This window comes from Mobula hypostoma, chromosome Y (genome assembly GCF_963921235.1).
Source record: "Mobula hypostoma chromosome Y, sMobHyp1.1, whole genome shotgun sequence".
Classification (NCBI taxonomy): domain Eukaryota; kingdom Metazoa; phylum Chordata; class Chondrichthyes; order Myliobatiformes; family Myliobatidae; genus Mobula; species Mobula hypostoma.
This window is the reverse complement of record NC_086130.1, coordinates 58,302-202,480: the sequence shown is the minus strand read 5'-3', so window position 1 is coordinate 202,480 and position 144,179 is coordinate 58,302. Positions and strand designations below refer to the sequence as shown.

At 39.3% G+C, this 144,179-nt stretch overlaps 2 protein-coding genes across 2 annotated transcripts; both read right to left on the bottom strand.

Moving 5' to 3' along the window:
- Positions 1–36,552: 36,552 nt before the first annotated feature.
- On the bottom strand, positions 36,553–104,644 carry LOC134341086 (myb/SANT-like DNA-binding domain-containing protein 2). Its single transcript, XM_063038837.1, has 4 exons — positions 104,285–104,644; positions 52,877–53,219; positions 39,182–39,242; positions 36,553–37,408 (listed from the first exon to the last, which is right to left on the bottom strand). The coding sequence occupies exons 1-4, from the start codon at positions 104,642–104,644 to the stop codon at positions 36,553–36,555; spliced, it is 1,620 nt and encodes a 539-aa protein (XP_062894907.1).
- Positions 104,645–124,878: 20,234 nt separating this feature from the next.
- LOC134341078 (zinc finger protein 281-like) lies at positions 124,879–137,745 on the bottom strand. Its single transcript, XM_063038826.1, has 6 exons — positions 137,392–137,745; positions 130,662–130,787; positions 128,211–128,331; positions 127,921–128,004; positions 127,641–127,759; positions 124,879–126,435 (listed from the first exon to the last, which is right to left on the bottom strand). Exons 1-6 carry the CDS (start codon positions 137,743–137,745, stop codon positions 124,879–124,881), a joined length of 2,361 nt encoding a protein of 786 aa, XP_062894896.1.
- Positions 137,746–144,179: the final 6,434 nt, after the last annotated feature.

Below are 144,179 nucleotides of genomic sequence, written 5' to 3'. Positions count from 1 at the left end.
CTCTCTGATGTTTTCTTCCTTTCTTAAACAGTGGAATGACATTTGCAGTTTTCCAGTCCTCTAGCATCATGCCAGAGTCCCAGTGATTTTTGAAAGATCATTACTAAAGCCTCCACAGTCTCTACTGCTACTTCTTTCAGAACCCTAGGATGAATCCATCTGAAACAAGAGACTTTTGTACCCTTAGGTCTTTCAGCTTTTTGGGCACCATCTCCCATGTAATAGTAACTGCATTCACTTCTCTTCACTCATACACTACATCATCTGGAACACTGCTAGTATTTTCCAGAGGAAGACTAATGCAAATTACTCATTTAGTTCATGTGCTAGCTCCTTGTCGCCTATCATTATTTCTCTAACATCATTTTCTAGTAGTTCTATATCCACTCTCATCTCTCATTTGATGCTGTTATGGGGAGGTGGCCAGAGGGTGGGGCTGAGGAAGGAAGAAAAGTATCAACCATGATTGGCCTAATTCTGCTGCTATGTGTTATGGTCTAAGATAATTGATTGGATTACATAGTTGGCTCAGTGGTAGGAAGCATGGGTGATGGCTGAAGGTTGTTTAGCAGACTGGAAAAACTCAGTCTGGTGCTCTGCTACAGGTGTCAATGCTGGGATCTTTGTTGTACTTATTTTATTAAAACATTTGGATGTCAATGCACAAAGCATGCTTAGTAAGTTGCCCACTTCCTAATTCATACCAGTCAAACTCATTCACCATCCACTCAGTAACCTATAAATGTTTTCATTGAAAAAATTCTTCAATTTTAAAATTCTGAAGAATTTTCAAATGTCTATTTGGTCTTAGCCCTCTTCTCAAACCTACAAAATATTTGTATTTCTTCAATTCCAAATGTCTTCATTACATTAATCAATCCACTGCTGCCAGCAATGTTTTCAGCTCCAAAAAATTAACTTTTCCATTAAACCATACAACAATTACAGCACAGAAACAGGCCATCTCAGCCCTTCTAGTCCATGCCGAACTCTTACTCTCACCTAGTCCCACCGACCTGCACTCAGCCTATAACCCTCCATTCCTTTCCTGTCCATATATCTATCCAATTTAACTTTAAACGACAACATCGAACCTGCCTCAACCACTTCTGCTGGAAGCTCGTTCCACACAGCTACCACTCTCTGAGTAAAGAAGTTCCCCTTCATGTTACCCCTAAACTTTTGCCCTTTAACTCTCAACTCATGTCCTCTTGTTTGAATCTCCCCCACTCTCTATGGAAAAAGCCTGTCCACGTCATCTCTATCTATCCCCCTTATAATTTTAAACACCTCTATCAAGTCCCCCCTCAACCTTCTACGCTTCAAAGAATAAAGACTCAACTTGTTCAACCTTTTTCTGTAACTTAGGAGATGAAACCAAGGCAACATTTTAGTAAATCTCCCCCATACTCTCTCAATTTTATTGACATCTTTCCTATAATTCAGTGACCAGAACTGTACACAATACTCCAAATTTGGCCTCACCAATGCCTTATACAATTTCAACATTACATCCCAACTCCTATACTCAATGCTCTGATTAATAAAGGCCAGCATACCAAAAGCTTTCTTCACCACCCTATCTAAATGAGATTCCACCTTCAGGGAACTATGCACCATTATTCCTAGATCCCTCTGTTCTACTGCATTCTTCAATGCCCTACCATTTACCATGTATGTCCTATTTTGATTAGGCCTACCAAAATGTAGCACCTCGCATTTATCAGTATTAAACTCCATCTGCCATCTTTCAGCCCACTCTTCTAAGTGGTCTAAATCTCTCTGCAAGCTTTGAAAACCTACTTCATTATCCATAACTCCACATATCTTAGTATCAACTGCATACTTGCTAATCCAATTAGCAAATATCATGCAGATCATTACTATATATGACAAACAACACTGGACCCAGTACAGATCCCTGAGGCACACCACTACACACCCTCCTCCAATCCGACACACAGTTATCCACCACTACTCTCTGGCGTCTCCCATCCAGCCACTGCTGAATCCGTTTTACCATCGCTATTAATGCCTAATGATTGAACCTTCCATGTGGAACCTTGTCAAAGGCCTTACTGAAGTCTATATAGACAACATCCACCACTTTATCCTCGTCAACTTTCCTAGTAACCTCATCAACAAATTCAATAAGATTTGTCCAACATGACCTTCCACGCACAAAGCCATGTTGATTGTTCCTAATCAGACCCTGTCTATCCAGATAATTATATATACCATCTCTAAGAACACTTTCCATCAATTTACCCACCACTGACGTCAAACTCACAGGCCCATAATTGCTAAATTCACTCTTAGAACCCTTTTTAAACAATGGAACCACATGAGCAATACGCCAATCCTCCAGCACCATCCCCATTTCTAACAACATTTGAAATGCTTCTGTCAGAGCTCCTGTTATTTCCACCCTAACTTCCCTCAAGGTCCTAGGGAATATCCTGTCCGGACCCGGAGACTTATCCACTTTTATATTCCTTAAAAGCACCAGTACTTCCTCGTCTTTAATCATCATACTTTCCATAACTACCCTTCTTGTTTCCTTTATCTTACACAATTCAATATCTTTCTCCTTAGTGAATACCGAAGAAAAGGAATTGTTCAAAATCTCCCCCGTCTCTTTTGGCTCCACACATAGCCGTTCAGTCTGATTCTCTAAGGGACCAATTTTATCCCTCACTATCCTTTTGCCATTAATATAACTGTAGAAACCCTTTGGATTTATTTTCACCTTACTTGCTAAAGCTGCCTCGTATCTTCTTCTTTTTCTATCCCTCTTTCCGCCTTGAGGAGAGGTTCCTGATAACCCTCAATTAACAGGTTAAGACTGAGTGTTTGTTGTAACAGTGAATTTGCAATTTTATGTTGCTCCCACCTTTACCTAAGGAACATTGTATAGAATACCGGTTGTAAGATCTCTAGGCAATATACAATATTCACCAATTTGATATATCTCACCTTGGCATCTACTAAACTTAAATCACCTAAGCAATATTAATAAAAAGCATACTACAAGTCAGCTGTAATTGGTTTTCTGAGACACAAGGTTCATTCAACAGTATTTGCAATATTCAAATTTTATAGTAAGTTATTGACATGAGTGTCACTTCCCTTTTCCAGCCTCTAAAGCAAATGAGTCTGAAGCAGATGTTTTTTCCTGTGTTCCAAATCAGAGAACTGCACAGATTTATCAGCCAGAGCCAGAACAATGTGATTCAGGAATTGTTAAACCAGCAATGAAGGAATGAAAGGGTGAATCAATGAATCAATCAATCTTCCTCTTTTCTCCCCTTCCTCCTTCCTCCTCTCTCCCACACCCTCCCTCCCTCTCTTCCCTACCCTCAGTCTCTCTCTCTCTCTCTCTCTCTGTCCCTCCCCCCACCCTTCCACAGACACTAACATTGATATGGTCCACACCAGTGGCACCATCAGCAAACCTGAATATGGCCTTGGAGTTGTGCTCAGCCACACTGTCACAAGTGTAAACCATGTACAGTAGGAGACTAAGCTGATTCATGGAGCACCTGTGCTGATGGAGATTGTGGAGGAGATGTTTTTGCCAACCCAAGTTGACTGAGGTCTGCAAGTGAAGAAACCTAGGACCTAATTGTACATGGAGTTATTCAGGGCAAGGTCTTGGATCTTATTCATAAGTTTTGAGGGGATATTGGTATTGAATGCTGAGCTGTAGTCGATAAAGAGCATCCTGATGTACGCAACTTTACTATTCCAACATTGAGTGAAGGGCCAATAAGGTGGCATGTGCTGTGAGCCTGTTGCTCCAGAAGGCAAACTGGAGTGGATCTAGATCACATCTCAGGGGCTGATATGATATGTTTCATCATTAACTTTCAAAACACTTCATCACTGTGCATGTGAGTGCTACTGGGCAATAGTCATTAAGGCAGGTCACCACAGTCTTTTTGGGCACCGGTATGATTGCAGCCTGCTATAAGTAGATGGCAACCATACAGTGCCAAAATGAGAGGCTAAAGATCTTGATGGACTTCTGAAAGCTTGCCCCTTAGTTTCCTGTGGTTCAAATGAAAGTCAGCCTACCCAATTTCCCCTTTTAACTGATGAATATCTTCTGCACTTTATTACTAGCATGAACTTCCTGTAGTGTACAATCAGAACTGTTCACAATGCAGAGTAATTTAGTCACATCTGTCTGCAAAGCAAAATATTACTTATAAACTGTATCATTCATCTAACGAAGCCTCCTAAGAAAGACTTCTTAGGTATTTATCCTGTACAATGGCATACCCTCAATCTCTGTAAACTATTTATTTACAGCAACTCTGAATTAGAAGGCATGCAATTACAATCGACTACAAGAACCACAGAACATGCCAAGAGTTCAATCCATCCAAATGAATACATATAAAGTCTAGTTTCTGTGACATGATAAATACAGTAGTTTACCAGATGAACATTATGGCTTAAAAACATTGCTTAAATACTCATAAAGATACTAGTGAGAGATTTCTCATGGTCTTTTCCCAAACAATGCAAAGGGAGGAGATACAGGATTTCAATTTAACATCATATGTAAGATATCACCTCCAATAGTACAGAACTATCCAATATGGCCTTGGACAAGTTAGCTCTAATCTGTTAGTTCAAATGGGATTTAAGTCAACAGATCTTCAAACTGAGAGTTAAATTCACTGCCAACTGAAGCATGGTTGACACAGTGTGTCAACCTATATTTTAAACATACTATACAGTAGTGATGACCAACCTTCTTAAACCCAAGATCCCCTACCTCAGCCTTAGTGAAAGGCAAGATCGACCTACTAAATTGTTTAAAGTGAAAACAGCTCAGATTATACTTCCAATTTGAGGCCTTTTATTTGGGCTAATTGTATTGAATTACATAAAATGCTTTCGTCAAACTTTTAAATTCATTCAGCCAAGAAAACACTGTAACTAACATATCTAACAGGCCATAGCGGCATTGAGCTCATCCAATAATGCCTTGAATACGCGGTGCTGAAGCGCTTTTGCTGGAATCAAGTTTATCCGTTTGACCATCAGTGTCCTTACATGAGAAAAGTTCACGACCTTCCCAGCCAAGGACTGCTGATGAATCACACAGTGATAATTCAGGAAGTCGGGAAAATCAGGGTCATTACGACACAGTGCTATAAAACCAACACACACACCGTGCATTGCTGGGGCCCCATCAGTAGTAATTGCCACCAGTTTATGAATGGGGATGTCATTTCACAGACATTTTTTAAACTCATTGTAAATATCCTCACCTCTCGTTCTCTCCTTTAATTGCAAAAGAGTGAGGAAGTCCCCCTTGTTGTAAAATCCTGGAAAGCCATTCTGACAAATACAACAAGCTGAGCTGTTTGCATTACATCCAGGGATTCATCGAACTGTAGTGAAAAATATTCATAGAGTGACAAGTCCTTTAACACTTGTCGATCCGCGTCCTCTGAGCAGCATGTTTGCTGGGACTTCAAACCCAATTTCAGCTCCTCAACTTTCCTGGTATTGGTAAACTATTACTGAGACACTAGTATAAGTTTCAGAGGTATGAAAGCTAATGACATCACTGTTTTTGTTTCCCATTTCTTTTACATTTGGGGAATTTTGGAATTTACAGGGGGAGAAGTGTTGTAATGTGAGCATTATAAAGACAAGTTAATACCAATTAGGATCACGGTAACATAGCAAAACTCCCGCTATGGAAAGCTGTTTGTAAAGGGACATTGTTTCCAGGGTTGCGGGGTTTTCCTTCCAGTCTTTTCTGCCTGGCGTGCATTAGTGCAAACCTCTGTATGCGAATATTGTTTTACCATCCTAGGTAAAGTTGTTCCTTTTGGGCATGAAGTTGCCGAGTGGTCCTTTTGCAAAGTAGAAGTTACTACATACTCGCATCAAGAAGTTTAACAGGCATAATGTTTTTCTTTTATTTCTGGGAAAGTCTCAAAGATCAATAGGTCGATTGCGATCGACTGGCTGGCAACCACTATTATACAGGATAGTACGGAGTGAATCATATGTATCATATGAGATTTTAAAAAATAATGTTCTTGCTACTTGTTCTGGTGTTCGCTAAAGTTTCAGTTGGAGTTAGCAGTTAGACAGTGATCAACTGCTAAATCAATATTACCAAAAAGAGATAGCTGGTCAATCACTTCATCAACCTGTGTAAAAGAACACTGTGCCTACAAAATGTGAAAAACACCCTTTAAGGCAAACAGCTAATGGAAAGCATTTCAAAGCAGTTTGAAAATGGGATAGATACAGTACCAAACATCTGATTTTCTATACCATCAGAGACATCAAATTGGCATATCACTGAATACTAACTATTGCTGCAGATTCTTAACTGTCTGTAGTGACTAAGCAGTCCATAAAATTTATGAGAATTGTTCATTCAAATGGCAGAGTCCAACCAAAAGACATCTCTGCAAATGGTTAAACCGAATCTTGAAGACTGAAAACTAAATAGCAGCAATTCTACTTTCTGCCTATTCCAAAACAGAAATCCAAAGATTCCTTTAAACCTGTGGAGTTCAGGCTACAAAACAGGCAGATTTTCCCCAGTTCATATCACATTGAAATGCTCCCTGTCTACTGAATCTCTTGCAGGGCTCAGCACTAACTATATAGGGGTCACTTGTGATAGGCTTCTTCAGCTACATTTCTTGGTTATCACATACAGTAACAATATTGTACAGCTTTCTTTCACAAAACAGTCACATTGTCTCAAAATGTAACAGCAATGCTCTTAACCAACTTACAACTTATTATCAAGAAAACAGTAAATTGAATTTGACCCAGCTTCTGCTGTGAATGGAGTACTCAATCTGAGAGAAATGAATCTACTTATATACCAACTTGTACAATCCAGTATCATGCACTGGATAGCTGTACCGCAGCAACAACCTGGCACTCAACGTCAGTAAGACGAAAGAGCTGATTGTGGACTTCAGGAAGGGTAAGATGAAGGAAAACATACCGATCCTCACAGAGGGATCAGAAGTGGAGAGAGTGAGCAGCTTCAAGTTCCTGGGTGTCAAGATCTGAGGATCTAACCTGGTCCCAACATACAATCAAGGACAATTTCAAGAGGCAGGACTTAAAGGAACTTTCATCATTACAGATTTTCGCCATTCAAGAAGTGTTCCCTTTCCATTACTACTACTGGAAAGGAGTTATGGGAGCCTAAAAACACACATTCAATGATTTAGGAACAGCTTCTTCCTCTAAGACATATTTCTGAATGTCCATGAACACTATTTCGTTATTCCTTTTTTGCACTTTTTATCTTCTGTAACTTGTAATAATTTTTTAATGTCATGCACTGTGCAGCTGCTGTAGAACAAGACATTCCACAATATACATAACTGAAAGTAAACCTGAATCTGATTCTCTTTTGTTGTACATTTTTTAAAACAAGCTAGACCATTGGAAACAGAAATAAGTACCTATTGAAAAACGGCCAATGTGATTCGCTTACTTAAAAGGTGAAGATGGAAGGCAGGAAACTTTAGGTCAGTTAACTTAACATAGTTTGAAAGTAAGAATATGTTCAGCACAACATTGTGGGCTGAAAGGCCTGTATTGAGCTGTAGGTTTTCTATGTTTCCATATCAATGCAATTATAAAGAAGACAAGACAGCAACTATACCTCATTAGGACAGTGAACTGATTTAATTTGTTACCTAAAACACTCAAAAACTTCTATAGTTGTACCATGGAGAGCATTCTGAAAGGCTGCATCACTGACCAGTATGGTGGGTGGGGGAGGCAATGAAGATCAAAGGAAGCTGCAGAGGGTTGTCAATCCACTTAGCTCCATCTTGTGTACTAGCCTACAAAGTACCCAAGACGTCTTCAAGGAGCAATGTCTCATTATTAAGGACCTCCAGCACCCTGGACATGCCCTTTTCTCACTGTTACCATCAGGGAGGAGGTACAGAAGTCTGAAGACACACACTCAGCGATTCAGTAACAGCTTCTTCCCCTCTGCCATCCAATTCCTAAATGAACTTTGAAGCCTTGGACACTACAACACTTTTTAATATATAATATTTCATTGTTTGCACTATTTTGATCTATTTAATATACCTATACACACACACACACACACATATGTATGAGTGTGTGTGTATGTAATTGATATACTTACTTATTTTTTCCTTCTATAATATGTATTGCATAGAACTGCTGCTGGCAAGTTAACAAATTTTACCAATCATGCTGGTGAAAATAAACCGGATTCCAATTAATTTGCACTAAGTACCACAATTAAAAGGTACTTTCATTCAGTATATTTAGAGTGCCAATCTCTAATACATATGTAATTCTATTACCATTGTACCATGCCCCAACCTCACTGAAACAAGCATAGATTATATTCACAAATATGTAAATAACTGAAAGCAAAAGTTATGGACTGTAGAATTCCAAGGGCAAGTTTTGATTAAAGTACACAACATATTCAGCTCATCATCAAATACTCCCACTCAACAACCCGACTCTCTTTTGAACTTTACAATTGAGTCTCCTTCCACTGATCTAAACAAGTTACATTAAAAAATACAAGGGCTTTTTCAAAATGCCAACTATTTATTAATTTCCAGATGCTACCTGACTTGCTGAGTTCCTCCAGCATTTTTTGTCTGTTGTGTTAAATTTTCAATACCTGCTGAACCTCATTTATTATCATTCCTCTGACCTGGCTTCCAGTGATCCTGCCAGTCAGAAAGTCTCTTTTTATCAGAATAATTAATGATTTTGAAACTCATCTCAAATTCCTCAATCACTTTAACCAGAAACAATTCTTGCTTTTTCCATCTCTTCATCAAACTCCTGTTATGTCTGGGACCAATCTGTAAATATATTTTGAATCCTTCTGAAATACAACTAAAGTTTGAACAGTCCACGATAACGCACAACATTCAGCTACATATTATCCTGTGCATGTATGCCACAGGTGTCTATACTATAAACTATATTTATTCCCTATACATGCCCTCCGTTCTCCATCAATACATCCTCCATTAATCCCCACAATATTGGTTATTGCTCTTATTAAGCTTTTTACCCTTTTACTTTCTTACCTCTCACTTAGCACGGACGGTCTAACACTCATTTGGCTCCTCTCACCGATTCCTGTTCTTACAATTTATCCAGTTCTCATTTTTCATGCGCAAAACCTGATAGATAACCACTACTTCAAGGAGAAAACGAAACCATATAAAAGTTAAGCAAAATTTCTCGACGCAAATTCCTGGACAACTTTGTCTCGACGCGGTCTCACGTGAATAACCTGGTCTTCAGGAATGTCTCAGACCAGCTCTCACGGTTCATAGCGAAATCCAGGATCAAATCCCATTCTAGAAACCGAGCCCAACCTCAATCCGTAAACCACTGTTCCCGTTATCGCAGCTCCAGCTAAACGGTATTGATCAGGTATTGACACTTATCCTCAGGCTCAAATTCCATCCAGTCTGATACTTATCGGTTTTGTCTGTAGTGGTGTCGATCAGTTACTCACTTGCATAATTCAGTTTAGTATTGATCAAGCTTTGAAGATTATCGATTCGATCTTGTTTTCCAGCTTTGCATGGTTTCATTATCCAGTATAAAATCGGTATCAGTCTTCGGTGCAGATTTCAATCCATTCTCGGAACTGAAGACGATGTGGGTTCAATCCAGTCTCACTCCTGATTCGACAGAGTATGGAAGTTACATCCAACCCGCAGTGAGCTTGCGTATGCAGGCTTCGTTTTAGGGCCTGAGATCCGGACGCGCCGGGACTCTCACCTGGTCAATGCCTGGAATGTGCGCAGGGCCAAGCCTGAGTCGTTCAGATTGAGTTTGCGGTAGGTATAGGTGCCAGCCCTCCGCTCGTCCCACCCTTGCTTCACTCTCCCCGCTCCATCCCGAGCCCAGCTCCCGCTTTACTCCCGGATCCAATCCGGTTACGAGGGGTCGCTTCCTGTTGTCTTGATCCTCAGGGCTACACTGGAGGTGAGGTGAAAAGCAAGGGGTGACTTGGGCGGCTTGGAGGATGGTCCTATCTCTCGGCAGCTCCCGATCGGTTCCCAAATACGCTCGTTACTTTACTTCGCTCGAACCCCTTCACTTTTCACCGTTCCGTCCGCCGCCGCTGCACCTATTACACCAGGGCAGCGCAGATCCCTCCACGCAAAGTAATTCCAGGTCAGGAATAGGCAGAAAAAAGCTTCCCATTTGCCCCGGATCTACAGCCCACTCCATGAGGCAACTTAGTTCGACGCAAAGTCTCCAGCAACCGAAGGACTTCAGTGAGAAGGACGGAAGAGGAGGGTTCTATGCGTTCTGCTGGAAGAGCTTCAACAAAATAATCGGAGATCAATCCCCACACTGAACTGGCGTCAGTTCAGAGGCAGACCGGTACAGCTGTAGAAACACGGGTGTCAGGACAAGTACTCCTGACACCCATTCCTTTTGCTTTGGAGTTGGATCGATACGAACTGAAAAAAAAAGCTGAAAACAGAAAGTATGTTAAAATACAAGCAGAATTTTGGAGGTTTGTAATTTATTTTGCCCATATGTATTATGGGAATTGCTGGTGTTCTTTGATAATGCGCACATTGATATTAAAAGTCCATGTGGTGGAGCTATTTGTGGTCATTTCAGCCTGACATGTTGATATAGGAATTGCTTGAATATACAACAATTTCCAAATAAAGGTTAAAGTAAACTATATTATCAAAGTAATATATGTCACCACATCCCTGATATCCATTTTCCAAGCAAATCTATTGTACAATAACTGTAAACAGGATCAATAGAAGAGCAAGAGCATGGAAGTTAATAAACTATACAAAGGCAAATATGAATAAATAGCAAAAAATAATGAACGCATGAAATAACAAGATAAAGAGTACTCGGAATGAGATCACCAGTTGTGGGAACATCTCAATAGATAAGTGTACATCCTCTTCAACTCAGGGATTGTAACTGTTCTTGAATCTGCTGGTGCTAGTCCTGAGGCACTTATACCTTCTACCTGCTGGCAGCAGCGAGAAGAGAGCATGACCTAGATGGTGAGGATCTTTGGCAATGTTTCTATGGCAATGTTTCATGTAGATGTGCACAATGGTTCGAAGGGTTTTACCAGTGATGGTACTGGTCCAAATCCACTACCATTTGTAAGATTTACCTCTTAAAGGCATTGGTGTTCCCATATCAGGCCATAATGCAACCCGTCAGCACATTTTCCAACACACATCTATAGAAGCTTGCCAAGGTTTATTTTGACTTGCTGAATCTCTGCCAACTCCGGAGGAATTGGAAGTACCATTGTACTTCCTTCACAATAATATTTATGGATATATGTATCACTAAGACCCCTAAACTTTGCAATGATAATTTTCCCTCCACATCCCACTCAGCCCAGCTAAACCTCACTATAGTAACTCTCCCTCCACACTTTTGGAAAATGGATATCAGGGATGTGGTGACATATGTGGTCACTGGCAGACCACAGTACGTGTGCTTGCAACACTGTGTGTCTGACAGAGTGATCAGCAGCACTGGGGCTCCACAGGGGACTGTCTTGTCTCCCTTTCTCTTCACCATTTACACCTTGGACTTCAACTACCGCACAGAGTCTTGTCATCTTCATAAGTTTTCTGATAACTCTGCCATAGTTGGATGCATCAGCAAGGGAGATGAGGCTGAGTACAGGGCTACGGTAGGAAACTGTCACATGGTGTGAGCAGAATTATCTGCAACTTAATGTGAAAAAGACTAAGGAGCTGGTGGTAGACCTGAGGAGAGCTAAGGTACTGGTGACCCCTGTTTCCATCCAGGGGGTCAGTGTGGACGTGGTGGAGGATTACAAATACCTGGGGATATGAATTGACAATAAACTGGACTGGTCTAAGAACACTGAGGCTGTCTATAAGAAGGGTCAGAGCCGTCTCTATTTCCTGAGGAGACTGAGGTCCTTTAACATCTGCCGGACGATGCTGAGGATGTTCTACGAGTCTGTGGTGGCCAGTGCTATCATGTTTGTTGTTGTGTGCTGGGGCAGCAGGCTGAGGGTAGCAGACACCAACAGAATCAACAAACTCATTCGTAAGGCCAGTGATGTTGTGGGGATGGAACTGGACTCGCTGACGGTGGTGTCTGAAAAGAGGATGCTGTCCAAGTTGCATGCCATCTTGGTCAATGTCTCCCATCCACCACATAATGTACTGGGTGGGCACAGGAGTACATTCAGCCAGAGACTCATTCCACTGAGATACAACACAGAGTGTCATAGGAAGTCATTCCTGCCTGTGGCCATCAAACTTTACAACTCCTCCCTTGGAGGGTCAGACACCCTGAGCCAATAGGCTGGTCCTGGACTTATTTCATAATTTACTGGCATAATTTACATATTACTATTTAACTATTTATGGTTTTATTACTATTTATTATTTATGGTGCAACTGTAACAAAAACCAATTTCCCCCAGGATCAATAAAGTATGACTATGACCATGACTATATTAAATAAATGTGCTCACATTTCACCTACCACCTAAACTTCACTATGATAACCTGTCCACCTCATCTCAGTCAGTCACCTATACATCACTAGGGTAGAATGTCCCTCCACATCTGACTCATCCACTTAAACGTCACTATGCTAACCTGTCCCTTCACATGTCACTCAGCCACCTTAAACATAGAAACATTGAAAATCTACAGCACAATACAGGCCCTTTGGTATTGTGGTGTAGATTAACTTCACTATGATAACCTGCCCACCTCCTCTCAGTCAGCAAGCTAAACATCACTTTGGTAACCTGTCCCTCCACGTCTCACTCAGCCACCTAGACCTCACTCTTGCACCCTGTCCCTCCACATCTGAATTGCCCAGCTATATCTCACTACAGTAACTGTGCCTCCACCCAGCCTCCTGAATCTTACAATGGTAACCTCGCCATTCGCTTCTCACTCAGCCATATAAACCTCAGTACGGTAACATGTCCGTCCACATCTCACCCAGCCACTTAAACCTCACTATATTAACTAGTCCCTCTACATCCTCCTCAGCCTCCTAAGCCTTACTATGGTAACATGCACATCTCTGTCAGGCACCTAAACCTCACTTTGGTAATCTGTCCGGCCACCTCTCACTCAACCACGTAAACTTTATTATGGTAACCTCTCCCTACACATCTTACTTAACCCACATGAACCTCACTTTGGTAACCTGTCCTTCCACACTTCAGCCACCAAACCTCATGATGGTAACCTGTCCTTCCACATCTCACTCATCCACCTAAATGTCATTTTAGTAAGCTGTCCACCCACATCTCACAGCCATTTTAACTTCAACACAGTAACAATATCACTCCACATCTCACTCAGCCACCTAAACTTCACTATGATAACCTGCCCACTTCATCACAGTCAGTCACCTATACATCACTTGGGTCTGAATCACCCAGCTAAACCTTACTATAGTAACTGTCCCTCCACAACTAACTTGTGTTTTTGGACTTTCAGAAGCCTTTTGACAAGGTGCCACAGATGATGCTGATTACCAAATTAACAGCCCATGGTATTACAGGAAGGTTACTAACATGGTTAGAGCATTGTAGCATTTGTAGGAAACAGTGAGTAGGAATAAAAGGATCCTTTTCTGGTTGGCTTTCAGGGAGATGGAATTGCCAGCTGAAGAAGATGAGCAGCTACCTCACGCCTCCAGCCAACTATTCATGCACAGCATAGACTGAAACATCAGTCTACCGGTGTATTGGCGAGCTGATGCTCCAATAGGGTGATTGTTTGGTATCATTGAATGCTCTGCTCATGTCAGCTGATGAGTCCAGCACATGATTAGGGGTATAGTTTTAAGCAGACTATGTGGGGGAGCATAAATTCAGAAGCTTGGAAATGAGGTGCTGATAGAAAAGTTTCATACCTAAAAACTCCCATAGTATTTTTTTTTTAGTACAGGGTGATGGGAAATCCGTAATAGTGGCTACTTTTGATGGGAAGGGTTTTGCTAATTCTGCAGGGATGTGATGGCTGAAAAAATCAATGGCGAGAACTCAAATTGGCACTCGGATTCCAAAAGTCTGTAAAAGGTGAATTTTTAGAGATTGGTATTTATTGTGTTCAGTCAGGTGGTCTAGTAGACTCACTACTCTCAGAGTTGTGGAGTTACTGAGCAATGCTACCACACAGAAGTACTTAGTGTTGTCAGCAGAAAATTCTCAAACCTTGTATTGGACCTTGGCTGTACAAAGGAAAACTCCAGCAGTTTCGAAGTAACAGCATTGGCCAACATGTTCAATAACTCTGGAATCATCCTAGATCTTTGAGGTCACCAGTGTAGATTTTTTGCAAATGAAGTAAGGAGTTTTATGTTTATGGAAAACAAAACGTTACCCTGTATGATAACAAAATTGAGATACTGTTAGCAAATCCCTAGCCTGAATTGTCCCTGAGGAGGAGTGTTGTAGATTCTTATCATCCTTCACATGAAGATGTATTTAAGATTTACCCTTGAATGGCTTAAGAATTGATTTTGTACACCCCTACTATTAAAGATTTTTTTTCTTCTATCATATGCATCAATTCTTCCAATCATCTCAGATACCTTAATTAAATTAACAGCTGAGTATCGTAGGTAATGAATTTAGTCTGTGTGCTATTCTTTTAACCATCTAACATATAGATCTATGCTACATCCACGTCCATAGCCCACAATCTCTTTATGGAGTGCATAGCCATGGAGTGTGTAGCTACTTAATGAGCTATTTTATTATTTTGGTTTTATCTAATTCAATGTTTAGTTAAAATCCTCAGAAATTAATTTTCATGCACACTTCAAAGAAATAACTGAAAAATTTAGAATGCTAGCTTTCAATTTCTGAGCTCAGATAAATTTAAAACACTAAGATCAACAGTTTAGCTTGGCAAACATCAGCACTGACATTCTTGCTAGAAAGTAGGTTTAGTCATTACAGAGCAGATTCCTTAAACATGACTCTTTCAAATTCTCTAAATTGCTAGTTGACTGTATCTTAAAGTCAGCTTGATAGCTGCCACTTGAGATCTGACAACCAGCTATATTTCACATGTGGTCCTATAGAATGAATACAGGAATGTTCAAAAGGTTGAAGATTCAGGTTCTTTTATTATCAAAGTAGGTATCCAAATACAACTCTGAGATTCTTCTTCTCCAGATAGTCACAAACCAAAGAAAGAAGTTGAAAGTAGTTCAGAGAGAAACATCAAAACAACTCATGCACACAAAAAAGAACAGCATTCTGATTAAAAATCCCCCCCAACCCTCTCCCTTCACAGAAATGGATTAAGAACCGACCCCAAAACATACCTCATTCCTCACAAAAAACTAACAGAATGCAGTATGAATATCAACCCCCCCCCAAAACTCCTCCCCTTGCACAACATAACAGGAACTGACAAAAAACATATAAATATAAAACCCATGATTCTAAGGAAGTCCACAATCCATAAACACAATAGTAGAACCATGATATCGTCCTTTTGCTCATTGAGAGACACACTATGTGAACATAGAGAGGCCGATCCACCTACCAAAGTGAGCTACACAGTGACAAGTTGCTCATATATTTCTTCTCTGGCAATGATCAAAAGAAGGTGGCTGATGTTGAATTCTCACTCACTATCCACATTCATCCTGAAGTCTCAATATTCTTCATTGCTTTAATCAGCAAAAGGGAGTTGAATATCGGCTTGAGTCCTGGCCTCACATTTCTTCACCTCAAGACCATTTGAGGAGTGCTCATTTCCTGGAATCTTCTTGGAAACAATGAAGCACTAGATTATTCAATCGATCTCCAGACTGAAAATGACAGGCTTTAATACTTCCTGAAATCCATTTAAGTTTAAAAAATACACACAAAAGACATTTTCTTTGGCTGCCTGGAAGATGGCACCATCTTGACTGGGAGCCATTCAACATAATTCCAGTGTTATTTAACTGCAAGAGTTGCAAGTCCAATTTTGTCTTTGTGTAATATCCACACAGATGTTCCAACATGAATCACTACATGATTTCAGGGATCCTTTGAGCCAAATGGCATAATATACAATTAATTAATTAATCTTGGTTAATCTATAATTAATCTTGGTGATTGTTCTGTTACTAACAAACACAACAATGAGCTTTAAAATTAACAAATGCTTCTTAGTAACCATAATTTGGCAATTGATTTGTGCTAATTAATATGTATGCACTGCTTAAATTCAACATTTAACTGCTTGGGAGTTAAGCGTTGACTCTTTTTGACAGTTAGCAAAAAAAAGTAACTGGGACAGCTTTGTTCACCATTTGATTGCACGTACATGAATACAAAACAATTATGTACACCATCCTACTGTTTGGGCAAAATCCTCCACATTTCCCCTCTTCATTGCTTGTACATTGTGACTGCGATGCAACATAAAGTTTTTTACTCCCTTGGATATAAGAAATAAAATAAATGCAATAAACAACTACTGTACTACCTCAACACTGTTATTCAATATTGGATTTTCTTTCCTCACCGTCTCACCCACCCAATCTTTAAGGTGTGCGGAGGAATTTTCAAGCATCAAAGGGTTAAAATGGACTAAATGGAATAAATCCTGAAGCCTGTGAAAGGCGAGAGTGGTGAGGAACCGAACTCACCAGTCTGTCCCTGTTTAGTAATTCTTTATCATACATCAGCATATTTCTGCTAGAGCGGCTTCTTATCATGATTAAAGGGCAACAGAATGTATTATGTGTTCGCTTAAAGGTCATGTATTAGAACTGAATATGAGTGTTGTCCTCCTCTTTTGATAAAAACCTCAAGGCCTGCATCCCACTGTCATCAATGGAATGTGCTGTGATCATGAGTGTGTGAACAGTTGATAACTAACAGATACTCCCCGCTTGTAGTGTTTACTGATATGTACTCAATTATATAAATGAAGCTGTTTTCAGAAATCTGATACTCTGCTCTTAGGGAAGAGTTCCCCGTGATATCATGAATAAAGATTGGTTGAAGCAATCTCCTCTGTGTCTGAGTGCAGTTCCTTAGTATTTCTCCAAAACTGTGTCCTGTTGTGTTTATGCAAGTGACCACATCTCTCCATTACAAAATCAAAACCGTCAGTTTTCATCACTACCTGGATCAGGAGCTTGGGTAGGCTGCTCGACACCACAGGGAACAATAAAACACCAACCGACTACTTGTATTACACAATCAACAGTCATCAGTGATCCCAGCAGGATTTCTCTTTTGGTGCAACCTGACTATTACCAAGCTGAGATTTTCTGCATTAGGGGAATTAGACTGAGATACTTGATCTTATCACTTCTGTGCCAACAGTAGCTACTCTGGGAATCTTTACTGCTTTGTGTGCAAATCAACAGAATCAGCTGCTGTGTTAAATTTACAACTGAGTTGATATGATTTACTCTCCACGTGAAATATATGCAGTAAAGAAATAACTAAGTCTGCATTTAATCTGCAACTTTACACAAGTTCTCAGTGCAGTTCAATATATAGTTAAACTTGGTGAAAAATTTAAGTACCTTTATAAGAGTGTTCCTTTTATATACATTTTCAGAAACAATTTTAAACAAATTTCTTCCCCAGTGCCCTAGCCAATACTTAATCCATACCCAACAACATTAAGTGTTTTTAATTTGGCCATTAACTTACATTAGGATAGATTTCCAGGAATAGGTTACAACATTTCCTATATTTCAATAAGACTTCACTTATACCTGCAGCTAAATGATAGCTTGGTTTTCAGAATTTATGAGAAGTGTCATGTGAAATCTCACAGTTGCCAGGAGTTTTTAGTTTGTTGTAGAGACCATGGGTCATTGAGGAATGAAGACCAAAATTCTTTGTTGAGTAGGTTAGCATTAAATGGTGCACCACAATGGAGTAATCCATAATTGATCAACAATTTAGTAGTGAAGGAACTATTTCCCAATAGCAACTGTCACGTCATTGAATTTGGTGTCAAAATTGACAGGGAGACAGGTGAAGGCATTTTAAACATTATATTTGACTCAGATAGACAAGGCAGAACTTGATCACAACAAATTAGCCAGTTTTGATGATTTGGATTTGTTTGTGTGTGTGTGTGTGTGTGTGTGTGTGTGTGTGTGTGTGTGTGTGTGTGTGTCCATGTCTGTAAATGTGTGTGTGGATACAAAAATAATAGTCCAGGAAGTAGATATCAGTCTTACGGAGTCAGGTAAGTTTAAGCAGTTCAGATTTACCAAAATGTTGCCTGGGTTTCATCTCCTAAGTTACAGAGAAAGGTTGAACAAGTTAGGTCTTTATTCTTTGGAGCATAGAAGGTCGAGGGGGGACTTGACAGAGGTGTTTAAAATTATGAGGGGGATTGATAGAGTTGACGTGGATAGGCTTTTTCCATTGAGAGTGGGGGAGATTCAAACAAGAGGACATGAGTTGAGAGTTAAAAGGCATGAGTTTAGGGGAAACATGAGGGGGAACTTCTTTACTCAGAGAGTGGTAGCTGTATGGAACGAGCTTCCAGCAGAAGTGGTTGAGACAGGTTCGATGCTGTCATTTAAAGTTAAATTGGACAGCTATATGGACAGGAAAGGAACGGGGGATTATGGGCTGAGTGCAGGTCAGTGGGACTAGGAGAGAGTAAGAGTTCGGCACGGACTAGAAGGGCCGAGATGGCCTCTTTCCGTGCTGTAATTGTTATATGGTTTTTAAACGCAAACAACAGGAGTTCTGCAGATGCTGGAAATTCAAGCAACACACATCAAAGTTGCTGGTGAACGCAGCAGGCCAGGCAGCATCTATAGGAAGAGGCGCAGTCGACGTTTCAGGCCGAGACACTTCGTCCTGACGAAGGGTCTCGGCCTGAAACGTCGACTGCGCCTCTTCCTATAGATGCTGCCTGGCCTGCTGCGTTCACCAGCAACTTTGATGTGTGTTGCTTGTTATATGGTTATATAGTTCACTTTGTTTTGCGTCGAGTTGAATTGATGGAGAGAGAGTTAACTGAGTTGATGTTCAAGTTGGCAGCTTTAACTGTTCTTGCTTCTGAAGTCTTCAGTCACTTCGTGTGACCCCCCCCCCCACACACACAGACACAGATGGACAGAGCCCCTTCTAGGGAACGATCTACTAACCCCTGGCACAGATTCACCACCAGCAGACCCCCACAGGCAGGCTCTTACCCACACTGGTAATCACGGGTTGAAATTAATCGGTCCATGGCCTCCACCCTCGTGGTGGTCTTAAACTCCACCAGTGGTTTCCCGGGTAGTTTCCGCAGTTATCCCGTGTCGTGTCTCCTCTGCCGTTATCATGCCGAAGGATCAACTTTTTATAATCCATCCAAAATTCCAGCGTCCGTCAGCTCAACCGCTCTGAGCTGCTACCATGGTGACCTCCTAGCTCACGCCGTACTCGCTCTCTCTTATAATTTCCTCCTTGTTCATTAAACTGCTGACCTTTCTAGCAGTTCCTCACCTGTGTGACAAAATATTCAGGGAACTTCTTGGTTCAACACTATTTTCATGTATTCAAAGTGTTGGAACTCTACTGGACTATGTAAATAATATTTGCAGTGAAAATGAAATTAATCAAGGTTACATAAATAAACGTGATTAACACAAACTGCTTATTTATTTTACACAACTTAGGTGATGCCAGTGAGAAATTTGACCTCTGGAAGTTCTAGTTTCCTTCTATACTGAAAGAGATGTAGGTTGCTCGAATAATTAACTGCCCCAGAGTCTCAGGCATCCGTTAGTCTTGCGAGACCATGGATCTGCGCCTGGAAAGTCTTCACTCTCCAGGGAGCAGGCCTGGGGAAGGTTGTATGGAAGACCAGCAGTTGCCCATGCTGCAAGTCTCCCCTCTCCACAACACCAATGCTGTCCCACCCATACAGCTTGGCACCAGTGTCATTGCAGAGCAATTAAGTGCCTTCCTCAAGGACACAACACGTTCCCTCGGCTTGGACTCTAACTCACGACCTTCAGGTAGCTAGCCCAATGCCGTAACCACTAGGTAAGCGAATCATGAGAATCTGAATTAGGTTGATACACCTACTAAAAATTGGGTTAGAAGGATTAAAGGCAGGGAAACGGAACTGACAAGAATGTTGTGAAATCCATCATAGAATCAAGTGACTGAATGAATGGCCTTCTATACAACTGAAAACAAGGATGTGGTGAACTTGCAGGATAATTACTTTGGCCTCCCTTAGAAAAAGAGAAAGGTGCCAGTGGTGATTCACACTCTAAACACGGGGAAATTTTGCAACAATAAAATTATTAAATCCCAAAAAAAGTTAATTAAACTAAAGACTGCTAAGACTCACTGATTCAATTTCCAACATAAGGCATTGAAAATATGAGGAAAATACCTTCCACAGTTCTGAATTCAGGAACAGTTCCTTGAGTTTGATTAATCCTCGGTTTGTTAAAAATTGGCATAAAATACCAATCAATTTCAGATTTAGGCATTAAATGAACATATTAAGTATTTATATATTAGTTTTGGAACTAATGTAAAACGATGTTTCAGTTTGGATAAATGTGAAGCATCCAACATGAGTCAACATAGATCTCTAAAGTGCAAGACAAGTAACTAACCCATTTGACATTTTCCCCCTTTACTAATATAAAAGCAGCAATAATGGACAGATGAATTTTCCAGCAGCCTTGTCAAACCATCAGTAAAATGGAAATCACACTTTATTGGAAAGGTACAATATACATTCACATATTGGGAATCCAGAAACAGGAAAAGACATTCTAATTGACTGTGTCCTACTGAAATGTATCCATATAACTTGCATCTTCTCCATGACTAATTATTGTTGAATCTGCTTTTATTACTTAAAGTTTATATATTCTGAAACATCAATTCTTTCCTAGAACTACCCTCATATTCCCTCTGGAAGTCTTTTTTATGTTTTATATTTATTTAAACTTTTAACTGATTACTACCATCGTTGCCTTTGTAAATAATTAAGATTATTCAAGATATTGAATGTCACTATCACTTAGTCCTTGTACCTTCACTGCAGGTCAGTTGAGGGCCTGAAGGCAAGATTAGAGGGAAATGATAGATTGTTGCGTTCTATATATGAGCAAAATATGGCTTTCTACAAGCATGTCAAATGGTGTTCAGACCAGGAGGTTTCTCGGTTTACAGAAAGGATTGAAATGATGATTTGGTAAAGGCAAAAGTTGGTGGTGTGTGTTTCATGATAAACCTGATGGTGCTGCAATGTAATCTGGTGGCTTGTTGAACTCATGTTCCCCAAACCTTGAACATATAATGGTCAAATGCTGTTCTGTTCTGTTCTACTTATCCAAGAAATTCTCCATAATCCTCACCACATGTTGCGTATCAGCAGCGGCTGACTATAGTGAAGTGCTTGTGATTCTGCATGATGCCACCTCCAAACAAATACAGTTCACCTGTCACATTTCTAATCATAGCCCGGATTTCAACTAGGTTTGTTTGAAGAAAACCCTGCTCAGTTACCACCAGCATAAATCTGTAGTATCAGAGGTTCCAAAACACTAGACCACTGTTATACTAAGATTTAAAAAAATGTCTACCATTCCATGCCTAGTCAACATTTTGGTAAACTATCCTTCTCCTACCTACATACAGGTAGAGGCTAAAGAACGAAGCTTCAGAGATTAGGACAAAGAGGAGGTCATGGGAGGCAAGTCAAGTTTATTGTCATGTAACAATATACACGTTTATAACATACATAACCAACCATATAATGTAGATAGAAATGAGACAATGTTTCACTGAACCAAGGTGTAAAGCACAGTAGTATGCATGTACATAAGGGTATAATCTTCAGATGAATCATACATATATAACTAAAGTGCATTAATATCATATTGATCTGAATGAATTCATCTCAATTGTCACAGGCATTATTAAAAAGTTGTAGATAGGCGTGTCCCCACAAAATCATTCATTGTCTCCAAATAGAAGCCCTGGATGAACCACGAGATCCTTAATCTGCTGACCGCCAGTTCAGAGGCACGCAAGTTTGGTGACCAAGAAAGTTACAAGATGTCCAGATATGACCTCCAGAAAGCCTTCTCATGGGCAAATGGCAATTATGGACTAAACAGATCAATGAAGGATGCTTGACAGTTATGGCAGGATTTGAATTAGTTAAATTAAGTGACGTACGTGACAACAGGACTTCCAACAATGTCATTATCAAGTTTGCTATTGTCAAGTAAGGCTAAATCAAAGTTGGGTGATATATCAGCATATAGGATGGACATTGAAAATCTGGTGGAGTGGATCACAACAACCACTTACTTATTGTCAGTAAGAGCAAGGAGACGAGTATTAAATTCATTCAGGAGGAAACTGGAGATCCATGAGTCAGCCCTCATCACAGGAATCAGAGTTGGAAAGGCTCAGCAATTTTAAATTCCTTGGTGTTATCACTTCAAAGGATCTATCCTGGGTCCAGCATTTAAGAGCCATTATGAAAGATACATGGCAGTGCCTCTACTTTCTCAGAAGCTTGCGAAGATTTGTCATTTCTTCTAACAATTTGCAGATGTTGATAGATGTATGATGGAGAATATATTGATTGCATCTCAGTCTGGAATGGCAACTTAATGGCCCTTATATCCTTATATGAAAAAGCCTACAAAAATGAGTTGGTAGGGCCCAGTCCATTGTAGGTAGAGACCTCTACACAACTGAGCACATCTAAATGAGCCACTGTCACAGGAAACAGCATCCTTCTTTAAGGACCCCTACCAGCGGGACATAGTCTCTTCGCGCTGCTGTAATCAGGAAAAATGTACAGGAGCCTTAGGACTCACACCACAAGGTTTGGTTGCCTCAGTTACTACCATCAAGGACTTAAACAGAAGGGAATAACTTCACTCCACTTCATTATTGAAATGTTCCCACAACCTAAGGGCTATTCATCTCATGTTGTCAATATTTATTGTTTATTATTTATTTATGTATGTATGTATTTGCAGGTTGTGTCTTTCGTACACTGGTTGAATAGCAAGTTCATGTGGTCTTTCATTAATTCTAAAGGGTCATTACTCTATTATGGATTTATTAAGAATGCCCACAAGAAAAAGAATCTGAGGGTTGTATGTGGTGACAGACTACATGTACTTGCATAATAAATGTACTTTGAACTTTAATTAAAAAGAATCTTTTATCAATTGACTGCACTAGGGCAAACAACAAAGTTTTTTTAAATTTGGAAAGGAAGCTTTTTATTAACAGGTAGAAGACTTATTGTGTAGACTTAAAATAAAAGGATATTTCTCACTGGCCCCACTAAATTACAGACTTAAATGCTGTTTCGTCCGAAGATATACTGAACAGCCCCACTAACAAAACATGGATTTCAATACTTTCTTTAGTAATCAGAAAATTAACAGTTCTGAGGTCTATTAGTTCAGTTCTAACAAATAACTTGTTAAGCATGGTGATAATCTTGAAAAAGCTGAGTCAAGATTTATTTTTCACAGATTTAGGTGAACAGGCTAAGAAGGAGAAAGAGAGAGAGAGAACACAAAGAGGAATATTTTACTTAAAAGAGATATTTGACACTAACCAGAAAAATTGAAGTTAATCCAATGTTCTGAAGTATGCAATAAACACACTTCCCATTCCCTTTACTGTTTGTCACATTTTCAATACTGACTATGATTATAGAGAAAATGGTCATCTCTAGAGATTTATTGGGAAATTAGTTTAAATTTAACTATGCAAGGGAATAAAAAAGAAGAAAGGACCTCTGACGTAGCCTTCAGAAGGTTAAACAGTATAGTCAAGGATAGAAAGTGGCACAGGAATAAGGAATGATTACACTGGACAACATTTTTTTTCCCAACGTAAACAAGAGGAAAATTGCGGATGCTGGAAATTCAAGTAACACACATAAAAGTTGCTGGTGAACGCAGCAGGCCAGGCAGCATCTCTAGGAAGAGGTACAGTCGACGTTTCAGGCCGAGACCCTTCGTCAGGACTAACTGAAAGAAGAGTTAGTAAGGGATTTGAAAGTGGGAGGGGGAGGGGGAGATCCAAAATGATAGGAGAAGACAGGAGGGGGAGGGATGGAGCCAAGAACTGGGCAGGTGATTGGCAAAAGGGATATGAGAGGGTCATGGGACAGGAGGTCCGGGGAGAAAGACAAGGGGGAGGGGAGCACCAGAGGAAGATGGAGAGCAGGCAAAGAGTTATTGTGAGAGGGAGAGAGAGAGAAAAAAGAGAGGAAAAAAAAGGGGGAGATAAATAAATAAATAAATTAGATGGATAGATAGATAGATAGATAAATAAATAAATAGATAAATAAATAAGGGATGGGATAAGAAGGGGAGGAGGGGAATTAACGTAAGTTAGAGAAGTCAATGTTCATGCCACACACACAATTCCTGGTGAACCCAGTAGGCCAGGCAGCATCTATAGGAAGAGGTACAGTCAACGTTTCAGGCCAGGACCCTTTGTTGCTTTAATTTCCAGCATCTGCAGATTTCCTCGTGTCTGCAATATTCATGCTATCAGGTTAGAGGCCACCCAGATGGAATATAAGGCATTGTTCCTCCAACCTGAGTGTGGCTTCATCTTGACATTAGAGGAAGCCATGGATAGACATATCAGAATAGGAATGGGACATGGAATTAAAATGTGTGGCCACTGGGAGATCCTGCTTTCTCTGGCGGACAGGGCATAGGTGTTAGCAAAACGGTCTCCCAGCCTGTGTCGAGTCTCGCTTATACAAGGCCGCAACGGACGCGGTATATCACCCCAGCCAACTCACAGGTGAAGTGTCTCCTCACCTGGCAGGACTGTCTGGGGCCCTGAATGGTGGTGAGGGAGGAAGTGTAAGGGCATGTGTAGCATTTGTTCCACTTACAAGGAAAAGTGCCGGGAGGGAGATCAGTAGGAAGGGATGGGGGAGGGGATGAACGGACAGGGGAGTCGCGTAGGGAATGATCCCTGTGGAAAGCAGAAAGGGGGGGGAGAGAAAGATGTGCTTAGTGGTGGGATCCTGTTGGAGGTGGCAGAAGTTACGGGTAATTATATGTTGGACCCAGAGGATGATGGAGTGGTAGATGAGGACAAGGGGAACCCTATCCCTAGTGGGGTGACGGGAGGATGGAGTGAGAGCACATGTGCGTGAAATGGGGGAGATGCATTTGAGAGCGGAGTTGATGGTGGAGGAAGAGAAGCCCCTTTCTTTAAAAAAGGAAGACATCTCCTTCATCCTGGAATGAAAAGCCTGAGAGCAGATGCGGCAGAGACGGAGGAATTGCGAAAATTGCGAGATTTTTGCGGAGACAGAGTGGGAAGAGGAATAGTTCAGGTAGCTGTGAGAGTCCGTAGGCTTATAATAGGCATCAGTAGATAAGCTGTCTCCAGAGTTCGAGACAGAAAGATCAAGAAAGGGGAGGAGGTGTCAGAAATGGACCAGGTAAATTTGAGGGCAGGGTGAAAGTTGGAGGCAAAGTTAATTAAGTCAACGAGCTCAGCATGCGTGCAGGAAGCAGCGCCTATGCAGTCATTGATGTAGCAAAGGAAAAGTGGGGGGACAGATACTATTATAGGCTTGGAACATGGACTGTTCCACAAAGCCAACAAAAAGGCAGGCATAGCTGGGACCCATGCAGGTGCCCATGGCTACATCTTTAGTTTGGAGGAAGTGGGAGGAGCCAAAGGAGAAAATATTAAGAGTAAGGACTAATTCTGCTAGACGGAGGAGATTGGTGGTGGGGGGAACTGGTTAGGTCTGGAATCCAGAAGTTTTTTCAGAAGTGTTGCATCCTCATAATTTTTTTTTGTTTATGATAGACTGCTTGAAGATGAACACAAATATAATTTCAGACTACTTGTATCACGTAGGAATTTGGGGAAACAACAAATTAACTTTTATTGAATATAATGTGTTTAGTTGCATAATGGTGCTGATGCTTTGCAGTAGTACAACTAAGTGAAAAATATTTTGTTAATTATTTTCATTTGTACTCAGTGTCTGAGGCGTTTGACTTAAGTGTCCAACAATAATTCACCAGCATTGATGGATTCCAGCTGTCCTGGTATCTTTTCTCCATGACCACAATGTCCTGGTGAAACCTTTCACCATGTTCGTCACTAACAGCACCAAGATTTGCTGGGAAGAAGTCTAAATGGGAATGCAGAAAATGGATCTTTAGTGACATGTTGCATTTCATGGTTTTATATGCTTGAAGCATGCTTTCAACCAGCTGCATGTAGTTTGGTGCTCTGTAGATGCTGAGAAAAATTTCAACAACTTCCTTGAATGCCTTCCATGTGATTTTCTCCTGTCCCACTAGAAATTATGCAAATTGCCTGTCATAGATGACCTATTTGATTTGTGGACCAACAGAAATGATTTCCTTAATCTTGGCATCAGTTATTCTGGGAAGCATCTGTCTCAAATATCAAAATCCTTCTTTGAAATTTTTGTGCCTGGTGATAACGAATTACATCCTTAGTCCTGAACCCAATAATTATTACTAAAATCTGTCCTGTCATGCAACAGCCACACCGCCTAACCATGCCTGGACAAGATAGGAAACTTTCCAGCTTACATTGTAGGCAACATTTTAATTGACTTGAATTTGAATTGAAATAATAAACATAAGTTTATTAAAAAGTGGTGCATGACAGGGAAATTTCATGGTGATTTTCACAATCAGTAGCCCAAAATTCATAAGATACACCTAAAGGTATTCAGAAAGTAAAATTTCTGTTGTTCAGTGTTACATGGGAGGCAAAGCTGTGTCAGATGGAGCTTAATATGGCAAACCAATACTAGGCTTAAGACAGACACGCCAGATTAATTTTTGTAAGTGGTGAAAAGCCTAAACCATGGGGGAGAAAGAGATTTAAGTGCCATGCTCTGCTTACTCATGACTTAAAGACGTTGAGGGCAGATATAATGAACTGAGAGAATGTGCAGCAAAATCACCATAATTATTTTGGTAAAGAAAATGAGGATTAAATTTTAGGGACTACTCAGATTAGGGGGTAATATGACTAAAATATTTTTAAGCATTTTGCAAAGGTGGAGTGTAAATCACCTTCACGCATAAATTCAAAAATCAATCAAGACCAACTGCAATTCTTTAAACAGCATTCCACTTCTTAGGGTTAAGGGGTAAACAATTAAGCTGTTGCCATCAAGTTGAGATACAAATAGTTTGTACACTAAATATGCAAGTTCTTGTAGTAGAATCACCTTCACCTACTCTCATTTTGCAATACTGACAGGAAACCAATGGGATTGGTTTTGGCTGCTCCTCTACTTCTTGGGTCCACCGGTATGGTCACTGCCAGCTCTTAAGTGAACTTCCCTTCAGCCCTGCTTGTGACATTGCGTTCAAGAGACATTTAGGATTTACATTGTAGTAGGTTTAATGTATCATTGTGATTTTTTTTTCATACATGAAACCCAAAAGGTATTATTTCATTAAACAAAATATCCACACACACAAATAAATTCATAATAATCTTTAATATCTAATAATTTATAGCTTAATGCTGTATCAAAACAGCCCAGAACCACTAGGAGTTTCCAACGAAAATAATGGAATTTCCCTGAAGTTCTTTAGTAGGGGCAGTGAGTGAGGATTGTATTCTTTGATATAATGAATCAAAATATCTTGTCTTAATCACTTGGAATCAACATTTGAATCCGTCATTATTTTTCAGTCACAAACATTTGCTAGACTGTAGTGATGCTATATTTTTTCTTAAAGGATAAGTCATTTCATAAAATATTACAATATAATCAACAGCAGGGATAAATATCACATAATATTTGACAAGAAAAAATTGATAAAAATATTCATGTTACTGTTGCCATTCTGTGATTACTGTTGCAAATTCAAAGTCAAGTTTTAATATCACAAAATGTCATTACTTGGACATTAATGCGAAGATCAGCCACCTGCTGATGAAATGTCTTCACTCCTTGTCCTGATCCAGCCATCATTCTGTTCACCGGCATCATTGGTCAGCTATACAAGAGGAATGGCTGCCCTGTTTAAAAATCAAAGCTTAACATTGCTTAATTAGAGAAAAACAAAATCTGAAATACAACATTGAAAAAATTAAAAATATTTTAAATTGAAACTGTAAAAATTCATTTTTCTTTATTTAAGGTTACTTCCAACTACATCTCCATCCTTATATGATCAACAGTGTCTATACTAAGGATGATATGGTCCAGCCTACGTGGTTGGTGAACGCACAGAACATTGACTTGTTCTGGGTATTTTCTCTTGCGATTTAGATATTGTTTTGCTATTTCATTTGGTCTTCAATTATAATGCTAAATAAGAAAATGCTTAATACTGACATATTTGTATGTTTACACAACACGATACTAAAGTTGTGCCAGGGCAAATTTTCAAAAAGTGTGCATTCTGGCAATGACAGAACAAAGAAATTGCAATTGCAGATTTAGGAGTCTAAGCATCTGTGCCAGTGTTGCTTAGTACAAAGCTATAGACAGAACAGTCTAGCACTTTGTAATGGGTTTGGAATGTTTCCAGACTGTCCAAGGAGTATAATCATAAAATGTCTTACTGGCACTTCAAGCTTAAGGTGCAAAAGCATAAATTGTCAATGTATTTCCTAACAGAAAGATCACAGAGGACAGCTGATTATATGAGTATAATTCAGCATTTAATATTTTCTTGATCACTATACAGTGACCTGAAAATCAAACAAGGATGCTATAAGTTCTATGAGTAGGAACCTCAGAATTGACATGTTTTCTAGTTATTATAGGTCAACATTGGATGTTTGAGTTCATAAGCCAAAAATTATGTGGTTTACAGGAAGACTAATACTACAAAGTTCAAAGTAAATTTATTGTCGTAGTATGTATGTGTCACCATATAGAACCATGAGATCCATCTCATTCTGGGAAATCAGAGTGAATATAAGAAACACAATAGAATCAATGGAAGTCTGAACCCAACAGGATGGACAACAACCAATTCACAAAAAAAAAATTGCAATTACCATAGTAATAAATAAGCAACAAATATTGAGAACATGAGATGAACAATCCTTGAAAATAAGTCCTTAGGGTATGGGCACATTTCAGTGATGGAGTGAGTGAAATTGGGTGAAGTTATCCAGTTTGGTTTAAGAAGCTGACGGTTAAGGGGTAATAATGGTTACTGAAATCGGTGGTGTGGATCTTGTGGCTCCTGTACCCTCTTCCTGAAGGCAACGGGAAAATGGTTTGGGTGGTGCAGATCCTTAATTATGGATGCTGTTTTCATGCCACAGCTTTGTATGATGTGTTCAATGCTGGGGACATTTAAATATCCAAAATAACAGTCGGCAGAAGATTCAAGGAAAGGAACTAGAAGAGAGGCAAACTGCTTTGAGCAAGACTGTATCAAATCTAAACATTAATCTGTTTTTGAAAAATAGATCATTTAAATTTAAATAAACATCTATGAACTAGGGCCTATTTCATTCAGTATTAACAAATTGTTAATCAAAAGGTCAGTGTGAATGCACTCAAGCAACACTCTCGAAAGCTGGAGGAACTCAGCAGGCCAGACAACATGCTGAGACCCTTCAGCAGGATCTGTTCAGTAAGGGTCAGTTCTGCTGAAAGGCCTGGGCCTGAAACATCGACTGTACTTTTTCCCATAGATGCTGCCTGGCCTGCTGAGTTCTTCCAGTTTGTGTGTGTTTTGCTTGGATATCCAGCATCCGCAGATTTTCTCTTCAGTATGAATGTACTCCTATTTGCATAATTTCCTAGAACTGGATTAAAAATTGACAACTATCCAGCTTGTACTTATGCATTTAGTTTAAATATTTTAACAAAATTTTTATCATTATTAGATCTTCCAGAACAGTTTCTTTGAAGGCATGGAAACTCATGTTTATGGGAAACTAAATGACTAAGTGAATAATCAAACACTGATCAACACAAGCTTAAAATTAAATTACTGAATGATATTATTTCATAGTAGGTACTGAAATAATTCCACGAGGTTCTTTATCACTAATAGGCCAGGGTACAAATGGTAAACTGCACTGTCTCAATGCTTTAAACCACTGACCAGGAAGTTTCAGAAGTGCACCTCAAATTTATTTCCCATATTAAAATGCAATTTCATTTTTGTTGGGAACAGAATATACCTTTTTGAATAGTCTAATGACGCCCACACATCCACAATGCAGAGGTTACCCCATAATGTTGTTGTAATACAAGTTCCCCAAACTATATTTATTTAGTGAAAGATGGATGTATTGGATTAATATTTTCATGAGTAATGAGGGAAAAATCAATACTGTGAGTAATTCTGAATGCATGATTTTGATTAGGATGATCAACAGCTATGGCAGGGCATGAATGCTATCACTTCTTACAAAATGAAATCAAGTGAAATAGGTAACAACCAGGCTTTGCTCCCGGATGAGTTTAATGTCTTCTATGCTCATTTTGACTGAGGCCAACATAAGAACATTCTTCAGAAGGATGAACCCTCTGAAAGCATCTGGCCCGGACAGGCTACTGTACTAAAGACCTGTGCTGATCAAACGACTATAGCATTTACCAATAATTTTAACCTCTCACATTGTCTGTCTGAGGTACCAACCTACTTCAAGCAGGCTTCAACTACACCAAAGAAGAATATGATAACCTGTCTCAATGATCTGTACAGTAGCTTTTACATCCACACAGATGAAGTGTTTTAAGAAGTTGGTGAAGATACATATCAATTCCTGCCTGAGAAGTGACTTGGATCCAGTCTGATTTGCCTACTGGAGCAACAGGACCACAGTAGAATCCATTTCATTGGCTCTTCAGTCAACCATGGAAACTAGGATAACAAAATTGTATATAACAGGATATTCTTTATCGACTACACCTCAGCATTCAATTCTATCGTCCCTTCAAAACTAATCAAGAAGTTTCAAGGCCTAGGCCTGAATACTTCGTTGTATAATTGAATCATTTTTCTTACTTGCACATAGCAGTTGGTTTAGATTGGCAACATCTTCTTCACAATTTCCTTCAGTACCAGTGTATCAAAAGACCCCTGGTTTACTTGCTTTCTACTTTCGACTATGAGGCTAAGCACGCTTCCAATACTGTATTTAAAATTTGCTGATAACACCATGGTCTTTGGTGTTGAAGAGCAGGGGTCCCCAACCTTTTTTGCACTGCGGACTGGTTTAACATTGACAATATTCTTGTGGACCGGCCGACGGGGTGGGGTGTTAATCACGACTGGAATATAGGTGATAAGTCAACTACAAGTCACTTATTAAGTGGCTAATAAACTCAATTTGGTTCCTAAAAGGGTTTATCGCATGAATTTAATATTAAACACAGCGCATATTTTCCTCGCATGAATATAGTGATAAGTCAATTATAAGACACTTGCAAGTCAATAGCATCATAACATTTTAAGTAACGTTTGGATATTAAACACACAGCACATATTTTCCCCGTATGAACATATAAAATCATTGCAAAACACAAATATCACTGAATCAGTGGGAGTCCTGGGCTTGTTTCCCTGCAATGAGACCGTCCTATCGAGGGGTGATGGGAGACAGCGATACTCGAAGGGGGTTTCTTGTGTCCAGTCTATTCCGCAATTTAATTTTCGTTGCATTCATTGCAGAGATATGTTGGAAATGGAAGCAACGCTTTCAGTGCTTTCGTGGCTATCTCAGGATTTTTAGCCTTGAGTTTGGTCCAGAGTTATGTTAAACATACCTTTCAGCCCAACGTTATTTGCAAGCTCGTGGAGTTGATCTTCTTCCTGCGCTGACATGGATAACGCATGTGTAATGACGTCACGTGCATTCAACAGTGGGCGTGACAGGGAATGAGGAATGGTGCAGCTGACTCATTACAGGGTTACCAGATTGGCTTCTTTTTCGTGTGAAAGATTCCAAACATCTGGTTTTTTCCCCCAGTGTGGTTGACGCCAGCAAATTCATTCCACTTTTTGGCTTTTTCCTGGCTTTTAACATGCTAAAATTATCTGCATGAAAGTTCTAAAACATTTTCCTTTAAGAAAAATGCTTTTTTGGTCAGTTACAGTTGGCAATATTTCTGCCACCAAGAGTCTGGGCAAGAAGGTGCCAAGCAGCAAGTCGGCAACACGGTCACGTTGCCAAATCATATCATTTCCTCGCGGCCCTGTAGCAGATGGGGACCACTGGAATAAAAGGTGTGGACCAATTAGCATTTAAGAGGGAGACTGAAAACCTGGCTGAGTGGTGCCACAACAATCTCTTTCTCAACGTCAGCAACAGCAAAGAGATGATTATTGACTGCAGGGGAAAATCAGAGGACCATAAGCCAGTCCTCACTGGTGGAATCAACAGTAGCGAGAATCAGCAACTTTTATCATTTCAACGGACCCATTCGCAGTTCAGCATGCCAGTGCCATACAAAGAAACCTTGGCAGCACCTCTGTTTCCTTATATATTTAAAAAAGATTTAATATGTAATCTAAAATTTGACTATCATTGATAGAAATGTGGTGGAGAGTATACTGAGTGGTTGTATCATGGCCTGGTATGGCAACGTCAATGCCCTTGTATGGAATAATCTACAGAAAGCAGTAGATATGGCCCAGTCCCATTGGTAAAGTCCTCCTCAACATCGAGTACATCTATTACCTCTTACCATCAGGGTCTTGAACACAATGGATAACTTCACTCACCGCATCACTGGATTGTTTCCACAACCAATGGACTCATCTTAAAGGACTCCTCATCTCAAGTTCTTAATACTTACTGCTTACTTATTTATTATTTTTTCATGTTCTTTTTATATTGCAGTTTGTTGTATTTTTTGCAGACAGTCTGGTTGTTTGTCTTATTCCGTGCAGACCTTTACTGATCCTATTGTATTTCTTATATTATTACGATTGTTTACAAAGAAACGATATATGGTGACATACATGTACTTTGATAATAAATTTACTTTGAACGAACTTTTAAGGCAGAATTAACTAATTTGTTTGAAAACATGATTAATATCAAAGCTTCTTTTATGTGGCACTACAAGAATACCTTTGGATTACGGTTGAAAAAATCCATTTACTGTAAAGCTTAGAAATGATCGTGACATGTCTATACAGAGAACAAATCGTAACACTACGATAAAAAGTAAAACTGTGAAGTGGGCTGAGTCACAAAGACTGATGTTATGTAAATTAGATTTTGGAACTTTAAATGCCAAGATGTTTTCTTTACTGTAAAGACATTTCAAATGAGGCACACCAAGTAGTGCTATCTATATCACTGGGGAACCTCCAAGAAGCAATTATTGATCACAGTAGCTCAAATTAGGTGCTTGTGAAGGTTTTACCAGGGCATCACCAGTATATGAAATTAGTACATTGTAAATCTTCTAAAATCTTTTAGTGGCAGAAAACATTAAAGGAAATGTATTCTCATGAAACATGATGCACCTCCCCCATTCAACCCTTATGATGCCTTATATCGTTTCTTAAAACAGTTGCAATTTTACAACAAATTGGTACTGCTTCTAAAAACATCACATCAGGAAGTTAAAAGCATATTAATGACAAGAAAAAAGAACAGACTGCATGTTGTGTTTGGGTCGCACTAGCCTACAGACTACAGAGGAATTAAATTAATAATTTGGACACCTTTCAGTGTAGAGAAAACCAAAAATGATCTCTTGCTAGTTTGCGTTCCATATTCAGATTACAGATATTCAGACACAAATCTGCCCCGCCAAAGCATCAATACTCGCATTATGACTAACCAGACTAAATTGCTGAAATAAAGCTTTTTGCTGTATTCTTCTACCTATTGTCAAAGGAATTAGTTCATGAAATGTAACTCAAGTCAGAAAAACCCTTTTCATTATCTTGGTCAGATAAGATACATGCCCAGACTGTAAGTACAAACGTTTGTAAGTGGCAGCTTTCTAAAGGGGAGGTGGAAACAAGTTTGAAATATAATGGCTTGCCTGAACAAGTTATTGCATCAGATCTAATGGTATATCCTGTCAACCAAAGAATGAAGGACACCTATGTAATTCACATCAGCAAACTTTTAAATAGGATGCCTCATAGTTCATTCATTTCAAAACTCAAGTTAAGCTCTTGCTATCTTCCATATTGTAAAGGCACAGAAAAGACAGCAAATCTGGGGACTTCCTTGTCTATTTGCCTATGTTCTTGACTCTACAGAGGCATAATCAGCTTTCAGTGAAATTTATTCAGCCAACTAAAAAAAAATCATCTTTTGACTGAGAAATAAATCTTTGCAATCTCTGTTGTTCCACTAACTACATTACAGAAATTGAATACTTTATTTATTGGATTATTTTTAAATAGCATATTTTCCACTTGGGTTCTTGTTTGGTAGGGGCTATCAATACCAAACATAGAAATGAAATTTTATAAGATACTCTAGCATTTTACAGTGAAGATTTGGATTTCCAACATATTCAAATTGGGGAGAATGTATTCAACAAAGTAAGATTACAGTTTATTTGACAAACTAGATAATAATAGCTTATTCTGGTTAAAACAATTAGCTTAAAAAGACTGAAGAAGAGCTACAGTTTCTCTCACTTAGTCTCTAATACCTTTAAAATATCCTCATATCAAAAGCTTACATCGAAAGAGGTTTCTTCAAGTCATTCATGTTCTATTAATGATTGAACAGATGTGGACACTACAAGTTAAAGGGTGAAAACAATGAAAATGCTGAAATGGCCATTATTTTAAAAATTTAGAATATTAACTCAGAAAGGTTTCATGGGACCCATTTTGCAAAGGGAAAACTAAGCAGGTAAACCAAAACCTATTTAGGTAAATAACGTGCCCCTATTTCACACAAATACCACAGCTACACTAAAATTCACAGGGCACTGCAATGTTGAAATCTAACTTTCCACCATCTGATCAGCTTTGTGCACTGATCAGCACAAAATCTTGACCAATTGCGCACATCCACAAACTCAGTCAAGAAGTGGATTGTTTGATATAACTAACTTTGGAAGACCATGTGAGGCTGAAACTGCCTGGTGCCAATATGGCATTTTACGTTGACGGTAAAGGGAGAGTACAAACTTAAACAGATAAGTTGATTAGGGCAAATGTAGAATATTAGTTTGAATGCAGAATATTACTTTCAAGCAACAGAAAAGTTAGCAGAGATTTCTTCCCTATCACTTCAACGCAAATCTCAGTAGAAAAGGCATGCTGCAGATTATATTAAACTACATTTGAAAGTAGAAATCATTCATGAAAGCTTTGCACTGTATCTCATTCTAAGGGTGCTGCTTGCACTCATTAAAAAAGTTGGTAAATCATATCAGTACCTGTCAAGACTGGAGTAGAATTTGTCAACAAACAAACTTCAGAAGAATTTCATCGGGTCAATGCAAATAATCTGATTAGACACTGTGCTCAATAAACCTAGGAGATCATAACAGAGTAATCTGAACTAGGATTCTTTTCACTACAGGTTCAACTGCACATCTGCTCTACCATAACAGCTCCAAACTTCCATGTATCTTTTTCTGTCTATTTGCTTCCACTGCATTTATCTCAGTCTGTTCCGTATGTGCTCATATAAAAACCTAGGATATTTTCAGACCATTGTGCATGCACATGAGTTAGATGTCAGAAAAATTCAGAACAGCAGTTTGGAGCTTGGTCAGGACCGTAAGAAAATGAGGTTCTTGGGATTGTGTTTCTTATAACAATATATGTTTATAATTATATTTCAACAAAAACGAGGAAGAATACACTAACACTTTGGCCAATTGAGGCAAGTTTCAAGCAACAGAAAAGTAATTGGAGATTTCTTCCCTATCAATTCAATACAAATTTCAGTAGAAAAAGCATGCTGCATACAATTCCTATCTCAATTTCAACTTTTCCTTTCTCTGTTTTTGCACTTGCACCCAACTAAACTGGTTGCATTATAACGCAGTGAAATCAGCACAAAAGAGATTGGTTTGATTATTGGGTAATGCTAAAACCACAAAATTTAAGTAAAGCATGCGTCCCAATATACATCCACTTCAGTATAACATTTAGTTACTCTTCCAACACGCTTTCCTGCTCTAAACTGTAAACTGGTGGGCCTGTAGAGTACTCTGTACATTAACTGCAATGTAACAAAAACATCAGACTATGAAGACTAGTTAAGGTACTAACCCTTCAACAATCACTTTTGAGAATTGAATTTTAAGTTCACAGAGGAGGCTAACTCCAAACTCCATCTCCAACATTTTAGTTCCTGTCTTGCACTTCCATTCCAATCAGTTTTGACCAAAGTGGTTCAATTTCTTTGTTGTTTCTTTCTCAGCTATAATGGAACTGAAACCCTTTAAGTGTAGAGAAGCTGGGAAACTTTAAAATCAAAACCCTGACATTGTTACAGATATAAATATGACCAGGCAGAAGTCTTTACATATCACAATTAAATACGTTGACTGTGTTTGAAATTTACTTTGTGAACCATAAAGGATATCCCATGACTTTTTCCAAACACTCTTGCACACAGCCTGCAGAGAGATATTCTTTCTCTACTTCTATAAATTTGATGTAAATAGATCTACAGATGGCTCCTGCTCGGCAGTTTTCAGAGAGGAAGTTGTTAATTGAATATGTCTTCATGTGCAGCATCTTGACTGGTGATTGAAAGTGTTGCAGTATGCACTGATGAATGGTTTTCTCCTCTGCAACACCTAGATAACAGTAACGAATTTTTGACTTTACATCACTAGCATCACTAACTTCATTTTCCAAAAGCGACGGTCCTGCTGTACTGCCACTAGAAACCTTCTGCAGAGGCACCCTAATGCCGTAATCTCGCCGTGGGGAAAGATCCTCACCTTCTGCCTCTTCACAACCAATTACGTACAGGCCATTGGAATCCGGGATCCCACCCGGAAGCAAATACTGTACAATGTTGTCACTGGCTGCACGGGAAAGTGCGATAGGTATCCAATCAAAACCAAAGTGTAGCTCAAGACATCGTGCCTCACTTTTTGTGATCTCAAATAGCTTATAATAGACTTTCTTCCAGTTCATTTTTTGTCGCTTAACAGCGATCACTTTGCCTTCTGGTTTATCTGGATTTAAATATTCCTTCAGTCTCTTTCCAACCGGCACCTGTGAGCTGATTTCTGCATAATGATATCGTATGTCCTCAACCCATCTCGTATTATAACCAATAGCGAAGATACCAAGTTTATTTGCAAAGTACATACTGCTGAGATCATCATAACTCTGGAAATCTTGCCACCTTGAGTGGACTGAGTCCAACAGTGCCATAAGGGCTTGCAGAATCTCTGGTTTCCTTGAAAAGAGCAAACAGCAGAGAATCAGAAAACTCTATTTACTGGACACAGGTAGTAACTCAAAAAGAGTTCTGGTAGATTTCGTTAATCATGCTAGCTAGACCCACTCTGCAGCCCTTTAACTACAATCCTGCAATTTTAATTTCAGTTCCCATTAAAAGGTATCAGGCTTACATACACATCCTAACAGGACAGTCCAGATTGTCAAGATATTTAAATTGCAATTACCTTTTCACTTGTTTAAAAAATATATTGTAAATGTGCCTTCAACCCAATTTTTAATGGAAAACATTTATAATCTGTCAAATATTTAGAGAACTAACAAAATGTATTTAAAGATGTAGCACAGTTTGACTTAGGACAAATTTCTCAAATCAACCCTTGCATTAGCCTCTGCTACCAAAGTAAAATTTTCACTTGCCAGCAATCACTTCTCAAAACATGGAAGGCTTGAAACATCTGTCTTCCAACAACCAGTCTTGCCATTACTCAAACAGTCATTGCAGTTCTTTTTCACTAGATGGAGTAGAGCATCAAGATGTTTGCTCATGAAGTTGGCAGGAAATCACAATGGATAATCATGGCAGGTTAAACATAATTCAGTAAATGAATGCTCCTCAGAGCAAGGAGAAGTGGAAAGAATTTGAATGCTCTGAGTGTCTGGGGGGAACAGTGGAGGGTAAAAGTAAGACAACATTAAGGACAAACGAAGTTGATCAGGCATGATGCTATCACCATTACTTCACAAATGATTCTTTCAAGAGCACAAGTCAAGCTTTTTGTCTTAGTCAACAGGTAGAATGTGACATGATGATGCACATGTTAATACTTAATATCATTTTTGATGATAGCATTCAGAATTCATTTTCCACAGATATCCTTTCAATAAGGATAACCAAGCCGAAACTTTAGGCCAAAGGAATTTATTCAATACTAAGAAATGTTTACAAACAGGATCGAGCAGCTTAGGAGTTCAAGCTGGATATCTAAATTTTGAGCCACTTTTCATACCCTTGATACTCCAAGTTATCAGAACTGGCAGACAGTCAACAGGATTGTTTGAGCTTTCTACCAACTATTTTAGACAAGTATTTTCAACTTCATTTCTTCAAAGTTGGTGATATTGATCATCATACTATTTTAAATATTGAGCAATATCAGATGTATTCCCTACTGCTGTGGACTTGGATTATTTTAAAACTGAAAATAGATTGTAAGATATGAGTGTACAAAAATATTCCTCATTATCAATACATACATTCAGTCTAGAAGTTGTTTGCAGGAGTGCGCTCAAAAATTACAATTGTTCAATTCTCCGATGAACACATCTCACGTTAAGCAAGCTCTTCCTCACACTTGGGTTAGCAATGGGGACAGTTACCAACCTTCAATATTCCAGGATTTGCCAACAGCAACACAGGGAGCACTATCAGTCTATGCTACTATGAATGTACTCAGAGCTCCACAATATTTACTTTAATACATACATCATACCCAGCAACAATCATAAAGGGTGAATATTGACTGGTTTTCATATTCTCTAGATCAAGTTATTAGTAGTGTCCCAGTAATTCATTTCAGGATTGGAAACAAACTCCTAAAATTCTCAAATGCATATCAAGGGAATGATTAAATTAATTCAACATTATGGCTCTGGCAATGTTTTGAAATGCATTGTATTAACATGCAACAATTACATTTAAACTTGTGAAAGAAGTTCACAAATTTTATGACATATGCCAGTGATATTAAACCTGATTCTGAATACTTACTGCATGTTTTCGGTGGAATTGCGCCATGCAGGTGGTTTCTTCTTTACAAAACCCATTTCTTCTAGGAAAAAAAATTAATTGATTAAGAGTTGGCTAATTTATTAATTTATTTTTTGAGAAAAGTATATCTACGTGATAGTTCTATGAGCTCCCATTTAACAAGCACCATTGATTACTTACAATGAGTTCTGTACGTGCCCTGAAGTTATACCATATGCTACAAAACAAAGCCACTGCAATTTAGTCAAAGCAAAGAATCCAAAATGTAAGCAAGTCACTAGATGGAAAGATGATTTATTTAGTCTTCAATATATTTAATCAAAGACCAATTACAATTGAGAGAACCAAAGAAGGATGTTAATTTGTACATGTAGGGGTTTTCTTTATCAGGTGTTGAAGTAAACAAACTTTATTTATATAGTGAGACCACTGAGGAACTAAAACAGATCATGCCTCTTTTCCCACCGTTCATAGTCAGAAAGCTGCCTTTTACTTGAAGGACTCTTCTCTTAAAATCCAGTAGAAAGGCTATATACTTTAAAAGTTACCTCACAGAAAAGAGTAAAAATTTAAAAGAAATCAGGGGATATTCACATTTCTAAAATTGCAGTCATGTGTAGAGCATCAGTGTTATAGAATGAGGGATTAGTGAGGTCTACTCCCCCTGCTGCCAGACTAAATGAGTGTAAGAGCATAAAGATAGAAAGAAATTTGCACATTTTACAAAACACATGACTGGATTAATACTTCCTTTAAAATGGAATGACTCAAGAGGAGCCTTTCATAAGTTCAGCCCTCTCCTCCAATTCTCCCAGAAGTATTTTTCAAGTGAATAGAAAAATCACAAGTATGCAGAAAGGCCACCATCAACAACCAAATGAACAATTTCATTTGGTACAGCTGGTCAAGGCAGGAACACTGACCAGAAAATTGATATAGACTACTCCTCCATTCTTCCTCAAGCAGGTTTGTAGGACCTTTTAAAGAAATCAGCTGAAAGATTATCATAACATTGATAATTGAAAATTAGAAAAGACTGCAAGGTAATGTTTTGTTCTGCTCAAATACTTTTTCCCCAGATACATCCTCAAATGCAGTCTATTTTCAAGTGCATACTTTCGTAGCTTTCTATATTAGAAAAAAATTCAGGTATACATTTGGTGGCCATTATGAGATACCTGTACATATGCTTGTTAATGCAAATACAAATCAGCCAATCAAGTGGCAGCAAATCAATGCATTAAAGCATGCAGACATTTCAAGAGATTCAGTTGTCCAGACAGAACATCAGAATGGGGAAGAAATCTGATTTTAGAATATTGTTGATGCCAGACTGCATATCAGAAATGGCTGCTTTCCTGGGATTTTCATACACAATCTCTAGAGTTTGCAAAGAATTTACGGAAAAACAAACAAAAAAAATTCAATGAATGGCAGTTTGGTGGATGAAACCACTTTGTTAATGTAAGAGATCAAAGGATAATGGCTAGCCTGGAAGCTGACAGGAAGATGACAGTAATTCAAATAACTACATGTTACAACAGCGGTTTTCAGAAGAGCACTTCTAAAGGCACAACATGTCAAATGTTGACATGGATAGGCTACAGCAGCAAAGGACCATGGACAGTAGCCATTTTATTAGATACAGGAGGTAATTAATAAAATGGCCATTGAGTGTATGAATTAGCTTATTGCATGGAAGTGTGCTTTTTGTTTGGGAAGGAAATTCTCAATTAAAATAAACTCTTTAAAATTATCTGTATTCATCTGGGGAACAAAGATCATGTAGATCCTAAGACAATGCAGCCTTCAGGATAAGATTACAAAATGGTTACTCTCAGTTAAACAAACAATTCATAGCATTGGCAACATAGTTATGCTGCTGATTTCAAACAAAGTGGCTGAGATCCAATGTTTAAAATCATAAGATAACTAGAATCCAGAAAATCCAAAATCCAGAAGTGTTTAGTTTCTGCTTCATAAGGCTTATAAATTGCACATAAACCTTCCAAGTGCTCTCTCCATACAGAGAACACATACTTCCATGAACAAGAATGGTGGCCCATGTTCAATTTCCCCAACCTCCTCTCACATCATCAACACCAATATACAATATTACTGGAACTCCAACAGGTTAACATGAACTTGCACAGATTTTCCCACTCTTGTAAGGGAAATATTTTTGTTAAAGTTATGGTAGTCCACTGAACTGTATGAGTAAAAAAGATTACCTTTTTGAAAAAAAAACTTTGAACTTTATTACGAAGTAAATTACATTAGTTTCCCAACCGTTTTTAGTTCAATGCTCCCTAAAGCACATTCATATTTGCCAATGCCTCTCTTAGGCACAATATACTTTCCGGCGCCCTCAATGTGTAAAAACATGTCTACCATATGCTAACATGAGAAAAATCATTGTACTTTATTTTTTTTGATCTGTCTTTAAACCTAGCTTACACATGTGCGCTGAACAGCAGCTTCAGTATCAACGTAATCCTTGAGCATGATAATTTTTAGCAAGGATTTTCTGGTTAAAGTTGTGACAAAAAAAGCCTTAAGTACCCTTGTAACAATGTCCAAGCGGTTTCTATTTTCAGTGAGTATGCGGTTCACTCCACTGAAGCCTCTTTCAAAGAGGTAGAAGGATGGGAATGCAATGAAGAACACATTGGCTCCTCTCCAAAGACTAGGAAGCTTCATATGATAATGTAGCCACATACCGCAAAAGCTGTCAACTCTGAAATCCATTTCTGCTTCTTCATCAATCTGAATTTCGATAATTTCATCTTGCAGCTCACTTCCTGTTCTTCCAGAAACAAATGGGTTAATTACCCAGACCGGAATTTTCAGATCACTCAAATCCTAGAATTGATTCAGAAAATCCTTCTTCTGTGACTGCAGGTGTAAGCAATACTCTTGCAGATCACCATCCTTGAAAGAGTGTGACATACTTTCTATTCAGAAAACTGTGAGAACATTCTTCTTCCAATGTTTTGCTAATATATTTCCAATTTTCCGATAAAAGTGGACAAAACAATTTTTGCTTGGAATAAATTGAAATTCTTACTCAGCAGTTTCATATTTAGAATGTTCATTTTGTTATATAGATCAGTTAAGTATGCTACACCTCGATGTACAAGTTCAAACTTGTTTCCCAAACTTGTCGACTGAGCAAAAATTCAAAAAGAGTCAAAAAGATCAAAGGAATGTTTCAGCAACAGCTTTTTGACAGCCAATGACTTCAGTGTGAAGAAGGATGCATTCAAACTCTTCATCATTATCTCGGGATAATGGCAAAATATTATACCATTTAATTAATGAGCTTTAATTTTGTTGAAAGCAGATATTACAAGAAAAGTCACTGGCTGAGGCTTTTGGCTACTAGATGTTGACAATGAATTATGCAATAGATTACAAACAGACTTGGGATTTCTTTTTCCTTAAATATCACTAAACCACCATGGAGACCTGTCATATATGGTGCTCCATCTGTTGCACAGGAAATCATGTTCCTAATCACCTACCACCCCACCAGTCTCCAGGTCCAACATATAATTTTCCTTAACTTCCGCCACCTCCAATGGGATCCCACCACTAAGCACATCTTTCCTCCCTCTCCTCTCTGCTTTCCGAAGGGATCACTCCCTACGCGGCTTCCTTGTCCATTCGTCCCCCCCATCCTTCCCCACTGATCTCCCTCCTGGCACTTATCCGTGTAAGCGGAACAAGTACTACACCTGCCCTTACACTTCCTCCCTCACCACCATTCAGGGCCCCAGACAGTCCTTCCAGGTGAGGCAACACTTCACCTGTGAGTCGGCTGGGGTGATATACTGCGTCCGGTGCTCCCGATGTGGCCTTCTATATATTGTGAGACCTGACACAGACTGGGAGATTGTTTTGCTGAACACCTATGGTCTGCCCGCCAGAGAAAGCAGGATCTTCCGGAGGCCACACATTTTAATTTCATGTCCCATTCCCATTCTGACATGTCTATCCACGGCCTCCTCTACTGTAAAGATGAAGCCACACTCAGGTTGGAGGAACAACACCTTATGTTCCGTCTGGGTAGCCTCCAACCTGATGGCATGAACATTGATTTCTCTAACTTCCGTTAATGCCCCTCCTCCACTTCGTACCCCATCCCTTATTTATTTATTTGTTTGTTTGTTTATTTATTATTTCCTTTTTTCTCTCTCTCTGTCCCTCTCACAATCACCCCTTGCCTGCTCTCCATCTTCCTCTGGGCTCCCCTCCCCCTTTCTTTCTCCCTGGGTCTCCCGTCCCATGATCTACTCCCTTCTCCAACTCTGTATCCCTTTTGCCAATCACCTGTCCAGCTCTTGGCTCCATCCCTCCCCCTACGGTCTTCTCCTATCATTTTGGATCTCCCCCTCCCCCTCCCACTTTCAAATCTCTTACTATCTCTTCTTTCAGTTAGTCCTGATGAAGGGTCTTGGCCCGAAACATCAACTGTACTTCTTCCTATAGTTGCCGCCTGGCCTGCTGCGTTCACCAGCATTTTGTGTGTGTTGCTTGAGATTCCTAACCAGAATACTTTTATCCTCAATACACATTTTGAACTTTTCATAGATTGACTCTCTGTTGATATTTGTTTTTACCTTTGTTACAGAAGAGAATCTCTGTATAAACTTTCCACTTTTGATAAACCGTTCATCTGTCATTTGCAATAACTCATTATCTTGCAGAATTGACTCATCTAGTTGATACTCAATATCTTCACTCATTTCCTCAATACAATGAGATACAGAGTAATTACTCAGAGGAATTGATTTTAAAATACTGGTGTCCAGTTTGAGGACAGTGGTGAGCACTTCTGAATCAGCAGGCATTAATAATCTTTCACCAATTGATGAGATTTTCCACACTTTGCTATCACTTTGGAAATATTATAGAAAGTAATGGGACCACTATCAAGGTCATTTTTAGCTTTCTTGGTAAATGATTCAAGTGAGCGACACTTTTCAAATGCAGCTACTAAAAATCCTGGAAATTCTAGACAACGTTTCTCACCCTCTGCATGCCACCTTGGCTGAAAAGAGAAGCACTTCTAGTAATAGACAAAGGCAACTATGCAGTTTGGTCATTAGGCTCTATAGTAAGCCAATCTATAGCTGGGAAGTGACGATCATGTAAATATGTATTGCTAATTCCAAACTCTGTCTGCATAGCTTCAACACTTTAATAGGTCATGAACAAATCTGTGCAATTGCACATTGAGAATCCTTCACTTCAGAATTGTAAAGGTACAGATTCACACATAAACACACACTTTGTCAAAGCACAGAACATTGGATGCATGCCAGCTCTCTGGACTAGTTACTGTCCTCTGCCCTCTCCCTAAAGCCTTGCAAATTATTTTGTTTCACGTATTATCCAGTTTATATTTGAACATAATTAAATACACTTCTCTTAACCCCAGACAATATCATTTGCTGTGTACATACTTTTTGCCTCAAATTACTTTACTTCTTTTTGCATTCAACTTTACTTTATGCCTTGAACATCTTAATCACACAACCAATGGCAAGTTTTTCTCCAGTACATTGTTCACCTTATGAATTTTATTCTTCAGGTTCATACTCGAAAATATCTTCTTCACCTTTCAAAACTTTTACCTAGAAACAACGAAATCCACAACACATTACAGGCCATTTGGCCCACAATATTTTGCCAACCATACCGCCTACTCAAGAGAATGACTAGAATTTCCCTACTGCATAGCCCTCTTATTTTCTAAACTCCATCTAAGAGTCTCTTAAAGACTTTGTTGTATCTGCCTCTACCACCTTTAACGGCAGTGTATTCTATGCAACCAGCACTGTCTAGTGGAAAACTTACCTCTGACATCCCCCTGTAGTACTTGCAAGCACCTTAAAACTATGCCGTCATGTGTTAGCCATTTCAGCCTTGGGAAAAAGCATTGCTTTCACACTATCTATGCCTCTCATCATCTTATACAACTGTATCAGATCACCTCTCATACTCCGTCGCTTCAAGGAGAAAAGGCCGAGTTCACTCAATCTATTCTTATAAGACATGCTCTCCAATCCAAGTAATATCCTTGTAAATCTCTTCTGTACCCTTTCTAAAGTTTCCACATCCTTCCAGTAATGAAGTGACCAGAACTGAACACAATACTGCAAGTGGAGTCCAACTAAGATGTTACATAGCTGTAACATTACCCTATGGATCTTGAACTCAATCCCATGATGAGGCCAACATACTATTTGTCTTCTCAACAACAGTGTCAACCTGCACAGCAGGTTTTGAGTGTCCTATGGATATGGACCCCAAGATCTCACTGATCCCTCACATTGCCAAGAGTCTTACCATTAATAAGATGTACTGTCTTCAAATGTAACCTACTGAAATGGACCACTTCTGGGTTGAACTCCATCTGCCACTTCTCAGCCCAGTTTTGCATCCTATCGACGTCCCGCTGTAACCTCCAGACTATGTCCAAATTTTCTGTCATCAGCAAACTTACTGACCCACCCTTCTATTTCCACATCCAGGTCACTTATAAAAATGAATGGTCCCAGAACAGATGCTTGCAGAAGAACACTGGTCACTATCTTCCACACAGAATATGACCCGTCTACAACCACTCTTTGCCTTCTTTGGGCAAGCCAGTTCTGGATCCACAAAGCAAGGTCTCCTTGGATCCCATGTCTCCTTACTTTCTCAATAAGCCTTGATGGGGTACCTTATCAAATGCCTTGCTGAAATCCATATACATTAGATATATTGCTCTTTCTTCATCAATGTGTTTAGTCACACCCTCAAAAAATTCAATCAGGCTCGTAAGGCACGACTTGCCTTTGACAAAGCCATGCTGACTATTCCTAATATATTATGCCTCTCCAAATATTCATAAATCCTGCCTCTCAGGATCTTCTCCATCAACTTACCAACCACTGAAGTAAGGCTCACATGTCTCTAACTTCCTGGGCTATCTCTACTCCCTTTCTTGAACAAGGGAACAACATCCGCAACCCTCCAGTCCTCTGGTACTTCCCCATCCCTAATGATGATGCAAAGATCATCATCAGAGGCTCAGTAATCTCCTCTTTCACTTCCCATAGTAGCCTAGGGTATATCTCATCTAGTCCTGGTGACTTAACTAACTTAATACTTTCCAAAAGCTCCAGCATATCCTCTTTCCTAATGTCAATACACTTAAGCATTTCAGTCCACTGTAATTCATCCCCACACTTGCCAATGCCCTTTTCCCTAGTGAATACTGAAGCAAAATATTCATTAAGTATGTCAGCTACCTCCTCTGACTCCATGCATGTGTTTCCACTCCCACTCCTGATTGTGGCTCCTCCTCTTCACATTATTGCAGAATGCCTTGTGGTTTTCCTTAATCCTGCTCGCCAAGTCCTTCTTATGGCCCCTTCTAAATCTTCTACTTCATTCTGAAGCTCCTTCTTGGCACCCTTGTAATTTTCTAGAGTTCTAACAGTATCTAGTTTCTTGAACCTTTCTACATTTTCTACATCCTTTGTACACTGTGGTTCTTTAACCCTATCATCCTTTCCCTGCCTCATTGGAACGTACCTGTGCAGAACGTCATGCAAATATCCCCCGAACATTTGCCATACTTCTGCCATATATTTCCCTGAGAACACATGTTCCAATTTATGCTTCCAAGTTACTATCTGATAGCTTCATCGTTCCCCTCACTCCAATTAAATGCTTTCCTAACTTGTATATTCCTATTTCTCTCTAATACTATGATAAAAGAGATAGAATTGTGATCACTATCTCCAAAATGCTCTCCCACTGTGAGATCTGACACCTGACCAGGTTCATTTCCCAATACCAGATCAAGTGCAGACTCTACTCTAGTTGACTTATCTACACATTGTGTCAGGAAACATTCCTGAACACACCTAACAAACTCCACCCCATCTAAACCCTTTGCTGTAAGGAGAACCATGAGGGAAGTGATAGGTAGCGGGGGGAGGGGACAGAATGAAATAGGGATAGAGGAAGGGAGAGGGAGGGAATTACCAGAAGTTGGAGAATTCAATGTTCATACCAAGGGGGAGACTACCCTCATGGTTCCACCTCCTTCTACTACCCATTGTGTTTTCCCTATTCCTCCTTCACCTTTCCTGCCTATCACCTCCCTGCTTCCCCTCCCCACCCCTTTACCTTTTCCCTTACTGGTTTTTCACCTGGAACCAACCAGCCTTCTCCTTCCCACCCTCCCCCCACCTTCTTTATAGGGCCTCTGCCCCTTCCCTCTACAGTCCTGACAAAGGGTTCTGCCATAAACGTTGACTGATCGTTTCCACAGATGCTGCCCAACCTGCTGAGTTCCCTCAGCGCGTTGTGAGTGTCGATGTTATCTGCCTTGTTAATGATACACCTTGCATTAAAATGGACACCTCTCAAACCGTGTGGCTAAGTGCTTCTTTGTTCTATCATAAGCTTATCTTTTCTCACAAACTCCTTACAAGTTGCCTCTACTTGTGCACCAACCACCCTATCCTCTGCTTTCTTACTTTGGTTCTCTCACTCCTGCAAATCTAGTTTAACCCTCCCCAATAGCATTGGCAAACCTCCCTCCACATTGTTTCCTCTCCAGTTCAGATGCAATCTGTCCCACTTGTACAGGTCACTCCTTCCCCAGAAAAGGTTCAAATAATCCAAGAACTTGAAACCCAGACCCCAGTACCATCTCCTTAGCCACTCATTCATTTGCGCTGTCTTTCTGTTCTGACCTTCCCCAGCTTGTCACACCAGAAGTAATCCGGAGATTACTACCTTGGAGGTCCTGATCTTCAGCCTCCTCCCTGACTCCCTGAACTTACTACACAGGACCTCTACTCCTCTCCTGCCTATGGCATTAGTACCAACATGTACCACGACTTCTGGCTGCTCACCCTCCCCTTCAAGAATATTCTGTAATTGCTCAGAAACATCCTGGACCCTTGCACCTGGGAGGCAACACATTATCCTGGTGTCTCTTCTGCTGCCACAGAATCTCCTATCTGTCCCCCTAACTACAGAGTCCACTATGACTACTGCTCTGCCTGAATTCACCCAACTCTCTGATGCTCAGCGCAAACCACAGTGCTACTAGTCTGGCTGCTGCTGCCATGCATAAATAGTTCATCCTTCTCAGCCCTCAGCAGCATCCAAAAGGGTATACCAGTTGCTGAGGAGAATGGCCACAGAGGGACCCTGCACTGACTTCCCTCTCCCTTTACTCTCTCAATGTTCAGCCATCTACTCCCCCAATTCTGCACTCTGGGTGTAATCACCTGCTCAAAAGCCTTATCTGTCCATTGGTCTGCCTCTTGAATAGTACCATAGAACCATAGAACATTACAGCACAGAAACAGACCTTTTGACCCTTCCTGGTTTTGCCGAACCATTTTTCTGCCTAGTCCCACTAACCTGCTCCTGGACCATATTCCTCCATACACCTCTCTTCCATGTACCTGTCCAAGTTTTTCTTAAATGTTAAAAGTTTAAAAGTGAGCCTGCATTTACCACTTCATCTAGCAGCTCATTCCACACTCCCACCACTCTCTGTGTGAAGAAGCCCCCCACCCCCAATGTTCCCCTTAAACTTTTCCCCCTTCACCCTTAACCCATGTCCTCTGGTTTTTTTCTCCCCTAGCCTCAGTGGAAAAAGCCTGCTTGCATTCACTCTATCTATACCCATGATAATTTTATATACCTCTATCAAATCTCCCCTCATTCTTCTACACTCCAGGGAATAAAGTCCTAACCTATTCAACTTTTCACTGTAACTGAGTTTCTCAAGTCCCGGCAACATCCTTGTAAACCTTCTCTGCACTCTTTCAACCTTATTTATATCCTTCCTGTAATTTGGTGACCAAAACTGAACACAATACTCCAGATTCGGCCTCACCAATGCCTTATACAACCTCTCCATAACATTCCAACTCTTATACTCAATACTTTGATTTATAAAGGCCAATGTACCAAAAGCTCTCTTTACAACCCTATCTACCTGTGAGACCACTTTTAGGGAATTTTGTATCTGTTTTCCTATATCCCTCTGTTCTACTGCACTCCTCAGTGCCTTACCATTAACCCTGTATGTTCTACCTTGGTTAGTCCTTCCAAAGTGCAATATCTCACACTTGTCTGTATTAAACTCCATCTGCCATTTTTCAGTCCATTTTTCCAGCTGGTCCAAGTCCCTCTGCAGGCTCTGAAAACCTTCCTCACTGTCTACTACACCTCCAATCTTTGTATCATCAGCAAATTTGCTGATCCAATTTACCACATTATCATCCAGATCATTGATATAGATGACAAATAACAATGGACCCAACACTGATCCCTGTAGCACACCACTAGTCACAGGCCTCCACTCAGAGAAGCAATCCTCCACTACCACTCTCTGACTTCTTCCATTGAGCCAAAATCTAATCCAATTTAGTACCTCTCCATGTATACCTAGCCACCAAATCTTCCTATGACCTACCACGCACAAAGCCATGTTGACTCTCCTTAATAAGTCCCATCTATCGAAATACTTGTAGATCCTTATCTCTCAGTACTCCTTCCAATAATTTACCTACTACCGACATCAAACTTACTGGTCTATAATTTTCCGGATTACTTTTAGAGCCTTTTTTAAATAACGGAACAATATGAACTATCCTCCAATCCTCCGGCACCTCACCCATTGATACGGACATTTTAAATATATCTGCCAGGGCCCCTGCAGTTTCAACACTAGTCTCCTCTAAGGTCTGAGGGAATATCATGTCAGGTCCTGGGGATTTATCTACTCTGATTTGCCTCAAGATAACAAGCACCTCCTCCTCCTCAATCTGTATAGGTTCTATCACCTCACTACTTATTTGCCTTATTTCCATAGACTTCATGCCAGTTTCCTTAGTAAATACAGACACAAAAACCCCATTTAAGATCTCCCCCATTTCTTTTGGTTCCATACATAGCCAACCACTCTGATCTTCAAGAGGATCAATTTTATCCCATACTATCCTTTTGCTCTTAATATACCTGTAGAAGCTCTTTCAATTATCCTTCACCTTGACTGCTAAAGCAACCTCATGTCTTTTTTTAGCCCTCCTGATTTCTTTTTTAAGTATTTTTCTACACTTTTTATACTCCTCAAGCTCCTTATTTGCTCCCTATTTCCTGTACATGTCATACATCTCTCTCTTCTTCTTTATCAGAGTTCCAATATCCCTTGAGAACCAAGGTTCCTTATTCTTATTCACTTTGCCTTTAATCCTGACAGGAACATACAAACTCTGCACTCTCAAAATTTCTCAGTTGAAGGCCTCCCACTTACCAATCACATCCTTGCCAGAGAACAACCTGTCCCAATCCACGCTTTTTAGATCCTTTCTCATTTCTTGAAATTTGGTCTTTTTCCAGTAGAATCTCAACCCGAGGACCAGATCAATTTTTATCCATGATCAAGCTGAAACTAATGGTATTAGATCGCTGGAACCAAAGTGTTCCCCTGCACACACTTCCATCACCTGTCCTAACTCGTTTCCTCATAGGAGATTTAATCTTGCATCCTCTCTAGTTGGTATCTCTATAAATTGATTTAGAAAACTTTCCTGAACACATTTTACAAACTCTAGCCCGTCTAGACCCTTAACAATATGGGAATCCCAATTAATATGCGGAAAATTAAAATCCCCTACTATCATCCTTATGTTTCCTGAAGTTGTCTGCTATCTCTCTGCAGATTTGCTCCTCCAATTATGTAGTTATGGTGTGACTGCCACCTGTGTAAATATGAGTTGAAAACAACTAGAGGCTGTTTTTCTATAACACAACTCTTGTGTTAAATCTGATTTGGATGTCAATTTCCACAGCCTTCCTTTCAGTAGCATTGGAAAAACAACTTTGTATTATCAAGAGTGGTGCAAATATATCTACATTGTTGAGCTGTTTTAATAATACATTAAATTCTGGATAGAGCTACTGAGATTTCATTGAGATGGCACGCAAGAATCAAAATCCTACTTGAGAAATGGCTTTTTAAATAAATTCCACTCTGATCTTCAATAGAAGAAATGAAAGGGACACAGAATACTTTCAATTATCCTCTGAATTGTAGTAAAATTCTGATAAAAAAACATTTTATCATCATGCATTTGTTGGGGGAACCACACCTTTCTGCACATGAAATTGAAACCATTTGTTTTCCATGGGGTTAGTAAGCTGAAAACTCAAAAGCTTGTGAAGAATCCTCATTTTATAAAACAGTTAAAGTTCTACCTTTTATTACATTCAACTTCAGCAATCGAACAAAATAGAATAGATTATGTTCTATAGCAAACAGCCATTCAAGAATTATTCTACTGTCTCATTTTTTAAAATCCTACTAGAAACATGTGGTCTTAACAAAGTTCATGTAACTGTAGGAGTATTATGATATATGCCAAATTATTGGGATGAGTCGAAGTTAAGTTAAATGAAAAAGCAAAAAAAAGTAAGAAAGAAGCTGCATATATGCTAAAATCAACAGAGGACCAAAAAAATTTCACACTAGTGGCTACCAGAGCTGGCTTCAATGGGCTAGGAATAACAATTATACGGTAGGCAAAAATTGACAGCAAGGGTATCAGCATTAAGCAACCTTAAATGTGACAACTGCTAAGGGATAGGAACTGCAACTAATGTAACCTAACGGATGTTTCTCATATACGCTAAACCTTGTTTTATCTTGCTATTTCACAGTACTTATTCATATTTGCTTTTGCAGTGTTTTGTTCATTGTTTCTGTTTTGTGTTACTGTTCAATAGGTTTGCACAGATTGCCCACAGAAAAAGAATCTCAGGGTTGTATGTGGTGACATACATGTATTCTGATAATAAATTTTAGTTTGAATTTTGAAATCCTTTAAGCATGATGATGGAGAGTTAATTATGGTATTAATTACTTCCTTAAATGATGTTACAGGCAAAGTGCTGCATAAATATAACTACGTAGCAAGGTTATGGCTTGGAGCTGTAAGAGAACATAAGAGAATTTATTGGAGCATCTAAATTAAGTTAGATCATGGAGACAATTGGTTATTCAAAAACAGAGAAGAATATAAGTGGATTTTGATTTTGGTAAGACAAAAGACTGTCAGCAAGATTAATAAAATTAAAAAACAACTTGAGAACCTGGCTAATGCGTTGCCTAACAGACCAAGAATTAAGATGTAATGTACATGATGCACAGCAATCAAAACGGTACATTTGATTTGGTCACTGAAAAATCATCAGGTGCAAAATCTGACCAACTCAATTGGACTGTTAACAATATATCAGAATCCACTGATAACATCTCATTTTGTGTGTATTGTCAAGCTCTTAAACATTTTGCATACGTTAAAAAATAGCTTTCAGTAAAGGTTGAATGAATTCTATCTCAGCAATTCCATCAGTAACAAGAATAAAAAGATAATGGACCTGCAACTCATATTACTTCAATATGTCTGCTTTCACAAAAAGCAGCAAGGGAAGACTACATTTTGAATAAATCCCTAAATGTGATGGGAGCTAACGTCAATATACTCTTGTGAACCCATTTATCTAATCATCATGATTCCCTGCCATCTAAGACCATTAAATCAACCAAAGGCAGACCATAGATAAATGATCCTCTATTTTAAAGTACATAGCCAAAATATTGCTCACCCACATCCTCATCTGCATCCTGGTATACAGACAGATCCTGGTAGACCTGTAGTTCCTGTTTCTGATTCATAAGCAGCTCCTGCTTGATGAACAAGTCTTGTTTTTGGTTTCCCCAATCTTCCAGTTCAGTCGGCTGCACTCCCTGGCTTTCTTCTAGATTAACGGTGCTCGGTTTTGTATCTTGGTAGAGTCCACTGCTGTCAATAAGAACAGGCTGATAGGCATGTTGCTCCCACACAACAGGCATGCGTCCAAACACCTGCTCCAGCTGCTGAAATGTATAGTTACAGGTTCTCTTACCACGACCTCGTTCCTTGACTCGACTATAACACCTCTTTAGAGTCTGTACAAGAATGAAAATAAGTCAGACCTTAAAAGCAGTTTAAAAGTATATGTGCAAAAACTAAATTAAAAATTTATCTTTCTCAGGATCGCAGAAATGAAGAATTGATAATAAATTATTTTAGAGGTAGAGCACAGTAACAGGCCAATGAGCTCCCATTGCCCAAATGCAACTATGTGACCAATTAACTACTGACCTAGATGTCTTTGGAATGTGGGAGGAAACCAGAACACCCAGCGAAAATACACATAGCCACAGGGAGAATATAGAAACTCCTCACAAACAGTGGTAGAATTGAATCAAGGTTGCGGATGCTGTAACAACATTACACTAGGCTACCATGGCACCCTTATTTTCCTTCTTCCCACCAAGCCCAAATCCAAAAAAAAATTATATTTGATTAATTCCCTCTTGCTCTTACTTAATGACGATCCATTAACCTACTAACCAGTATGTCTTTGCACAGGGAAAGGGCAGCCAGAGGAAACCCATGATGTAAACACAAAACAAAAACTTGATTCAGTCAAAACCACTTTTGGTTATTTAAAGTGCACCAAGTAAGAAAACCAGAAAAAAAGTCATTTTCTGTGAATATCACACTTCTCACAATGTTACACCATATTAATGGCAGACAATTGTTCCTATGACAATGAATGAAGAATGCAATAGAACTTAGCTTCTTTTACTAAGTAAAGCAGTAGTGAAACACTTATTGCTTATTTCCCTTTTTACGGAATGGACTGGATACAGACAACAAGACTAAGATGTATTGTAAATTATCTAAGCTTGTGTTCATTTTTAATGCAAAGGCTCTTCGGAACTGTGTCTGTAAAGACCACATAAAATAAGGGTACTCTTAAAGGAATATTTCTGAGAAAATTATGTGAACTTTAAGCCACTGCAATTTTGGTGAAGCTAAGTAGCCAGGTCCCAAATTTCCACCCAGCAAAAATAGATGTATACTTCCAAATTTGAAAAGCTACTTTGTACAATTTGCTTGCTATTATGTAGAGCATGATACCACAAGTGAAACTGTTTAATGCAACATCTAGTTCCTTAAACAAATCCCTTGTAAAATGCTACCCAGTCCCATCATGACTTCCAACCACAAAAGGCGAGGAAACATTTCAAGTGCAGAGTTCTGCATTTATATACAGAAACATCTAACTATGCTTAGAAAACCTCTTCGTCGTGTAAACACCGTATTTAGTATGGGACAGAGGGTCTAGTGAGATGGACGAACTGAGGTTAAGGCATGTTAGTAGGGAAGTGGTGTTAGGTAAATTGAAGGGATTAAAGGCAGATAAATCCCCAGGGCCAGATGGTCTGCATCCTAGAGTGCTTAAGGAAGTAGCCCAAGAAATAGTGGATGCAATAGTGATAATTTTTCAAAACTCTTTAGATTCTGGACTAGTTCCTGAGGATTGGAGGGTGGCTAATTAAAGCTTTGAAAAAGGAGGGAGAGAGAAACTGGGGAATTATAGACCGGTTAGCCTAACGTTGGTGGTGGGGAAAATGCTGGAGTCAGTTATCAAAGATGTGATAACAGCACATTTGGAGAGCGGTGAAATCATCGGACAAAGTCAGCATGGATTTGTGAAAGGAAAATCATGTCTGACGAATCTCATAGAATTTTTTGAGGATGTAACTAGTAGAGTGGATAGGGGAGAACCAGTGGATGTGGTATATTTAGATTTTCAAAACGCTTTTGATAAGGTCCCACACAGGAGATTAGTGTGCAAACTTAAAGCACACGGTATTGGGGGTAAGGTATTGATGTGGATAGAGAATTGGTTGGCAGACAGGAAGCAAAGAGTGGGAATAAACGGGACTTTTTCAGAATGGCAGGCAGTGACTAGTGGGGTACCGTAAGGGTCAGGGCTGGGACCCCAGTTGTTTACAATATATATTAATGACTTGGATCAGGGAATTAAATGCAGCATCTCCAAGTTTGCGGATGACACGAAGCTGGGTGGCAGTGTTAGCTGTGAGGAGGATGCTAAGAGGATGCAGGGTGACTTGGATAGGTTGGGTGAGTGGGCAAATTCATGGCAGATGCAATTTAATGTGGATAAATGTGAAGTTATCCACTTTGGTGGCAAAAATAGGAAAACAGATTATTATCTGAATGGTGGCCGATTAGGAAAAGGGGAGGTGCAACGAGACCTGGGTGTCATTATACACCAGTCGTTGAAAGTGGGCATGCAGGTACAGCAGGCAGTGAAAAAGGCGAATGGTATGCTGGCATTTATAGCGAGAGGATTCGAGTACAGGAGCAGGGAGGTACTACTGCAGTTGTACAAGGCCTTGGTGAGACAACACCTGGAGTATTGTGTGCAGTTTTGGTCCCCTAATCTGAGGAAAGACATTCTTGCCATAGAGGGAGTACAAAGAAGGTTCACCAGATTGATTCCTGGGATGGCAGGACTTTCATATGATGAAAGACTGGATGAACTAGGCTTATACTCGTTGGAATTTAGAAGATTGAGGGGGGATCTTATTGAAACATATAAAATCCTAAAAGGATTGACAGGCTAGATGCAGGAAGATTGTTCCCGATGTTGGGGAAATCCAGAACGAGGGGTCACAGTTTGAGGATAAAGGGGAAGCCTTTTAGGACCGAGATGAGGAAAAACTTCTTCACACAGAGAGTGGTGAATCTGTGGAATTCTCTGCCACAGGAAACAGTTGAGGCCAGTTCATTGGCTATATTTAAGAGGGAGTTAGATATGGCCCTTGTGGCTAAAGGGATCGGGGGTATAGAGAGAAGGCAGATACAGAGTTGAATGATCAGCCATGATCATACTGAATGGCGGTGCAGGCTCGAAGGGCCGAACCGCCACTCCTGCACCTATTTTCTATGTTTCTAAAAGATTTGTATGTTGGTTATTATGGAAAACTTCCTCATCTCCCTCCAAAACAGATATACCGCTTTGGAGTCTGTTGGGAGAGATGGCTCATCAGGTGAAGGCAGCAGTAGCCAGGATCATGGCACCGTGGGTGACTGCTGCGCATGAGGGCAAGAAAAAGAGTGCTGGAACTGTTGTGTTAGGGGATTCCATGGTAAGGGGAATAGACAGGAGCTTCTGTGGCCACAAACGGGACTCCCATGTGGTGTGTTGCCTCCCAGATGCAAGGGTCAGAGATGTCTTGGAGAGGCTGGAGGGCATTCTGAAAGGGGAGGGTGAGCAGCCAGCTGTTGTGGTGCATGTAGGTACTAACGATATAGGAAGAAAGTTGGATGAGGTCCTACAAGCTGAATTTAGGGAGCTAGTTGATAAATTAAAGAATATGACCTCAAAAGTAATCATCTCAGGATTATTACCTGTGCCACATGCTAGCCAGAGTTGGAATAGCAAGATAGCTAGAATGAATATCAAGTCAAGTCAAGTCACTTTTTATTGTCATTTCCACCATAACTGCTGGTACAGAATATAGTAAAAATGAGACAATGTTTTCCAGGACCATGATGCTACATGAAGCAATATAAAAACTACACTGAGCTACGTAAGAAAAAACACAAAAACTACACTAGACTACAGACCTACCCAGGACTGCATAAAGTGCACAAAACAGTGCAGGCATTACAATAAATAATAAACAAGACAGTAGGCACAGTAGAGGGCAGTAGGTTGGTGTCAGTCTAGGCTCTGGGTATTGAGGAGTCTGATGACTTGGGGGAAGAAACTGTTACATAGTCTGGTCGTGAGAGCCCGAATGCTTTGGTGCCTTTTTATTTGGTATAAATGGTGTAATGTCTGTGATGGCGGGGAGAGAGACCCCGATGATCTTCTCAGCTGACCTCACTATCCGCTGCAGGGTCTTGCGATCTGAGATGGTGCAATTTCCGAACCAGGCAGTGACACAGCTACTCAGGATGCTCTCAATACAACCTCTGTAGAATGTGGTGAGGACAGGGGCGGGGGCGGATGGGAGATGGACATTTCTCAGCCTTCGCAGAAAGTAGCTCGAATGAATATGTGGCTTGAGCGGTGGTGCAGGAGGGAGGGTTTCAGATTCTTGGGGCATTGGAACCCGTTCTGGGGGAGGTGGGACCAATACCATCCGGACGGTCTACATCTGGGCAGGGCCAGGATCAATGTCCTAGAGAGATTGTTTGCTAGTGCTGTTGGGGATGCTTTAAACTAATATGGCAGGGGAAGGGGAACCCACACAGAAACGAAAAGGGAAGTGATGCAGAGACCAAAGCTGGAGTCAGTGAAGAAACAAGTAAGAGTACAGTGCGTAAAAGTAAAAACCAAAAATTGCAGAGGTCACTAGATACTAAAAGGGCAATGAGTATAAGGGCACTTTATCTAAATGCCCGCAGTATTAGAAACAAGGTTAGTGAACTTGTAGCACAGATCAGTACCAAGGCATATGACTTAGTGGTCATTACAGAAACCTGGTTGCAAGGTGGAGATGACTGGGAATTAAATATCCAAGGGTATCAGGTAATACGGATAAATAGGCAGGAAGGCAGAGGAGGTGGGGTGGCGCTCTGAATTGAGGATGAGAGCAGGTGATTGTGATAGAAGATATAAGATCTACAGAACAGAATGCTGAGTCCATCTGGGTAGACAAAAAATCACTGGTGAGAGTTGTCTATAGGTCACCTAATAAAAACATTGCAGTGGCAGAGGCGATTAACCAAGAAATAACTGAGGCTTGTCAGAACGGAATAGCAGTTGTCATGGGGGATTTTAACTTCCACATAGATTCGCTGAATCAGGTTGGTTAAGGAAGTCTTGAGGAGGACTACATAGAATGCATCCATGATGGCTTTCTTGAGCAGTATGTTAGTGAACCTACAAGGGGGAGTGCTTTCTTCGAAATGGTCCTGTGCACTGGGACAGGTAAGATTAACGATCTTATAGTCAGGGATCCTCTTGGAAAGAGTGATAATAGTATGATTGAATTTCGCAAACAGATGGAGGATGAAATAGGTAGATCTAAAACTAGTGTATTATGCTTGAACAAGGGAGACTGCAACAGGATGAGGGAGGAGTTGGCTAATGTGGATTGGGAGAACAGGCTATTTGGGAGGACAGTTGAGGAACAGTGGAATACTTTCAAAGGGATTTTTCACAGTCCCCAACAAAATTATATTCCAGTCAAAAGTAAGGACAGTACATGGGGGGAGAGCCAACCTTGGATAACCAAGGAAATAAAAGATAGTATCAAATTAAAAGATGTGTACAAAGTTGCAAAGAGTAGTGGGAGTCTGGAGGATTGGGAAAACGCAACGGGACTTGGGAGACCTCGTACAAGATACCGTTAAGGTTAACCTCCAGGTTGAGTCAGTGGTGAAGAAGGCGAATGCAATGTTGGCATTCATTTCTAGAGGAATAGAGTATAGGAGCAGGGATGTGATGTTGAGGCTCTATAAGGCGCTGGTGAGACCTCACTTGCAGTACTGTGGGCAGTTCTGGTCTCCTTATTTAAGAAAGGATGTTTTGACGTAGGAGAGGGTACAGAGAAGGTTCACTAGAATGATTCCGGGAATGAGAGGGTTAACATATGAGGAACGTTTGTCCGCTTTTGGACTATATTCCTTGGAGTTTAGAAGAATGAGGGGAGACCTCACAGAAACATTTCAAATGTTGAAAGGCATGGACAGCGTGGATGTGGCAGAGTTGTTTCCCGTGATGGGGGAGTCTAGTACGAGAAGGCATGACTTAAGGAGTGAAGGGCGCCCTTTCAGAACAGAAATGCAAAGAAATTTTTTTAGTCAGAGGGTGGTGAATCTATGGAATTTGTTGCCACGGGCAGCAGTGGAGGCCAAGTCATTGGGCGTATTTAAGGCAGAGATTGATAGGTATCTGAGTAGCCAGGGCATCAAAGGTTATGGTGAGAAGGCGGGGGAGTGGGACTAAATGGGAGAATGGATCAGCTCATGATAAAATGGCGGAGCAGACTCGATGGGCCAAATGGCCTACTTCTGCTCCTTTGTCTTATGGTCTTATGGAAAACTTCAAAAAGCAACAGACAACAACCAAACAAGAAATAAAGAAAGCAAAGATAGAGCATGAAAGTAAATAAGTACATAATATAAAAACAGATAGCAAAACTTTTTATAAAATATATAAAGTGGAAGCGGGTAGCTAAAGTCAACTTAGGTCCCTTGGAAGACGAGAAGGGGAAAATGATACTGGGTGGTAAGGAAACGGCTGAGGCATTGAACGACTATTTTGTGTTGGTCTTCAAGTTGGAGGACACATTTAATATGTGAAAGAAGGATATTATGGATGAAATGGGAGGTGAGAACCTTGATAAAATCACTGTCACTATAGAGATAGTGATGAGCAAACTGGAGGGCCTGAAGGTAGATAAGTTCCCTGGTCCTGATGGGATGCATCCTAGGGTACTGAAGGAATTGGTGGAGGTTATAGTAGATGCGTTGGTATTCATTTATCAAAACTCCCTAGACTCTGGGCAAGTCCTTGTGGATTAGAAGACAGAAAATGTCACGCCACTTTTTAAAAATCGATGTAGACAAAAGGCAGGCGATTATAGGCCAGTTAGCTTAACATTTATAGTTGCGAAACTGCTTGAAGCTGTCATTAAGGAAGAAATAGCTAAACATTTAGAAAGCAGTGGTTCTATTAGACAGACAGAGCATGGATTCAGAAAGGGCAGGTCCTGTTTGACAAACTTACTGGAGTTCTTTGAGGACATAATGAGTGTAGTGGATAGAGGGATGTCTCTATGATGAGTCGAGGTAGATGTCATATACTTGGATTTCCAGAAGGCATTCGATAAGATGCAGCACAAGAAACATTTACAGATGAATAAAGTTGGACTAAGTGTATTGGAATGGATACTGGATTGGTTAACCGATAGAAGGCAGAGTTGGTATTCTTACATGCTCAAGGAGATCGGATCTTTTTGTGAGAATGATGTAATGGTCTTTTGGAGGTCACCTGATGTGATTTCCCCGCCAATGTGAGGTCACATGATGATGTGCCCCCCCCCGTGACTATATAAGGGTCGACCCAGCTGACGCAGTAGGCTTTTGAGTTTGTAGATTTCCAGGTAGAACGTGCTGTACCTCCGTTTCTGTTGTGTGTTTGTTTTTGTGATGTAGTTTCATTTTTAAAACGGAAGGTGCATTCTCTTACAAGATATGGTATTATTGAACCGGAAATTTGTGGCTGGAAGTGCCAATTTACTCAATTCCGACAGTTTTGAAGGGAGAGTGAAGAATTCATCGAAGTGAAGGATTGAGAGAAGTCGCCATCATTTGGCAGTTTAATAAAGAATCGACCATATTGAGTCTTCGTTGGAGAGAACCTGCATTAAGATAACTTGCAAAAGGGCAATGAGTTCATGTAAAAAGGTGCTCTCTCAAAAGGAATTTAAAGTCAGTCGATTTAAACTGTTTATTTTCGGCATCGGGAATCCTGTGGACAGAACCAGCAGTAAAGGTGCGACTGTGAATAAATTCTTTTCCAGAGAAGTCTCTCCCAATTGAATGTGTAAAACTGTTGAGACTTTCAAAGTTATTGCTTTAAGAACTATATCTGACTGTATCGCTTTAAGAACTGTTTTCGCATTTAACGCATTAAGAACCAGAGCTGAGTGGAGTTGATGAACAGCTGCGTATCTGTTAACCTCCGGTTAAAGTTTTCCTTTTGTTTTCCTTATCGTTTATATGTGTTTAATAAATGTTTGGTTGTTTTTATAAACCCTGTCTCAATTAATATTTATTGTTGCCAGTTATGCAACATAACTTGTGGGGGCTCAGCCAGGAAATGTTCCGATTTTGATTTATGTGCTGATAATTGCCATTTTGATTTGGAAAAGGGGAGTACCCGATTTTTTTTGGTTTGATTGGTGTGTGTGTGTGTTGTATTTGGCAACAATGGATATTGACAGTTTTTTGAGGAGCCTGACTGGGATTTTTAGAGACTGCAAGAAAACGTGGTATTGGAGATTGCTAAGAGTTTGGATATTAAAGGGATTACAAGAAATTCCACCAAGGCTTTCATACAAATAAAAATTGCTGAACATTATATCAATTTGGAACTGTTTGATCAGGAGGTGTTAGATAAGTTTCCACTGAGTAACTGGAAATGCAGTTGCATCTTGAACAGTTAAAGTTTGAAACATTTAAAGTGGGAATGGCTGAAAGAGAGGCTAATAAAAAAAAGGGAATTCGAGGAAAGAGAAGCCCTTAGAAAAAGGGAGTTTGCAGAAAGAGAAGCTGAAAACCAGAGGAAATTCGAGCTAGAGATGCAGAAATTAAAGTTCGGGAGTCAGTCTTCTGGTTCTATGGAACAATTTATTGCTAGTTGTGAGGTTGTTTTGGCTCCCCCATTTAATGAAGCTGATGTGGATGCATATTTCCAACATTTCGAAACAGTTGCTCTGAGTTTCAAGTGGCCGAAGGACCAATGGCCAGTGATGTTACAAAGTGTAATTAAAGGCAAGGCAAGTTTATACAGCTTTAAATGCTGAGCAAGCACTGGATTATGATATTGTTAAAGAGAATATATTAAAGGCATATGAGATGGTTCCAGAAGCATTTAGAGAAAGATTTAAAAGTTTAAAGATATCGGCGGAAAAAACTTATGTGGAATTTGCCTATGAGAAATCTGTGTGTTTTGAGAGATGGGTTTCCTCTAAAAATGTGAATGGGGAGTATAATAAATTGAAAGAGCAGATTTTGCAGGAGGAATTTAAAAGAAGCATTCCTGTTGAAGTGAGAACATACTTAAATGAACGGGACACTGCTACATTGCAGGAGATTGCTAAATTGGCTGATGAGTATGCTTTAATTCACAAGAATAAATTTCCTCCAGGTAAAATTTTTGAAAGGAAAACTAGCCTGGAGAGTCAAGGTAAACCAGAAATTAAATCTGAAGTTAGTGAGAAAAGTAAGGATGAAGGGAGACACGTGAAGGAAAAACATTTTGGTATTATTTGTAATTATTGTAAGAAACCTGGACATGTAATAGCTAATTGCCTCCGATTGAAACGGAAAGAGAAAGAAGTGGCCCCAGATGCTTGTGTGCAACATATTGGAAAACCTGGAAAACCACAGGGTTTAGAAAATATTAATGAAGATGTGTCAGAGTCTGACCAAGTTAAGAAGGGATATGAGGCTTTTATAACAGAAGGATTTGTATCCTTGAAAGAAGGATCCAATTCAGTACCAATAAGGATACTTAGAGATACTGGAGCTTCGAAATCACTAATATTAGATAATGTGCTAAGGTTTAGTGATGAGTCTGACAGTTGTGAGGTAAATTATATAAGAGGAGTTGGGAGTGCCCTTATGCCAGTACATTTACATAGAGTAAATTTTTTAAAATTTTTTATTTTTATTGAAGGAATGACACAATACAGAATATATAATGGATTACACTTTCCTCCATTTTGCTTTAATATCGTACCCCCAAAACAAACCTCTCCCCCACCCACCCTCCCCGAACATATCATGGCAGCTAATATATTTACAACACAACAATTCACAAATACAAGTACGGACATTTCACAACCGTACCCCCACACTACTTCAGTACGACGGCTCATACACATCTGCAACATGTCAGATGATCGAAAATACATTCATATTTACAATTCATCAACCACCCTGTGAAGTAAATTATAAGTGTGTTAAATGGGAGGCAACTTCCCAAGTACAATCAAATGCCCTCAACTAGTAGGTAATTCCTTAAGGCTCCCAAAATATGATAAGAAAGGTCCCCATTTCGAATAGAACTTTTTCACAGACCCCCTCAAAGTGAATTTAATCTTTTCTAATTTCAGAAAAAATATTTCATCTTCTAACCAAGCAGCAGCAGTTGGGGGAGTGGCAGATTTCCAAACCAGCAAAAATCTCCTATGGGCCAATAGCGATGTAAATGCAATGATATCCGACTGGCTTGCATTTAAACCCAAATCATCATCTGCCACACCAAATACAGCTATAAGCAGGCAAGGTCTCAGTGTCACCCCCAAACCTCACTGATAATTTTAAAAACCAGTGCCCAATAGTCATCAAGCCGAGGGCATGACCAAAATGCATGTACTGAACCAGCCGGAGAGAAGGAGCACCTGTCACAGCCAGCGTCTGTCCCAGGGTATATGTCTGCAAGCCTGGCTTTACTTAAATGTACCCTGTGTAAAACTTTAAATTGTATGAGCCCCAGTCTAGCACATGATGATGACAAATGAACCCTATTCAATACTTTTGCCCAATATTCCTCCACCAGATCCATACTGAGGTCATACTCCCACCTACTCTTAGTTTTGTTTAGATCTTGAACTCCCAAAGACATCAGCTGACAGTATAGTTCGGAGATCAGCCCTTTATTGTTAAAGCTAAAGAGTGAATTTTTCCCATAACGTAGCAGGTGGTAGAACAGGAAAAGAGGGAAATTTTTCCTTGACAAAGTGGCGAATCTGCAGGTATTTAAAAAAATGATTATGCGGAAGGCCATACTTGCCGCGCAGGTTATCAAAACTATCAAATATGTTATCAATATACAAATTCTTAATGCGCATAAGACCGTTCAAACCCCATTGTCTAAAAGCTGAATCGAATGTGGAGGGAGGAAATAAATGGTTTTTATGAATGGGGCCCAAAACTGAAGCTGATATGAACTTATAGTGGCAGCGAAATTGATTAAAAATTTTGAGGGTAGAGAGCACAACCGGGTTAGATGTGAATTGAGAGGATTTCAATGGTAAGGAAGAATACACCAAAGCTGGGAGAGACGAGGAGTGGCAAGACCGTGACTCAAGCAGGCACCAGATTATATCCGGCCGGTGAAGCCAAAATAATACTTTTTGAATGTTCAATGCCCAGTAATAATGAATAAAGCTGGGAAGACCCATTCCACCTATGTCACGACCTCTTTGAAGAATGCGCTTATTAACCCTTGGGACCTTATTTTCCCAAATAAAGGAGATTATAGCTTGGTCGACTGATTTAAAAAATAACTTAGATAAGAAAACTGGCAAACACTGAAACAAATAAAGAAATCTAGGAAGTATAGTCATTTTCACTGACTGCATTCTCCCAGCTATAGTAAGGGGTAAACTGCGCCATCTCTCGAAATCAGCCTTCATTTGGCTAACCTGAGGCCTGTAGTTAGCTTCAAACAGAGATGTAAAAGAGCGAGTAATATGTATTCCTAGGTATACATCTTGAGATAAAGGAAAAGGCGAGGATTCCTGTCAGATCTGTAGGGCCAAGTTATTAATGGGAAAGCATTTGCTTTTTGAAAGTTCAGTTTATAGCCAGAGAAGGCTCCAAATTGACCTAATAATAACACAATAGCAGGACTACTACCTACAGGGTCGCTAACATAAAGTAAGAGGTCATCAGCATATAGGGAAACACAGTGTTCCATGTCCCCTCTTATAACACCTTGAAATAATGTAGTTGACTTAAGTGCAATAGAAAGAGGCTCAATTGCAATTGCAAAAAGAAGAGGGGACAATGGGCAGCCTTGGCGAGTGCCACGTGTTAATGGGAAATAGTCAGATCGAAAATAATTTGTCTGTATACATGCTAAAGGCGAGTGGTATAATAGCTTAACCCAAGCTACAAATATTCTGCCAAATCCAAATTTCCCCAAAACACTAAGTAAGTATACCCACTCCACTCTATCAAACGCCTTCTCTGCATCCAAGGAGATAACAACCTCTGGACTTGGAGAATCACTGGGTGAATAAACCACATCAGCCAGTCAACGGATATTAAAAATAGAATGGCGATTTTTAATAAAACCTGTTTGATCATCTGAAATTATCTTGGGAAGGGGACATTCTAAACAGCATGCAAGCACTTTAGCCAAAATTTTCACATCTACATTCCAAAGTGAGATGGGGCGATATGGTCCATATTGAGTCGGGTACTTGTCCTTTTTAAGAAGTAGTGAAATAGCTGCCTGTGAAAGAGAAGGGGGTAAGGAGCCATTCTCCAAAGATTCCTGAAACACTTCTAGAAGGACCAGTGTGAGCTTATCCTTAAATTTCTTATAAAATTCTATTGGATAACCATCAGGACCCGGGGACTTACCACTCTGCATAGCCATAATGGCATTATTAATCTCTTCCTGCCCAAGAGCCCGATCTAGGTTGTCCACCTCCTCTGGTTCAAGAGTTGGCACTTCCAAATTATCTAAAAAAATGTTCCATATTTGTTTTATCTGAGAAGAACTCTGAGGCATACAGAGAGGAATAAAAAGTTGCAAAGGTGTTATTAATCTCTTTTGGACTGCTTGTCAAGTTCTGGTGCATGTCCCTTATCTGGGGAATAAGTCGTGGTGCAGCTTGACGTTTCAACTGATGAGCCATAAGCCGGCTCACCTTGTCACCATATTCATAATAGAGGCCACGTGTCTTAAGAATTAATTGTTCTGATAGGTTTGTAGATAGAAGATTAAACTTTGCTTGCAAATCAACCCGGCTTTTATATAATTCCGCAGTGGGTGCCTCAGAGTATTTTCTATCCAGGTCCAGAATAGATTGTAATAACATTTGCATTTCCTTCCTATGCTCTTTATTGGCGCGTGAAGTATAAAATATTATTTGATCCTTCAAGTAAGCTTTTAAAGTTTCCAAAGTAAAGAGTACGATACCGACTCAGTTTTGTTAGTCTCAAAGAATGTGTCAATGTTAGCCGATATATAACTACAAAATTTCTCATTAGAAAGCAAAAGGGGGTTAAATCTCCACAGAGGCCATTCTCTAACTTTTAAAGGAAAACATAGGTCCAGTTTCACGGGCGAGTGATCAGATATAACTATAGCAGTGTATTCAATTTGTCTAATCATTGGTATCAAGGAGTTATCTATAAAGAAATAGTCTAGCCTGGAATAGGAGTGGTGAACATGAGAAAAGAAAGAGAATTGCCTAACTGATGGATTCAAAAATCTCCGAGGATCCATATAACCATTTTGTTGCATAAACATCGAGAAGGCCTTTGCCATACCAGAAAATGTTCCCCTAGGACAAGACCTACCAAGCAGTGGGTCAATAGCACAGATCAAATCTCCAGAAAAGATTAATTTATGTGTATTCAGATTAGGTATTAATGACAAAACCTTATTTGCAAATTGGACATGGTCCAATTAGGAGCATAAACATTTACCAAAATAACAGGTATCTGAAAGAGAGAGCCAGAAACTATAATAAAGCGACCATTAGGGTCACTGATTACATCAGATGGTGTGAACTGCATTCTTTTGATGATTAATATTGCCACCCCTCCTGGACCTACTATTAAATCTGGAATGAAAAACCTGACTAATCCATGCTTTACGAAGTCTATTATGGTCCTCCACTCTTAAATGTGTCTCTTGTAGAAATAGTATATCTGCTTTTAATTGTTTCAGATGAGAGAAAACTTTAGCTCTTTTAGCCGGACCATTGAGCCCCTTTACATTCCAAGAAATAAACCTCACAGGGTGGCCTCCACCAGCAGCACTCACGTTAACCATATCAAAAGCCACACAGGGCCTACAATCCAAAACAGGGCGAGGGTATAAGTTGCACACAATAACGCACAATGAAAAGAAAGTCTAATCAATCCGTAACACACAAAAGAATAAACTGCCATGGTAATCCCCCAAAACACTCCCCACATCCCTTTACACAAACAACAAAAGAACCCAATTAACCCCCGAAACCTAGATCTACCTCCCCAATTGAGGATGATCACAGGCAGTACCCAACAAAAAACTTCCAAGGCGTTCACCATACAACCCAACTTCCAATCTAATCTAGGGTGGCTCCCCTCCTTAAAATTTATCCTATCACTTATACTACCTTTAATATAACATATAGGCTAAAGATGACACAGGTCAAGCAAAGCATTAAAAACAAAAAAAAACACACTGGGCAACTTAAACACCCGAGATATAAATCCCAAATATTTACATTTTGCTGGTTGAAAGTTTTTGTTAATCAGTTTCGGCAGCATAGCAGTTCGACCTGATCCAGTTCCACAAATTAAACTGGAAAAAATGAACAAAGAAGTGGATTGTGAAAATTAACAGTTTGCTTCGGCTGAGGCCCATTCAGTGCTGCACGAATAACCTAAAAAAAAGTCATTGTTCTTCTTGTTCTTCTTCTCCCCAGCGCGAATGGTGAAACTCTTCGGCCGCCTCTGGTGTATGGAAATAATGCTTTTCACCTTCATGCACGACCTGGAGCTGGGCAGGATACAAGAGGCCGAACCTGACCCCTTTCCCGTAAAGCAGGGATTTCACCTCCTTGAAAGCTGCTCGTTTTTTACCCAGCTCCGCACTAAAATATTCATAAAAAACATGCGATGTCCGCGGAAATACAGCTCCTGCTTCCATCTATTGATGCATTGCTTATCTTAAAGGAGTGAAAGCAAACCAGGAACGTTCTTGGTCTCGTTTGCTTGGCTCCAGACACACCAGATGGTTTACGTCCCACTCGGTGAGCACGCGAAAGTACGAAAGGCCTTGGGAAAAAATTTGTCCCCAGCACGTCGTCAAAAAACTCGGTCATAAATTTAACAGGGTCCGAACCTTCCGAATTTTCAGGAATGCCGACCACTCTCAAATTAGATCTCCGCGACCGATTTTCGAGGTCATCTAGCTTTCCCTTCAGAACTGCGTTTTCGCTCTGCAACGCTCCAATGGCGGCTTCGGCGCTCACCAGTCGGTCACTGTAATCATTCAGGCCGTCTTCAACCCCACGAATGCGTTCGTCGTGTGACTCGTAAGAAGACATAATTTGTTCCATGGTAGCAGTCACTGGTGATAAAGCATCTTCAAGTTCTCTTTTTAAGGCAGAATGCACCGCTTGCATCATGTCAGTAATAAGTACTAAACGAAGCCTCTCCAAGTTGTTGGGTAGCGCAGGTCCGGGTCCAGCTCCAGCAGCGTGCAATGGCACCATTACTGTAACATCAGCCTTCTTGCTCAAGGCTTCGCTATCTTTTTCCCCAGTTTTACTTCGAAGGTACATTCTACTTGCCATTTCAATGTCCAGCTATGTCCCGTGTTGTTCACAATGGTAAATATTCAGTTATCTCGAGCATACGGCAAAGATAAACAGGTAGCTTTTCAATAAAAATCGGGAGCCACACTCACACACACCAACTCACTCCATACTCGATCCCGGAAGTCTACATAGGCTAAATCATTTAGCAGGTGGACAGGTTTTTCCGGAAGTGCATTTGACAATAAATTCAAATTCTGAGGAACCACAGAGGGATTCTAACACAGATTCTTCCTGTGTTGTCACAAGAGCTATGGCTAAAAAGACTAATGTAAAGGATGAGATTGTTACCCATGACTGTTCAAATCAAGATTCGAATTTTGAGGATGTATCAGAAACTTTCTTACCTACCTTACTTGATCAGGATTTTGATGGTAAGTCTGATCAGGAAGATTTGTCTTTATCTCGGAAGGAGATGATAGCAGAGCCGGGTAGGGATCCTGAGATAGTTAAATTAAAAGAACAAGCTCTTCCAGATAGTGAAATTGGAAAAGAACCAGTTGGATATTATTTTGAAAAGGGGGTATTAATGAGATAGTGGAGATCGCCTACAATTCCTGCTAGTGAGGAATGGGAAGTTAATCATCAGGTTGTTGTTCCTAAAATTTACCGAAATGAGATTTTAACTATGGCTCATAGTATTCCTTTGGGTGGTCATTTAGGAGTAAAGAAAACTATGAACAAAGTTTCTAAATATTTTTATTGGCCTAGTTTAAGACAAGATGTGGCAACATTTTGTAGAACATGTCATACATGTGAAATTATTGGTAAACCTAATCAGGTTACTCCGTGGCCCCACTGCAACCAATTCCTGTATTTGGTGAGCTGTTTTCAAAAATCACTGTAGACTGTGTAGGTCCTTTGCCAAAAACTAAAACTGGACATCAATATTTATTAACTACTATATGCACAGCGTCTAGGTTTCCAGAGGCAGTACCTCTTAGGAATATAACAGCCAAAACTGTGACAAAGGCTCTTATAAAATTCTTCACTTATTTTGGGCTGACTAAGGAAATACAATCAGATCAAGGAAGTAATTTTATGTCTGGGTTGTTTCAGCAGATAGTTTATAAACTGGGAGCAAAGCAGATTATTTCCTCAGCCTATCATCCAGAATCACAAGGAGCCTTGGAGAGGTTTCATTCTACACTAAAAACTATGATTAGGACATATTGTGTAGAAAATGAAAAGGACTGGGATGAAGGTATACATTTACTCTTGAGCTAACTTTAAAATTTCCTTGGCCAAACTACAAGCTTTGCAGTAAGGGAGGCAGTACAGGAATCATTAGGTTTTAGTCCTTTTGAACTTTGTGTTTGGACATAGAGTTCGAGGACCTTTGGCTTTGTTGAAGGAACAGTGGATTGATAAAGAAGTACACACTACCTTGTTAGACTATGTTTTGAAATTTAAAGAGAGATTGTAGAAAGCTTGTAGTTTGGCCAAGGAAATTTTAAAGTTAGCTCAAGAGAAGATGAAGACGTGGTATGATAAGGAAGCTAGGATGAGGTCATTTAAGCCTGGAGATAAGGTGTTGGTTCTTTTCCCAGTGCGAGCAAACCCATTACAAGCCAAATTCCATGGTTCTTATGAGATTAAATCTAAAGTAAATGATGTGGATTATGTGGTAAAAATCCCAGATAGGAGAAAGACAACACAGCTGTGTCATATAAATATGATAAAACCGTATTATGAAAGAAAAGTTGCTACTATGACTGTTGTGATTAATAATGAGTCTGATCTTGATGAAAACTTACTAGAGGATTCATCTGAAACTCATTTTAAACTCAACATTATTTCAGCCAGGTTGCTAAATTCAAAAATTCTGGAAAACATTGATGAAAAATTAGCTCATTTACAGCCGGAACAGAGAGACCAGACGAAGCAGTTAATTTTTAACCCTAACCCTAACCCTAAGTATAGCGATTTATTTCCAGTCATCCCTAGAAGAACCACTGTAGCTACACATGATGTAGATGTTGGAGATGCAAAACCCATAAAACATCCATATCGAATGAACAGGAAAAAATGTGAACTTGCTGAACAAGAGATTAAGGATATGTTAGAAAATGATATTATTAGACATTCTAATCCGAATTGGAGTTCACCATGTGTTATGGTGCCTAAGCCAGAGAATAGTACTAGGTTTTGTATGGATTATAGGAAAGTGAATGGTGTGACAAAAAACTGATGTGTATCCAATCTCTAGGGTAGATGATTGCGTGGATAAAGTTGGACAGACCAAATTCCTTACAAAAATTGATTTAAAAGGTTATTGGTGTGGTTCCATTGACGGATAGAGGTAGAGAGATTTCAGCATTTGTAACCTCATCTGGGTTATATGAATATAATGTTCTTCCACTTGGAATGAAGAATGCACCAAGTACTTTTCAGAGGGAGATTAACGGTCTGATTCAGGGATTAAAAGATACAGATGCCTATATTGATGATTTGGTTACAGGGAATAATACGTGGAAAGCACTTATTGCGGCGGTGGAGAAATTATTTGGGAGACTTTCAAAAGCTAACTTAACTATTAACTTAACTAAAAGTGAATTTGGCCATGCCACAGTGACTTACCTTGGTTATGTTGTGGGTCAGGGAAAAACAGCACCTGTTCAGGTGAAAGTTCAGGCAATTTTGGAAATACCCACTCCCACTAGTAGAAAAACCCTCAGAAGATTCTTGGGTATGGTGGGATCTTACAGAAAATTTTCTAAGAATTTTGCGAGTATTGCTCTTCCATTACCTAATCTCTTGAAGAAAAATGAGGTTTGTTTGGACAGAGTCACGTCAGGAGGCATTTGATAAATTGAAAGCTATAATATGTAGTCAACCTGTACTTAAATCTCCTGACTTTGAAAAACCATTTTTGTTAGCTGTAGATTCTAGTGATGAAGCTGCAGGAGCAGTGTTGCTTCAAAAAGATGATGGTGATGAAGTTGATCATCCGGTAGCTTATTCTTCTAAGAAATTTAATGCCCATCAAAGAAATTATTCAACAATAGAAAAAGAACTGTTATCTCTTGTTTTAGCTTTGCAACATTTTGAAGTGTATGTTGGTTTTACGCATAAACCGCTCACAGTTTATACCGATCACAATCCATTAGTGTTTTTAAGTAAGATGAAAAACAAAAATAGAAGATTATTAAATTGGAGTTTAATGTTACAGGAGTTACAAGATTGTATATATTGTGTGTTTTGTAAATTTTATACCTTTGTATTTTTTTGTAGAAATTGTTAAAATTTTGTTCTGAAGAGACCAAAATTTTTTTTTTTTTTTGGAGAGAGGTGTTACATGCTCAAGGAGATCTTTTTTTTGTGTGAGAATGAAGTAATGGTCTTTTGGAGGTCACCTGATGTGATTTTCCTGCCGATGTGAGGTCATGTGATGACATGTGCACCGTGACTATATAAGGGTCGACTCAGGTGACGCGGTTAGTTTTTGAGTTTGTAGATTTCCAGGTAGAACATGTTGTACCTCCGTTTCTGTTGCGTGTTTGTTTTTGTGACAGTTTCATTTTTAAAATGGAAGGTGCATTCTGTATTATTGAACTGGAAATTTGTGGCTGGAAGTGACAATTTACTCGATTCCGACAGTTTTGAAGGGAGAGTGAAGAATTCATCAAAGTGAAGGATCAAGAGACGTTGGCATTGTTTGGCAGTTTAATAAAGAATCGACCTTATTGAGTCTTCGTTGGAGAGAAGCTGCATTGAGATAACTCTTGCAAAAGGGCAAAGAGTTCATGCAAAAAGGTGCTCTCTCTCTAAAAGGAATTTAAGGTCAGTCAATTTAAACAGTTTATTTTCGGCATCGGGAATCCTGTGGATAGAACCAGCAATAAAGGTGCGTCGGTGAAGAAATCTTTCTCCAGAGAAGTCTCTCCCAATTGAATGTGTAAAAACTGTTGGACTTTCGAAGTTAGCACTTTAAGATCTATATCTGACCATATCGCTTTAAGAACTGTTTTCGCATTTAACGCTTTAAGAACCAGAGCCCAGTGGCGAGTTGGTGAACGGCTGCGTACCTGTTAACCTCCCGTTAAAATTTTCCTTTTTTTTTCCTTATTGTTAATACGTGTTTAATAAATGTTTTGTTGTTTTTATAAAACCTGTCTCGATTAATATTCATTGTTGCCGGTTACATAACAGTATAAATAGGTGTTTCTCCGGTTGGCAGTCAGTGGTGAGTTGGGTGCTGCTGGGGTCGGTGCTGGGCCCGCAGCTGTTTACCATTTACTTTGATGATTTGGAAGAGGGGACTGAATGTAGCTTAGCGAAATTTGCTGTTGACGCTGAGCTGAGTGGAAATGCAAATTGTACAGATGATGTGGAGAGTCTGCAGAGGGATACAGATAGGTTTAGTGAGTGGGCCAAGGTCTGGCAGATGGAATACAATGTTGGTAAATGCGTGATCATCTACTTTGGAAGGAATAATGGAAGAGCAGATTATTATTTAAATGGTGAAAGATTGCAGCATGCTGTTGTGCAGCAGGACTTGGGAGTGTTTGTGCATGAATCACAATTAAGTTGTCTTGCAGGTACAACAGGTTATTTAGAAGGCAAACGGGATGTTGGCCTTCATTGCTAGAGGGATTGAATTCAAATGCAGGGAGGTCATGCTGCAACTATACAGGGTACTGGAGTACTGTGTGCAGTTCTGGTCTCCATACTTGAGGAAGGATATACTGGCTTCGGAGGCAGTACAGAGGATGTTCACCAGATTGATTCCAGAGATGAAGGGGTTAAGCTATGAGGAGAGATTGAGTCACCCAGAACTATACTCCCTAGAGTTCAGAAGAATGAGAGGAGACCTTATAGAAACATACAAAATTTTGAAAGGGACAGATAAGATAGAAGTAGGAAAGTTGTTTCCATTGGTAGGTGAGACTAGAACTAGGGGACATTGCCTCAAGATTCAGGGGAGAAGATTTAGGATGGAGATGAGGAGAAATTGCTTTTCCCAGTGTTACGTAACCGGCAACAATGAATATTAATCGAGACAGGGTTTTATAAAAACAACCAAACATTTATTAAACACATATAAACGATAAGGAAAACAAAAGGAAAACTTTAACCGGAGGTTAACAGATACGCAGCTGTTCATCAACTCCACTCAGCTCTGGTTCTTCAAGCATTAAATGCGAAAACAGTTCTCAAAGCGATATGGTCAGATATAGTTCTTAAAGCGATAACTTCGAAAGTCCAACAGATTTACACATTCAATTGGGAGAGACTTCTCTGGAGAAAGACTTCTTCACCGACGCACCTTTACTGCTGGTTCTATCCACAGGATTCCCGATGCCGAAAATAAACAGTTTAAGTCAACTGACCTTAAATTCCTTTTAGACAGAGAACACCTTTTTGCATGAACTCTTTGCTCTATCGCAAGTTATCTCGATGTAGGTTCTCTCCAACGAAGACTTAATAAGGTCGATTCTTTATTAAACTGCCAAATGATGCCGACTTCTCTCAATCCTTCACTTCGATGAATTCTTCACTCTCCCTTCAAAACTGTCAGAATTGAGTAAATTGGCACTTCCAGCCACAAATTCCCAGTCCAAATACAATACCTTGTAAGAGAACGCACCTTCCGTTTTAAAAATGAAACTGCGTCACAAAAACAAACACGCAACAGAAACGGAGGTACAACATGTTCTACCTGGAAATCTACAAACTCAAAAACCTAACTGTGTCACCTGGGATCTTCCCTTATATACCCATGGTGCACATGTCATCACATGACCTCACATCAGCAGGAAAATCACCAGTGACCTCCAAAAGACTATTACATCATTCTCACAAAAAAAAAGATCTCCTAGAGCATGTAACACCTCCTTCTAAAAAAAAAATTTAGGTCTCTTGAAGAACAAACTTTTAACAATTTATACAAAAAAAATACAAAGGTATAAAATTTACAAAATACACAATATATACAATCTTATCTTATAGCCCCTTACGAACTAATGTACAGTAGGAGTGTTACAAATGATAAAATATCACTCCAAAAAAAAACAAACTTTCATTGTACATCTAACATCTAGACAGACAATCAGCGATCACATTGTCTTTACCCTTAATATGAGTGATCAAAATATTGTACTCCTGTAACATTAAACTGGATTATTAACTTGGAGTTTAATTTCCTTAACCCTTTTCCTTAACAGTCACAGTGGCAACTTCTCTCTCATAATACGGTTTTATCATATTTATATGACACAGCTGTTTTGCCTTTCTCCTGTCTGGGGTTTTTACCACATAATCCACCTCATTTACCTTAGATTTAATCTCATAAGGACCATGGAATTTTGCTTATAATGGGTTTGCTCGCACTGGGAAAAGAACCAACACCTATCTCCAGGCTTAAATGACCTCATCCTAGCTTCCTTATCATACCACCTCTTCATCTTCTCTTGAGCTAACTTTAAATTCTCCTTGGCCAAACTACAAGCTTTGTACAATCTCTCTTTAAATTTCAAAACATAATCTAACAAACTAGTATGTACTTCTTTATTAATCCACTGTTCCTTCAACAAAGCCAAAGGTCCTTGAATTCTATGTCCAAACATAAGTTCAAAAGGACTAAAACCTAATGATTCCTGTACTGCCTCCCTTACTGCAAAAAGTTGTAAATGTATACCTTCATCTTTTCATTTTCTACACAATATGTCCTAATCATATTTCTTAATGTAGAATGAAATCTCTCCAAGGCTCCTTGTAGATTCTGGATGATAGGCTAAGGAAATAATCTGCTTTGCTCCCAGTTTATAAACTATCTGCTGAAACAACCCAGACATAAAATTACTTCCTTGATCTGATGGTATTTCCTCAGGCAACCCAAAATAAGTGAAGAATTTTATAAGAGCCTTTGTCACAGTTTTGGCTGTTATATTCCTAAGAGGTACTGCCTCTGGAAACCTAGATGCTGTGCACATAATAGTTAACAAATATTGATGTCCAATTTTAGTTTTTGGCAAAGGACCTACACAGTCTACAATGATTTTTGAAAACTGCTCACCAAATACAGGAATTGGTTGCAGTGGGGCCACTGGAGTAACCTGATTAGGTTTACCAATAACTTCACATGTATGACACGTTCTACAAAATGTCGCCACATCTTGTCTTAAACTAGGCCAATAAAAATGTTTAGAAAATTTGTTCATAGTTTTCTTTACCCCTAAATGACCACCCAATGGAATACTATGAGCCATAGTCAAAATCTCATTTCGGTAAATTTTAGGAACAACAACCTGATGATTAACTTCCCATTCCTCACTAGCAGGAATTGTAGGTGATCTCCACTTTCTCATTAATACCCCCTTTTCAAAATAATATCCAACTGGTTCTTTTCCAATTTCACTATCTGGAAGAGCTTATTCTTTTAATTTAACTATCTCAGGATCCCTACCCGGCTCTGCTATCATCTCCTTCCGAGATAAAGACAAATCTTCCTGATCAGACTTACCATCAAAATCCTGATCAAATAAGGTGGTAAGAAAGTTTCTGATACATCCCCAAATTCGAATCTTGATTTGAACAGTCATGGGTAACAACCTCATCCTTTACATCAGTCTTCTTAGCCATAGCTCTTGTTACAACACAGGAAGAATCTGTGTTAGAATCCCTCTATGGTTCCTCAGAATTTGAATTTATTGTCAAATGCACTTCCAGAAAAACCTGTCCACCTGCTAAGTCATTTCCTAACAAAAGAGAAACATCATTCACAGGTAAACTGGATTGTAGTCCTACTTTAACAACCCCTGTAACTAATCCTGACCTTAAATTTACTCTATGTAAATGTACTGGCATAAGGGCACTCCCAACTCCTCTTATATAATTTACCTCAGCAATGTCAGACTCATCACTAAACCTTAGCACATTATCTAATATTAGTGATTTCGAAGCTCCAGTATCTCTAAGTATCCTTATCGGTGCTGCATTGGATCCTTCTTTCAAGGATACAAATCCTTCTGTTATAAAAGCCTCATATCCCTTCTTAACTTGGTCAGACTCTGACACATCTTCATTAATATTTTCTAAACCCTGTGGTTTTACAGGTTTTCCACTATGCTGCATCTGGGACCACTTCTTTCCCTTTCCGTTTCAATCGGAAGCAATTAGCCACTACATGTCCAGGTTTCTTACAATAATTACAAATAATACCAAAATGTCTTTCCTTCACGTGTCTCCCTTCATCCTTACTTTTCTCACTAACTTCAGATTTAATTTCTGGTTTACCTTGACTCTCCAAGCTAGTTTTCCTTTCAAAAATTTTACCTGGAGAAAATTTATTCTTGTGAATTAAAACATACTCATCAGCCAATTTAGCAATCTCCTGCAAGGTAGCAGTGTCCCGTTCATTTAAGTATGTTCTCACTTCAACAGGAATGCTTCTTTTAAATTCCTCCTGCAAAATCTGCTCTTTCAATTTATTATACTCCCCATTCATGCTTTTAGAGGAAACCCATCTCTCAAAACACACAGATTTCTCATAGGCAAATTCCACATAAATTTTTTCCACCGATATCTTTAAACTTTTAAATCTTTCTCTATACGCTTCTGGAACGATCTCGTATGCTTTTAATATATGCTGTTTAACAATATCATAATCCAGTGCTTGATCAGCATTTAAAGCTGTATAAGCTTGTTGTGCCTTGCCTTTAATTACACTTTGTAACATCACTGGCCATTGGTCTTTCGGCCACACTAAACTCAGAGCAACTGTTTCGAAATGTTGGAAGTATGCATCCACATCAGCTTCATTAAATGAAGGAGCCAAAATAACCTCGCGACTAGCAATAAACGGTTTCGTAGAACCAGAAGACCGATTTCCCATCCTTAATTTCTCCATCCCTAACTCAAATTTCCTCTGGTTTTCAGCTTCTCTTTCTGCAAACTCCCTTTTTTTAAGGGTTTCTCGTTCTTCAAATTCCCTTTTTTTAAGGGCTTCTCTTCCCTCGAATTCCCTTTTTTTATTAGCCTCTCTTTCGGCCATTTCCACTTTAAATGTTTCAAACTTTAACTGTTCAAGATGCAACTGCATTTCCAGATTACTCAGTAGAAACTTATCTAACACCTCCTGATCAAACAATTCCAAATTGATATAATGTTCAGCAATTTTTCTTTGTATGAAAGCCTTGGTGGAATTTCTCGTAATCCCTTTAATATCCAAACTCTTAGCAATCTCTAAAACCACAGGTTTTCTCGCAGTCTCTAAAAATCCTGAGTCAGGCGTCTTTAAAAACCCGTCAACATCCATTGTTGCCGAATACAACACACACACCAATCAAATGAAAAAAAATCGGGTATTCCCTTTTTCCAAATCAAAATGGCAATTACCAGCACTTAAACTCAAAATCGGAACATATCCCACGAGCCCCCACAAAATTATGTTATGTAACCGGCAACAATGAATATTCATCGAGACTGGTTATATAAAAACAATCAAACATTTATTAAACACGTATAAACAATAAGGAAAAAAAAACAAAAGGAAAACACTTTAACCGGAGGTTAACAGATACGCAGCTGTTCATCAACTCCACTCAGCTCTGGTTCTTAATGCGTTAAATGCGAAAACAGTTCTTAAAGCGATACAGTCAGATATAGTTCTTAAAGCAATAACTTTGAAAGTCTCAACAGTTTTACACATTCAATTGGGAGAGACTTCTCTGGAAAAGAATTTATTCACAGTCGCACCTTTACTGCTGGTTCTGTCCACAGGATTCCCGATGCCGAAAATAAACAGTTTAAATCGACTGACTTTAAATTCCTTTTGAGAGAGCACCTTTTTACATGAACTCATTGCCCTTTTGCAAGTTATCTTAATGCAGGTTCTCTCCAACGAAGACTCAATATGGTCGATTCTTTATTAAACTGCCAAATGATGGCGACTTCTCTCGATCCTTCACTGCGATGAATTCTTCACTCTCCCTTCAAAACTGTCGGAATTGAGTAAATTGGCACTTCCAGCCACAAATTCCCAATCCAAATACAATACCTTGTAAGAAAACTCACCTTCCGTTTTAAAAATGAAACTGCATCACAAAAACAAACACACAACAGAAACGGAGGTACAGCACGTTCTACCTGGAAATCTACAAACTCAAAAGCCTACTGCGTCAGCTGGGTCGACCCTTATATAGTCACGGGGGGGGGCACATCATCATGTGACCTCACATTGGCGGGGAAATCACATCAGGTGACCTCCAAAAGACCATTACATCATTCTCACAAAAAAAACAGATCTCCTTGAGCATGTAACATCCAGAGAGTGGTGAATCCATGGAGTTCTCTGCCCAGGGAAGCAGTTGAGGCTTCCTCACTAAATATATTTAAGAAACAGTTACATAGACTTTTACATAGGAAGGATAATTATAGGGTTATGGGGAAAAACTGAGATAACGGACAGATCAGCCATAATCTTAATGAATGGCGGGGCAGGCTCGAAGGGCCAGATGGCCTGCTCCTATTTCTTATGTTCTTATATCCTTTAAACATGAATGAGAAAGGAATTTTGAACAAATATGTCAATATCCTCTGTTATGCTAAAAGTGCATTTCAAGTCCAGTCAAGTCACTTTTTATTGTCATTTCCACCACAAACTGCTGGTACAGTACACAGTAAAAACAAAACAATATTCTTCCATAGTTATAGCCATACTTTATTGATCCCCAGGGAAATTGGTTTTCATTACAGTTGCACCATAAATAATAAATAGTAATAGAACCATAAATAGTTAAATAGTAGTATGTAAATTATGCCAGGAAATTATGAAATAAGTCCAGGACCAGCCTATTGGCTAAGGGTGTCTGACCCTCCAAGGGAGGATCTGTAAAGTTTGATGGCCACAGGCAGGAATGACTTCCTATGACGCTCTGTGTTGCATCTCGGTGGAATGAGTCTCTGGCTGAATGTACTCCTGTGCCCACCCAGTACATTATGTAGTGGATGGGAGGCGTTATCCAAGATGGCATGCAACTTGGCCAGCATCCTCTTTTCAGACACCACCGTGAGAGAGTCCAGTTCCATCCCCACAACATCACTGGCCTTACGAATGAGTTTGTTGATTCTGTTGGTGTCTGCCACCCTCAGCCTGCTGCCCCAGCACATAACAGCAAACATGATAGCACTGGCCACCACAGACTCGTAGAACATCCTCAGCATCGTCCAGCAGATGTTAAAGGACCTCAGTCTCCTCAGGAAATAGAGACAGCTCTGACCCTTCTTGTAGACAGCCTCAGTGTTGTTTGACCAGTCCAGTTTTATTTTCAATTTGTACCCCCTGGTATTTGTAATCCTCCACCATGTCCACACTGACTCCCTGGATGAAAACAGGGGTCACCGGTACCTTAGCTCTCCTCAGGTCTACCACCAGCTCCTTAGTCTTTTTCACATTAAGCTGCAGATAATTCTGCTCACACCATGTGACAAAGTTTCCCACCGTGGCCCTGTACTCAGCCTCATCCCCCTTGCTGATGCATCCAACTATGGCAGAGTCATCAGAAAACTTCTGAAGATGACAAGACTCTGTGCAGTAGTTGAAGTCTGAGGTGTAAATGGTGAAGAGAAAGGGAGACAAGACAGTCCCCTGTGGAGCCCCAGTGCTGCTGATCACTCTGTCGGACACACGGTGTTGCAAGCACACGTGCTGTGGTCTGCCAGTCAGGTAATCAAGAATCCATACCACCAGGGAAGCATCCACCTACATCGCTGTCAGCTTCTCCCACAGCAGAGCAGGGCGGATGGTGTTGAACGCACTGGAGAAGTCAAAAAACATGACCCTCACAGTGCTCGCTGGCTTGTCCAGGTGGGTGTAGACACAGTTCAGCAGGTTCCAGGACCATGGTGTTGCAACACAAAACTACACTAGACTAAGTGAGATAATACAAAGCTATACTAGACTACGTAAGACAACAGAAAAACTACACTAGACTACAGACTTACACAGGACTACATAAAGTGCACAAAACAGTGCAAGACAGTACAATAAATAATTAACAAGACAATAGGCACAGTTGAGAACAAATTACAACATAATAATAAATGATGTAGATGTCAGTCTAGTCTCTGGGTATTGAGGAGTCTGATCGGTTGGGGGAAGAAACTGTTACATAGTCTGGTTGTGAGAGCCCGAATGCTTTGGTAGCTTTTGCCAGACGGCAGGAGGGAGAAGAGTTTGTATGAGGGGTGTGTGGGGTCCTTCCTAATGCTGTTTGCTTTACGGGTGCAGCGTGTGGTGTAAATGTCTCTAATGGCAGGGAGAGAGACCCCAATGATCTTCTCAGCTGACCTCACTATCTGCTGCAGGGTCTTGCGATCCGAGATGGTGTAATTTCCGAACCAGGCAGTGATGCAGCTGCTCAGGATGCTCTCAATACAACCTCTGTAGAGTGTGGTGAGGATGGGGGGGGGGGGAGGTGGGAGATGGATTCTTCTCAGCCTTTGCAGAAAGTAGAGACGCTGCTGTGCTTTCTTGGCTATGGAGCTGGTGTTGAGGGACCAGCTGAGATTCTCCGCCAGGTGAACACCAAGAAGTCTGGTGCTCTTAATGATCTCAACGGAAGAGCCACCGATGTTCAGCGGACAGTGGTTGCTCCGTGCTCTCCTGAAGTCAACAACCATCTCTTTTAAAAAAATAACCTATCAATGCATTCCCAAAAGCAATACAATAAATATAAACTTGTAGTTTATGCAACAATCAATGTCTTCAAAATCCGTTATGCACATTTGCTAAATTCATTGATTATTCCGGAGTCTGTAAAACCTCCACAATATTGTTATTATTCCAGAGTCTGTAAAACCTCTACAATATTTCGGGAGCTATTAGTTTACACCTGGTTAGTTTATAGAACATTCTGTTTTGTCCACCGGCAGAACAGATTTCCTAACCAATATATAAAATGTACAAAAAGTATGACATATATTGCATCATACAGACCAAGGGTTAGGGGATTGTCTTCTTTCAGTGTGCCAAAAATATGAATCTAAAAAGTAACAAGAAAAAATGATGCCAAAGAGAAATCAATGACATACTATTTGTGTCTTGCTCTTTATAAAGCAATCAAAGATTCTCACATTTTATGCAAGAACACCTCAGCAGATGTAGGATCCAAACTTACACAAATTATTACTTCACAGTTTTCCACTCAAATCAATAGGATAGCTATTATCATACCCAATTGTTATTCTTACTACTTTGTTTTGAACTGATATGGTGAAAGCATCCTCTTTATTATACTTGTTCTCTTTAATCTCAAAGATTATGACTCTCTCCATAGTTTCATTCACCTTCCAAAAGATTTTTTTAAATAATTCATCAATTCAAAATCTAAACCACTCATTATAAATCTTTGAATCCGAAAACTAACAAGTAACTGTCTACTGTGCCATTTCAAATATATAGCAATTTCCAAATGGCCAAAAAATGAGTAATGTTAACTAAAGAATAATGTGGGCTGCCTTAATGACTATAGCCCAGTAGCACCCATATCTACAGTGATGAAATGCTTGAGAGGTTGTTCATGACTAGACTGAACTGCCTTAGCAAGGACCTGGACCCTTTGCAATTTGCCTATTGCCACAATAGGTCAACGGCAGACACAATCTCAATGGCTCTCCACATGGCCTTAGACCACCTGGACAACACAAACACCTACGTCAGGATGCTGTTCATCGACTATAGCTCAGCATTTAATACCATCATTCCCACAATCCTGATTGAGAAGTTGCAGAACCTGGGCCTCTGTACCTCCCTCTGCAGTTGGAGCCTCGACTTCCTAACTGGAAGACCACAGTCTGTGTGGATTGACGATAGCATATCCTTCTTGCTGACGATCAACACTGGCGCACCTCAGGGGTGTGTGCTTAGCCCACTGCTCTACTCTCTGTATACACGTCTGTATAGGTAGGCATAGCTCAAATACCATCTATAAATTTGCTGACAATAAAGCCATTGATGGTAGAATCTCAGGTGTTGACCAGAGGGCATACAGGAGTGAAATATGCCAATTAGTGGAGTGGTGCTGCAGCAACAACCTGGCACTCAACGTCAGTAGGACGAATGAGCTGATTGTGGATTTCAGGAAGGGTAAGACAAAGGAACACATACCAATCCTCATAGAGGGATCAGAAGTGGAGAGAGTGAGCAGTTTCTAGTTTTTGGGTGTCTGATCTCTGAGGATCTAACCTGGTCCCAACATATCAATGCACTTATAAGGAAGGCAAGACAGCAACTGTACTTCATTAGGAGTTTGAAGAGATTTGACATGTCAACAAATACACGTAAAATCTTCTATATTTGTACTGTGGAGAGCATTCTGACAGTCTACATCATTGTCTGGTATGGAGGGGCTATTGCACAGGACCGAAAGAAGCAGAGGGTCATAAGTCTAGTCAGTTCCATCTTGGGTACTAACCTACAAAGTACCCAGGACATCTTTAGGGAGCGGTGTCTCAGAAAGGCAGCGTCCATTATTAAGAACCTCTAGTACCCAGGGCATGCCCTTTTCTCACTGTTACCATCAGGTAGGAGGTACAGAAGTCTGAAGGCACACACTCGGCGATTCAGGAACAGATTCTTCCCTTCTGTCATCCGATTTCTAAATGGACATTGAACCCGTGAGCACTACCTCACTTTCTCAATACATTTTATTTGTTTTTGTACGATATTTACTCTAATTGATCGATTAATTTTTTTCTCCTATATTATGTATTGCATTGAACAGCTACTGCTAAATTAACAAATTTCACGACATATTAGATTAGATTAGATTCAACTTTATTGTCATTGTGCCGAGTTCAGATACAAAGCCAATGAAATGCAGTTAGCATCTAACCAGAAATGCAAAGAATAGTGTTATTTACAAAATAACTGCGAATAAAAAGTAAATGCCACAGCACACAAATATAAAAGTACTGAAACAATACAATATGGGTGCAATACTGCTTAGTGCTGTGATGTGAGGTTCAGCAGTGTCACAGCCTCAGGGAAGAAGCTCTTCCTGTACCTGCTGGTGTGGGAGCGGAGGCTCCTGTAGCGCCTACCGGATGGGAGGAGAGTAAAAAGTCCATGGTTAGGGTGAGATGCATCCTTGATAATGCTTTTCTCCCTGCCCAGGCAGCGTTTATGGTAGATGTTCTCAATGGTGGGCAATTGAGTGCCTATAATCCACTGGGCAGTTTTCACCATGCGCTGGAGTGCTTTGCGGTCCGATACGGGACAATTGCCATACCACACTGAGATGCAGTTGGTGAGTATGCTCTCGGTGGTACAGCGGTAAAAGTCCGTCAGTATCCTGGGACAGAGGTGAGCTTTCTTCATGCTCCACAGGAAATAAAGGCGCTGTTGTGCCTTTTTGATCAGGATGGAGGAGTTCACGGACCAGGTGAGATCCTCGGAAATGTGGACACCAAGGAATATGAAGCTTGATACACGCTCCACTACAGCTCTGTTGATGTAGATGGGGACATGAGTGTGACTCCTGGCATGCCTGAAGTCCATAATGATCTCCTTGGTCTTCTGGGTGTAAAGGGCCAGGTTGTCAGTACGCCACGTGGCCAGGTGCTGGACCTCGTTCCTGTAGGCCGTATTGTCATCCCCTCTGATCAGGCCAACCACAGTGGTGTTATCTGTGAACTTGATTATGGAGTTAGAACCATGCACAGGAACGCAGTCATAGGTGAACAGGTAGTACAGAAGAGGGTTCAGCACACAGTGATAATAAAACTGGTTCTGATTCTGCATTCTTGTTTATTTTAACTTTTGTTTGTTCCAATCTACCTGGTCTGGATTTCAAAAGCACACATTCTGTTAAGAGTGATTTTGGGGTTTAGGTTATTTACATTTAGCAAATGGCTTTGGCTACCAGTCTTCTGTTCCTTGATTATGTATTATGAATTCAGTTTGGAACAATGCATTCCTAAAAGCTGTGGATCCAAATCCAGACGCTGCTGGCATCTGTGGGATGAATGCGAATCAGATGGTTTGAAGTTTGCATGTAGCTTCAAAAGAAAGCATTGTCGATACTTTGTAAATATGGAACTGTCCTTTCTATTTAGCAGATAAATATCGAGCCCCATGCTGGGCCAACAGTCCTTTCCACCGAAAGTGTCTCCATATGATGCCTGCGGTACCTTGATTGTCGAAGAAAGAAGCTACTTTGTATCTAGCAGTAACTCTCTGATAAATGCTGATTTAGGAGGTGTAATGCTATTGTTATTGAAATACTGGATCAGCATTGCAGTATCTTGATTATCGATAAAAAGGTGCAAGTTTAAACCCCAATTGCAACAGCCAAAAAAATAAACATAGAATAAAATAAGCTAGTAGAACCATAAAATCTACAGTAATAAAAATCCACCTGCAATGTCAACATCCTTCAGGCAGCACACACAAAAGATGCTGGTCAACACAGCAGGCCAAGCAGCATCTATAGGATGAGGTACAGTCGATGTTTCGGGCCGAGACCCTTTGTCAGGACTAACTGAAAGAAGAGCTCGTAAGAGATTTGAAAGTGGGAGGGGGAGGGGGAGATCCAAAATGATAGGAGAAGACAGGAGGGGAGGGGAGGATCTAAGAGCTGGAAAGTTGATTGGCAAAAGGGATACCAGGTTGGAGAAAGGAGAGGATCATGGGACGGGAAGCCTAGGGAGAAACAGAAGGGGGAGGGGAGATCCTGGAGGGTGGAGAGCAGGCAAGGAGTTATAATGAGAGGGACAGAGGGAAAAAAAGAGGAAAAGGGGAAAAAAATATATATTAAAAAATAAATAAGGAATGGGGTGTGAAGGGGAGGAGGGGCATTAAGGGAAGTTAGAGAAGTCGATGTTCATGCCATCAGGTCGGAGGCTATCCAGACGGAATATAAGGTGTTGTTACTCCAACCTGAGTGTGGCTTCATCTTTACAGTAGAGGAGGCCGTGGATAGACATGTCAGAATGGGAATGGGATGTGGAATTAAAATGTGTGGCCACTGGGAGATCCTTTCTCTGGCAGACAGAGCGTAGATGTTCAGCGAAACGGTCTCCCAGCCTGCGTCGGGTCTCACCAGTATATAGAAGGCCACATTGGGAGCACCGGACGCAGTATATCACCCCAGTCGACTCACAGGTGAAGTGTCGCCTCACCTGGAAGGACTGTTTGGAGCCCTGAATGGTGGTAAGGGAGGAAGTGTAAGGGCATGTGTAGCACTTGTTCCGCTTACACGGATAAGTGCCAGGAGGGAGATCAGTGGGAAGGGATGGGGGGGGGGGACAAACAGATGAGGGAGTCGCATAGGGAGTGATCCCTGCGGAAAGCAGGGGAGGTGGAAGGAAAAGTTATGCTTAGTGGTGGGATCTTACTGGAGGTGCTGGAAGTTACGGAGAATTATATGTTGGACCCGGAGGCTGGTGGAGCGGTAGGTAAAGATGACTGCATTGGTGCTGCTTCCTGAACGTATGCTGAGCTCCTTGACTTCATTAATTTTGCCTCCAACTTTCACCCTGCCCTTAAATTTACCTGGTCCATTTCTGACACCTCCCTCCCAAACATATCATAACTACAATAACATAAACATAGGAAAAGGGACTCACTCAATTACCCTTAACTGATCAATAACACTATGGAAGTACACTATCACCCTGCCCACCCTCTTCCCACCTCATTCTATATCTTCTTTACCACAGCATCTATTTGGCTCAAACATAGCCTTTCCTATCACAATTATCTTATACTTTCTTCTACAGACCAGAAAAAAGCTGCAGAAGATCGTGAACACAGTTCAGCACATCACACAAACCAATCTTCCGTCTTTGGACTCACTTTACACCGCACGCTGTCGGAGCAGTGCTTGCTTCCTGACACCTCAGAGTTTTCTCATTTTCAAAATGTGCCACGGAATAACCTCCACTGACCAGGAAAACTTTTAAGACACACAACATACAGTAAAGCATTTTCCAGCTATAAAACTGGCACACTCTAAGGTTAAGGAGTGGAGTTTTATGTATATGGAAATATTACCTCAACATGGGAAAACTTCACCATTTCCTTATCAGCATCTATCCCCTCCCACCACATTGTACGAGTACCAATACCAAAAGGACGGTACCACATCAAGTCAAGTGAAGTTTATTGTCATTTTTGACAGTAAAAATGAAACGAAATTCCTCCAGGACCATGGTGCTACATGAAACAACACAAAACTACATTAGACTATGTGAGACAGCACAAGGCTACACCAGACTACATAAAACAACATAAAAACTGCACTAGACTACAGACCTGCACAGGACTACATAAAGTGCACATAACAGTGCAGGGCAGTACAATAAATAATAAACAAGACAATAGGCACAGTAGAGGACAAATTACAATATAATAATAAATGATGTAGATGTCAGTCTAGTCTCTGGGTATTGAGGATTCTGACGGCTTGGGGGAAGAAACCGTTACATAGTCTGGTCGTGAGAACCCAAATGCTTCGGTATCTTTTGCCAGATGGCAGGAGGGAGAAGAGTTTGTATGATGGGTGCACAGGGTCCTTCATAATACTGTTAGCCTTGCGGGTTTAGTGTGTGGTGTAAATGTCTGTAATAGTGGGAAGAGAGACCCTGAAGATCTTCACAGCTGACCTTACTATCCGCTGCAGAGTCTTGCGATCCGGGACGGTGCAATTTCCGAACCAGGCAGTGATGCAGCTGCTCAGGATGCTCTCAATACAATCTCTGTAGAATGTGGTGAGGATGGGGGGTGGGAGATGGACTTAGATTATGAGGACACTCAATCCTCTTTTATTGTCATTTAGAAATGCATACATGCATTAAGAAATGATACAATGTTTCTCCGGAGTGATATCACAGAAAACAGGACAAACCAAAGACTAACACTGACAGAACCACATAATTATAACATACAGTTATCGCAGTGGAAAACAATACCATAATTTGATGCAGAATAGACCATGGGCACAGTAAAAAAAAGTCTCAAAGTCCCGAGTCGATCGACTCCCGAGTCCCTGATAGCAGGCAGCAAAAGGGAGAAACTCCCCGCCATAAACCTCCAGGCACCGTCACCTTGTCCATACCTTGGAAGCACCTGACCCCGAGTCTATCCGTCTGAAAACTTCAAGCCTCCGACCAGCCTCTCCGATACAGCCTCCCAAGCGCCATCCTCTGCCGAGCGCCTTCGATCTCTCCCCGACTGCTGAAACAAGCAAAGCCGAGGATTTGGGGCCTTCTCCCGAGATTCCGGTTACCACACAGTAGCAGCGGCAGCGAAGCGGGCATTTCAGAAGTTTTCCAGATGTTCCTCCGTTCTCTCACGTCTGTTTCCATCAAGTCAGAATTGTGCACGGTCCCCTACTTGACAGATAACAGATATTCATCACCGAAGTGCTGCACACACTGCCATCGCGCCGCCATCTTCTCCCCCCTCCCAGGACTTTCCTTAGCCTTTGCAGAAAGTAGAGACGCTGCTGGGCTTTTTTAGCTATGGAGCTGGTGTTGAGGGATCAGCTGAGATTCTCCACCAGGTGAACACTGAGAAATTCGGTGCTCTTAATGATCTCAATGGAGGAGCAGTCAATGTTCAGCGGAGAATGGTCACTCCATGCTCTCCTGAAGTCAAAAACCATGTTTTGTTCACATTCAGAGACAGGTTGTTGGCTCTGCACCAGTCAGTTCGCCACTGCACCTCCTCTCTGTATGCTGACTCATCATTCTTGCTGATGAGACCCACCACGGTCGTGTCATCGGCGAACTTGACGATGTGGTTCGAGCTGTGTGTTGCAGCACAGTCGTGGGTCAGCAGAGTGAACAGCAGTGGACTGAGCACACAGCCCTGGGGGGCCCCCGTGCTCAGTGTGATGGTGTTGGAGATGTCGCTTCCAATCCAGACTGACTGAGGTCTCCCAGTCAGGAAGTCTAAGATCCAGTTGCAGAGGGAGGTGTTCAGGCCCAGTAGGCTCAGCTTTCCAATCAGTTTCTGAGGAATGATTGTGTTGAATGCTGAACTGGTCTATGAGCAGCATTTGAATGTACATGTCTTTTTTGTCCAGGTGGGTGAGGGCCAGGTGGAGGGTGATGGTAATGGTCTCGTCTGTTGAACGGTTGGAATGATATGCGAACTGCAGGGGGTATAGTGAGGGGGGCAGCGGGGTCTTGATGTGCCTCATGACGAGCCTTTCGAAACATTTAATGATGATGGCTGTGAGAGCAACGGGACAGTAGTCGTTGATGCAGGATACTGAAGACTTCTTCGGCATGGGGACAATGGTGGCGGCCTTGAAGCATGTTGGAACGACGATGCGTCACATGACATAGTCACCTGGAAACTCCAACACACACAAAATACTGGAAGAACTCAGCAGCATCTATGGAAAAAAGGACAGTCAATGTTTCGGGTCAAGATGCTTCAGCAGGACACCCCAGAGGGAAAAGCTCATGATGAAGACTCTTAGTTCAAAACATCAAACATTCCTCTCCACAAATGCTATCTAACCTGCTGAGTTCCTCCAACATTTTGTGTGTGTTACTTTGAATTTCCAGCACTGCAGCGTGTCTGGTGTTTACATAATTAGTTGATCAGGTAAAGACTCATGGAATATTTGCACAGGATGAACTTTGTTGAAATATTGAACCATTCCATGTTGACTGGAGGATGAAAAAATTTTGACAGCAGGATGCTTGACTTTGGAAATTACAGTTTTGGAAAAAGAGACAATGGTTATAGATTTTCACAAATAACAGCTCCATTATTGTCAACCAAACATAGAACAAAAGAGTGGTAAAAACTTCAAGTCATTGTGTCACTACATCAGACCAGCCTCTTAAAGTGAACCCCAACTGAATGCCATGCACATATTTCCACCCTCTACATTACCCTACACAGTCCACCCTCTCCAACCCACCAAGAATTCACCAAAACTGGCATTGTGAGCCTATCTAGATTTTGGGCAAGTCACCCGGCTCATCCAAAGGAATGCTGACATGATCATGGATACGTTGTGGTGCTAAGTCACCTGGTAGCGAAAACCTCAAAATCTTGGGGAAACTTATGGTGATCTACCGAAATAACCCCTTATCTATGATAGAAGTCTTTTCTCTCTGTTTCAAAATGTGAAACAGGCCATTGTAAGAGGGCCTAAGGGGACTTTGGTGTGCATCATAGCATACAAACACAATTAGGTGGAATATAGGTCAACATGAAGAAGATTACTGTATGCCATGGTGGGAGGTAGGAACAGATGAAGGGTACTGAATTTACTGAGGAGGGTGAAGTACTGTTGGAAAAGCCGACTAGGCGGTTGTGACATCAAGAATAAAATCACCTGGCACTTGTAATGGCTTCCCAAAAATCAACTCAACTGCAGACAACTTCCAGTCCTCCTTTGAAGCTATTTTGAACCCCAGCTGGCCCCAAGGGAGATAGACATGCCAACATTCACCTGTCAGGGGAGCCCTCAGAGCAGCCTCCAAAAAGCATTGAAACCACTCGTGGAGGCCATCGTACCCTGAGTAATCTGCCATGGTGTTTGTTGTAGTCTAACATCAAGGTTCTGGGTTATGGCAGCCTAGATATCTGATGTAAATTGGGAACTGCAGTCAGAGGAAATATCAGATGGGGTGCCAGACTGAGCAACCCAAGCCACGTCTGCAGACATAGTAAATGCTAGGGGGAACAACCTCTGGGTGCTGTGTACGAACAGTTGGTCAGAGGCACGTGGCCTCCATTTGCTTTCTTTAGCTGGCAGCTCCATCCTCCTTTCTCTGCCCTTCCTGAAAGGACTACAAAGACCTTATGCATGGGATAGCCATACTATCAGACCCTTGGTCTAACAGTCAGAAGCGCTACCTAGCCTACATGCCAGAGAGGCTGATTGCCTCTCACGGCCAGCCGTTGCGATCGCACACACAGGGGTTGACTATGCCGGCATGGCAGCCGACCAAACTACTGACCCAGAGGTCCAGGCTTACCAAACAGCAGTCATGGGCCTATGGTTGGCTGACATTAAATTCAGAGCTGAGATAGGAAGTAAGGCTTCTTTTGTAGTGAGGACTAGGCCACAAGCCGTAGGCTTACCTGCTGCTGTAGTCCAGGTGAGGATCAGATGGCAGAGGCAGTGTAGTATGGCATTTGTGCTTGGTTGGGGGTACCCTCTTCCACTGGTGCTGCCCTGCAATGTTGGATCGATGAACTACAGTCTGGACTGTCTGGAACCATCAATTTGAGGGACTTATGGCTCAGGCTTTTAAAATGTTTTTTTTCTCGTATGACTATATTCTTCTTTATTTCTCTCTTATTATTTTGAATGCACATGTATGTTTTGGCACCTTGGCCCCAGAGGGTTGCTTTCTCATTTGGCTGTATCCAAGCATACTTTGAACGATAATTCAACTTGATTTGACTTGATGTATAATCCAGAAAGAAAATCTATATCTTTTAATGCAGAATCCATCAGCTGTTGGAAACATAACATTTTTCAACCTGGACTCTTGAGTTAGTGGTGGAGAGGAGGTCACTAAACAAACTGTTATCCATTATGGACAATCAGACAATCCTCTCCATGACCTACTGAATAAGCAGCAGAGCACCCTTTTGAACAGACTCATTCAACTTCTCTGTCACAAGGATCATTACAGAAAATCTTTCTTAACAAATGCAATGAGCATAGACAACAGTTCATCTCTGTGTGACAGGAGAACACACATCATAGTACAATAGTCTCAGTTTTATTATTCCATACTTTATTATTGCACATTAGTAAATTATTATGGGATATATTAATATCCTATATTTTATGGTTAAGTCTGCACACTGCTAAGTGTGTTTTTAAGTGTTACTGTTGTAACAAAAGGATTTCCCACTCAAGATCAATAACGTACCTATTACTATTATTATTATTGATAATAATACAGCAGTACGATCTCAATGGAGCTATGGATGCCTCGATCTTATTGCTCATGGGTGTTGGGTCTCAAAAAGAGATTGGTATTTACTACTCTTGTTATTTACAGATATGAGGGGATCCAGGAGTGCCCCTATTAACTATTTGAAGAAAGACAGAGAGAGACATTCATCATTGATGGTTTGTTTGGAAAGGAGAGAGAGAGACAAAGATTGACAGTTGGACTGACACGGGAGTTAACTTTGGAGTTTTACTATGGAGATAAAAACTGAGCAGCTTGAAGGTTGCTATGGTGACTAACAGGACATTATTGATGTTACTTCCAAGGACTTGTTGCCTGCTCGCATTCCTTTACAGACAAAGGAAGGAGGGACTTTTTGAATGACAGGTGATGCTCAGCCTGGTGAGATCAGATGGTACAGACCTCAGACACATGATCTGGACACTGAATGAGCATTGTTGTGCCCACAGAGAAAGTGGGTTTTGGAGGATCGATCAGGCGGATCAATCCAAATTGCTATTCCAACGGTAAAGAAGGGGTTGACTGGTGGGGAGTTGTCTATGTGTCCACCCTTGCCGGGGTGATAGCTCCACCACAGGAAAACCGGTCCCCCTGGTTAAAGTCACAGTCAGTGACTTGTGACAGATTTCGGAGGACGATGAGAAGATCGACAGCATCAGTTCACCTGAAGACTCAACTCTCCCTCTCTCTCCACCGTTACTCAACTACATACCATGAACTGAACTGAACTGAACTTTACTCAACGTCTTAAGACTGTATCTTTTTACCCCTAGCCTTAAAGAAGCTTGGTTTTCATACATATATTCCACACTTACTGATTTACGTACTTATATATATATTCACTGCTAACCTGTGTGAATTATTTACTTTGATATTACTGTATTGCATAGTTACTAATAAATATTATTAGTTGTTAGCAATATGAGACTCCAAAGTGGTTTCTATTTCTGCTGGTTCTTTATCCCCATCACGGGGTACGTGACAAAATTGGGGCCTGCATCCGTGATATGAACAAATTGGTCGGCAGGCTGGTTTGTATTGATTGGGGAAATTTCCTTGTGATTTGGTTGTGTGGAATATCAGCAGAAATGGAGTTTGAAGTTAATAAGTTTATGGCAGAACCAACCCCTGAGCCGTTGGAGGATGCTAAGAGGGATTTGCTGTTGGGAATTGCTCAAAGGTTATAACTAAGGGTGACCACTAAAATGAGGAAAATTCAGTTGCGGATGATAATAGCCCAGCATTACGTAGCTAAGGGAACATTTGAGAAGGAGGCGTTAGAGTTATTTGCTGCAGGTAAGGTACATGCTGAGGCTGAAGCTCAGTTGAAACTGAAATTGGAATGACTACAGCTCGAGGCTGAGGCCACAGAAAAACAGAGGATCCATGAGGCTAGAGAGGCAGAGAAACAGAGGGAAGAGGCAGAGAGACAGAGAGTGTTTGAAAGGGGGAGATGGCAACAGAACGCTCAGATGGTGAACTGTGAGGAGGGGTTTAGTGTCAGTTGAGAAATTAGGTTAGTACCTCCATTTGATGAAGCAGAAATTGATAGGTATTTCCTACATTTCGAGAAAGTGGCCCGTAATCGGGAGTGGCCGTGGGAGCAGTGGGCAGTGTTATTACAGAGTGTGGTAAGGGGAAGGCTCAGCAAGCATATGCAGCCCTGTCTCTTGAAGACAGAAAGGATTATGATAAAGTGAAGGATGCTGTGTTTAAGGCTTATGAGTTAGTCCTGGAGGCGTACAGACAAAAATTTCGAGGTTTGAGAAAGTCCTGAAACCAAACGTATATGGAGTTTGCCCATGAGAAACAGGTATACTTTGATCAGTGGTGTGCTTCAAAAGGGGCGAATGAGAATATTGGCAACTTGAAAGAGTTAATATTGATTGAAGAGTTTAAAAACTGTGTCTCGGCTGAGATAAGGATGCACTTAGATCGGAAAGGGGCAGCGACACTGTCAGAATCTGCTAAGTTAGCAGACAAGTATGCCCTAACTCATAGGGTTAAATTTTTCCCACTAAGAGTAACCCACAAGTGGGTAGAGATAATCCACTGGCTAAACCAGAGAGTAAACCGGGGATTAGTGACAAAAGTAAGGAGGAAGGGAAACAGTCAGGGGAAAAATTTCCCAGTTTTAAGTGTTACTCTTGTGGAAAACCTGGCCATGTGACATCAAATTGTTTTGCTACGAAAAGGGGAAAAGGAGAAAGAAAAAACCCCAACTGGCTGTGTTCAGAGGGCTAAAATACCGCTGAAGAAGGAGAGGTCGAACCGAGTTCAGGAGGGACTCGATAGATTTACTTCAGAGGGGTTCATGTCTGTGAAGGAGGGGTCAATTCCAGTCCCAGTTAGAATATGGAGAGATACTGGAGCTTTCCAGTCACTGATATTAAAGAGTGTTTTGGAATTTGGTGCGGAGACAGACACTGGAGAAGTAAACATCATTAAGGGCATTGGAAAGGGAACAGAGGCCGTGCCTTTGCAAAAGATAATTTTGAAATGCGACTTGGTATTGAAACCAGTCATAATAGGGGTCCGATCTGAGCTACCCATAGACCATGTTGATGTCTTATTCGGTAATGACCTTGCAGGTGGGGAAGTTTGCCCAGCAATTCAGCTCACAAGCAAGCCTGCTGCTGCTGAGGACCCGCCCAAAGATGCTGATGTGTATCCCGCATATGCAGTGACACGAGGCATGTCCAGAAAGGCTGCTGCTGCTAATACTGATTTATCTGAGACTTTCCTACCGTACCTATACCAACAGGACTTAGGGGTAGTGAGGCTGAGGAGAACAAGGAGGAAAGACCTGTCCTTGTCAAGGAAGGAGTTTAAGGAGGAGTAGAATAAAGATCCAGAAATGGTGGCTTTAAAAGAGACAGCTCTCTCTGAGGAGGAGATTCAGAAAGAAACAGTGGGGCATTATCTTAAGGATGGGGCGTTGATGAGGAAGTGGAGACCAGCCATTGTGCCTGCGAGTGAGGACTGGGCTATTGTGCACCAGGTGGTGGTTCCAAAGGTTTATAGGGCTGAAATTTTAAACCTGGCCCACAAGGTGTCTTTAGGGGGACATTTTGGAATAAAGAAGACGGTGCACAGGATCACGAGGGAGTTTTATTGGCCTAACGTGAGGAGAGATATTGTCAATTACTGTCGAGGGTGTCATACGTGTCAGGTGGTGGGAAAACCTAACCAGGCCATTCCAAAAGCCCCACTTCGGCCAATACCTGCTTTTGGTGAACCTTTTTCCAGGGTCATAGTGGACTGTGTAGGTCCTTTGCCAAAGACTGCAGCTGCAATATTTGTTAACAATAATGTGTGCTGCATCTAGGTTCCCGGAAGCTGTGCCTCTCAGAAACATTCAGGCCAAGACTGTGGTAAAAGCACTCAGCAAGTTTTTCGCACTGGTAGATTTACCCAAAGAAATTCAATCTGACCAGGGTAGCAACTTCGCTTCAAAAATATTCCAGCAAGTAGTGTCTGAGCTGGGAGCTCACCAGATTGTGTCATCTGCCTACCACCTGGAGTCTCAAGAGGCTCTGGAGAGGTTTCATTCCACTTTAAAAACTATGATTAAGACCTACTGCCATGAGAATGACAAGGATTGGGATGAGGGGATACACTTACTATTTTTTGCTGTGAGGGACACCATTCAAGAGTCCTTGGGGTTCAGCCCGTTTGAGCTCATTTTTGGCCATAGGCCCAAAGGACCTTTGACCCTGCTCAGGGAGCAATGGTCTAACCCAGACGTGTGTGTCAGCGTGTTAGACTATGTTTTAAAATTCTGAGAAAGGCTTAACAAGGCCTGCGACCTTGCCAGGGAGAATCTGCAGCACTCCCAAATTAAAATGAAACATTGGTTTGTTAAGAGAGCGAGGGAGCAAGTGTTTGAAGTTGGAAACAAAGTACTGTGCTGTTCCCCCTTGTGACCAACCTCCTCCAAGCAAAATTCCATGGGCCATACCGCATAGTGAAGAAAATTGATTCTTTGAATTATGTTATTGAAACTCCTGACAGGAGGAAGGCCACTCAGCTGGTGCATGTTAATATGTTGAAACTGTATCATGATTCTGAGGCGGTACCAGTAGGTATGACCACGAAACCAAAGGGGGCTGAGGAATTTGATAATGAGGAAAGAAATCATTTCACTAAACTGAGTATTGTGTCAACGAGACTTACGAATTCCCTTATCTTAAAGGACCTTACTGATAAGGTTAGTCATTTGGGGCCTGCACAAAGAGAGCAATTGCAGGAGCTAATAAAGAAGCACAAAGATTTATTTCCTGACACATCAAGACGATGCACCAGGGCAGTGCATGATGTCATTCTGAATTCATCTCCACCCTTTAAACAGTATCCTTACAGAATGAACTTCGGGAAAAATAAAGTTGGAAAGGAGATCGGGTACATGCTAGCAACCGGTATTATTAGGCCATCTACCTCAGACTGGGCGTCACCATGTGTCCTTGTACCTGGGCCGGACGGTAGCATGAGATTCCGTACTGAGTACCGGAAAATTAATGCCATAGCCGAGACGGATGCTTATCCTATCCCCAGAGTGGATGACTGTGTTGATAAAGTGGGAAAGGCTAAGTACCTCACGAAGATTGATCTGTTGAAGGGATACTGGTGTGTTCCTTTGACTGACAGGGCCAGAGAGATCTCAGCATTTGTCACACCTTCAGGGCTGTATGAATATAATGTTTTACCCTTCAGGATAAAAAATGCTCCAGGGACATTTCAAAGAATGATCAATTCGGTGATTGGAGGGTTAGAAAACAAAGAGGATTATATCGATGACCTAGTGGTCTGGAGTGACAGATAGGAAGAACATATTGCAGCTGTAGAAAAACGGTTTGACAGCCTTTCCAAGGCCAATCTTACTGTGAACCTCGCTAAAAGTGAGTTTGGCCATGCCACAGTCACATATCTGGGGTATGTGGTGGGCCAAGGCCAGCTGGCTCCTGTACAGGCCAAGGTTCAAGCGATTGCTGAAGTTCCTGTTCCAACTAACAAGAAGGCCTTGAGAATGTTTTCAGGGATGGTTGGGTATTACACAAAATTCTGTAAGAACTTTGCTGACATCACTCTCCCCCTAACAAAGCTCCTAGGGAAGAGTGAAAGGTTTGTATGGAGTGACCTCTGCCAGGAGGCATTTGAACGTCTGAAAACCATCCTGTGTTATCATCCTGTGCTCAAAGCACTTGATTTTTCAAAACCGTTCTCAATAGCAACAGATGCTGGTGACGAAGCTGCTGGGGCAGTACTGTTACGGAAGGGAGTGGATGACTTTGAACACCCAGTAGCTTATTTCTCAAAGAAACTTAATGTGAACCAGAAAAATTATTCAACAGTTGAGAAGGAGTTATTGGCACTTACAACATCTTGAAGTTTATACCTGTCCTGCTCAAAGACCTCTTGTGATTTACACGGAGCACAATCCGCTGGTGTTTTTAAATAAAATGAAGGATAAAAATAGGAGACTGTTAAATCGGAGTCTAGAACTGCAGGAATTTATCCCAATGTTAAGTTGGAAACTGCAACCATTTTTGCTTTGACATCTGATGTTTTTTCCCTGTATTGTTTAAAACCCTGTGATGGACATTTTTAAAAAATCGTTGTTAGTTAACTAAAGTAGTTGTTAGCAATACGAGACTCCAAAGTGGTATCTATTTCTGCTGGTTCTTTACCCCCGTCACGGGGTACGTGACACAGAGTACAAAGATACCTGACCTACTCCAGTAATTTTAGTGATGGAGTATTCATACTGATAACCGAGTGTCCACCAGGAAAGTGAAGACCTTTCAATATGAGAATACAGCATTCCTTTGTCAAATTTGCATAAGTATTGCACTGAAGCAATAGATGGTCATTCCTTCTAAAGATCAGCAAAAGCTTTTATATATTTCTAAATTTCATGCCACCCATAACTCAGGCCAGGTACAAATTTAATTTATAAATTTATGCATTACAAAACTGTTCTTGGCAGAATCAGATGATGATGAGAAGGCATACAAAGATTAAGACACAAACACATGCAATGGACACTATTAAAAACTGTTCGCTCTAAGTTGTGCAACTAATGCTATCTAGAACCTATTCGGTAACAGTCTTCTGCTCCAATTAATGGCATAGTGTCTCAAATAAACGAAGGGAAATCACACCAAATTTCTCGAATAATTTTTGTTATTTTACGAGTTATCTCAAATAAGTGACTGCATCAAATGACTTCCAGTCAAGATTGCATCTGTATACAACACTCCTTTGGTCAACATCTTCTAGATAGACTGTGAAACCATATACTTCACTTTTCTTATGTCTTATGTCTTTTGCATTTGCTCTTTGTCTAGGATGTGATTCTGGCACAGCTGGAACCTGTGATTTGTTGCTTGGAGATCACAGTTGGACTGACAAGCTCCTGCAGCCTGGACCAGGAACTCCTGTCGGTGAAGTGTCGTCCCTACTATCTGCCTCGGGAATTCATCTTGGTCATACTGACAGCTGTCTACATTCCCCTCCCCCAGGTGGACGTGGAGTGTGCTCTGAACATATCGTATGCCAACATCGGTGAACTTGAGACCAGGTATCCGGAGGCTTTGCTCATTACAGCCAGGGACTTTAACGAGGCCAACCTCAGAAAGGCACTGCCAAAGTTATACCAACATGTCTCCTGCCCCACTAGAGGCCCAAATATACTTGACCACTGCTACACAGCAGTCAAGGATGCCTACTGTTCTGTCCCACGGCCTGACTTCGGAAAATCATACCATCAGACCGTACTCCTCCTCACGGCTTACAAACAGAAACTGAAGCGGGAGGTCACGGTGACAAAAGTAGTGTCGCGTTGGACAGAGGAAACGGATGAGGTCCTCCGTGACTGCTTTGAATCGTAGACTGGTTAGTATTCAAGGACTCAGCAGCTAACCTCGAAGAGTATGTTTCAGCTGTCATGGACTTTATTTAGAAATGCATGGAGGACTGTGTGTCTCGCAAGACGATTCGGGTATTCCCTAACCGGAAACCTTGGATGAATTATGAGGTCAAGTCCCTTTTAAAGGCTAGAGCTGTGGCTTTTAGGTCCGGGGATACCAGTCGCTACACGGAATCCAGGCGTGAACTCCAGAAAGCAATTAAGGGCGCCAAGAGGCAATATCAAGCCAAGTTGGAAGCCCAGGCTAACCAGAGAGATGGCAGTAGACTATGGCAGGGTCTAAATGAGATCACTGGGTGCAAAGGAAAGGCTGGGAATATCAATAACTGTGGCGCTTCTCTTCCTGACGAACTTAATATATTCTACGCAAGATTCGAAAAGAAGAGGAGCGTCCCGCTCCCCCCGGATTAACTGGACCTGGTGGCATCGAGATTCATCATCACCGAGGAGGACGTTAGAAGGGCCTTCCTGAAGATAAATCCAAGGAAGGCGACGGGCCCAGATGGCATCCCAGTATGGGTTCTCCGGGCCTGTGCAAGCGAGCTAGCTGGAGTGTTTGCTGACATCTTCAACTGCTCCTTGCTTCAGTCTAAGATCCCCTTGTGTTTTAAGAAGGCAACGATAATCCCTGTGCCGAAGAAGAGCAAGGTGGCATGCCTGAATGACTATTGACCTGTGGCTCTGACATCAATTGCTATGAAGTGCTTTGAGAGATTGGTTATGGCACACATCAACCACAGCCTACCGGTCAACCTCGACGCTTTGCAATTCACCAGCGGAGCAACAGGTCAACGGCAGATGCCATCTCTCTGGCCCTACATTCCTCCTTAGAACACCTGGAAAATAAAGACCCATACGTAAGGCTCCTTTCCATTGACTACAGCTCTGCCTTTAATACCATCATTCCAAATAAACTGATTCCTAAGCTCCGGAACCTGGGCCTTAGCACTCAGATCTGCAGCTGGATCTTCAACTTCCTCACAGACAGGACCCAGGCTCTAAAAATAGGGGACAAGCTCTCCTCTACAATCACTCTGAGCACTGGTGCCCCACAAGGCTGTGTACTCAGCCCCCTGCTGTACTCACTGTACACCCATGATTGTGAAGCCAAGTTTCCATCAAACTCAATATATAAGTTTGCTGATGACACCACAATTGTAGGCCGTATCTCGGGTAATGATGAGTTTGAGTACAGAGAGGAAATTAAGAACCTGGTGGCATGGTGCAAAGACAATAACCTATCCCTCAACGTCAGTCAGACGAAGGAATTGGTTGTTGACTTCAGAAGGAGTAGTGGACCGCACGACCCAATTTACATCGGTGGTGCGCAAGTGGAACAGGTCAAAAGCTTTAAGTTTCTCGGGGTCAATATCACAAATGACCTGACTTGGTCCAACCAAGCAGAGGTCACTGCCAAGAAGGCCCACCTGCACCTTTACTTCCTGAGGAAACTAAAGAAATTTGGCCTGACTAATTTTATAGCTGCACCGTAGAAAGCATTCTTCTAGGGTGCATCACAACCTGGTACGGAAGTTGTCCTGTCCAAGACCGGAAGAAGCTGCAGAAGATCGTGAACACGGCGCAGCACATCACACAAAACAATCTTCTGTCCGTGGACTCACTTTACACCGCACGCTGTCGGAGCAGTGCTGCCAGGATAATCAAGGACACGACCCACCCAGCCAACAGACTTTTCATCCCTCTTCCCTCCGGGAGAAGGCTCAGGAGCTTGAAGACTTGTATGGCCAGATATGGGAACAGCTTCTTTCCAACTGTGATAAGACTGCTGAACGGATCCTGACCCGGATCTGCGCCGTACCCTCCAAATATCCGGACCGCCTCTTGGTTTTTTTGCACTACCTTACTTCCCATTTTTTAATTTTTCATTTATGATTTATAATTTAAATTTTTAATATTTATTAATTTTTAGTATTTTTAATATTTAATATTTGTAATCCAGGGAGTGGGAAGCGCACAATCAAATATCACTGTGATGATTGTACGTTCTAGTACCAATTGTTTGGCGACAATAAAGTATAAGTATTTGGGTGTTCCATTGTTCTGTAGTCTCCAAGAGGATTCTGGAATGCAGAGACAACGTGTGTGAACCTCAAGGGGGGCAGCCCGTGGTTTGGCTACAGCGTGTGTGCCAATGCCCAACTCTATTTTGCTGATGAAAGCTTTTATTGTACACTCAGGGAAGTTAAAGCATTGAAATGAGCGCACAGGATAAGCAACACACATCAAAGTTGCTGGTGAACACAGCAGGCCAGGCAGCATCTCTAGGAAGAGGTGCAGTTGACGTTTCAGGCTGAGACCCTTCGGCAGGACTAACTGAACTAAGTGCTAGTAAGAGATATGAATGGGGGAGGGATGGAGCCAAGAACAGTTATGTCTTTGGACTGTGGGAGAAAAGGCGAATCTCTTTTGCCAATCAACTGTCCAGCTCTTGGCCCCATCCCTCCCCCTCCTGTCTTCTCCTATCATTTTGGATCTCCCCCTCCTCTTCCCACTTTCAAATCTCTTACTAGCTCTTCCTTCAGTTAGTCCTGACGAAGGGTCTCGGCCTGAAACGTTGACTGTACCTCTTCCTAGAGATGCTGCCTGGCCTGCTGCGTTCACCAGCAACTTTGATGTGTGTTGCTTGAATTTCCAGCGTCTGCAGAATTCCTCGTGTTTGCACAGGGCAAGCGCTGGCTGCCTGCCTTTTGATCACTGAGGATCACTCTTCTAGGCTATTAGCTGTTCCCAGTGAACATTGCTTGGGTTTTTTTTATTTTGGATGTGGACTTGGGCTAGACTTTTTTCCAGTTTTATAGTGCACGTGTGTGTGTGTGTGTGTGTGTGTGTCTGTGTGTCTGCACATGTGTGTGCGTGCACGTGTGTATGTATGTATATGTGTGTGTGTCTGTGTGGCAGAGGGGGCCATGATTTAAGGGTCGATGTGCCTGTTTTTGGACAGTGAATAGAAGGGGGGTTTGTGGATAGATGACCACACTACCTCTCTTTTGATTTCTTTCTTGGTTTCATGGTTACCTGGCGAAGAAAAATTTATGAGTTGTAAACTTTGATAATAAATGGGCCTTTGAAATAACCAGAATCCACTGTATAATAATACAAACTTTAGTAATTCCCCTACGTCTAATTTAATGAAGATTACAGATTCCTTAAAATATAATTTAATAGTGTAATGCCCTGGTTCACTTTTTTTTATTGTTTCCCTTGATAGAATGGAGAAATAGGTAAATAGGGGGAAAAACAGAGGACACTGATTAACTTATGATTAACCACCTTGTGTGTGCTTTAGCTTACTGTTTCGGACAGTCAGAAAGAAGCTTTACCCAGCAGCTGGTGACGTACTAGTCATTATTTTCTAAAGGTAGGCAAAGGCTCAAATGAGGAACTATCTGATCATGCAGAAGCATCTCGGTATAGCTAAATATGGGAAGAGTAGTGTAGGGGCTAGAATGTTCTCGGGAAAAGGGGAAGGGTCCGAATGAGGAACTGATGGGCTAGCTTTGGTTTAAAATAATTATAACTAATTGACCAATGATTATTTTACATCTATTGTATCTTAGCATGTGATTGAAATGATTCTAATACTGTCTAAACCTGTAATCGTAAGATTTCCTGCTACCTGATCAATGTTATAAATTGCATCGGGTCCGATCAAGTACGACACCCTAGCTGACAGAACAAGAGTGTTCATAGTAAAATAAAAAGTACGAGGTGGTAAATGTGGGTTCTTTTTTAACATTTAAGAATAAATTGGACAGATACATGGATGGGAGGTGTATGGAGGGATATGGTCTGTGTGCAGGTCAGTGGGACTAGGCAGAAAATGGTCAATGCCAAGAAGGGCCAAAAGGCCTGTTTCTGTGTTGTAGTTTTTCTATGGTTTCCACAATTTAGTAAAAAAAATAGAATTTTATTTCATCTCAGCGCACTAATTATTGTTGGTAAGTGAAGCATTAATCAAAGCACTGACATAAATATATGACATGCAGCATTTACATTTCTCTAAATTCCCTGGTTAACCTGTATTTGAAACACTGTTTCTAAGAAAATGTTATAATACTTTATTACTATATTATTGTTTTAACCAGATTATTTACTTACATTTCTTCAATGTCCTTATTTTCTAGCTAACAGGGACATCAAATTCAATGCTTCAATTGCCAAAAGCAAACCATGGAATAAAAAATGGTATTTAAAATACCTTCTATCGTGCTGTGTCAATGAAGATTCTTCTTGAACCAATAAATTTAAATTTTAAAAAATGCTATGTATCGGCTTGAAATCGCGGAATACTAAAATACGAAAAACAGAAGCAGTTACTCAGGAACTATGGGAGCTAGATAAAATGTAACTGGGCAGATGAAAAAAAACATGCCATTAAAAAATAACACCACCCACCAAATGTACTGAAGCAACTGAACAACTGCTTGAAGAAATTTGTCTAATGACACCATGGTAACATTCAAATAAAATATTAAGGCAAGCGAATAGCTTCAACAATTGAGAATAACTTGGAAGATGACTTTCCCAAACTGCACAACACATCTCAGACTACACCTTGAAAAGAGCTGTCAGATCTAGAAACATCCATAAGAATCACTTAAGACCTGGACACAATCCCAAAGGAAAATGTGCAAGGCTGATTAGCAGCATCAAATGAACTATAAGATTAATAATGACTTAAACAAAGACAATTATAGGAGAAGACAACAAGGGCATTTCTTTCTTATGAAGATGTATTTTCTTATGACACTACAAAACTTAGTCTAGTCCTGCTTCTATCTGCAAAGTAGCAATTTGATATGAGGTTGATGATAACGAAATAGGAAAAATAAATGAATAAAAAAACTTGCAGACTAAATGTAAAGAATAGTCAAAAGACCCAGATTATACCAAATGAAATTATTTAAGATTGAGTAAATCTTTAAATTCACTGGCAATAGTACTGTAAGATTCTGAGAATTTCCAGATGAATCATGTAAGGCTCTGGCATTTGTGAGTATAAATTAAGGTGTAGGATCAGAATGGGGAAAGACTATAATGGTTAAGAAGGCAGCTATGGCAGATGTGGATTATTCATTCATTCCTGTGTTTGTATAGTATTAAAGCAGATAGGAAATTTAATTCCAATGATTAAAATATATCTGGAATAAAAAGCTAGTATTAATGGTAAGCATGAAGCTGCAGTTCAAGAGCTGAATTGTTCTTGCATAGTGTGAATATGGACTTGATGGGCTGTTAAACTATCAATGTTTCATACTTTAGGTGGAATAATGAGAAACATAAATGGAAAGTTTAAGCAACATGTAACTGTTGATAAGAATATTAAAGGGGAAAATGTCTTTTTGTAAACTGTTGAACGGGACTAAGTAAAAATGAGAATAACGGTTCTCATGTTAATCGCACAAGACTATATACCATCTAAAAATTAATCTTCTATAGATACTACATGAAGAAACAGTGGAGTGCCCAATTTACCTCATTATTTACAAGGTGCCTGTAAGACACTGGTTATAGCTTTCTCAAGAGATTTTGCAGACTGGAGATCGTAATCACCTTTAATATCACTGGCATATGTCGTGTTGTTGTTTTGCACATTGCAACACATAGTAAAAATATAAACTACAAATATATGTATAAAATTAAGTAGTGCAAAACATGTAATAAAACAACACGGAGGTAGTGTAAAAACATATATGCGAGAAAATCAGCAGACGCTGGAAATCCGAGCAACACACACAAAATGCAGGAGGAACTCAGCAGGCGAGTCAGCATCTACGGATAAAAGTAAAGAGTCGACGCTTCGACCAGTCCTGCTGAAGGGTATTGACGCGAAACGTCGACTGTACTCTTTTCCATAGATGCTGCCTGGCTTACTGTGTTCCTCGTACATTTTATATATACACATTACTTAGAGAGGAGGTGTCAATGGGTTCACTTTCAATTCAGAAATCTGATGGTGGAGGCGGAGAAAACTGAAAAATGGTGTGTTTTCAGGCTCCCGTACCTCCTCCTTGATGGTAGCAATGAGAAAAGGACATGTCCTGGGTGATGGGCGCCCCGAACTCACACAGGAAAAAAAACTGGAGAATTCAGCACGTAAGGCGCATTTATGCAGGGAAACGAACAGTTGACGTTTGGAGCTGCGACCCCACATCAGGACTGGAAAAGGGTTACTGTTATACGTACGCTAGTCAGTTTTACTCGTCAGGAGTCTTGGTACCTTGATACGCTCCTTGCACTGGTTGGCGCTTCTCTCGTAACCCATTTCGCGAAGGGCCTGCGATATCCTGTCGAAGATGTGCGAATTGCGCAGGTTGCCCTCCAGCACATCCTGCAGTCGCTCGTCACCCCACACCGCAATCAGCGCGTTAGTCTCGGCCGGCGTCCAGGAGATACCGCGGCAGGCGGGTGGCCGGCTCGGGCTGGGCGCAGGGTTCTCCACCACCACGCTGGCCCACTCGGGGATCGGGGGTTCGCCCGCTATCTCTGACCAGGTGGGAGCTACAATCTCGAGCGGGGCATCGGTCCCCGCGCTTGGCCAGCTCCGATTCGGGGATTCCGCTGCCCTGGGTGCCGCCATCCTTCACAGTTCACAACTGGGCACCCGCCCGGGAATTGTGGGAGTGCGGGGCAACGAATGAGACAACGCCCACCAACCAGATTCTTCAGGCTGCGAGGCTTCTGATCACAGGTCATTTACAGGCTCCGTCTCAGAACGGATTTAAGCGTTTAAGTAACAATCTGCAAATTTCTTTAAGCATCACAAACGTTATCCCACGACCAAGGGCTATGCCCCGAAGAAAGATGTCGGGTGCGGAGGATTGTGGGATTGGCCAGGCACTTGACAGACCGTGCTACTTTCCTTTAAATGCGATGGAGGGCTGTTCTCAAACAAAAAGTGGCCCAAAGTAGACAAGGGAGTAACTACATCCTCTCATTTGGAGTTTACTGCCTAAACTAGGACTTAGTACCAATACAGAAGGTCGGGAATTGTCGGTTACTCGTGCCCAGCTCGAAATAGCACCATTCGTTCTTATTAATTTTCTAGCTCTGAATTGAAACATGCGAAAGCATACCAATGATAAAGACTGGGACTGTAACTTTTGTGTAAAATGTCAATTTCCGGGATCTACCCCCCCATACCTACTGCCCCTCAGAAAGATGGTGTCGGTACCGTCTTCCACCTGTTCAGGGAGCGAGCATATCTCCTATCTTTAACCAAAGCGCGTAACAGAATCGTACCAAACAGATATGTCAACGTGATTTTATCCTGCCATGTTGCACAGAATGTAATTTCAAAATACAAATGCACAAACGTACCGGATTTTTGATAGGTCATATGCGTCGAGGCTCCTGCCCCTTTCAATGATGGCGCCAGCGATTTCTACCCGGTGTGTTGTGGGACAGATCACGACCGTGGATGCCTGCCGTCTTCAAGACGGCGCCACGAAGTTGCTTAAATTGGTGGCAAAGAATTTATTTTTTGCAAGGTTATATCAATGATACAATGTTTTACCATAACAAGGAGGTAAACGTGTAGCAAACAAAGATGGCATTTGTAATGTTACAAAGGATCTTGGGATATCAGGGCCTATTGGCTCATGGTCAAGTTTAGCAAAAAGTGTTAAAAAGGATAAAATCCTGAGAAATTATGAGATAGTAATTTTATATTTAGTACTAGAAAACCTAATTTACATATATAGATTTGTATTTAGTATCCCAGCCCCAGTGATATCAGTACAACTTAATGAGGTGCAACACTTGTCCATATACCTTTTCTCTCACTACCATCCAGGGACCTAAACAGCCTGCCCAGATGAGACAACTATTCCATGTGTATCTCCACCAATTTCATATATCGCATTCATGTTCTCGACATGGCCACCTCGATATCAGTGAGATCAAACAAAGTTTTAACCTATTATTTTAAGATGTATCAGGATAGATTAAGGATAATACAGAATAAAGTGTAAAAGACACTGGGTCTCGGCCTGAAACGTCGACTGTACCTCTTCCTAAAGATGCTGCCTGGCCTGCTGCGTTCACCAGCAACTTTGATGTGTGTTGCTTGAAATTCCAGCATCTGCAGATTTCCTCATGTTTGTGATAGAGAGGAGGATGGTTTCTGTGGTGTGCTGAGCTGTGTCCATAACTGTCTGAAATTTCTTGCACTCATGGGCAGGGCAGTTGCTGTATGAAGTTGATTGATAAGGGTTGGAGGGGGTATGATTAATTTTTTCAGGCTTTTGTGGAAGTAGAAGAATTGGTGAGCTGTCTTGACATAGTTGAACCAGGCAAGCTAGTACTGACGTTAACACTGAGGAACTTAAAGTAACTGTTTTGCAGAGCACCTGTCCTCTCTCCCCGGTGCGCATTTTGAACCTGTAGGTGCTATTTCAATTTCTGTTCCCATAATGACCTGTTGGACCTTACTTTTCTTCACTGCCTGGTGAGGCTAATTGCAAACTAAAGGAATAATTTCTTTTATATGCTTGAGTACCCTACACATCAACATTGCATTTTTTAATAATCTTAATCTGCAGTTTCTTGCATCTCTTTACGCACTCATTCCTGCATTTCGGTGGAAATCTATAGGCCTGTTCTACAGCTAGGTTCTTGCTACATTGTACATTTTAATTAGGGTAATGATTAATTCCTAATTTCTAACAGAAATATTCTAAATGCAACCAGAATTTTACAGATAACTAAAAATGTTCATTATACTGAAATAAAATCATGAATATTTGGACCTAGTTTTTAACTATTCTTTGCAATGGAGAGAAGATCATTGACCGTGAACATCAGCTTTCACACATGGGGTATCTGTTATGCTGAATTTTGCTGAGTATTTACAGCATTTTCACTTTTGCTACTGATTAGTTGTCAATAAAAGAACATTCAAATTCCTTCTTTCAATTGTTCAAGCAATGCTAAAGAACTTTACAGTTTTTAAGAACCCCTTTATGATTAATTACCATCAGACAATAGGAAATCCAGCAGTCAATTGTTCATATACTCAGGTATAGACCAAAGCAATGTAACAGTTGTTTGAGAAATAGATACATTGATAGGTAGGTAGATAAATAGAAACAGATGGTTGGAGAAAGAGACGGATGGATAGATGGACGGATAAATAGATAGATTGATGGATACAGAGTTAGGTAGTTGATTGATATAGAGAGATGGATAGATAGAATGATAGATCATTAGCTACATGGATCAAACATAATTAGGTAGGTAGGTAGGTAGAGATGGAAAGATCTTTCCAGTTAGATGGAGATAGATAGATTGGCGGGTAGATAGATCATTACATAGATAGATGAATAGGTAAATGGGCATACAGATTGATGGATTTGTGGAAAGAGAGATTAATAGCTAGATAGATAAATATATAGATTTATAGAGAGAGAGGTGGATAGATATGTAGAAAGATAGATTTATTGATTTATTGATAGATTTATAGATTTATTGGATAGATATGTAGATAGATAGAGAGTTAATGAGATAGATTGCTAAATAGCTAGATGGATAAATGGATAAGTGGATAGAGGGATATTTGGATAAATGGGGAGATGGGCAGATGAATAGTAGGATAGGTAGAAAGATATATGATAGGTAGATAGACAGATTCTTAGATGAATAGATAGAGCACAGATATATAGACGGATAGATATGTAGTTAGCTGGATAGATAGGATGATAGATACATGTACAGATAGATAGGTGACTAGATGGATTAATGGGGAGATGGGTAGGTGGATTGATGATTTGTGGAAAGATAGGTAGGTAGATACATATGTAGATAGATAGACAGGTAGATTGATAGGTAGATAGAGATAGATATCCTGATGAATGTATAGAGATACAGCAACAGAGAGCGATGGATAGAGAGATTGATATATAGATGGATAGAACAATAATTCATAGATAGATAGATAGGTAGAAATATAGATAAGAAGACAGATAGATACATATTTAAATACATAGATAGACAGATAGAAGGATAGATCAATTTACAATGTAGACAGCTTGCCTGCTATAGATACATGGATAGGTAGTTAGATAGGCAATTAGATAGATACAATGTTATACATATTGATTGATAGATAGTAAGATATGGATTGGTAAGTAGATAGATAGCTAGATGGATAGGTAGATAGATAAATAGATAGGCAGTTAGAGAGAGACAGATATGTAGGTAGATAGACAGGTAGAGTGATAGACATACATAGATAAATAGAGGGATAGATGGATGGATAGACAAATAGAAAATAGATAGGAAGGTAGAACGATACATTGTCAGACAGCTACTATACAGATAGATAGATAGATAGCTCCCTAGATAGATAGAAAGATAGATATATATATATACTGATAGATAAATAGATAGATAGATAGATAGATATAGAAAGATAATTATATAGATACATAGTAGATGCAAAGATGGAGAGCTAGATAGATAGATGGATGGAAAATAGATAAATGGCTAGATCAGTGGTTAGATACATAGATGCAAAAGAGACATAGATAGATTGATAGATACATAGATGAATAGTTTGATACATACATGCATAGATAGATAGATAGGTAAATTGATAGAAATATACATAGATACATAGATAGATGGATGAATGGATAGACAGGTGGAAAGATAATATGATAGATATATAGACATACAGATAGATAAATGGATAGGCAGATAGAAATATAGACAGTCAAATAGATAGTAGGAATAGATAGACAAATAGATAGATTTATAGATATATAGATAGATAGATGGACATATAGATGCATAGAGGGAAAGGTAGCTAGACTGACAAACAGATAGATAGACACATAGATTTTTAGATAGAGAGTTGGATAGATAGATTGATAGGTAGATAAATGCATGGATGGATGGATAGATGGTTGGACAGATAGATAGAAAGGTGGATAGATAGATAGTGGGATTAGATAGATAGGTAGATAGACAGATAACTGGATGGAAAGATAGATAGATAGATAGATAGACAGCCAGATGGACAGATAGATAGAAAGATAAACAAATAGAAAGATAGACAGATAGATAATCAGATAGATAGCTAGATAAATAGATCAAGCTATGGATAGATAGACAGATAGATAGATAGATCGATGGATCCTTGGATAGATCGATAGGTAGATAGATAGACAGGTAGATAGATAGACAGATAGTAAGATTAGATAGACAAATAGAAAGATAAATGGATAGAAAGATAGACAGAGAGATAGGTACATAGATTAATATATTGATGGATGGATGGATTGATAGATGTATTGATGAATAGAGATAGATGGATAGATTGATAAATAGATTGATGCATATATATATAGGTAGGTAGACAGATAGTTGGCTAGGTAGAGATAGATATATATATAGAGAGATTGAAAGTTAGATACCTAGATAGATGGATGGATGGACAGATAGATAGATAGGTAGGTAGGTAGGTAGGTAGATAGGTAGTTAGATAGATAGAAAGATAGGTAGTTAATTAGGTAGGCAGATAGATAGGTATATCGACAGATTGGTAGATAGCTAGCTAGAAAGATAGATAAATCAATAGACAGTTGGATAGAAACACAGAGAGAGATAGATAGTCAGATAAAGAGATAGTGATAGCTAGATATATAGATAGATGGATAGATAGATATAGATAAATGGATGGATGGATAGATGGCTAGGTAGATGGATATGTAGGTGGATAGAGATAGTTAGATTGATAAACAGATTGTTAGAGATATATAGAGACATAGATTTAGATATATAGATACATAGAGAGATAGATATGACAGGTAGATAGATACACAGATAGGAAGATAGATAGGTAGATTAATAGATAGATAGATAGGTAGGTAAATTGGTAGGTAGATAGATAGATTGATAAATATTTACATAGAGAGAGAGAGACAGACACAGACAGCTAGATTGACAAATAGATGAGAAATAGGTAGATCAATCTATGGATATATAGTTAGATAGATGGGTAGGTAGGTAGGAAAATAGTTAGGTAGGTAGATAGATAGATAGATCTACAAATGGACAGATAGATTGATTGATAGATAGATCTACAAATAGACAGAGATAGATATAGATAGATAGAACTACAATAAATAGATAGATAGATACAGAGATAGATTGATTAATAGATAGCCAGACAGATAGAGAGATAGATAGATAGATAGTCAGATAGATAGCTAGATTGATAGATAGATATATCGATCCATGGATAGATGGAGAGATAGATAGACAGATGGATCAATCGTTCAAACCATGGATGGATATATAGATAGATAGAGAGATAATCATTGACAAATAGGTAGATAGATAGATAGACAGATAGAAAGAAAGATAGACAGATACATAGGTGGACAGATGGATAGACAGGCAAATGGATGGATGGATAGGTAGATAGATGGATAGATGTATAATTGGATAGAGAGATAGTAGGTAGATTGAAGATAGGTTGATAGATGTATAGATAGATAGATTTTTCTATAAATACAAAAAACGGATCCCACCACTATATATATATGGTGATGGCATCTGTTAGTCTCGCAAGACCATGGATCTGTGCCTGGAGAGTCTTGCTTCAGTCTGTGTTAAAGCAGTGTCTGTTGTGGCTGTAGAGTCCCACATGGGTGGGTGGGGATCTATCTCTATCTCTCTCTCTCTCTCCCTCTCTCCATCCCTCCCTCCTTCCCTCCCTCCCCTCTCTATCGCCCCCTCCTTCCCTCCCTCCCCTCTCTATCGCCCCCTCCTCTCTCACTCTCACTATCTCACTTTCTCTTGGAGTGACCATAAGTTTAAAAAGTCATATCACCAAGATACTTCTAAGAATTTTGATGACAACAGCTAAAAGTAAGATACAAGCTGAAATTGGCAAAGAACAATGTGGTTTTGTGAAAGACAAAGGAACCAGAAACGCAATATTGAGGTTAAGGATACTATCAGAATGAGCTGTTCAAGTGCAGAAAGACTTGTTTGTTTTATCAACTACACAAAAGCATTTGATAAAGTGAAGCACAATAAGTTATTTGAAATATTACAGAAAACTCTAGATCTAGATTCAAAAGACCTCTGCCTAATCAGAAATCTGTACTGGGAACAAATTGCCGCTGAAAGAATAGATGGAGAAGTGAGTCAATTTACAAAAATCAAGAGAGGCATTAGACAAGGGTATGTTTTCTCCCCTGATTTATTTAATGTGTACAGTGAGACAATATTACAAAAAAATAAGAGACACCTTGGGAATCAAAGTTGGTGATGAAAACATCAATCATTTCAGATATGCAGATTACACTGCTAATTGCAAGTACAGAGGAAGAACTACAAAACTTAATTGATATAATTGTTAAAGAAAGTGCAAAAATGGGCCTATCTGTCAATTACAAAAAGACAGATTGTATGGTGATATCCAAAAAGAAGGAGAATCCTATCAGTCTGAGAATAAATGGGGAAGACATAAAACAAGTACAGAACTTTTGCTACTTAGGAAGCTGGGTGATATCAGATGGCAGGTGCGACTTGGATATCAAAAGGAGAATAAGGATGGCAAAAGACACCTTTATGAGAGTGAAGAGTATACTGACCAATACTAAACTAGGCATGACAACCTACCTCAGAGTACCGAAATGTTACGTTTATCCAGTTATGTTATGTGGTTCAGAATGTTGGACAATACCTAGTAACACAAGGAAATGAATTGTGGCAGCAGAGATGTAGTTTTTGAGGGGGATGCAAAGAATATCATGGACAAAACGAATATCTAACGAGAATGTCATGAACAGAGCAAACACAAAAGGAGAAATAATGTATGAGATCATGAAAAGGCAACGTAACTTTATTGGACATGTGATTAGGAAAGAGGAGTTGGAATGGATGGTAATTATGGGAAAGATTGAAGGGAAGAAAGTAAGAGGAAGACAAAGGCAAATGATGATGGAGACAGCAGCCAGAGAGCTGGAAATGGATACCAATGAATTGATCCACTTGACGCGAAACAGGAGCGTGTGGGCCATGGCAGTCAAAGATCAATCTGGGCATGGCACCTGATGATGATGATGATGATGAGATAGAGAGGTATGTTGGATAGGTAGATAGATACACAGATATATAATTAGATGGATTGATAGATAATAGATACAAAGGTAGATAGATAGACATACAGACAGAGAGATAGATAGATTGACAGATTGATAGATAGATTGATAGATCGATGATAGATAGATTGATCAATCCATGGATAGATATATATGTAGATGGATAGGTAGATAGATAGCTATACAGATAGATAGGTAGATGAATCGATCCATGGAGATATATAGATAAATACACAGATAGAGAGGTAGATAGACAGATAGATAAATGGATAGAAAGATAGAGAGATAGATACATAAAAAGATAAATAGATGGATCGATGGTTGGATGGATGGATGTATTGATTGATGAATGAATGGATGGATGGATAGATAGATGGACATAGATGGATAGAGAGATAGATGGCTAGATTGATAGATAACATAGATAGATTGACAGTTGGAGAGATAGACAGAGAGAGATAGGTAGATAAATATATAGATTGAAAGATAGGTAGATGGATGGATGGATGGATGATAAAGAGATAGACAGACAGATAGATAGATCGATAGATGGCAAGATAGATAGGAGGATTAAATGTATAGATGGATAGAGTGAGAGCTGGGTAGACAGATAGACATATATATATATATATAGAGAGAGAGATTTATCGATACATAGAAAAAAAGATAGATATGATAGATAAATAGATAAGTAGATATATTGATAGATAGATAGATAATTTGATAGATAGATATATCAGTAGGTAGGTAGGTAGGTAGGTAGGTAGATAGATAAATAGATAGATAGATGGGTAGAATGGTTGATCCATGGAAAGATACATAGATAGGTAGATAGATAGATGGGTAGATAGTAGGATTAGTTAGACAGATAGATAGATAGTTAGGAGGATAGAAAGAAAGATAGATAGGAGGATACAAAGAAAGATAGATAGATAGGCAGATAGATAAATGGATAAATAGACAGCTGGAGTAACAGTTAGATACATACATAGGAAGATAGATGGGTAGGTAGATAGAGAGATTGATCCATGGATAGATATATAGGTAGATAGACAGATTGACAGGTAGAGAAATGGATAGACAGATAGATAGTAGTATTAGAGAGACAGATAGATAGGTAGATAGAAAGAGAGAGAGAGATAGATCGATCTATGGAGATATATAAATAGATAGGCAGATTGACAGGTAGATGGATAGATAGATAAATGGATAAAAAGATAAACAGATGTATAGAAAGATTGTTGATGGATGGATGAATGGATTGATGGATGGATGGACGTATCGATGCATGAATGGATGGATGGATAGATAGATGGATAGAGAGATAGATGGCTAGATTCATAAACATAGATTAATAGATACATAAACAGTTGCACAGATAGAGAGAGAGGTAGATAAAAAGATAGTGATAGATAGATATATAGATTGAAAGATATTTAGGTAGACCAATAGATAGATGGATGGATCATAGATAGATAGACAGATAGATAGTTAGATTGATAGATAGGAGGATTAGATGTATAGATAGATGGATAGAGAGATAGGTAGATTGATAAACAGATAGATTGTTGGATAGATATATAGAGACATAGATTTATCCAAACGTAGATAAAAAGATAGGGAGATAGATATGTAGATATGATAGATAGATAGATAGATAGATAGATAGATAGATAGATAGATAGATAGATAGATAGATAGATAGATAGATAGATAGATAGATAGATAGATAGATAGATAGATAGATAGATAGATAGATAGATAGATAGATAGATAGATAGATAGATAGATAGATAGATAGACAGGTAGATAGAGAGTTAGGTAGGTAGATAGATAGATGATAGAAAGTTAGACTGATAGAGAGATAGATATATAGGTAGGTAAGTAAATATATAAATTAGATAGGTAGGTAGGTAAATAGATTAGATAGATAGTTGAGAAGATAGTAGGAATAGTTAGACGTAGATAGGTAGATATACTGAGAGAGAGAGATAAATAATATAGATAGATAGATAGATAGATAGATAGACAGATAGACAGCTGGAGAGAGAGCTAGATACAATGAAAGACAGATAGATAGGTAGGTAGATAGATACAGAGATAGACTGGTAGATGGATAGAAAGAGATAGGTACATAGAAAGAAGGCTAGATTGATGGATGAATGGATTGATTGTTCGATGGATGGATAGATAGACAGATAGATGGTCATATAGATAGATGTATGGATATAGATGAAATAGAAGGCTAGATTGATAAACAGATAGATTGATAGATACATAGATAGATAAATAGATCATATAGTTGGATAGAGAGATAGATGACTAGATTCATACACAGAAAGATTGATAGATACATAGATAGACAGTTGCAGAGATAGAGAGAGATAGATATTTAGATAGAGAGATAGTGATAGATTGAAAAATAGATAGGTAAATCGATGAATAGATGGATAGTTCATAGATAGATTGATTGATAAATAGGATTAGATGTAAAGATAGAGGGATAGAGAAATAGATAGCTAGATGGATACACAGATATATCGATAGATAGATAGTTTGATTGAGAGAAATAGATATATAGGTAGGTAGGTAGGTAGATAGAGAAATAGACAGGTAGATAGGTTAGGTAGATAGATGGACAGAGATAGATAAATAGATAGATAGTTTGATTGACAGAGAGATAGATATATAGGTAGGTAAGTAAATAGATAGATTAGGTAGGAAGGTAGGTAGATAGATACATAGATTAGATGGATAGATGGGAAGATAGAAGGAATAATTAGACATAGATAGGTAGATATACTGAAAGAGAGAGAGATAGAAAATACAGATGGATAAGACAGACACACAGACACATAGAAAGGTAGATAGATGAAAGGATGAATGGATTGGATGGGTGGATGTATTGATCGATGGATAGATAGATAAATGCATAGATGTATAGATGGATAGGGAGATAGATTGCTAGATTAATATAGATACATTTATAGATACATAGATAACTAGACAGTTGCAGAGATAGACAGAGAGAGATAGATAGATAGTTAGATAGAGAGATAGTGATTGATAGATTATATAGATTGAAAGATAGATAGGTAGATTGATAGATCATAGATAGACAGAGATAGATTGATAGGATAGGTAGATTGATAAAGATAGATTGTTAGATACATATATAGAGACATAGATTTATGTATACATGGATAAAAAGATAGAGAAATAGATATGTACATATGGTAGATGGATGTATCAGAGGGTTAGGATAGATAGACAGATTGATGGATAGATAGATGAGTGGAGGGAGTAACCTAGGTGCTGAGCCGTGTCTCTGACTATTGCTCTAGTCATGTGGTGGTATTGTCCATCATGTTAAGAAGAGGGGGGGAAAGGACCAAAATGGTCTACATCGACATGGTCAAATCAACACTTAGAGATCTCAAATGGTGTCAATAGCACCTGATACTGATGGTCAATTTTTACCCATTGGCACTGCACAGGTCAATCCAATCACACACATCTTTTCTGAGGTTGTGCCAAATTGGTTTTAATGCGGTCATATTCTGTGAGGCTTTTCGGTCCAAATGTGAGAGTTGAGAACAGTCCATTTCCAGCTTGCAGACATGATAGGCAAGGGAATGGTTAAAGTGCTGTACTTCCTTTCGGGAGGATGGAGCTACTGGTCAAAGGCGAGCAGCTATCACTCTTCTCCGAGCAACTGTTCATGCAGAGCACCCACAGCATAGTCTGAAGTTTCAGCAGTAATTGCTATGGGTGCATGGGGAATAGGTGTGTCAGTAGTCATGTTAGAAAGATGTTGTTTGCTATTACCAAATACCCTGATCATGCCTGATGACCAGTTAAGCACTTGACTAGGGGCACTGCCTTTAAGTGCACTATACAGAGGTAGAAATTCAGCAGCTTTCAGAATGAAGCGATTAAAAAAAAAGTATCTTAAAACTACAGTAGTTTTTTAATAGTCAAGGGCAGTCAAAAATCCGTAATAGTGGCTAGTTTTGACATGAGGGGTTTCGCACCTTCTATCAGGAAAGTCAATAGTTGGCATCCCAAATTGGCATTTAGAAGGGTTAACAATCAACCCAGGATGGCTTAAGCACTTGAAATGTGCTTGAAGCTGAGATCTGTTTAGATTTGGAATCACTGGCAACAAGTACTGTATGTCATCCAGGTAAAGAGAAAAAAAATCAGTCTTGTAAGAGTCCATCAGCCGTTGAAAAAAAATTTTCAGCCCAAACGGCACGCGCAGAATCTTAAAAAGGCCAAACAGGGTTATCACTGCTGTTTTAGTGATGTCCTCCATACACAGAGGAACATGATGGTAGCCCCTAACTAGACAGGGTTAGTAATCGAGGGAAAGGCCTCTTTAAGGCATTGCAACTTTAACACCATTGCAACCACCATTGGACAGGGACCAAATGTAGCGATGAAGCTCAGGGGCTACTCAACCAGCAAACAAACTCAGCCTTCGTGATTGCCAGCTTTTGTGGGTACAGTCTATGCATGTGGGCTTGGGCTAGCAGGAGTTGTGTTAATATAATGCTCAATCCCATGTTTTGTGACTGTTGGGTTTGTTGAGGTTTGGGAATTCGCCTAGCAGTTGAGCAGACTCATAGTCCCTGGACACACAGCATAGGTCTAGCCACTTTAGTCAGGATTGTTAGACTGAAAATCTCCCTATTATTATTGTGTTACCTTGTATATCAAAAGAACTTTAACACTGGTTTCTGGTACATAAGTAATGAATAAAAATATATAATCAAGTGATAGACTGGCAGGAACATTTTATTTATATTATAAGAGGAACAACATTCACATTAAATGACCTTTAGGAAAAACACATGAATTAACTCATGACGTATGCAAACAGGGAAAAAAAATGGTAAAATACATAATTCATTACTTAATTTCATCAGCAACATCAACTGAACAATCCAGGAATTAGGATTATTTTACTAGACGGTAACCAAAAGTTAAAAGAAAAAATCTTCCCTACAAATTCTTACAACACAAATAAAAATTATTTAACTGGCTGGAGAGTTTGAGGTAGCTAGTCTTGTCATGAAGCCTCCAGGAGTTCAACTGGAATTTATAAACTCAGAAAATGATGTGAATATTTTCTTCCAATCATTAGGTAGTTGGTCCTAATGTGAACAGAATAATAAATTTCAGTTCTTTCAGAATTAATGTTCTTTAACATCTTAACCTGCAAAACATTTTCAACACCTTATAAGGGTAATGAAGGGAAAGCTGCCTTCACTCTTTATTATCACCACACTACACAAATAACATGTTGAAATCTTAAATGCAATCTTCTAAGGCAAATACCAGTTAAGGAAAAATATAGAATGGTACATTAAAGAAACATTTTCAAAGAGTATCTTTTGCTGAACCACGCAATGCGACTTTTAACCCACGGTAACCCCATTTTTAAGCGTTCAATCTGAAAATATAATTTTAAAAATATCACTGAAAATGCAATATATCAGAATTTCAATTTTTCTTTTATTTCTGGGGTCTCTGTTTAAAATATAACCCTTAAATCAAAACTCAGATTCCAGGTTTTAAAAACAAATTTGACCTTTTCCATAAGGAGGTTAAACACTAAAGTGATGAACATAACAACAGGACAGAGGAAAGGACATGCAGCCCACACTTTACTGCTTTCCACTGAAATTCATGCCCCGGACAGCCCTTAAGAGATTCATTTGTCTACATGTTCTCATATTATGAATCACCTGATGACTGGGAGCTTCATTTTGATCAAAGTTTCACAGCCCCTTTATCACACATTTGAAATGTACATTATCTGACAATAAATTAAATTACTAGTTAAAAATGTAAGTCTAATTTCACCTTGGTGTTTAAATCTCTGGCACGTTTGAACTTAAACAAGCAAGTTCACTTTCCACATAATGTTCATTTTGTAAACTCTTAATGTAGTGTTTATTCAGTACTTTACAGAACAAATTATTTAAGTAATACTGCATTACTGCCTTTCCTATTCAGAGAACAAATCTTTCAGATGAAACTTATAACTGATTAGTCATCTCATATTGGGATAATTTCTGGGCAACTGGCTAGTATTTTGGAAATACTGTGGAAGTAGCAGAATGAAGTTAATGTGGTGATTTCAACTTGGAAAATCTCCCTTCAAACTTGATAATTTCTGGAAGAAATTTTTGCAGGACAATACCAGTATTTTCCCAAAAATCAACAAGTCCATATTCAATCACATTATTCACAAAATTTGTGTGCATATGAAATATAAACACAACAGCACTGTCTTTTCTAACCTAAACTTAGATTATGCTCAAAATACATTTAACAGTGAATTTAGAAGAGGTGATTTTTAGACCTTATGCATAAGTATCTATTTCTAGCTGCATATGTATCTGCAAAATTTGATTTTCCAAATATACTCATTACTAGTTACCACTTCGATAATACCTATAAATATTTTAATACTGGGCAGTTGAACAATCAACTATCTCTTGATAACTACATTTTGACCAATCAAGCTAACACTAGTCAATTTTGATTACTCACGACAAATGATACTGTTTTATGTTTTTAAAGTAAAACAAAATTGACATAATTTTGTCATGGTATTAGAAAATGGATAAAATAATTAGAACATAAGACCTAAACAAAACTATTTTTAAAAGCTGTGTTAAAAAAGCAATCTCTGACAGAAACAATTAACTCTGACAAGTAACAATCAACTGTGTTCCACCTTATTCAACAGAGGTTGGAAAAAGGAATTCATTGTGTCACATTCATTATTGCTTTGAAGTCATAGGAGATCTACTCTCCATATTGATAATCAAATACATGATAATCTCACTTTTGAACTGAAGGGAAAAATACAACACAAAAACAACAAACTGTATTGTAATTATAATTTGAATGTTCCTGAAATCAACACTAATTTTTACCTCTATCGGTTGAACATTGTACAAAACTCAATGTAAAACTTCATTGACTACAGATCAATAGCCTTAAACACACATATATCCACACGCACTCTCTTAAAAGTTCCTTCATGTGTACAAATTGTTTTATGGCATCAAACATTAATATTAAGATGACATGAAGGTGGAGAATAAAGATTCTTCCGATGAGATGTATTCTCTATGAGTATTGAAGTGTCAGAAAAATGTCAAAAAAAGTTATCAGAAGTGTTGCAATTAGCCAAGTTCTTAGAACATACTATCTAAATATCATTGACAAGTATTTTACAGAAAATGAGTGATAACTGATATAGATTAGAACGTTCTGACAAAACCAGACTAAACAGATTAAAAAAGACTAATATATTCTGTTTACTAAAATTTCATCACAAGTATCTTGACTGCCATTCTCCATAGGATTGTAAAATCTATACTGAAATAACTGACCAAAACTAGAAATGATGAAGACAACAGTAGAAGTCAAATTACTACCAACACTTTAAATAAAAAGGAACACACTACAAAGAACAGTCCTTCTGACTTCAATTGACAAAATTAGAAAAATTAATTTGTAGTCATACATAATTTGGCATAAAATTTGAAGTAATCATTTCAGAAAATCAATTATGAAATTAATTTAGGTTATCTTGGAAATTACTTTTCAAGATCTATGTGTTACAGAGGTAATGCAGGTCTCATTTCCGGTCCCTTTAGTTTTCTCAATTTGTATCATTGTAGTGAAAGAATAAACTGCAACTTTAATCTCAATAGTTTCTAACCAAACGTTTGTCTTTTTAAATAGGCTGTTTAAATGTTAATATAATACCATAGAGAACTTTTTGTCAAGAATTAATATAGAGCATTCAAACTAGTAAAATGTTTTGATTTTTTCCTCTCATTGTTAGGATCAGTCATTGTATAACTACTCTTATAGTATGATCTGTTCATTACACCTTTGTAAGATCAAGACTGCATTACCCAAGTCTTACCCACCTCATTTAAAGAACTGCAAGAGGATGGAATTCTGTTCTAGCATACAATTTGGATTTGAAATTGGGAAATTAAAATTCTTGTTGAAAATAAAACAATTGCTTTTGATTCTTCATATGAAAACAATCAAGTTTCTCATTATTGTTGAAATACAAAGCTTTGTGATAGTTTTTCAATCACAGAGTCATGCAGTTATTTAAATAAAGAATAAACTGAGTTATGTGAGTCTGTTAGGTCTTGTGAATATGTTAGGTCTTTATTGTTTGGAGCGTAGAAGGTTGAGGGGGGACTGGATAGAAATATTTAAAATTATGAGGGGGATAGATAGAGTTGACAAGGATAGGCTTTTTCCATTGAGAGTAGGGGAGATTCAAACAAGAGGACATGATTTGAGAGTTAAGGGGCAAAAGTTTAGGGATAACACGTGGGGGAACTTTACTCAGAAAGTGGTAGCTGTGTGGAATGAGCTTCCAGTAGAAGTGGTAGAGGCGGGTTTGTTTTTGTCATTAAAAAAAAAATTGGTTAGGTATATGGACGGGAAAGGAATGGAGGGTAATGGGCTAAGTGCAGGTAGATGGGACTAGGTGACAGTAAGCGCTCGGCACGGATTAGAAGGGCCCAGATGGCCTGTTTCCATGCTGTAATTGTTAAATGGTTATGTGGAAAACATCTAAAACAAATTCTGGATTTTTTTATAGCTATGGTTTACTGACAGTTACAAGTTCTCCATAAAACATATTTAATGCTTGGTTGGAAGTCATACAGCCAAAAAAATATTTCAGTCAAATTATATTAGACATTCAGTACTGTTGGGACTGCTGCAGGTTTAATTATGTATATATTCAAAATGGAAGGCAGCTTAAAAATCCACTACTCTGAAAAAAATATCAAAATCACCAAGATGATTTAGTTAAATATCACTGTATTAGCAGCTTTTGCTCTTTATTCTTAATGTCAGAATTATTCAAAATGCAATTTTGTTTAAAAATGTATTAAAAACATTGAATAACCCCCCTCTCCACTGATATTCCTCAACCCCTCTTTGCCTTTGTTACTTCACTTACTCAGAATTTAAATGAAGGATATGGACAACAAAAAAGAAAGTATCAGATAGGATGCACATCCCTGTCAGAAATATTTTCTGAAGTCACCTGAAGAGGAATAAGACTTTAACCTGCATGTAACCTTTGCCAAGGCAGACTAATGCACAGTGTAACACAGGAACAGTTGTAGTTTATTTTCTATATATGTCTCTCAGCTGCAGCAAATTCTGACAACAGCAACTATTGAAGATTATAAATCAATAAGTTTGTAAAAAATAAATATGATATTTTGAAGGATGAAATCATCCTCAGCAACAGGAGCGATACCAGAGGATTGAAGGATAGTCAATGTTCCCTAATTTAAGAAAGGCTCTAAACATAAACCTGGAAATTATAGGCCAGTTGGTCTGTCATTAGTTGTGGACAAATTATTGGAAGGATTCTAAGAGACCAGATATTTGAGTATTTGGATGGACATGGACTGATTTCAAAGATAGTCAGCATGGTTTAGTGCATCATTGTCATGTCTAACTATCTTGTTTTTTAACAGTTAAACCATGAAAGCAAGGCAGTGGATGCTGTTTACATGGACTTAGAAAAGCCTTTGACAAGGTTCCATATGGGATGTTCAACAAAATTCAGTCACTTAGCATTCAAAGTGTAGTAAATTCGATTAGACATTGGGTTTGTGAGAGAAACCAGAGAGGGAAAGTAGATGGACACTTCTCTGACCGAAGGCCTGTGACTAATGGTGTACCACAAGGATCAGTTCTGGATCCTTTTTTGTCCATCAACTATATCAATGATTTGAATGAAAATGTGATTAACTGCATAAACAAATTTACAGATGGTCATCAAGATTGGGGTACATGGAGGAAGGCTACCATGGCTTGAGAAAAATCAGCATCATCTGGAAAAAGGGCAGAGGGAATTTAAAGAAGACAAGTGTGAGGTGTTGCACTTTGGCCAGACCAATCATGGTAGGTCTTCAATAGTGAACAACAGGGCACTGAGGAGTGAGGTAGAACAAAGAGAATTTGGGAAACTCGTTGAAAATGGTATTGCAGGTAGCTGGAGTCATATGGAAAGCTTTTGGTACAATGGCCTTCATAAATCCATGTACTGAGTACAGATCAAGGGATATTAGGTTGACGTTGTATATGACATCTGTGAGGCCTAATTTGGAGTATTGTGTGAAGTTTTGATCACGCACCTTCAGGAAAGATGAAAATAAAATTGAAACAGTACAGAGAACATTTACAAGGATATTGCCAGATCAGGAGGACATGAGTTACAAGAAATGATTGAATGGGTTATGGCTATATTCTTTAAGAACACAGAAGATTGAGAGGAGATTTGATAGTGGTATACAAAATTATAAGGGGATAGGGTAAATACAGGTAGGCTTTTTCCACTGAGGTTGGGTGGAACTACAACTAGAGGTCATGAGTTAATGGTGAAAGGCGAAAAGGTTAAGGGGAGTTGAAGGGAAGCTCCTTCACTCACAGGGTCCTGAGAGTGTAGAATAAGCTGACAGCACATGCAAGCTCAATTTCAACATTTTAAGTGAACTTTGGATAAATATGTGGATGGTAGGGGTATGGAAGGCTATGGACACAATGCAGGTTGACATAAGTAGGCAGTTTAAAAGGTTTCAGCATGTATTAGATGGGCTAAGAGGTCCATTTCTGTGCTGTACTTCACTGTGGCTCTAAGAATAGATCTCATCATTTTCCGATAACAAAGAATTACTGCTTTCAAGTGAAAAGCAATTAACAATTATCACTAAGTAGTGCTGTTAAGATATTTTTTAGAATAACATGTAGCTTCTAAGCTTCAAGGGACATCATTTAAGTTACATATTAGAAATCAGAAAGCAGAAATACAAATTCACAGTACCTGGACAAAGTGTTCAGAAATATGATGCATAAATTTAAAATAAATGCAATGACTATCATTAAGAGTGTTTGAGATAAAATCACTGTATATGTTTTATCTAAATAGGCTTCTTTCATCTAAACCTAATTTGTTTGTGTAAATTTCAAGTCCTACACTGCTTTAATTTTAACAGTTTAAAAATATCATTACACTTGGTATAGGGCTAAAACTCTTCCTTCTTGATGTGTTCTCTAAATACCAAATTAAAAGTGGTGGTAAGATATATATACTGTTTAGTTTATATTTGTTTAAAGAATTTCTTAATGGTGAAATGTTAGTTAGCAAGGTGAGCAGGCTGTGGTGATAATCTTCACCTTGTCAAGATCTTTAAATAGTGAAAGCTTTAGACCATAGTTGCTGTTACTTAGGTAATTTCTGATCAATGCATTATCGGTCACCTGCTATGTTGAAAATCATTTGAGTTAATAGTTTTAAGTGAAATGCAGCTTCCTCCAAATATATTTGTTAGCAACCTCACAGACTACACAAACTAGTTATGAATTATAAATAAAAAAGTTTATGTAATCATTTATGGTCTCAAGCATTTAGGTTGGAATCTAAGATCAGAATGAAATTACTCAGAATGTGTACTAATGGGCAAACAGGTATTTGCTGGTTTAACTAGATGACATGTTTCTATTTCCTGTTTTCCCAGGGCTTAGAACTTAAAACAAAGCAGCAAATTATCATATTCATTTAATGCTTATTATATTGCCAGGTCACCTATCAAACTCATGGGTAAATCTGCTTTTGCAACACTATTAAATGTATAAAGGAAGTTATGATCTAGCTTACCAAACTTTTCAAAATACTTTGCAGATTTCACTGTAGATTTCATTCTTTCACCCTGTCTTGCACAATTTTCTAAAACAAAAATTCTAGATATTTTTCCTGTAAAAAGTGCAAAGCGCCCAACAGGAATGATTATATCATACAACACAAAATAATCTGCAGGTGCTGGGGTCAAAGCAACACTCACAACACGCTGGAGGAACTCAGCAGGTTGCGCAGCATCTGTGGAAATGATGAGTCGATGTTTCGGGGCAGAATACAATTTACTCATGCTACTTTTACTACTGAAACTTGCATTGATACCTGCCTATTTACAACTTTTAAAATGTAGAGTGAGGTAAATAAAGTGTTGCACTATCTAATTTTTAAATATTTTTAGAATTTATTACTATACTGAAATAAAATGTGTCAAATATTAGTTCCTTTTGAGTTAATGATGATGATACCATGTGGCCTCAAAGCTGTTGTCAGGGACCAAATGTTTGAATGAACAGATGTACATTCAACATCTCCCTTTACTTCATCATGTTTCCTGAGTTGTTCTATAAACAAAGCCACAGTTCAAGAGAAATGATGCCATCATTTTTCAATATTGCATGTTGAATATTTCCCTGATGTTTTAACAGCTACAATTTTTCCATTAATAGTACAGTTGAATTACAAAATAAATCCCCAAAAAACTTTACCTCTATCCAAGTCATGCTATTGTGCTAAAACATTTTCCAAATCATTGCGAAAAAAAACTTGTTAAATTTCTGCCTATCCACTGTTCAATTATTTTCCTAATACAAACTGTTCTAACATGATTACAGAGTGAATGCTCCAACAAAATGGTAAAATGTTGCATTGGAAGGGCTTCATTAATTTTTCTCAGATCCAGACGTTTGAAGTAACAATGTGTTTACAATATGGTTAAAATATGATATGAAGCTCTCAAGGCCCTCCAGCTTAGTCATTCTTGTGATCTTACTGATAACTTTGGCTGGTCGGAGTCTTGGCTCCCGTACTGATTGGCTCATTAGCATTAGACAACAAATTAGAGTACCCTGAGAATTCAGAAACTGTAGTCCTTATTTGGTGGACCTCTTCACTGGTGTCACTGCTGAAGGTCATTGGCATTCTACTGCCTGATTTGAACTGAGAACCAAAGGCCTGGGCAAAATTCTCAATCTGATAGACCTGTTGACTCAAACTACCCTCCAACTTCTTTTGTTGTTCCAGCTGTCCAACCAACTCCTGAGACGGTGTCAGCCTTTGATGAGCTGTTTCAGTAGCAGGAAAGTGAATGCCAGGTTGGGAACTTCCAACCAACAAACCAAAATGTGGTTTTGGTGAGGTGATTGGCAACACTGAGGTAATAGATGGACTGAAACCACACTCAAGTGCAGGGGTGGTGTAAGCTTGTTTATCAGGGAATAAATTATGGCTGGGTAGACTTGATGGAGGACTAGTAGGACAAAACTGCATTCCTGAGGTTAGTGAAAACCCATCGCCTTGACTGGTTCTTTCTAAAGCTTGCTGGAGGTACTTAGAATATTCTTGGAGCAGTCCTGTTTTGTCACTACGTGATGGATGTGATTCTGGGCAAACAGCTTCCTCATGCATCTCTGGATTTTCGCCTGAAGAATGGATTGGTATATGTTGGTCAGCAATATCAAAAGGAACATCATGCTGGCCCTCATGTTTGTGGGAATATTGGTCTAAAAGGCTCTGAAGAACCTCATCTGGAATTCCAGGCTTCTCATGACAGACTTTCACATCCACATTCATTGGAGAAGAATCCATCAGTGTAAGTGAGTTTTCATCGTCCATCACACTGGCAACTGCTGCCTGGATCACAGACTGCTGAGATGCCATTTGTCCTATACTCACTGCATAGTCATTGTTATTGGAGGCAGCTTGCAAGTATCTTTTTTTCTTAAAAAACTGCATAGCATCATCGTAGTTGCAGTTATTAGCCTGTTCTGTTTTATTGCCTACACTCTGCAACAAGACAATATTATCCATGCTGGTGCTGCTGTTCAATTCTACAGCTCCTTGCTTATTAGTCATTAACTTTTGTCTCATCAGCTCCGTGGTAGGTGTAACAAGATGTGTTGCATTGTTCACACCTGTTCTTTGAGGGCTCTTCAAATTTACTTTTTTAATTACCAATTTAGGTGCTCTTGTTTGTAAATCCTCTTCACTTGCATTTCCTAACGTTATATTGGAAGACCCCAATGGCATTTCAACAGCATATTCATGCATATTATACACAGACAACTTGTCTTTGCACCCGGTTAGGCTGCTTTGCAGTTCAGATATATTAGTTTTATTCTTTTTACGGACTGATTTGCCCTTGGCCTCCTGAGATGTAACTTTAGATTTTGATTTCTTATGTGTTCCTGTCATTCCCTGAGATGAGGTAAAACATCCATTTCCAATTTGACAGGATGATCCAGGTTCCATTCCATTTTCACTTTTTCCAAGGACTTCTCCACATGTACGTCTGTGCTTTAATAATCTATCTGTTCTGGAAAAATACTGATAATAGAAAACAATACAATTATATTATTATTGAAAACAAAATCAGGAGTTTCAGTGCATATAATCACTTGTTCTCTTTAAGCATATCATTACATGTTAATGGCCAAGGCTTAATTATTAATCACTCTTGAAAAACAGTAACAGTTTAATAAAAATTCTATGAAACTATAAAACACAGGAGAAGGAAGGAAGGAAAATCAAAAACTAAGATAAAGAAGAGGATATTCTGTTCAGAGAAAATAGTTTCTACATTAACAGATTAATTATTTTGTCAATAGGGTAATATTAATTTATCTTTTTCTCTTCATATGTGTTCACTCAGTACTCCATTTCTGCTTGTAAGCTTCAAACTAAGGAACCAATTTAAAAGAGTTAGACATGAACCAAATCTGTCCATCACATGGAAAATTAGTAAACATTTCTCTTAGTTTATTCTGATGAGTCACTAAAGCGGAATGGGAAGTGTTATGTATAGCAAGCTCCAGAGCAACTACACCCAAATGCAATTGACTAAAACAGCTAAGAACGTCTCTCAGGCTTAGTGCTGAGGATTCTGTCAATACGCATGCGATTTAAAGCAACTTCTCACAAGTTGATGGACTGCTCTGATCATCAATACAGCTTTCCAGACAGAAGTAAAAAAATGTAGAAATATGACAGTCAATTAATTTCAGCGATGGATTGCCAATAAATTTCATAAAAGTAAAATGGAATGAAAAAAGGTTTTGCATGGCAACCAACTTTAGTTTTGACTGAAGTTCTTTTCTGTACTGCACTGAAGTGATAAGTGCTTTATGTTTGATAATGCATTTACAATAAAGCCGGTAAGATTGGAAAAAAGAACATTTTTAAGCTGTGTTCGGGGTTTAGAATTCTGTCATAATTTGCTCTTTCCATATTCTTTCCTATTTAATTTAAAATCCATAGAAAACATTGGTACCTGAAAAAAGATCAAGTTTACCGATAAGTCAAATACATAAAGCATATATTGTGACTCTCAACGATCGTCTGTCTTCTCAAAATTAATACTCTGCTAATATACTGTTTTTGCTTCTTGCTATAAAGTGAATCAAACAATATACAATTCCAAACCCACTACCACCCCATCCCAACCCGGTTTCATTTTAATCTGCCATATAATTTAAATTTTACATTAAATATCTTTCATACACACAAACTTTTTCTACAGTTGACAACTATACCTGTTGGCAAGTGTGGCACTGATAAGGCTTTTCTCCACTATGTGTTCTTTTATGTCTTTCCATGTGATATTTCTGGATGAATCTCATATTACACTGATCACAACAAAACGGCTTCTCTCCTTCAAGGAACGTATATGTTAGCTTTATTTCAAAAAAGATAGTTAGCAAGTGCATATTGCATATACATTAGGACAGCGAGTATATTTTCCGCACAAATGTGAAGAAAATAAAAAACAATGAAATTAGTTAAGATGTATGTCAATGTAATCTGTATACATACCACTGTGGATCTTCTCATGCCTCTGAAGAAGATATTTCTGAATGAAACACATATTGCACTGGCTACATTGAAAAGGCCGTTCACCTGCAAGAATAAGTATGAAATTATTTCTGAAACATTTGCTAAAGGGTCAACCTGCCTGAAATGATTAAGCAGCTCAAATTTGATGGAATAATACAGAATAATATGCATAGTATTATAACTTTAACTCTGAAGAACTCAAGAAAAAAACATTGAACGAAGTGGGAAAAATCTAATACTCATTTTCAGTAATGCTTTTTATTTCTTACCAGTATGAATAAGGATATGGCGACGAAGATGGTAAGAACTACGAAAGGAGGCACAGCAATGCTCACATACGTGAACCTTCGTACCACGTAAGAGACTGGCACCATCTCCACCAGCTGAAGACTGTGAAAGGAAAAAATTATTTTTAAAAGGTAAAGAATAATGATTAAGTCACAAATAAATTCAATATATTTTGATGAACTATTTAGCATTACGTGACAATGCTAATGTTATTTTCAGTAATTTTAAAACATTAGTCTTTCTTATTGCACGGATAGACTCAAGAAGATCTTTTTGAGAATCTTAAAAGGTTTTTACCTCCAGTGATGAGCCTTTCTAAATGCAGAATAAGTTGCAATGTAGCAATTTTACAGTAAGGGATATCAATTGATGAAAGGAATAATTGGACTAATATGTACAGGTATAATTCATTTTGAGACTGTTAAATCTAGCATTGTGCTCATTTCCATTTCTGCCTTTTTTAAGTCCTTTGCCAAAATATCTATAATGAAAATCTACCATCTAAATTTGCCATGTTATAATTATAGCAAATAATTAGGTAAATATAATGTTATAATGGGAGGTGCAGAAAGCAGCAATAATATAAACAAGTGCTTTGATACTGAACACAAAAGTATCACTCATTATTGATTGCAAATGTGATAACTTGCAAATACATCTATAAATTATTACACAGTGGATTCTAGTTAATTGGTCATCAGCTAATCGAGAAAGAAGCTTATCTGGGACAAATCATAAAGAACAAACATAAATCAAGGAAATACCCAGGATTTCCTTTGTTTAAGTGGACACTATGTCACCTAACAGGACACTGTTGCTGGACAGTTTTAATTAGTGGCATGTTAAGTAAACAGTGTTTAAATTGCTGAGAGTGAACAGTTCTTAAAACAGTGTTGCTTGTACGTGTTTGTGTCCAAAAACCAATGACTTTTATGATTAATAGTTGGTGGGTAATAAGCAGTAAGACAATTCAGGACTGTCTTGCTCACTGTGGTTTAAAGCATTCTTGTATTACCAGAAATGACTAGGAGTGAAAATAAAACAATCTCAAACACTTAAACAAGTTAAGAACTATTACAAATTTAAAGGTATTGACAACCATTTTGAATGTTACAAAGAAAATGAAGACTTGAAAAGGATTGTTTGAAGGGAGTTTATTATCTGAGCTAGGTGTCTGTGCTAATATTATTTACTTACAGTTTATCAATGTACTGAATGAATCACCCTGTAGCTATTAGGAACTAGGAACTAATTACAGTTTTATCATACTGTAGTAATTTTGGCAGTGTTCTAATCTGTTCCATATTTCATTTAAACAGATAATTTATTATTCAGTTAAACGTTAGTTTATCTTTTTAATACCCTTTTAACTATTTCTGTGAAACTTTGACTAATTAGGGCAGTCAATTCTACTAGTCTCAATGTGTTCCAATTAAAAGGAATCCATTTTATTGCAAAACACAGCAAAATTCTCCTTAAAGAAGCACTTCACTTCATTTCCCAATGAAATATTTATAACTTTTTTATGCAATAAACATTTGATATCATTTTAGAAAATGTTTGCTAGATTTTAGCAATAAAAGTACCAAGATTTTAGGAACACTATTAAAATTAACTTAGCTGGACATTGTTCAGGAACATTTTCTTTGTTTGCAAGTTGTTGATTTAGAATATTTACCAAAAGAAATTTTGGTTGGTTTGATCTATTCCTGGAAATAAATACTTTTAAATTATATTTCTGCAAATTATATAGTTTATGTTCACATGCTCCTCTTTATATACTGATGATGTAATTTCACATTATCTACCACAAGAAATGCATTACAAAGAAATGGATGAATATTGGCGAATTTATTAAGAGAAAATGCTTGTGGCTGGTACAACAATAATTTTCTGAAAAAATTGCAACACAACAGTGGCAAGTGCTGCTACTAATTTTAAAACAGATCTAATCTTCAGTACTCCTGTTATGTATGTGCCATAAATCACAAACGTGTCACATAAATACTAGTTAAACACGTGCTCCACTTTCATGCCTAGTGTTACTTGAATATTTCCTTGATTAAACCAGTTGTTGCTCTTTGCTATTTAAAACCCATTAATGATATTTTAATTCATCATATTATGTACATTAATTTGTTTCATTCTGACAAGTTTTAAACAATGAAACTAATTGCTAAAAATTTATTATAATTGTAATCTAAAATGTTATCCCTCTTCAACTACAAACTGTGTGGGGTAATTTTGTACACGGAAACTTAATTAGGCATTCAACCACAGCTTCCTAAGTACCTTAAATTTAATAGCTACCTAGTTTAAGTTCTAAAATTGCTAATAAAATCTGCTGAAATAAAGTAGTCTGAAAAAATAATAATACTTTAAACAGTTTTCTAAGCCATTTTGGGGTAATCCATGCATTGACAGAACCTTACCTTGGTCGTTTCACTTTGCTTCCGCTTGGGTTTTGTACCCTGAGATTGGGAATTTTGTTTGTTTGCCCTCTTAACAATCCCTTGTTTAGGAACATTGAGGTAATCGTTTTCAAATCTGACATGTGACTGGAAGAATTTAAATAAAAGAAGAAATTATTCATTTTTGTTCTTCTACAGTACAAATTTTCAAAGAAAATGGTAACTTGCAGGTACTAAAGAGATTCCTGCTGTAATTGCAATTCAATATGGACCAGAGTTTTGTGACTGAATTTATGGAGAAAATAAAATAATTGACCCAAAAAGGCAAAATATTTCTAGTTCCGGTTTGGTATTTACAAGTATCAAGGAAGATGAATTTAGACAAACTGAAATAGCAGCAGGAGCTATGTAGAGCCAAATCAATTCCAATACCAAGCATACGTATTATCTGATCATATACATTAACACCATTTCAAAGACCTTGAGGTGAATAAACTGGCTATGGCAATGCTCTAATAAGTTAAACCAGTAACCTGACTTTGTGTGTCTCTTTGATAGGGCAGGGCACCATCTACAAACTGGACTTCCAATCTCATCTTCTTAATTGAAACCGCTGACTCCACTTAGCTTTTGTAGAAGGCTTTACCCCAGGGGTTCACATATCTTTTTCAATAAATACATGTAACATTGGATCATTTTTCTCAATAAATAAATCAGCAAGTATAGTGTTCTTGTGTTATTTATTTTGCTTGGTTTTACCATAAAACCAGGACAAACCAAAAGGGTCAGACCGGTTACGCTCACAGATCTCGATTTTGCAGATGACATAGTCCTGCTCTCTGACCAGATGGAGGAAGCACAGCAGCTACTGACAAAAGTAGAAATTGAGTGCAATAAAGTTGGACTTCACCTTAACACTAAAAAGACAGAGTACATGGCGTTTAACTGCGATGAGGGTACTCTCAAGACCGTAGAGAATGATACCATTAAGAAAGTCTTTGACTACAAGTACTTTGGGTCAAGAATGAAGAGTTTGGAGGAGGACATAAAGATACGGAAGGCGCTGGCGTGGAGGGCTATGAACGACATGAAGGAAATCTGGAAGTTGAACCTGACCAGAGGGCTTAAAAAGAGGATTTTCATAGCAGTCATAGAGTCCATTCTCACGTACGGATGCGAGACGTGGACACTCACCGAGACTATGTGAAAGTCTCTAGATGGTTGCTATACACGAATGCTCCGGATGGCTCTTGACATGTGTTGGCAACAGCACATGATGTATGTTGAGCTCTATAACGACGTACCGATGCTCACCACTAAAATTGAGGCAAGGAGACAGCAACTAGCGGGGCACTATCTATGCCACCCCGAGCTACCTGCCAGCCTAGTCATCATATGGGAGCCCAAGCACGGGACAATGAACCCAGGGCGCCCTCCCAAGACTAAGGTCAACACACTCCTAGAAGACAGCGGCGTGGCTATATAGCTGAACTGAATACACTGATGAGGGCGAGGGAGAGGTGGAGAGTCCATCATCATGCCTGACACTGGCCCCCTAGGCCTGAGTCGACGTAGTAGTAGTAGTAGTAGTAGTAGTAATTTATTTAATTGGTTTCCATTTATCTAGTTGTAGGACTTAGGTCTCACATTTTAGGTCATATTTCCACAGAAACTGAGAAAATTTTACAGGGTTCACAAATTTTCTAGCACCACTATAGTAACAGCAAGGAATGTTAAACTGCTTTTATAAATGCTAATTCTTTCTACATCTGTACAGGAAACATACTATACAAAAGGACATCTTTGGTTCTTTGCGGGAATGGTATCCACTCTGGGGGTTTCATGACTGGCCGTTATTCGACATGCCAAGGATGCAACCTCACAGCTTAGCTCACTTTCAGAGATCCAAGAGCTCGTGGTTCTGGAGAAGATCAAAGGTCGGTGTCCCAGCAGGTGATCAGGATATCATTGGAGATTGAAGATCTCTGGCTATGTGCCCAGAAAGCCAAAATCTTTGGGCTTAAAGCTCAGAAAAGAAACGATGCAACGGACTTTAACATCATAAACCAACAAGTTGTTTGTTATGTCTCCCTTCTCGTTGTAAAACGGAGATAACTTTTTCTCCCTTATTAGGGGGAGAGAGAGAGAGCCTGTGGCATATCGAATACTGAGTGAACAAGTAGTCTTTGTGGTACTGCAAGTGTGTGTCCTTACTATTGCTTTGCTCATGCTTGAATGCTCAGTGACAGGCACTGATGCTTTTTTTTTTGCTGGTGGGGGAAAGAGGAATCATTGCTCACTACTGCTCATGTGCGGGAGAGAGGGGACCCTGTGGGGGGACTTTGGGGTTCTAACATTTAACTGTTGTTCATTCCTGGGGCACTCCTCTGTTTTTGTGGATGGTTGCAAAGAAAAAGCATTTCAGAATGTATATTGTATACATCACTCTGACATAAAATGTAACTTTAAAACTACACACAATTTATTAAAGAAACACCATCTCTCAAACCTACAATCATCACAAGAAAGTTTCCTTTATTAAATATACTCATGGAAAAACTATGTTCAAATAAGTTAATCTTTCAAATATCTGCCACCCAATTAAACTGATACTGACTTTGTGTAAAATAACTCATCAGCCAATTATGAAAAAATAATATCTGGTGAGATAATTGTGTAATGCTCATATAAATGGTTAAATAAAAGCTAGTACTTTTCACATGTATGTTTGTGAACCCTTTGCAAATACCTGGTTTTCTCATAAAATGTGGTCTGATCTTCATCTTAGTTACAATAATAGATAAACATAATCTGCCTAAACTATCAACACACAATTGTCCTTTTTCTTATCATGTTGAGTACACCATTTAAACAAGCACTGTCTAGTTACAAAAAATGAGAACTTCTAGGGTAACGCCTTCTACAGACGCTATTCAGCAGTCAATGAGTTGAGATTGGAGCTGTGGGTTGTAGAGGTACCATGTCCTATCAAAAAGACACAGAAAGTCAGGTTACTGACACAGCCTGATTTTTTAAAGAAAGGTCTGTTTATGTGCACCATGTCTCGATCAAAACAACTTTCAGAGGACTTTAGAACAACTGTAGAGATACAAGAAGCTGGAAAAGTTACAGAAGTATTTCTAAAGACCCATGTTCATCAGTTCACAGTAGGAAAAATTGTCTTCTAATGGAGAAAATTCAGTACTGTTGCTACTCTCCCTAGGATTGAACATCCTGCAAATCTCACAAGAGCACAACCAAATAAGAATGGTGGTCATGGAAGGCCGCCTTGGAGGAAACCTCTGCTCTCCAAAAAAATGAACAAAAGAACAAAAGTTTGCAAAAGACCACCTGGATGTTCCACAATGCTGGGTCAATATACTGTAGACAGATGAGACAAAAGAAATTTTTGGCAGAAATGCAGACCAATATGGAGGAAAAAGGGCACTGCAACCAATACCAAAACCCCGTCCCAACTGTGAAGCACGGTGGAAGAAGTATCATAGTTTGGGGCTGCTTTGCTGCCTCAGGATATGTCAGGTAGCGTTTCATCACCTGAAGCTTAATAAAAATTGGATGATGCACCAAAACAATGATCTGAAACACAAAAAGTAAATCAATAATAGAATGGTTTAAAAAGAAAATTTGTCTTTTGGGATGGCCAGATTAATCCAATCGAGATACCTGTGGCATGACCTGAAGAGGGCCGTTCATGCAAGGTATCCTAGAATTAATGAGGAACTAAAACAGTTTTACATGGAGAAATAGTCTAAAATTCCTCATCACTGTTGATCAGCAGCTACATGAAATGTTTGGTGGAGGTTACTGCTACTAAAGGAGGTTATACCAGTTATTACCTATAAGAGTTCACATACTTTTTCCAGCCTGGGCGGTGAATGATTAAACAAAGTGTTCAATAAAGACGTGAATAACATCATCTGTGTGCTAGCAATATAGTGTTTGTCCATTATAAGTAATTAAGAAGAGTTCACGAACTTTCTTGCATAGTGATTAGAAAGTGAAGAAACAGTAATTCAAAAAAAAAATTTACAATCTAGAATGGAATTAATAAAAAGTTGGTATCAGCCTTTAAAAGCCTACTTGGTGTTTACTTGTAAGGGCACATTTGCAAGGGTAAAAGAAAAGATCAAGATATTTTAAAGGCTAAGCAGGTCCTTTCTTCATCTATTATCTGACCCAATGAGGGTAAGTGGATGGATGAATGTCGGAATGAACTTCTTGAGATAAAAGGCTAATCTACAGGCTGTATTTCTCTATCATATTGTAAGTTTCTTAAAAAAACTGTCAGAATGTTTATTGAATACTTGATATAATGTCAGTACAATAGTGTATTCGGTCAAGTTGTTCCAAACTTCAAGCAACGAAGAACTTTAGAACAGATTTTGCATAATATGAAAGCAGGAAGCCACATGTCTCATATTAAACTTGTGTTAGATTCCAAGATAATGCTCTATTCAAGAATTTTTGTCCCAGTATATGTAATGGCATGGTTAAGATTTCCACTGTTATGCTGTGAGGTAACTTATATGAAGAGTTTTCTGTAAAAGCAGTGTGCCATGCTTGAAGCCACACACACAAAATGCTGGTGAACGCAGCAGGCCAGGCAGCATCTCTAAGAAGAGGTACAGTCAACATTTCGGGCCGAGACTCTTCATCAGGACTAACTGCAAGAAGAGATAGTAAGAGACTTTAAAGTGGGAGGGGAAGGGGGAGATCCGAAATGATAGAAGACAGGAGGGGAGGGATGAAGATAAGAGCTGGAACGTTGATTGACAAAAGGGATACGAGGCTGGAGAAGGGAGAGGATCATAGGATGGTTGGCCTAGGGAGAGAGAAAGGGTGAGAGCAGCACCAGAGGAAGATAGTGAGAGGGACAGAAGGAGAAAAAAGACAGAGGAAGAAAGGAGAAAATATAATAAGTAACTAAATAAAGAAAGAAAGAAAGAAAGAAGGCCTCCCATCCCATGATCCTCTCCCTTCTCCAGCCTTGTATCCCTTTTGCCAATCAACTGACCAGCTCTTAGCTCCATCCCTCCCCCTCCTCCTATCATTTTGGATCTCCTCCTCCCCCTCCCCCTTTCAAATCCCTTACTCACTCTTCCTTCAGTTAGTCCTGACGAAGGGTCTTGGCCCAAAATGTTGACTGTACCTCTTCCTAGAGATGCTGCCTGGCCTGCTGCGTTCACCAGCAATTTTGATGTGTGTTGCTTGAATTTCCAGCATCTGCAGATTTCCTCATGTCATGCTTAAAAGTGTGTTTTGGCTTTGGCTAAGGTAAGGACCTATGTTGTCCAAATTAAGGATGTGAGTCAGCCAATCAGGATTATGTGATGTGAGAAAAGGTTCTAGAGAGCTATGGGGAAGAGTTTACAGAAGAACATTGGTCTGATCTGGGGTCTTTTTGGTGGAGTTGGGCACAAGGGAAGATGTCACAGAATGCCGTGGAAGGAGACTCCCCATTGTAAAAAGTGCTTTGTGCAAATGAGCAGCTCTAGGGAGGAAGGGCCAATACTTTTGAGACAGCAAATTCGTTCAAGATAAACAAGCAAAGTTTGGAGTGTGGTGGGTGCTTTTACGCAGACCGTGGGTCCAGTGTGTGAATAAGGACTATAACCCCAAATACCCAGTATGAGCTTCAACGGTATGTGCACATTGGTTCTAAGACCTTCCTGATAGAGGTCTAGTCCCTGGTTTAGGGACTAGATTTCCCTAGTGAAATAAGGGCCAGGGAACTTAAAAATGATTGTGGTGAAGTGATCAAGAGTGCTAAGTGTCACAGATGTGGGTAGAAAGGGACTTAACCAAGAAGGAGCCACTAGTGGCAATGGATGGAAGATCTAGTTTCTATTTTCTGTTTTTTGATATTCCAATATGATTTAGTGATCATGATGTTCCAATTAAAGGAACTTTGAATTGAGTGACTGCTGTGTAAGTACTACTCATACTTCGATCATCAAGAAACAGCAGATTGTACACATTAAATTATAAAGAATGAATGTTTACCAATGTCCTTCCCTCTCCCCTGTCTCTTTTTCCATTCCTAATTCTGGTTCCCCTCTTAACCCTTTCCTTCTCCTTACCTACCCATCAGCTCCTTATAGTGCCCTTCCTCCTTCCATGGTCCACTCTCCTCTCCAATCAGATTCCTTCATCTTTACATCTTCCACCTCCCAGCTTTTTACTTCATCCCCTCTCCCCCACCCACATTCCCCTTCATCTCATTTTATCTAACAGTTGTTGGCTGGTTCTCCTTCCTCTCCTCCATATGCTTATTCTGGCCTTTCCTGTCTGATTGAAAGGTCCTGATGCAAAACTTTGGCTTTATTCTTCTCCAGTTCCTCCAGTATTGTGTGTGTTGCTCAAGATTTTCAGTATCCGCAGAATCACTTATACATAGAAAATATATTGTATTTCTTACCGCTGTGGTAAACAAGGGAGAAAGAGATTAAAAAATAAACCTAAATTAACTACTTAAGGGTTATTTTAAAGACTCAACAGATGAATATTCATATAGCATATCAATGAATGGCAATATTTATCCCAACCTGTGTAAGTTGTGCAAATCTGCTAATAAAGCACTACTGCCAAAGCATTTTATGATGGGAGGAATTTGTTTCATGTAAAATTGGTTAAAACCAAGAAAAGGAAATTAATTGGAAATCAACTGATTTAACTGTTACAACATTCAATAATAAAGCAATACAAGGCTTTGAATGGAAAACATACTTACTACACCAGTATGAGTCAGGGTTTGGGTCAAGATGCTCTGTCCCCTGCCCAACTCCTCTTCCTCGAGGAGCTTATTTTTAAAAAATAAAAATCCATCATGTGCGGAGAATTTCTTCTCTTTAACATCCGAGATGGGCTGCACATATTCTGATGAATATTTTTCTGCTGGAGCATCAGGATCTTTTTTGAGGATCAAATCCTGAGGTACAGATGGTATAACAGAATGAGCAGCAAGGCTAGAAATATTTGTGATTGGTGGGAGGTGACTGAACATGATCATACCAGAAGACAAGTTTGGTTCCATCCCACCATTCCTGAGGAATTCATTACCTAATTTGTCATGGACAATGCTCATGATGTAGGTCTAAGATTATTCAGTCAGATTGACAGCACACACCTAAAGTAATGAGAGGACGAAATATTAGACATGCAACAGCCAAGTGTTCACAGTTATATATTTTGAAAGGATTACAAACACATTTTAAATGCTCTGTGATATCGGAAGCAATCAATGTTATCATTTAACATACATCAAAGTTGCTGGTGAATGCAGCAGGCCAAGCAGCATCTATAGGAAGAGGTGCAGTTGACATTTCAGGCCGAGACCCTTCGTCAGGACTGATCTCTCCCCCCCCCCACCCCACTTTCAAATCTCTTACTCACTCTTCCTTCAGTTAGTCCTGACAAAGGGTCTCGGCCTGAAACGTTGACTGCACCTCTTCCTAGAGATGCTGCCTGGCCTGCTGCGTTCACCAGCAACTTTGATGTATGTTGCTTGAATTTCCAGCATCTGCAGAATTCCTGTTGTTAATGTTATCATTTATATTGCATTAATAACTGATTTCTTAATACAATGGCACTGAAGGTTATTAATAATTTTGAGCACTAAAACTCTTATCTAAAACATTGTAACAGTGATTGTCTTCATTAGTGGATTAATTTTCCTCTTGTCCGTGACATTATAATCATTCAGTTTCATAGCTATCAAGTGAAAGATTCTTCATTATTTTAACAGTACAAGAAAGTCCATGGGATTCAATTTTCATATTCATATTCATAGTCATATTTTATTTTGAGATAATCTGCTTTTTGCACTCAATTTTAACATGCTCTGCCAAAGGCATTACTAATAGTAACTCCAATAAGCAAAAATATATGTTGAAAAGATTAATCTGTTCTTGTTAAGGGATGAAACAATGAATATAGATCTCATAAAAGGAAAAATGGCAAAGGGAAAACATTTCAAAGGTAATTCAGAGGCTGCATTACTTATAGCTTCCCACAAAATAAAATCACTAAAAGAAGCTGTTGCCATTGTATTTACTCTCAGCATATCTCTATAAACACAGACCTTTTTCACATAAAGCCATTAGTGGATTCCAAATTTTCAGGAAGTCACCAATAGCTCAAATAATCACTCATCACAACAGTGGTGTGTAAAAGAACATTTTCTCTGAAATGGACGGACTATAGAAACCACAATCAGTTCCACTCATGTACCTAATAAAGTGACCACCAATTTTGTATGTTGCATATCTCCTGTGGAGGACAATACCAAGAGACCCAGCAGAGTTTTGGATTTCAAAACACTGTATGTTTCAGTGTTTCAATCTATTAGGTTTTGTGTATGAATGGGGTTTGGGGTTTGCTGCTATTGTCACTTTTTTGCAAGGAAGAATTATGGGGGTACAGGATTTTGATGTTCTAACTGCCATTTTCCAGGTAGGTGATGTTAGTTTTTGTGGGAGAGAGGGGTTTGATATTCCAGCTGACGTTTTCCATGTGGGTGATATTATCTTTTGTGTGAGGGATGGGTTGGGTGGGGTTTGTGGTTTGATGTTCCAACTGCCATCTTCTGTGTGGGTGATCCATTAGGTATTGTGGGAGGGAGGTGACGGGGGGGGGGGTATATTCAGGTAGATTTAGAAAATTAAGTTGATGATGGAGCAGCTTGGGATTGAGCCCACCAAGGGAAAGACAATTCTGGATTGAGTGTTGTGTAATGAAGCCTATTTCATTAGTGAGCTTAACGAGCTCTATTAGAAGGCTGTGATTATATGATAGAAAATACCCCGCAGTTTGAGGGAAAAGATAAAGTCTGATGTATTAATTTTACTATGACTAAAAGGATCTACAGAGTGATGAGAGAGAATCTGGTCAGAGTTGAGTTGAATGGGACATTAGCAAGGATGATGGTAGAACATCAAAGGCTAGAAATTCTTGGAGCAAATCTGAAGGCACAGAATAGACAAATTCTAAAGATGAAGAAATATTCTAAAGGGAGGATGAGGCAATGGTGGCTGACAAGGGAAGTTAAATACAGCATACAAGCAAAAGAGAGGGCATGTAATATTGCAAAATTGGTGGAAGTTAGAAGACAGGAAAGTTTTTAATAACCAATCGAAGGCAACTAAAAAAGCTTAAGGAGAGAAAAGATGAAATATGAAGGTAAGCTAACTGATATAAAAGTGAGTACATCATGCATATCGTTGACCCTCTTTTAAAGAGTGATCGCTTCTTTTCACTTTCTATGTCAACAATATGGATAATGACTTAAATGGTTGTTAAGATGTTGGAGTTCATTATTAAGGATGAGGTTACAGGGTACCTGAAGATACATGATAAAGTAGGCATGGTTTCCTTAAGGGAAAATCTTAGCTGAATGGGAATTTTTCGGAGAAGTGATGAACAGGATAGACAAAACAGAGTAAGTGGATGGTGTCTGCCAGCAACTAGTGGTGTTTCAAAGGGACTAGCATTGGGATTGCTTCTTTTCATGTTATATGTCAACGACATAAATAATGGAATTGATGGCTTTGAGGCCAAATGAGGTGATACGAAGATAGGTTGAGGACCAGGTAATGTTGAGAAAGTCAACTGCATAGAGACTTGGACAGATTAGGAGAATAGTAGTTGGAATATAAAGTAGAGAAGTATATGGTCATTCATTTTGGAAGAAGGAATAAAGGCATAAGAATATTTTCTCATTGAGGAAAAAATTCAAAAATCAGAGGTGGGAAGAGACTTAGGCGTACTTGTGCAGGATTCCCTAAAGGTTAATTTTCAGGCTGAGGTGGTGGTAAGGAAGACAAATACAATGTTAACATTCATTTCAATAGCACTAATATATAATTAGAGATTGGGAGGGATAACATTGGCTAACAGATGCATGGATAATAAGGCTATGGTCCTGGTGCAGGCCATTGGGAGAAGGCAGTTTGAATTGTTTTGGCATGGACTAGATGGGCAAAGGGCCTGTTTCTGTGCTGTATTTCTCTATGACTTTATAATTAGCAAGGATGTAATGCTGAGGCTTTATAAGGCAATGGTCGGCAGCTTTAGGCCCGTTTTCTAAGAAAAGATGTGTTGCATTGGAAAGGACTCAGAGATTTATGAGAATCATACCATGAATGAAAGGGTTAACATATGAGGAGTGTTAGACAGCTCTGGGCCCGTACTTGCTGGAGTTTGTTAGAATGAGGGGAATGTCGTTGAAATCTACTGAATTTTGAAAAGCCTAGAGTGATGTTGTGAGGATGTTTCTTATAGAGGGTAAGTCAGGGGTACATTGCGTAATGATACTGGTCTACGGCATAAAACATTTGGGAATCCCTGGTCTAGGGCCAGACAGCATAACCTCAAAATAGAGGAACCATTTACAACAGAGAACAGAAGGAATTTCTTTAGTCAGAGGGCAGTGAGCCTGTAGAATTCATTGCCATGACAGCTGTGGAGGCTAAATCAATAAGTATGTTTAAAGCAGAGGTTTTTAGTGTCTTGAATAGTCAGGGTGTCAAAGGCTACAGAGAAGACAAGAGAACAGGTTAAGAGAGGCAATAGGTCACCCATGATGGAATGGTGGAGAAGACTCAATGGTCTGAATGGCCTAATTCTGCTCCTATGTCTTGTGCTTAAACTGCTTTGATAAAATCTCCAAATTAAACTTTTAACCAAGGTTGGTTTGAGTGAGTCGGACTGAAGGTCTGTTTCCATGCTGTACAATACTACAACTATAGCAATAAATTATCCATTTTTCACCACAATTAAAAAGGTAAGTAAATGTTTGTATGTTACTGATGGATTATTTTCCTCCATTAAAGGCACGATAATTTCAGGTTTTGATCTGATTTCCCACCATTACATTTTAAATCTTTAACTTTTTATGTTATTATGTATCCTTTGGCTCCAGTTATAAAGCATTTATCCTGAGAAACAGAATTTATTGAAATTGATAATCTCTCAGGAACATCAAAAATTCGAAAAGTATTGGTGAAGAACTAGAGAAAGTAAATCTTCCACTGTATCCTAAGTTCTCCTCGGTTCTGAAAATTTTCAAAATACCGCTGAGATGAAGTATCCATGTCCATGGATTTTATACTCCACGTCTTTGTTAATGATTAGACTCTTAAAGTGGAAAAGAAAATGGGATGAAAGAGCATTTTCACTACAAAATACTTGACCATAATAGAAATATAATGTGTACATTCTCCTCTTCATCAAAAGCTGTTTAAAGAAAATTTTACTAAACACCCCAGAAGACTCCATGTTAAGTAAAAACATGTACATCGAGTTCCGTTTAATTGAGTCATTGGTTAATCAGGGCAACCACTTAAATAGGGCACCTATAAAAGAACAAAAACTAGAGAAAACAGTTGGGATTATCATTGTTTATTTAATACACTATGCTGCCTAGTGGGGACAGAACACAGTTGCTGAACAGTTTTTAACAAGCATCGTCACGTGCCACGTGTAACCATTAGACACTACACTATGCTTAGAGAAAACAGTTTTTAAATAGTATCAGTTGCATGTTCATAAAGAGGTGATTTTTCTCACTGATAGTTGGCAGGAAATAGGCAGGAAGACATCCCAGAACTATTTTGCTCTCTGGGGTTTCAAGCATTGAGGGTTTGGAAATGCTAGAAATGATCAGGAATGAAAGTGAAACAATTTTACTACTTCAACCATTTAAGATCTTGAAGATATTGACAAGTATCTTTAATGTTACCCTTGCTACCCACTGGACACTCTGCTCTTCCTTGAAGCTCTAAGCAGCTATTTTCATGTAACAACAGCCACACCCTGGTACATTGATTTAACAGCCTGATTAAACCAGGAGAGGGTAGCCAGTGGGTCTCATATCCTGATAATACAGGGACATATCCTGATGATACAGGGACCTGTATGCAAAGTCAGCTCAGTGTCCAGGAGGCAGTTCTTCAATGCTCTGTAGAGACGAAAGGACATGATGAAGCACAGAAGTCGCCAAGAAGACCTGTTGTGACATTTACTCATACCACTGGACCTGGGACTTCCAAGGTTGAGATGGTTTAACTGACCTAGTACAATGGCTTGTCCAGTTTAAAAACTCTCCTGCAAAGTTTTCTTTCCTCAGGTATGATGGACAACCACCAGTATATTGATAGTGTTCTAAATTGTTCTGTGTTTCATTTAAATATGTCATTAGTTACTCAATTAAACAGTAGTTTTTATACCTTTTCAACTATTTCCACGAAACTTGGGCTAAAATGTTCTGGTCCCAATGTGTTACAATTAATCAGAATTCACTATATTCTAAAATGACTTAAGTCAGGCTGGAATAGTACAAAAATAAAGAAAATGTTTTACTAATTAGAAACATGAGTTTTCAAATACTTAATATTTTTTAAGTTATGATGTTCCAGATTTAATTTGATATTCAAAAGAAAGGAACACGCAAAGATGATGTTCGATTTAATTTGATATTCAAAAGAAAGGAAAACAGCAAAGCAATTTTGCTGTGCTGATTATAATGCAAGCTTATAAAGCCTACCACCGTTAAGTTTAACAATTGTCATTTGATACAAAGTAGCAATTTGTTCTGAACCAATCACAATCTGAAATATGAATTTCGGAAAGATCCAATAATCAAAACCACAAACTTGAACTTTTTGCAAATAGATTTCATACTTTGCTGATTCAGAACTTCAGTTATTAATTTTGCATTTATTATGGACTTTAAGCAGTATGGTTAAGAGACTAACATTGGCAAGACTGAATTTATTAATTGAGAGAGGTATTTTTGAGAATGTAATACTTAAACAAAAAAAAGTTGTTGTTCTAGAAATGGAATGTGTCACATTGCTTTCTTCCCTCCTTTCTTTCCAGTCCTGATGAATGGTAGTGGTCATCCATAGATTTCTGCCTGACCTACAAAGTAACTCTGATGTTTTTGCGTGACTTCCTTTCCACACCAAGTGAGCTTTCAAAGAAGTATAACAAACAAGAGAAAATCTGCAGATGCTGGAAATCTGAACAACACAGACAAAATGTTGGAGAATCTCGGTAGGTCAGGCAGCATCTATGGAAAAAAAGTACAGTCGATGTTTCGGGTCAAAACCATTCAGCAGAACAGGATAGTACGTAGTGAGGTACTTTCGCTGACAAATTAACAGGGAGCATTCCATCTCCTGCATGCTACACAGCATGCAGTGGTTAAACGAAATAATTTAAATTGATAGAACATCCGAAAATCAAATTTGCAATGTTTTGTTTTCTATGGAGTAGCTGCGGGAATATTCTCTGTGATAGCTATTGTCCACAGGGCAGAATATTCCAAACATAACATTTCCGATATCAGCATTATTTTTTCTTAAGATTATTTTAACTAAACCAATTTTCCATCAGGTGTGCAAGATTTGAACGGTATTTATCAGATTAACACAGGAAAATGTTTAAAACTATCAATCAATAATTTTATTGGACCATTTAAATGTCTATACTTGTTACTTTCAATATTTATCCAAAATA

Bases quoted from the DNA above. Each gene is read 5' to 3' on its own strand.
- LOC134341078 (XM_063038826.1), bottom strand. From the start codon at position 137,745: ATGAGCATTGTCCATGACAAATTAGGTAATGAATTCCTCAGGAATGGT. The intron at 130,788-137,391 runs GTAAGTATGTTT...AAATTCTTCCAG, and splicing joins CCCTGACTCATACTGGTGTA to TCACATGTCAGATTTGAAAA. The intron at 127,760-127,920 runs GTATGTATACAG...CGTTCCTTGAAG, and splicing joins GCATGAGAAGATCCACAGTG to GAGAGAAGCCGTTTTGTTGT.
- LOC134341086 (XM_063038837.1), bottom strand. From the start codon at position 104,644: ATGGCGGCACCCAGGGCAGCGGAATCCCCGAATCGGAGCTGGCCAAGC. The intron at 53,220-104,284 runs GTACCAAGACTC...ATTCTTGTACAG, and splicing joins AGTGCAAGGAGCGTATCAAG to ACTCTAAAGAGGTGTTATAG. The intron at 37,409-39,181 runs GTAAGTATTCAG...GCTCTTTTCAAG, and splicing joins AATTCCACCGAAAACATGCA to GAAACCAGAGATTCTGCAAG.